This window comes from Passer montanus, unplaced genomic scaffold (genome assembly GCF_014805655.1).
Source record: "Passer montanus isolate IOZ18808 unplaced genomic scaffold, ASM1480565v1 scaffold114, whole genome shotgun sequence".
Taxonomy (NCBI): domain Eukaryota; kingdom Metazoa; phylum Chordata; class Aves; order Passeriformes; family Passeridae; genus Passer; species Passer montanus.
In genome coordinates this window covers 1,098,161-1,230,760 of record NW_024358058.1, presented here as the reverse complement: position 1 = coordinate 1,230,760, position 132,600 = coordinate 1,098,161, and the positions used below count along the sequence as shown (strand labels likewise).

The following is a 132,600-nucleotide window of genomic DNA, read 5'->3' as shown; positions in this document are numbered from 1 at the left end:
CAGCTCCCCGGGATCCCCAGCCCCCCGGGATCCCCCAGCCCCCCGGGATCCCCAGCTCCCCTTGCTGTCCGCTCACGTCTCTCCTCTGTCCGCAGGAGCTCTCGCAGGAGTGCGGGGCCGGACCCGCTGCCCCCTGTGAGCTTCCCTTTGTCATCCTATGCCTGAGCGTTCCTGGAGGCTGGGACGGCCAAGGGAGGCCCACGGGCTGCCACAGCCCCGCGGTGACAGCGCCCGGACAGTGGGACCCGCACCCGGGCTGGGACCCTGCGGCACTCAAGTGTCCCTCGGGGGCCACAGCATCCCCGTGGGGCGCTGGGAGCCGCCCCTTCGTGGCAAAGCATTGTCCTGTAGGGGCCAGAGCGTCCCCTTAGGAACATCCTGGGGGTGAAAATCCCATAGAGGGACCAGAACGGCCTGGAGGAGGGGCTGGGATGCATCCCCTTCGTGTGCCAGGAGCACCCGTGGGGAGCTGGAGCACCCCCTGGGGAAGGCAAAGCATCCCTTTGGGGGGCCAGAAGAACACGGGGAGCTGGAAACACCCGTGGGGAGCTGGAGCATCCCCTGGGGAAGGCAAAGCAACCCTTTGGGGGGCCAGAAGAACACGGGGAGCTGGAAACACCCGTGGGGAGCTGGAGCATCCCCCAGGGTGGCTGGTACCCCCTGGGCTGGGGCTGGGCAGGGGGCAGGCAGCAGCCAGGCCATTGCCCAGGACGTGGATGGGATTATGGGGTGTCACAGAGAACCCCTGTCTGGGAAGGAACTCCCGGGGGGGACGCGGGCTGTGGGGTGTTAAATGTGGGGTGTACCAGGATGAGGTACTGGGGGTACTGGGAGTGGTGTCACCATGCTGGTGAGCCCATCCCTGGGAAGATGTGACCCCAGGTGAGGAAAGCCCTGTTCTCCCAGCTCTGTTCCCTCCTCCATCTTCACAACCCCCACCCCTGGCACCTCGTGCCAAGGCTGGAGAAGTTCCCATGTGGATGCAGAGAAAATCTAAAATCTCCTCCTGGGGAGCAGAAACTCCTCCTGGGCGCTCGGGTGGGGTGATGCAGAGCAAGGAGCAGGGAGTGGGGTCTGTGGGGGGAGGCTCTGCTCACACCAGCCTCTGGTTTCCATTTTTTTGGGCTCTTCTCCCAAAACTCGACCCCATTCACCCAGCTGGGGGTGGGTGGCAGGGCAGGGCTGGAGGGTGGGAATGAGACTGCAGGGGACCCCGAGCCCCCGGCTGGATGTGACCTCTGCCCTGGGAAGTGACCCAGGAGCACCCCTGGCAGCCCCGGAGCTGCTGCTGGGTGGGTGGGGGACACCCGGCAAGGCGTGAGGTCACCCTGGCACCAGGACAGGTCCCTGTGTCCCCCAGCACAGTGTGGTGTGTCCCTGTCACTGGGGACAGGTCCCTGTGTCCCCAGCAGCAGGAAGGGCTGTGCCAGGGGTGACTCTGGCCCCAGTGCAGTGACACTCCCCTGCCTGGCCCTCCTGGGGAGGCGAGGGCCAACCCCTGTCCCCCTTGTCCCTGCAGAGGTCGGTGACAGCCCCGCCCTGGGCCCCCCTGCCCCACTCGTCCCCTCCTCCCCCAGAATCAGAGCCTGTCTGGGGTCCCCTCACTCCTCTGCAGAGGCGCGGGGGCTCTGAGGTGCTGGGGTCAGGTCTGGGGGTCCCTCGCTCAGTCCAGGAGGCTTTGGGGGGGCTGGGGGGATTCCCTGGAGTGCTGAGCAGGACGGGGGGGTTTGGGGGGGCTGCTTCCAGAGGAGCTGCCTGGCTGTGCACAGGGACCCTCGGCACCTGCAGCAGGGCTCCTGACTGGGAGCTGAGTGGGCAGCACAGTGAACTGAGCTCAGGCGAGCAGGCAACAGCAACACCAGCACCGATTTTGGGAAGGTTTTCCATGGGGGGAGTCCTCCAGGTCTGGGCAGAAACAAGTATTTTATTTTCTATTATTTTATTTTATTTTATTTTATTTTATTCTATTTTATTTTTATTTTATTTTATTTTATTTTGCTGGTTTGTGAGTTGAGGAAGCACAGGATGAGAATTGTAAGGCAGGGAAATACTCCATGTGTCTGCACTTTTATGTTGTGTGTCTTTCTTGAAGCTTCTCTGTCACAGCTGAAGTTCTATAAAATAGATTTAACCATGCCATGGAAATAAAACCACTCTGTTTTTGTGGGGGAAGATGAGCTTGCTCTCCCAGGCCTGGAGGGGAGGGGTGGGTGGGGGTCTCAGCACAGCCCCCCCCAGTAGCTGCAGAGCACCTCGTGCCAGGGCCGGGTTTCTGCCCGAGGGAAGGCAGCTTATCTCCTGGGGTTTCTGGCTTTTTAGAAGCTTTTTATGGATTTTTCAGGCTTCCCAGGGTCAGCAGCTGCTGGTTCTGCTCAGTGCTGGGCTCCTGGGTTCTGCTGGGAGCGATGGGCAGGGGGAGGCAGCAGCGTGTGCCCAATGTGGAAAACAAAGGGGGTTTCTATTCACTTGAGACTATTACAAAACACAGTTTTGCAACCTTTCCCTCGTCCCTCCCTTTGGCCAAGGCCAGCTCCTCCTCGTGCACCTTCCTCTGCATCACCCAGTTGTTCCTGGCATTGCCCTTGAGCTTCCCAGCTCTCCTTGCACAAGAGGTGAGGCTCTTCTGGATCGTCCTGTCTCTCCAGGCTGGGCTGTCCTGTTCCACCCCACGGGATTTCCCCTCCGAGGGCTTGGTCCTTGCTGGCCTGAGAACAGCCTCACCTGCTGGAGCTGGAGCCTCCCTGCTCTGGACACCCTGCAGGGGCAGTGCCAGAGACTCCCAGGAGCTGCGGATGCCCCTGCCTGGGCTGGAACAGACAGGGGTGTGCTAAGGAGGGCAGGAGCCTCTCCTGAAAAGGAAAATAGAAACCCCTCCCTCTGAATTATTATAATTTTGAAATTATAACAATTGATCTCTCAGGCAAAGGTATAGGAGTAGGAACAACAGTTCCTTATTAGGGAAGAAAATAACAATAAAAATAAAAATGCCAGAGTCAGAGCAGGCCCTGACTCCCTGTGGGTCAGGGGGTGGCACAGCCCCATCCCATGGGGGCTCAGCCCTCCTGCAGTGCCAGCTGTGCTTCTGCTGGAGCAGGGATCCTGCACAAGGGGGGAGTTTTCCTCTGCAGCTCCAGGGCTGCTGGAGATGGGCCTGCTCTTCCTCTGGGAATGCAGGGCAGGAGAAAGCTGCTCCTCTGGGAATGCAGTGGGCAAAGGCTGCTGGGGTGTTCCAGGCTCAGATTGTATCCAGGTAGGAATGCTTGGCTCCTGCCCTGGGCACAGCATCTCCCCAGTGGAGGATGGAATTTGATCAGCCCTGCAGGGACACTCAGTGGCCATGGACAGCAGAGATCTCCTGGAGGGAGGGTTGGGTGTGGGGGAGATAAAGAAAACTGCCCCATGAACAGAGATAACTGCCCCAGCTCTGACAGATGGGGATAGAATACACAGCCCCAGCACATCTTCCAACCTAAGGCAGCCCTCAGCTGACTGATCCCCACAGGCTCCAGGCCCCTGCTCTGAGCTCAGCCAAAGCGCTGTCACTGTGTGCCTCAGTTTCCCTGCTGGTAAATGCAGGTGTGGTGACTCCCTGGGCTGGGCCCTCATGGGATGTGGAACCATTTCCTGGCCTGGCCTCAGCCTCAGGTCACTGCCCAAACCCGTCCTGTGTCCTGCTGCTCAAGCCGTGCTGGGGCTCAGGGAGCTGGTTTGAGGTGCTCCCTGCTGGGGTGGATGGGCTGTGCTGGGAAGGTGCTCCATGGTGGTGTTAAAAACGGGACCAGACTCCCGCTACTAAAAGTGATTTCAGCATTTATTATAACAAAAGAAAGGCCTAAAGCATCGGGCCTGCAGGCCAAGCAGGAGCTGCAGTGCCAGCGCTGGGGCTGCTTCAGCAGTGCTGTCCCCAGTGCTCCAGGAGGAGCACACGCTCACTGGGTCAGATGTCCCTTCATATCCTGGTTTTTGCCTCAGGTCACTGCCCAAACCCGTCCTGTGTCCTGCTGCTCCCCAGGAGGCCCAAGCCGTGCTGGGGCTCAGGGAGCTGGTTTGAGGTGCTCCCTGCTGGGGTGGATGGGCTGTGCTGGGAAGGTGCTCCATGGCAGTGTTAAAAACGGGACCAGACTCCCGGTACTAAAAGTGATTTCAGCATTTATTATAACAAAAGAAAGGCCTAAAGCATCGGGCCTGCAGGCCAAGCAGGAGCTGCAGTGCCAGCGCTGGGGCTGCTTCAGCAGTGCTGTCCCCAGTGCTCCAGGAGGAGCACACGCTCACTGGGTCAGATGTCCCTTCATATCCTGGTTTTTGTCCTTTGGATTGGTTTCTTTTTGGATCCTTCATTTGCATGAAGGTTTAAGGGGCTTGACTGGCCCATTGCAGTTCTGTCCAGGCTGGAGGGTGCTGCACTTTACTCGGGTGTAATATGGTACTTTGAGTGCTGTATTCCTTATAACTACCCTTTTAACCCCTTTCACAACAACCAAACTAATAGAACATGTTTAAAAATTACCAACTATTTTACAACCGCTTCTAACCTATTTTTAACAGTGGTTTATGCTAGGGACTGATCCATGCTGGGGCTGGTGGTCTGTGCTGGAGACAGCAGGCTGGGGATGGTCCATGGTGGTCCATGCTGGGAATACTGGAAAGTGCTGGGGCTGTGGTCCGTGGTGGGAATACTGGAAGGTGCTGGGGCTGTGGTCCATGCTGGGAATACTGGAATGTGCTGGGGCTGTGGTCCATGCTGAGAACACTGGAAGGTGCTGGGGCTGTGGTCCATGGTGGGAATACTGGAAGGTGCTGGGGCTGTGGTCCATGGTGGGAATACTGGAAGGTGCTGGGGCTGTGGTCCGTGCTGGGAATACTGGAATGTGCTGGGGCTGTGGTCCATGGTGGTCCATGCTGGGAATACTGGAAGGTGCTGGGGCTGTGGTCCATGCTGGGATCTGCAGGCTCTGCCGGTGTGCTCCGTGTGCTCCTCCGGGGTCTGTGCTGGGGATGCTGGGCTGGCAGGCCACAGAGCAAGGAGCCCGTGGCTGTCACTGTGCCCATGGCCGGGGGGCTCGGCAGCAGGGGAAGGCGGCTCCAGCCCCCAGCCAAGGTTGGATTGCAGAATCCTGGGATATCCTGAGCCGCGAGGGAACCGTAAGGATCATCGAGTCCAAGTCCCGGCCCTGCAGCACGGCAGCAATCCCACCCTGAGCGCCCCGGGAGCGCTGGCTCTGCAGCCCCACCGGGAACGGGAGCGCTGGAGCTCGGCACGGGAGGCTGAGGGGAGGCTCCTGGGGGCTGCAGCTCCTGCCCAGGGCAGGCAGAGGGGCAGGGGCTGAGCTCTGCTCTGGGACAGGGCCAGGAGCCCACCAAGGGCTGGAGCTGTGGCAGGGCTTGGCATGGAGCTCAGGGCAAGGCTCTTGCCCCCGAGGGTGCTGGCACTGCCCAGGCTGCCCAGGGAATGGTCCCGGCCCCAAGGCTGCCAGAGCTCCAGGAGCTCTCAGGCTGCTCAGGGCGGGCTGTTGTGCTGTTTGTGCGGGGACAGGGGCTGATCCGCGCTCGCTGCCGCTCCCCTCACGCCACGCCCGGGTCCCGGCGCAGCTCCCGCCCGCCCTCAGCCCCGCCCCGCTCTCAGGCGCGCCGCGGGCAGCCCTGTGCGGGCAGCGGCGTCGCGGGGTCCTCGCTGCCGCGCCCGGCGCTCCCAAGATGGCGGCGGGGCCGGTACCGGCCGTGTGAGGCGGGAGCGCGTCCCGGCCGCCCGCGGCTCCTCCGCCGCTCCGCAGCGCGGCGCTCCCGGGCTGGGTCGCTGTGCCCGGCGGGGCTGTCAGCTCGGCCGCGCTCCCGGAGGTTCGGAGCAGCTGTGCGGCCCGGCGGTGCCGGTGCCCGGGCTCCGTGCGGTCCCGCCGCTCGCCGGGGGTTGCGGAGCGGCGTCCCGAGGCTCCGGGCAGCCCCGGCGCTGCCCGGTCCGTTGTTTGTGGCCCCGGGCACCGGGCTCACGTGGCGCTGCGGTGTCAGCGGCGAGCTGCTGCCAGCTCCCGTTAGATGCGGAGCGGCAGGCGGGGCCCGGGCTGCGCTCCCGGGGCTGTGCTCAGCCTGACCCCCGCGAGGGCCTGTGGGGCACCGCCAGCCTTCCCCCAGGCAGCCTGGCACGGAAAGGCCGTGAGTCAGGAGTGTCCTGACTCGGAACAGACCCACGAGGATCAATAGTGAGCTATTGTTGGCCGTTCTTCAGCAGCTCTTGTCATTTTATTTATACACATTATTTGCTGTTCTGCTGATTTATTGGGAGGAAAAAACCTTCATTCTTCTCCCCAGAAGAGCCCTGCTGGCTTTCTTTATGTCAAAGCTTTGTTATTTCTGTTAGGTAAATGGGATAATAATGCTGCTGTGGACAGTCTCTAATAATCTGAAGCAGAAATTGCCAAAACAAAGCCTAGCTTGTGTGTTGGGTTTTTTTTGTTTTTGGTTGGTTTTTTTTTTTTTTTTTTGTGTGTGTGTGTGCTTACTTAACTTTGGGTTGCTCTCAAGTTTGGAAGAGGATTAATTATTGATGTCTCCTGGTTACCAGGCCAGCTTACCACCACTGCTAGTTTAGTTTAAAATAAAGAAGCATTCTCAGGGCTGTCACAGGCAGATAATGGTTAGAAAGACAAAGTTTTTTGGGGTTTTTTTGCCAATTTTGGTGTTCTTTTGAATTTTAAGAGCTCCCTTGAATGCATTAGGATGGTTATTTAGATGATATAATTATCTTTCAGTGTGCTGTTCCTGCACATCTTTAAATATCTGAGTGGAATGTCAGTTTTGGAGCTGGAATTGCCCATTCTGGCCTGCACCAGGTGCTGCTGTGCTTGATTACAGCTGGGGCTGGGTCTGGAGTTAGAAATGGGAAAGGGAAAACCTCTGTGTGCCCCTGGGAAGTGTGTGAGGCTGCCAGAGCTGGCTGGAAGTGGTGGTGTGAGCTGAGTGTGAAAGGCAAGAAAAATACCCCAGTGCCCTGCTAGGCTTGGCCTGGCGTGTCAGAGCCAGGGGGAGCAGGCTGAGTTTTGGGGGGTAAGAATTTCCTACAATCATGGAATTGTAAAGGTTGGAAAAGTTCATCAAATCCAACCTTCAGCCGTTGTGGTCACACCAGCCCCTGTCCTCTAGAGCCACAGCCACACATTGTGTGGACACTTCAGGGATGGGACTCCACCACTGCCCTGGGCAGCCCCTTCCAGTGCTTGACAACTTTTCTGTGAAAGAAATATATTTTCTATATATTCTGTATTCTATATATTCTGTATTCTATGTATTCTGTATTCTATATAGTCTTAATTTCTTTGTAGAATTTCTTATAAGTTCTTGTAGAATTTCTTATACATTCTTATTCTTATATTTATAATATTCTATTATATTATTATTTTTATTTCTTAATAGAAATTATTATATAGAATCTATTCTGTATAATTTCTGCATTTTCTTAATATCCAACTTATCTACAGCACTTAGAGTTTTTTTGGCAGGTAAAGCCCCCAGTGTGGGCCAGGTTTCCCAAGGGAAGGTTCTGCCACTTGTGAAAGAAGCAGGATGAGGAGGCAGAGCTGCAGGCACTGCTCCCTGCAGCCAGCTCAGAGCCCATTCCTGCCTCTTGCCAAACTTGGCATCCAGCACATGGCACAGCTGGCATGACAGGGATCTGTGAGCTCTGTCTGAGCTCAGGGTTCGCCTCCAGCCATTTTCTAATGTTGGTTCTGTGTTGGCTCCCCCCTGCAGAGCTGCCCCAGCCCTGGAACAGCAGCAGGAGGACGTGGAGCTGCTGCAGCCAGGCCAGAGGAGGCCACGGAGATGCTGCCAGGGCTGGAGCCCCTCTGCTCTGAGCCAGGCTGGCAGAGCTGGGGCTGCTCCCCTGGACAAGAGAAGGCTCCAGGCAGAGCTCAGAGCCCCTGGCAGGGCCTGAAGGGGCTCCAGGAGAGCTGCAGAGGGACTGGGGACAAGGCCTGCAGGGACAGGAGCCAGGGAATGGCTGCCAGTGCCACAGGGCAGGGCTGGGTGGGAGATTGGGCAGGAATTGTTCCCTGGCAGGGTGGGCAGGCCCTGGCTTGGGGTGCCCAGAGCAGCTGTGGCTGCCCCTGGATCCCTGGCAGTGCCCAAGGCCAGGCTGGGCAGGGCTGGGAGCAGCCTGGGCCAGTGGGAGGTGTCCCTGCCATGGCAGGGTGGCACTGGATGGGCTTTAAGGTCCCTTCCCACCCAAACCATTCTGGGATTCTGTGATTCCAACTGAGAAATGGGAGATGAGCAATGGACCTGCTACAGTCTCAGGCTTTAAGAACAGACTCCAGCAGGTCACAAAATGTTCCTGGTTCCTGTAGGAGCAGGAGACACTTTTGCAGTTATTCTGCAGTGCTTGGCTCAGCTTCCTGGGAAGATTCTGGCTGAAGTGCTCCTCTCCTTCCCTGCCTGCCCGAGGCTCCTGGCCTGGAAGGATCTGTAGGATTTACACTAGAGGGTGTAGTAGCTCAGCCAGAACCAGGCAACCATCTTCTGGGAGCATGTTCTCCATCCCCCAGGGCTTGCTCCCTGCCAGGGGAACTGCCTGTCTTGTTTTGAAGTAGCCTCCTAACCATGCACACGGGCAGCTCTGACCTGTTTAATCACATCACTCGATAGAGAAGCTTTAAAAGTGTCATTTTTTTGCCAAGGCAGGTGGGTTTCTACACCAAGAGCTACAGCACAGATTGGTGTTTTCTGGGATGGTGCCTAGAAAAAAGGATAACATCTAAAGGAGCAGCCTGCTAAGCATATTGATTCGAGGCTGGGGCTGGCTTTGATGTTTGAGGATCACCAGAGGATTGGCAGGAACCCCAAAACTCTCGGTGCAATTTCGTAGCTTTGAAAGGAGCTTTTGAAAACTGCAAGTGGAGCTGGCCCTGGCAGGTTGAGGGAGGGGGGGCCATGCACATGTGCCAGTGGAGCAGAGAGGATGTGGAAAGAGGATTTAGTGGGATGTAGCACTGTTCCCACCCTTTTTTTGCCCACCCTCACGGCTCCAGGCTTCCCAAGGTTCAGGTGTTGTTGACGTGATCCCTGTGTTGCACCCACGCTGCTGGTGTGCTCCCAGGCTCTGGGGACAGTGGTGCAGAGCCCTCCATGGCCCTTGGAGATCTGCAGGAGCAGGAATGAGTTTTCCCTCACTGCTGCTGGATGTGTCAGGAGTTCCCTTTCCTTCCTGTCTGGAAGCAGGTCCATAAATACAAACATGCTGAGTGAGGGGCACGTTTGAGCTGGGTCTGAAACATGGAATGCTTGGTGTGGGAAATCTATTCCGTGTTTTATTGCAGGGATTGTCTGTGTGGTAGCAGAATGTGGGTGCCTTGGAGGTTTGTGAAAATTCTGTTCTGGCTGAGCACTGAGGCTGATGGGGTTTTCTGTCCAGGACTGGGAATCTGGAGATTGCAAATTCTCATCCTGACTTGGCTGAAGTGCTTTTTCCATCTCTGAGACGACTAAAACCCACCTGCTTCAGAGCAGGATGAAAAGATTATTGAATGTGTGTGAAGTGCTTTGAAAGCGTGTGCTGTAAGGAGGAGGGAAGAGCTGCCTTCAGTCCTAAAAGCGTCTTTTCAAGAGCTGTAGAGGGGAAAAATAGGTCTCTCTTTAAAGTCGAGGTCCTGAGTATGCTGAAAGACATAAAAGAGGCATAATACAGCTCTTCATAAATATCTTAAGGTAGGCAGCCCTGGTTTGCTGGTTTGATGCTGTCAGGGGGTGTTTTGGAGGTGGATGTTTTTGAACCCAGAGCAGAAAGCTGCTTCCAGGTCTGGAGCTCTGGGCTCTTTTGTCTGCACTGATCACAGAATCCTGGAATGTGCAGAGCTGGAATGGACCCAGAGGGATCATCCAGCCCAGCCCCTGTCCCTGCACAGCCACCCCAACACCCCCACCCTGAGCAGCCCTGAGAGCTCCTGGAGCTCTGGCAGCCTTGGGGCCGGGACCATTCCCTGGGCAGTGCCAGCACCCTCGGGGGCAATAACCTTGCCCTGAGCTCCATGCCAAGCCCTGGCACAGCTCCACCCACTCCCTCAGGTCCTGATCCTTGTGTTCTTGTGGGATGGGAAGAGCCAGCCAGGCTTTCAGCACCCTGCCTGAAGTACTTTGTTCTGCAGTTTTCTGATGTGGTCCAAAGCTCCTGGAGAAGTTTTCTGGCTGTGTGGATTCTCTATCTGGGTGTACAAAGCTTTGCTGGTTAGACCTGGATCAAAGCTGTGGAAGGTGTCAGGGACAGAATTCTGCTCCTCTGTGTGACTGGCACAGTGAGCTGCTGCAATACTGTTGGACTCAAGTCAAGTGTGGAGAAATCCTTGGGCTTATCTCCCCAGCTTTAACCCTGGATCCTGTCCCTGGTGCAGGGAGGCACTTCACCTCTCCCTTCTGCCCAAAAGCAGCCACAGGGGATGGCTGTGACCAGGGATGATCCCCCCGAGGGTGCTGGCACTGCCCAGGGAATGGTCCCGGCCCCAAGGCTGCCAGAGCTCCAGGAGCGTTTGGACAGCGCTGCCAGGGCTGCTCAGGGTGGGGCTGTTGGGGTGGCTGTGCAGGGCCAGGGGCTGCCCTGAGCATCCCTGGGGGTCCCTTCCAATCCAGGACATTCTGTGGTTCTGTGATACTCACTAAAACCTAAAGAGGCTCTGTAGAAGTTAAACCCCAGCTTGAATCACCCGTATGGTGAGGGCCATGCTCAGGTTCCTCACCCAGCACTCTGCTGGGGGCTGTGCCTGTTTGTGGGAGCAGCCCTGGCACAGGCTGGGATTTGGAGCCTTGGTGTGACTCACATTGCAGGCCATGTTCACACTGTGTTGTAGAAGGGATGAGAAAATGTCTTTCCCAGTGCATTTTCCTTCCTGGAACTGATGTTGTGCACGATCATCTCAGCAAAGAGCTTTCATTACAGTATTTGCTGCAGCAGAAGTGGAAGCCCAAGTGTTTTCAGTATCATTTCGCTGGCAGAGCAAAGCAGGTGTTCAGTGTTGGGTGCTCCAGTCCGTGAACTGGGAGGGGGCATCAATTCTGCTTTCCCCCCCACATCTGTGTTCAGGAGAATAATTACTAAAACGCCGCAGTGGATTTTATTTTTAACCAAGTTCTGAAATTAAGAGTGAAGAACCAGTTGGTGGTGAGGTCGGGATGTGTCCTTTCAGCAGTTTGGGGTTCGTGGTGATTTCCCTGTGCTGTCGGTTGGGGCGTTCCTGCGGGCGGGCAGGTGCAGGTGCCCTTGTGCCCAGATTTCAGTGTGGCCTCACAGGACACTTCCTATGTTTGGTTTTTCTGTGGCTGTGGGGAGATTCCGCCCCGCATCTGAGTCTCCCCACGTGGGGCATTTCCAGATGTGTGAAAAGCAGGAGGTGGGAGCAGATCTCCATCAAGCGAGCAGGATTTTGGGTTTGGCACAGCTGGAGTTGTGCCAGTGCTGGTGAGTCCCTGGCTCCTCTCCGCCCGCCCAGGAGCCCTGTGTCTGCAATCCCGGGATTGAAAAATTCCTCTTCCCTGACATTTGAACACTTCCTTTAATTTATGTTTTTGCTCTCCAGCCAAGCCCGCCGCGCCAGCGGGAAGCACAATTCCCTAATCCAGGGCTTCCCGGAGCGCGTTCTGTGCGCTGGGCGAGGCGGAGGCGCCGGGTGCCTCCCGTGGGCTGGGACAGGCAGCGACAGGCAGGGCCGGGCTGTGTCCCTGCCCTGCCACCTCCTGCCCCGCTCCCCGGGCTGTGTCCCTGCCCTGCCGCCTCCTGCCCCGCTCCCCGGGCTGTGTCCCTGCCCTGCCGCCTCCTGCCCCGCTCCCCGGGCTGTGTCCCTGCCCTGCCGCCTCCTGCCCCGCTCCCCGGGCTGTGTCCCTGCCCTGCCGCCTCCTGCCCCGCTCCCCGGGCTGTGTCCCTGCCCTGCTGGCCCGGGGCTGCAGGGCTGCGCGCTGTGTGTCGCGCTGAGGGATGGATGTTTGGGGAGCCGCTGCGCACAGCGCGCCGAGCTCAGAGCCAGCCCAAAGCAGCCGCGGGTGGGCAGTGGGGAGAGGAGCAGGAGGAGGTGAGGAGCTCCCCCAGGGTGAGGGCAGCAGTAGCAAAGAGGAGCGGGCTGGGGAAGCCCTTGCAGACACCCTGCACCCCGCCGGGCTGGGAGCCGCGGAGGGCGAAGGCGGGCCGGGGGCAGGTCCTGCCCCGGCCCCCACGGAGTGCTGTGTCAGCAGCCGCGCACCGCGTGCTGCCTGCAGCCCGGCCGGCCCCGGCATGAACAAATACCTGCAGTGCTTATCGAGCCCGGGCAGCTCAGGTAACTCTTTCTGAAGTTTTTGGCGTCCTGCGGGGTGAGGTGGAGGTTTGGGGGGTGCAGCTGGAGAGGAGAGGCTTGTCCAGGGTGGCTTTCACGTGGTCACCATTCATTGAGCAGGAGACCTGAGCCTGGGGTCACCTGCCCCTGGAATATGTGCACCGTGCAAAAAACCCACATTGGCTTTGGAGGGGTTGGTTTGTGAGAGTTTTCATTCCCCTGTGGATTTTGGGTTTTTACTGAAGAGAGGATTGTGCTGGGGGTGTTGGGTTCTGTGTTAAAAGGGGCTGTGGAGCTGCAGGTGTCTGAGACCTAAAGGAGCTGCAGAGTTTTAATTCCAGCTTTTGAATTGTTTAAAGCCAGACAAGTTTAAAAAAGCAGCTTAAGTTTTGCTTTTAGCCTTTCATACATCACAGCTGAAATGTTTTCATGTAATACACCTTGAAAGGTGCTTTTCTTTAGTTTTTAACTTTGTTTTCCAAGTGTCCAGTTGTGACTAAGTTGAAATAGTTGGGCTTCTCTTCTCTTCTCTTCTCTTCTCTTCTCTTCTCTTCTCTTCTCTTCTCTTCTCTTCTCTTCTCTTCTCTTCTCTTCTCTTCTCTTCTCTTCTCCTCTCCTCTCCTCTCCTCTCCTCTCCTCAGAATTTTTCACCCACACCAGTTAAAGAATCAGACAGGTGTTGAGAAGATAACTTATCTGGAGCATGCCAGAAAAAGGGTGGAAAATTAAAGGACTGGTTGGTGTTGCTGCTTGTGACTGTGCTGGTTGGAGTAAGTTTTCAAGGTGAAGTTGAATGAAGTCACCAAAATACTTGAAATATTTTTTTTTCTTTGAAAAGAAGACTTGCTCTGCTAATTGCATTTTTGAGTAGATCATTAGTTTTATCCAGTACTCTACACAGGAGATGTGGAAATGGTTTCTGGGCTTTTTGTCAGAGGAGAAAAAACAGTCTCTGTTAAGTTTGTTTTGGTTTTTTTTTTCCCCCAAACAGAATTTAAACTTTTCCTGTATTTTGAGGAGTAACTTTATAGCTAAAATGAGAGGAGGGGGTGGAAAGATCTCCAAAGAACCCAAACATTGAATATCCAGGTTTTCAAATGGTGAGACTCCTTCCAGCCTGTGCATGACAGGCTGTGGGGTCAGGGTGTATTTTGGGTGCCAGTCTTTGTCCTCTGCCTGTCCTGGCCAATCCAGCCAGTTGGGATTCTCACATTCTTTCCTAAATCATGGGAGAAATGTGCCAGTGGTGTGATTCCCTCTTAGGAAAATGTCTCAGACCTTGGTGCTGTTTTCCTGCAGCGTGGGTGGGACTGGCGGTGGTTCTGGGCAGAGAGGGGGGCAGTGGTGGGTGGGTGTGGGTGGGCCATCCTGTCCTGGCTTTTGCATCCCTGGCTGGAGGTGGTGTTGCTGTGTGAGGCAGTGACAGCCCCAGGTGTCCTTGGGGACTCCCTGTGAGGCCACCAAGAGGGTGAAGCTGCCATGCTCAGTGGCTTGAGGACCTTTCAGAGTTTGGTTTGCTGCACCAGAGACAAAACTGCCTGTGAGGAATGATTCTCACTTCCAAAAATGTAAAAGGTTTATTAAAACCTTATCAAAAATACAACAGAAGACTGAATAGAGAAAATATTATAGTGCCAGGAGCAGAGGATTTTTCCCACCATGTGCTCACCCACACAATGGAGGTTTCACCTTTTAACCCTTTAGCTCCTCCCAAAGTTCTGTCCATTGGCTCCTTCTTTGCTGTCCAGTGGTGGAGAACACTTCCTTGAATCTCAATTGGAGCTCAGGCGCTGCCATGGTAACAATCCCACCCTCCCAAATGTCCCAAACCCAGGCCACCCCCTGAGAACAGCACAAGGGGGGTAAAACACAACTATAAATCCATAAAACTTCTCTCAACATATATACAGGATATTTGCCTTTTAATTGGGAGAGTCAAGTATCACATTACTCATCAATCACATCCCCAAAGTTGTGTTGCCTTGAATAAATTGAGGAGGTGGGTTCTGCATCTCAGGCTGATTCTGTCTGAGCTGCTTTGTGGGATGTGCCCTGGTGAGTTTCCTGCTGAGTGGTTCCCTGATAACACTTCCAGCTCTGGAAGGACACTCTGGAGCTGCCCTGGCTGAATGAAGCCCCTTGGGCAGGTCCCTGGCTCAGGAGGTCAGGACTGGGGACAAGGCCTGCAGGGACAGGAGCCAGGGAATGGCTGCCAGTGGCAGAGGGCAGGGCTGGATGGGAGATTGGGCAGGAATTGTTCCCTGGCAGGGTGGGCAGGCCCTGGCTTGGGGTGCCCAGAGCAGCTGTGGCTGCCCCTGGATCCCTGGCAGTGCCCAAGGCCAGGCTGGAGCAGCCTGTCATGGTGGAAGGTGCCCAGGAATGAGATGGGCTTTGAGGTCCCTTCCAGCCCAAAGCATTCCATGATTTCTCCCTGGCACTGCCTGCCCTCCGTGTGGGATGGCTGAGCTGAGGAGACAGCTCAGAGCACAGTACAGAGGGGCTGTCTGGCTGCTCTTGTCCCTCAGCCCCTGGGGACAGGTGGCCCCACTGGCCACAACACCTGGGGAAAGCAGCACTGCCCTGCTGGCTCCAGGAGGCTAAAAATACCTTGGAGTGAGAGATGACTGTTCAGACGTTTTCTCAGCCTTGCTAATATCAGACTTTCTTTTCTCATATTTGCATCCTTTTTTCCATTAAAGAAATGACTGTAGAGGTTCATGATGTACTTTGAGGCTGTGGCACTAAATACCTCCCCTGGAGGGACAAATCCAAGGAGTGGGGTGCCCAAGGATTCTTCTGCCTCTCATGTATCTCAAACCTTGCTTCCTGCTGTTCCTTGACCAGCACAAGGTTATTCTGCTTTTAACACTTAATTTTATAATTAGATTTACTTTTTCAAAAACACAAAAAAGGAGCAAAACAAATCCTTGGGCTAGGGTTGAATTTAAAGTTGAAGAAACATTTCTCTTAGCTCCCCTTCCCTGCCCTCCTAACCCATTTCCTCTGGATGATTATTTGAAATGTACTATTTTAAATCTCAGTGTTAATTATTTCCAAGTGGTTGCATATTATTGTTAAATTAATTGTTGGAAATTTGTTTTGGGTCCTGGTGAATGAGCTCTGTGCCAAAACCTGCCATTTCTTGTGTGCTCTTTAATTCTGAAGAGTAGCAGAACTCAGGCTGCTGCTAAAACCTCTCTGAAACATTCTGTTCTTGAGGCACCACTGTCCCTTCTGTGAAGTGTTAAATGCAAAGCTCAGAATGATTTTCCAGTGGTGATAATTTTTCTGCAATCACAGGGGTTGTCCCTTTGCTGAGTGCTGGCACTGTAAACACAGCGAGCCCTTAAGCCAACAAAGCTGTTCCGATGACGTGGAATAAAAATGCCTTCATTTTTTCCTTTTCCAAAGAGTCTCCAAACAGCTCTCACCTTCCCCACCTCCCCATGAATGCACCTTTTGTTGCCAGCTGCAGGTGACCCAGGGCAATGGGTGACTTCAGCAGCAGCAGGGCTTGAAAATCAGAAAGAGCTGTAAGATCCTTGAGTCCAGCAGTCAGCCCAGCCACCATGGTCACCACTAAACATGTCCCCCGGTGCCACATGCACACAGTTTTTGAGCTCTTGCAAGGACAGGGGCTTTATCAGTGCCCTGTCAGGCTGTGCCAATGTCTGACAACCCTTTCTATCAAGAAATTTTCCCAATTTCCAATCTAAACCTCCCCTGGCCCAGCCTGAGGCCGTTCCCTCTGCTCCTGTCCCTGTTCCCTGGAGCACAGCCCAATACTCCCGGCTGTCCCCTCCTGGCAGGAGTTGTGCAGAGCCACAAGGTCCCCCTGAGCCTCCTTTTCTCCAGGCTGAGCCCCTTCCCAGCTCCCTCAGCCTCTTCTGGAGCTCCAGACCCTTCTCCAGCTCTGTTCCCTCCCCTGGACACCCCCAACCCCTCTGTGTCCTTCTTGTGTGTTCACTGCAAGAAATGTTCAATGTCTTTAGACCTGTGCTGGTCCTTCTGCAGCTTGGCCAGCAAAGCCTTTTGTTTGGAATTCCTAACTGCTGTAAATGTGAAAGTTTCTGATTTTTGCAGCCTTTCTGTCCTGCAGCAGCAGCTGAGTAGCTCTGTTGGATCTGGGAGAAGCCATTGTCATCCAGTTGTCCAGAGCAGCTGTGGCTGCTGCATCCTGAAGTGTCCAAGGCTGGATGGGGCTGGGAGCAGCCTGGGACAGTGCAAGGTGTCTCTGCCCATGGCAGGGTTGGCACTGGATGAACTTTAAGGTCTTTTCCAACCCAAACCAGTCTGTGATTCTGTCTTCCACATGCATTCAAGAGCTTGAGTCCTTTTCCAAAACCTGCAGGTTTGTGTGATCATTACAGCTCACCGGTCACACATTTGGGCTTTGCTGTGTTTAAAGCATCTCAGCTATGTGCTGTGGTAGGCTTGGACAAAAAAAAAATAATAGGAAGACTTTTCTCTGGAATGATTCACTGTAAAATAAGTTTTACCTTCACACAGGTGACCTTGTCCTCCCACTCTTCTTTAATGCCAGCTTTGTTTACTGCCTTGCCTGTTGCCCAAACTAGAAGGACCAGTGAGGAGTCTGGCTCAGAGAAGCTTTGTAATAATCCAGCTCCACCTTGGAACTGAAGCCTCATGTCCCTCAGTCATCCTGACAGTTACCAGGAAAAAAACCCATCAGCCTGGTTTTTTTAGGTAGAATCTTGTTCTGTGCTTCTATATTTTCTGTGCTGCAGTGGCTGATTTAAGCACAGCTCAGTTGGGTGTGTTCTAAAGCAGTTCTGGGTTAAATATAATGGTCACTGAGGTTCTGCATAGAGACCTCTGTGTCTCTATTAATATATATAAAAATATTAATGATATATTAATGTCAATAACTTGTTTAATATTAATAACTTGCTTTCTATAGTATTGATGGTAACCTCACCTTTTGTTTCCCAGGAGGGTTACTTCATATGTGTGAGGTACATTAATTTATTAAAATAGTTTGTACTTTAGAAAGTGTTTAGTTCACAATCCTGCACGGAGTTGGCATCTCCAGCCTCATTAGCTCGTGATTCCCGAGGGTCAGAGCAGACTGAGCTTTCCATCCCTCCACAAAGAGTTCTGCACTAGGAGTGCCTCCCAGGGCAGCTCATCCTGGTCACCCTGCGTGCCCAGCTTCCAGAGGGAAGAGGAATAAAGGAAAACATGAGGCAGAACCCCCTGAGAGTCAGATCCCAGGGGCAGGGAGAGCCTTCCCTTTCCTGCTCCTGGGAGTGTAGTTTGGCAGCTGAAAAGCTGATTTCAGATGGCAGGTGGAACATCTCTGGTTTGGAGACTTGTGTGCTTATGCCTCATCATATATGTTTACATATAAATAGATATAAAAATAAATATATAATTATATTAAATATAAGTAGTTATATATATATATAAATAAATACACACATATATAATTATTAGTTATATAAATATGAATAAACATAAATACAAAAATATATAAATATGAACATAGAAACATATATTTATTTGTATTTAATAGATTATATAAATAGATTTAGATTTCATATATAAATAGATATTTTTATTTTATATTTATTTATAGATTGTATAATTTTTATTTATAAATATTTTGTGTAAATGTTATATATTATATATATAAAGTTATATATTAAAATGATATATTTTTGTATATGTGTTTTTGTATAAATAAAACCCCTCCTGCCGTGTTTCTGCTGCATTCTCTGCAGATGCCTCCTGGCCAGAGGGGATGGTGCTGATGGGCATCCTGGAGCCACTTACACAAGTCTTTCATGGGCAGGCAGCCTTTGATCAGCAGTGCTGGAGAATCCATCAGGCCTCCCCCGCACTTCCACTGAGCTCCCTCCCTGCCCTGTCTCCCAGCCTGTGGCATGTCCTGAGGTTACAATGTGTGTTTTCATCATTCCTGCCACAGAAAATGTGCCAGGAGTTCTGTGCTGGAGAACAGCAGCCACCATGTCTGTGCTGGGGTTGCCCTCTGCTTTCCCTGATCCTGATAAATTTAAAATAGTTTGGTTTTCTGCATGTACAAGATGCCTTTTGTTTGGTTAGGGTTTGTTGCTTTTCTTTTTGGCAGGTCTCTAGATCCAGACTCTGTGTTCTCTGTTTGCAGGCCATCTGATATTTAGCCCTGCATGAATTATCAGACTTTCAGCTGTTCCCTTCAAATATTTGTGCTGCATTTTAGTTCTCAGTCCTGATTTAGAGAGCATTGTTTGACTCCTGCAGGCTTCAGTGCACTGATCCTTTCTGCCAGTGTGGAGCTGATGTTTCACACCATGGGCAGAGATGAGCTGTCTGTTCCTTCTCTCTTCCTAGGCTGATTTTATCCCTGACAATTCTGATAATCTGTACATAGCCTTGCCTTGCTGCTGCTGCTGTTTGCATACGGGTTTGTTCATGTTTTTGCCTTGTTACCTGCTTTTCTTCAAAGGTTTCTAACCAGGAATTGCTCTCCCCTGGTTTGTCACCTGCTCCCTCCCCGTGTCCCTGGCTGTGCTGGTGTCCCAGGGAGGAGCACACCCTGGGTTTGGAAATGTTCTTTGTGTCATCATTACAGCTCTCTGCAATAGCTGGAGGGGAGCTGCTTGTAGAAATAGCACCTTGTTCTTCTTTCCCCACGTTTGTGGCTCTGAGCAGGGCTCAGGCAGGCCCATGAAAGGTGGTGACATCACCTGCCATGGCCCAGAGTCCCTGTTCAATCAGGAACTAATTGGTTTGGGAAAAAAACTGGCAAACCCAAAGGGATAAAAAGTATTTTCTGAAACTGCTGCCTTTGTTTTAACCCAGCCTCTTTCATTCTGCTTCCTTTGGGGCCAGTTCTGCCAGACAGATCCTTTTCCTGCTGCCAAAGGAAGCTCTGCATTTATGTATCCTGTCCAAAAACCCCCAAACCTACCCCTGCCAACCCCAAAAATACCCCAAACCTCTCAGTCTAATGAGAATGGTAGAAACAGCTCTTTTAACACTGCCTGTTTCTGACTGTTACAAGAAATTCTCCCATCCCTCTTAGACCTGAGTGGTTTTTGATTTTCTGTTTTCTGTCTCTTCGCTTTTTGTTTGGTTCTTATGCATATCCATGTTGGAGAGGCAGTTTTGTACTGTCCTTGTAGCAGAGAACAAAAAGCTCCTCTGGAATGTCAGCATCCAGAGATGCTGTGATAAAACAAGGATTGAAAACAGTTCAGAGTCAAAAAGCAGCTGTTGATGTTCTTGAAGCTTCTGTCATTGTTGGAGTCCTGGAATGGTGTGGCTTGGGAGAGACTTCAAAAATCATCCAGCCACTCCTGCCATGGCAGGGACAGCTCCCACTGTCCCAGGCTGCTCCCAGCCCTGCCCAGCCTGGCCTTGGGCACTGCCAGGGATCCAGGGGCAGCCACAGCTGCTCTGGGCACCCCAAGCCAGGGCCTGCCCACCCTGCCAGGGAACAATTCCTGCCCAATCTCCCATCCAGCCCTGCCCTGTGGCACTGGCAGCCATTCCCTGGCTCCTGTCCCTGCAGGCCTTGTCCCCAGTCCCTCTGCAGCTCTCCTGGAGCCCCTTCAGGGCCTCTCAGGTCTCTCAGGAACCTTCTCCTGTCCAGGCTGGATGTGGAAGAGAGGCCATCAGAGGGACTTTTCTGGAAAGGGGAGTGTGGATAAAGGAAATATTTTGGGTGTTCGGTGTTCTTGCCTTGGTGGTTGCTCTGATGGTTGAGTTGTGTTGCCCGTTGTTTTTCCTTCCGACTAGCAGCTCTCAGTTTGTCATTTCAGATCAGAGAGGTTTTTCTGCATCTGCCATGAGGATCACTGAACCTTGAGGAATATTGGAGGCTTTTGGTGAGCTTTAGGTGTTGGCATTGGGAACTGAAATCCTAATCCACAGTTTCTCACTGGAATCCTCTTTCCTCTTTGGTGGCTGCATTGAATTTAGGAGATAGTTCTGTGCACATTCAGCTCCTCTTGGTCCTAATACAGTGATTATTCTTTGGTGCCCTGAAGAATTTTAATTTCTAGAGCTTTTCCATAAGTCTTAAAAGCACTTTGTTAACAGATCTTTAGTCCTGGGAGTAGGTTGTACAGTCTGGTTTAGTCTAGGCCAGAGAGCATCGCTGGTGGCTTTTGGTATCCTACATTTATTTATTCTGTGGTGCAGAATGTGGCTTTTGGTTGTGTCATTCAGTGTTGGAGTTTGATCAGAGCAGGCCCTGAAGAGATCTCATTTTAAATTTTACTCGAATTATTGGCAGTAAATGGTATTTTTTCTCTTTCCAGAACGAGGCTATGATCCCTACAACCCTGAGCTGCCCAGGCCCTCGCTGGAGGTGGAGGATGGCTTTCTGGCTGACATTACAGATGTCACACCTGGAATTCTGGAGCTGGAGCTGGTCAACAAGGCCATTGAGGCAGTGAAGAACGAAGTGGAGAGGGAGCAGAAGAAGTACGAGGAGCTGCTGGAAACCACAAAGGAGTTTGGTGCTTCAGAGGGCTCCTCACTCATTTCAAACACACCCGTGTCAGCTGCTGGGCCTCAGAATGAGTCCTTTGCCTCCTTGGAGTATAATCCAGGGAGTTACAACTTCAACAATAACTCAGACTACAACCCCACTCCTCTGGCTGCTGCTGGCCGCTCCAGTAAATACACTTTGGATTCCTCCCGCTCCAAGGGGAGCTCACTGGAGTACGTCCCCAAGGCTGTGGTGCAGAATAAAAAATACAGCAGCACTGTCACTAACAACAAATATGTGATCGACGACTCCAAGCCTTCCACAGACTTGGAATATGACCCCCTTTCCAATTACTCTGCCAGGCTGTTGGGCAAAGCCACAACCAAGGGGTCCAAAAGGGAAAGGGCCTCTGATTATGAGGACTCCTACTCTCCATCACGGAAGAAGCTCTGTGAAGATCCTGATGATGACGAGGTGTTGGCCAGGTTCTCCTCCTCTGAAGATGAGGCTGAGGTGGAATATAAAACAGCTTCTGGTAGTTCACCCTCAAAAGCTGGTTCTGAGAGTGAGTCAAACGAGTTCTCCAGCAAAGAGCAGAGCACAAAAGTGGATGGCTCTGCTTCCCAGGAGAGCAAAGAAGCAGCAAAGCACAGGGAGGACCTTCCAAATTCACAGAAAACCCTTGTCAAGAACTCAGCAGACAAGAACTCAAAGGCAGCGAAGTTGTGTTCTGGTAAGAACAACAAGGAGATTGAATATAAAAACAAAGACTCCAAAGACAAAACAAAAAAGAAGAAAACTGATGTTAGTAAAGCACCAGGCCTCAGTGAGGCTGGGAAGAAGGAGAAAAATAAAAATGCAGACAAAGACAAAGTGGTCAAGAAAGAAGAAAAATTAAAAACCAAGAATGAAGAGAAAAACTGCAAAGACAAAAGCGTCAAAGTGAAAACAGATGGGAACTTGAAGAAACCTGAAAAACAGAAGTCAGAAAAAGTGGATGGGTGTAAGAAAGAAAAATCCAAGTCCAGCAGCAGCAGTTCAGGAAAAAGCAAGAGCGAGGGTGTCTCCAAGGGCACAGAGAAAGTGGGGAGCAGCAAGAAGGATCCGCAGAGCAAAACCGCTGGTGTGAAAAATGGCAAGGAAAGCTCTGGTCATAAAAACAAGGAGAAAGGGACCAAGAGCTCCCTGGAGCGCAAGAAGGACAAGGTCAGTTGTGCAGGACAAGGAGACCCCAAGAAGGGTCGGAAGCAGCAGAGTTTGAGTCACGTGGACCTGTTTGGAGATGAGAGTGGAGATGAGGATGACAAAGGCCGGCCTTTGTCCTCCTCGTTGTTTGATGTGAGCTCGGACTTGGATGGGGCTGACTCTGGCTCAGCCTCTGACAGTGACAGGGACAGGACAAAGAAGGTGAAGCGCTCCAAGCTGTCCAAGTCATCATCATCTTCCTCAACATCTGATGACATTGATTATTCCATCCTTGAGAAAGATGTGGACTTTGAGTCAGATCCCATGGAGGAGTGTCTCAGGATCTTTAATGAATCTAAAGATGTGAAAACTGAAGACAAGGGAAGGCTGGGCAAACAGGTAATGCTGGCTTGGGGTTGTTGGTTCTCTCCCCTCCAAAGGTGGAAGGATTCTGGTTTGGTTTAGTGGTGCTGCTTATCTCAAGTAGCTGAAGAGGGAGACTCCATGTGTTGGAAGAATCTCTTCCTTGGTGTGGCTGAGTGCTTGGGAGTGTTTGCACCTGAATTTATCTGCAGGATTGAAAGCTACTTGAAATGCAAGGGTTCAGTCCCCTTTTGTGTGGGAGGCTTTCAGGGTTATCAATTACTTCTGTCTCCATCTGGCCTGAGAACCTTGGGGGTGTTGATGGCTGGAGAAAAGGCTGCAGGGAGTGAGTTTTGGGGGTTTCAAAGCCAATCTAAGGTTGCCAGCCTGGGCACTGCCTTCTTGTTGCAGCGTAGTTTAAGGAACATGGGGGCAGGTAGAACCTGGACAGGGTGTTGGTGTAAGTAAGTCCAGTATTTGTCAGTCCCTTTGGAGACTCCCCAGATTCATCTTTCCTATTCTAAATGCATGCTACAGGTAGTTCCTCAGGATCTCTGGATACCTTGTGGGTGGTGCAAGCAAGAAATGGAAGGTAAAATTTCTTCCAGTGGTACCAGGGGCTTCAGACTAAGGAAGTAAAAAAGTATTTACATAAAAAGAAAAGAGTTGAAGGGCCCATTATCTGTAGCAGGAATTACTGATCAGTGAATTCAGAAAGTGCTGAACCAGGGGCTGCCACTCACAGCCAGCAGTTAATTGTGGCCCGGGGTGACAAAGCTCAGTTGTCAGCAGCCACGTGTGGCTCCTTTGCATCCCTGTGCTGAGCTTTGGTTTCTGCTCCTTGGGGAAGGAGGCTCACTGCAGCACAGGGATCCTTCTTTGGGACACCCACCTGCTGTGGGTGGGATTGCTCGTGGGGCATTTTTTTTGTTTGTGGAATGATTTCCTGCATGGACCCATTGTGGTTTGACACTGGCCAAACACCAGGAACCCACAAAAGTCACTGCCTTGCCCTGCTACAGCTGCACAGAGGAGAGAAAAAGTTCAAACCAAGGGTTCATGAGTTGAGATAAGGACTAGAAGAGAATAGTCAAAGGGGATAACTTAGAGGTACAAAATGAGTTTATTGCTAAAAAAATCAGAGGAGTATAATAAGAAGTAAAGTAAGCCCTTAAAACACCTTTTTCCATCCCAGCTCCTCCCTCCTTCCCAAGACATCAGAGGGAGACAGAGCATGGGGGTTTGGTCAGTTCATCACTGAGATTTTCTTCCACTGCTCTGGGAGAGGAGTCCTTCCCCTGTGAGGCTGTGGGGTCCCTCCCAGGGGAGACAGCTCTCCATGAACTTCTCCAACGTGGGTCCAGTCTCGTGAGCAGCAGCCCTACTGCACCTGCTGCAATGTGAGTCCCTTCCACAGGCACACAGCCCCCCAAAACTGCTGCAGTGTGAGTCCCTTCCACAGGCACACAGCCCCCCAAACTGCTGTGGCATGGCTGCCATCCTCCAAGCACAGCCTGCTCCAGCCTGGCAGCAGGGTCCCTCTCTCTGCACTGGGTCTCCCACTGGAACACAGCCTCCTCCAGGCACCCACCTGCTCTGGCATGGGCACCTCTGCCACGGGCTGTGCATGGATCTCTGGATCCCCATGGATCTCTATGGGCTGTGGGTGGATCTCTGCATCCCCCATGGATCCCCACGGGCTGTGGGTGGATCTCTGCATCCCCTGTGGATCCCATAGGATGTGAGTGGATCTTTGCATCCCCTATGGATCTCTGTATCCCCTGAGGATCCCTATGGGCTGTGGGTGGATCTCTGCCTCTCCCATGGATCTCTGCATCCCCCATGGATCCCCACGGGCTGTGGCTGGATCTCTGCATCCCCTGTGGATCCCCACAGGCTGCAGGGGCACAGCTGCTTCACCATAGTCATCATCACAGCCTGCAGAGGAACCTCAGCTCTGGTGCCTGGAGCACCTCCTGCCCCTTCTTCTCCACTGACCTTGGTGTCTCCATGTCGTTTCCCTCACATGTTCTCACCTCCTCTTCTCTAGCTGGAATTAAAACTGCATGCCTCACTTTGTTTTGATTTTCTTCTTAAATCTGTTACCACAGAGGTGTTGTTACCATCTCCTCTAACTGGCCCAGCCTTGATCAGCAGCAGTCCATCTTCAGCCACCTCTGTGCTTCCCCCCACTACCAAACACCAGGCCATGCAAAACCAGCACAACCCTGTGTTGTTTGGGCTCAGTAATGTGCCAGGGCTTGGCATGGAGTTCAGGGCAAGGCTCTTGCCCCCAAGGGTGCTGGCACTGCCCAGGCTGCCCAGGGAATGGTCCCAAGGCTGCCAGAGCTCCAGGAGCTCTCAGGGCTGCTCAGGGTGGGGCTGTTGGGGTGGCTGTGCAGGGACAGGGGCTGCCCTGAGCATCCCTGAGGGTCTCTAACAGCTCAGGATACTCAGGATTCTGTGATTGCAGGAGCTACATGTGGGCAGTGCAGTGCTTTTCTGCCTGGGAGAATTGCTTTGTGGGAGTTTATTATGGCTGTGAGTGAATGAGCAGACTCTGGGGTTCCTGGGGAGCCGAGGGATTCAGGGTGAGGTGCTCATCCTGAGTGCCCTTGTGGTGATGAACACAGGCTTATCCCAAGTGGTGCCTGAGCTCATCCCAAAGTCCAACCTTGGCTCTGTTGCTGAATTTCAGAGATTGTCAGGCTCATGTCAGAGTTTTGCCAGGAGTTGTTTTGGGAAACTGAAAACAAGATTGTCTGGAGAGCAGCTGCAGTTTTGAGAAAGAAACTTGTGAAGTGTTTTGTATCAATTAACAACTGATTCCAATTTCAAGCAGATTTCCAAGTGGTTCTCCTTGCCCAGAAGCAGGTCTGAGGTGTCAGTTTGGAGTAGTTCTGGCTGGAGAGGTGCTTCTGCCTCCTGCTGAGTTTCTGGATGTGTCCTGGACTGTGTCACCAAAGTCTTCCTGCAGTGACAGCTGTGGCTGAACCTGCAGAAAATGTTTCCCTAAATGTGGGGTGAGGGCACCGTGGTTTGGTGTTGAGCACGTGTCAGCACTTGCCCAGGGCAGAATGAGTCAGTTCCCACCTTCTTAAAAAACCAGCCCACCCCAAACCCCCTGGACTCTGAAAATGCCATGGGAGGTGAGGTGTGTGAGTGGCTGGCAGGGGAGGGCTGTTCAAGGCTCCTGGTAAGGCTGATCTGCCTCTTGGAGCTGCTGGGGTGGCCTGGGGTGGGAATGTCCTGCTGCTGTTCCTTGGCTTCCTTGGTGGCTCCTGGGTTCACAGCAAGGTTCTTGTCACTGGCCCAGCAGCTGGCCACGTGTTCTCACCTGTCCTCTGCTGGGTTAACCCAAAAGGAGACTTTCCACACCTCCTGCATGTGAGGGATCTTCAAGTCTCTTCTGGTTTTTTGTTTTCCAGCCATCCAAAGAAGAAACAAATGAAGAAAAGACAGAAGATAATTTAACTACCTTGTTTCCTGGCCAAAAAAGAAGGATCTCTCATCTTGTCAAACAAGGAAATGTAAGTGCAGATTTAGAAGCAGATTGGTTTAGGCTGTTCCAAGTGAGGGTTTTGTGTCCTGACCCTGGAGAAGGCTGCACTCCCAGGGCCAGGCAGCAGTGTGAGAGCTGTTTGTGCTGGAATCAGTCTATGGCAGTTGTATTTCCTCTCTTTCCAATTCCTCTAAAAACTCCCCTGTTTAGGATCTGTCAAAAGTGGCAGCAAAGCTCTCAGTAAACCTTCCTAAAACCAAGGGTAGGCTGGGAAGGGTGAGCAGATTGTGCTCTTGGTAACCCTTTGGGATAGGTTTGGGGTGTTCATTTTTCTCCAGTGTAGCTTAATTTAGAGATTTCAGTAAAAATTAACTGGACACAAGGTCACTCTGTGTCTGCTGGTATTTTTCTGTGCCTTGTGGATCTAAAAGATACTTCAGGAATTTGGTCAGATGTTTAAAACCATTACCTTACATCTGTTCTGAATCAGCCAAGATCTCTGCAGTATTTGTTTAGATACTCTTCTTTCCCAATTGTACAAATACAGAGAATTAAAACAAACCAAAAAAAAAAAAAAGCAAAGAAGAAGCAAAAAATTCTGATTTTTTTATTCCTTTCTCCCTGGGATTTTAATTCTTGTTTTCTCTGAGGGTTTAATGTGTTTCCCTCCAGGTGCTGATCACAGATTAGTTTTATGTTGCAGCAGGATAAGAGTGGAGGCTTGTGCACTAATTTGAGCTGGGTAGTCCAGATTAATTGTTCTGCCTTTCCTCTCTGCCTAGGAAGGGTTTTTTTGCCTTTAATAATTTGAAGCCCTGGGGTCAGTACAATGGGTTTTATTTAACTACATATCTCCAGCCAGTTCATGTGGTTTGATAAGGGCCCTTTCTTCCAAAATGAAGAGATAAGAGACTGAAGCAAATGGCTTGGAAATTCATTAACTCAAATATTTATTGCAAAGAGGCACCTTTTAGACATGTACAAACCTTCAAATATATTTTCTTAATGTGACAGCTGATCCCAAAATGCTTTCCAAAGATGGGAGCCCCAGCAGAGCCTTTGCTTGGGCAAACAGAGCTGATGGGGTGTGCTCAGCTGCCAGGGCAGCTCCAGGACCTGCATTCCCTGCAGGATCTCAGCTCAGAGCAGCTCCCAGCTCTGCCCAGGAGTGCTGTAACACCTCAGCTGCCACTTTTCACCTCAGAATGTGCTTTGCTGTGTCTCTCCAAGTGGAATATTTGCTCAGTCTTGCTCATGATTTATGGCTCAGGGACTGAGGGGAGGGAGCTGAGTTCGGGGTTGGTTGCCAGGGGAAATGGGGGCCAAAGGAATTGCAGGTGAGGCAGAAAATGAGTGGCCTGTCCTGCTTGGAAGTCTGTAATTATAATTTAATGTCTGACTGCACCCAGTTTGGTATCCAGAAGCTGCTGTTAGCATCAGAGGCCGGGAATGCAGGAGGTGCCAGCTTGCCCCCAGGTGTTAGACTGGGTCACACTCCTCCAAGGAGATTTTGGGAGGGAAGGCCAGTTCCTCACATTTCAAAGGCTGTTAAGTAGAGGGAGAAGTCTGTACTACTGCTGCTTCTCCTGCACTTCTGCTGCTAGGAAACTTCTCTCTTTGCTGACATAATTTCTGGCACTTTTCCTGCAAACCTAAATTTGGCCATCAAAGGAAGCTCGTGTGGAACCTGTTTGTGCTGTAACGGCCGAGGCACTGAGGTGCCTCCAGAGGTGGGCAGGGACACCTCCTGGAATCAAAGAGCCTGTTTGAAATTCAGAAAATCAGTTTATGTAATGCTCTGATGCCATAAATACTTCTCAGTGAGCCTTGTAAGCAGTTCCAGGGCTGCAGAGAGGTGCTGTGGTGCAGAGGTGGATGCAGGTGTCCTCAGGGAGGGAGCAGTGGAGCTCAGTGTCATGTGCCAGAGAGGAGTGGAGAATTGGTGACACTTTTTTGTTGCAGTGGAAAGCAAAGTAGGCAGCACAGGGCTAGGTCTGTGTGCTAGGGCAAGGCTGAGGGTGTTGCTAGAGCCCAGGTCTGGGCTGGGCACAGCCACTAAAAGCAGCTCATGAATACCACCTGCCCACTGAGGAACGTGCCAGTGAGCTGGGAGGCGTGAATCATTAATGCCATGTTTGTTGAAGGATGACTCTTTAATTATTTCATTCTGGAAGCCACTTGGGATCTTGTCCTCTCAATACCCTGTACTTGCTGACAGAGGGGTTGAGGAGAAGAGTCCTTTCTGGGGTGAGTGGGAGGCAGGGGTGTGGATGGAGCAGGGGCTGCTGGCCCTAAACGCTGTTTGTCTGCAGGCAGAGGCCCCGAGCAAGCCGGTGGTGCGGCCCTACCGTCCCCCCACGGCCCAGGAGGTGTGTTACCAGAGGATCCAGCTGGCTCAGCAGCAGGCAGCACAGCTGGTTGGGGCTGTTCAAAAGACCTCTCTCTGTTTGCCAGGAGAAAAGAGGAGGATTGCTCACGTGCCAAATGCAGCCCTCACCGCAGCAGCCAAGCAAAGTAAGCCAGCGGTGGGATCTGGGGTCACTGTCCTGTCCTGTCCTGTCCTCCCTCTGGTCAAAGGCTCTACTGTGTGTTTACATTTCTCCTGAGCACGTGTGAAACTGTCAGGGGTTGTGTAGGACTGGCCATGACTTGAATCTTTGCTGGTAGTGTCCAGTGGAAGGTCTGTCCCTGAGAAATTCCACCCTGTTGTGAAAAGCAGCAGGTCAGACTTGTACAGCCTGATGTGTTGTGCCCGGCCTCCCTCACTTCAGCCTCTCCTTTTTCTGTTTCTTCCTTGGATTGTGTTTGCTTTCATTCCCTCTTCCGTTTAAGCCTGGAGCTGGCAGGAGCAGGAGGGAAGTGCTAATGAAGGCTCATTGCTGTGCCTTTGTAGTGGAAGGACTCAGAGCTGACGTGTGGGGTGTCAGTGCCTCCAGCTGACAGAGCTACCTCTTTAAACTCTGCTGACTCAGTCACCCCAAAACAAACCCAAATGAGACACGTTTCCTGGCAGAAGATTTCTTCATCCTTGCCTGCAAGGTGGTAAAATTGCCCAATTTGTATCCCTTTGGAGACCTGGACTTGAGAAAATCACAGCTTGCAGTACTGGCCTTTGATAGTGAGTTCATTCTGGCAGCCTGAAGCCCAGTGGCAGGATTTGCACCTGAGTGTTTTGTGTTCCCTGCAGGCCTCAGGAGCAGTAAGGCGGCTGTTGGTGGCAGGAGTGTCACACCTTCCAATGACTCTGAAGCCCCCACCCCTCCTCTGAAGCCTTGCACCTTGGCTGGGATGGCTTCCAAGACCACCAGCACCATCGTGCCCAAAAGGGTAGCACACGTTCCCTCCTTACAGGTAAGGGCAATTTGAATTATTTCTTGTCATTCCCCAGGCAGGGTGGAATGTTTGATCCTGCTGTTCCAAACTTAGCCCTCCCTGAGAGTGGTGTTTTGATTATGTTGATTGAGTGGGTTTGTTTCTTCCTGTGGTTTTCCTAGATAGCATTGTATAAAAAATTAAACACTCAAGGGGTAGGAGCTTAAAAAGGTAGCAACACTTAAATGCTGCTCTGATCTCTGTGAAAATTGATCACTTGTCTCTAATTTGAGCCTTCTCTTGTGCTGACTGGCCTGGGTGTGTTTGGGGCTTGGAACCTCCTGTGCTCAAAAGCCAGGGATGGATTCATGGCCTTCCTGGGCTCTGTGGGCCACACTGGTGGTTGTGAATAATGTCCCTCTGTGACCTAGATATAAAATATGAGCACTGAACTTCATGCTGCTGCTGGTGTTTAAGGAAAAGACTATTTTGTCTTTGTTAGCTGCTTGTGTTTTGTTTCTCTTTACCCCCAGGGATCTCTGCCCAGCCTTTGGGTACATTTCCTGTGAGTTCCTAAGCAAAGTGACAGGAGCCAGGGAATGGCTCCCAGTGGCAGAGGGCAGAGCTGGATGGGAGATTGGGCAGGAATTGTTCCCTGGGAGGGTGGGCAGGCCCTGGCTTGGGGTGCCCAGAGCAGCTGTGGCTGCCCCTGGATCCCTGGCAGTGCCCAAGGCCAGGCTGGACAGGGCTGGGAGCAGCCTGGGACAGTGGGAGGTGTCCCTGCCATGGCAGGGAATGAGAATGGGATGATTTTTAAAGGCCTTTCCAACCCAAACCATTAAGTTTCTTAAGGGATTCTATTAAGTCCCTCCTTTCCATGAGCACTGGGAAGCTGTTACTTATTAATTGAGAGCAGAATTCCTGCTGGAGCAGCCTGGGGATGGCATAAGGAGCTGTTTGCTGGAGTGGATGGCAGAACTGGTTAGTGCCAGGACTTGATTAAAGATCCCTTTATTGATGATGGCTTGTGTCAAGATCTGTCATAACTTGCTCTGATTATTTCTAGAAGAGTGAAAAGTAATTTTTTTTTCCTTTCCCACCCAAACTGCCACCATAGTAACGCAGAACTTGAAGCTGATTAAAAATAAGAGAAAATAACTGAAAGGATACAATATTTAGCAGAGTTACAGAGGTGCTTAAGGGTATAATATTAGAGGTTGAGAATTTATACATTTAATGAAAAAGAGCAAATCCTCTTGAACAGGACATCAAGGTGAGAGTCTCCTGGGGAAAATGAGCACTTTTCCCATTGAGATTGGACCAGACCAGTTGCTCCCCTTGGAACAATATCACATCATCCACAGAGCTGTTTCTATTCCAGATTGCAGCAGATGGCTTGGTTTATGGATATCTCTTGGGTGGGATGGAGAACAACTGACAAAACAATTGGGTGTTTTAGAGATGAATGAACATTTTCCTCTCTGAAAAGGAGGCAAGTGTGCTGTGATGTGGGGGATAAACTGGTGTGGAATGGAAAGCTGCAGTGGTGGGTCATAGCTCAGTCCAACATGCAGCTTTTGAAGAACCTGCCATTAAACTGAAGGGGTAAATCCTTTTAGGAACATCATGATTGGCATTAAAAAAGGAAGAAAACCCCCAATGCCATCAATTTGCAGGAATGCCCCAGGAGGTGGGGGTGGGTTAAGTGTCTGCCAGCCTGGCAGGAGGGGCCTCCTGTTCTCTCTTCAGAGCCAGAGAACCAAACCTGTCTGTGGTGCCCAGAACTGGTGCTGTGTGTCCATGGCTCCAGTGGTGCTTGGTGCCATCCTAACCTTGGACCTCTCACTGGAAATGTCAGCATGGCCTGCTCTGGAATGCTGTGTGTGACTAATGCCACTGGAGTCCTTGGCTCCTGGCTGACTTCAGAGTGAAATACAGCTGTTTTCTAAAGGACTTAGAGCTCTGAAGGTGGCGAAGCCTCAAGTGGTATTTTTAGTACCAAAAGTGCTGCGTGTTAAGTTTGGCTTTGGGCAGGTTTTCAAAAAGGAAGTCACCCCATGATTAATAACAGGAAATGGGAGAGCCTCAGAGCAACCTCCTGGAGCCTGACCAGCCTCTTTCTCTCTGTCTCACCTCCAGAGCACCACTTTACAGAGGCCTGTTATTCCCACAGAATTTGGTGCTAAAGTCCCAACCAACATTCGTCAGAGGTATCTCAATCTCTTCATTGATGAGTGCCTGAAATTCTGCTCCTCCTCCCAGGAAGCCTTCGACAAGGTCTGTACAGATCCCTCTTCTCAGGAGTAATGTTTGCAGCAGGGAATGGCATCCTCTGCCTTGGCCAACACCTTCTAAAATGGTAGCAAATCCAGAAAATTGAATTGCATTTATGCTTGCAGAAACTTGGGGGTGGGAGCTCGATGATCTTAAGGTTCCTTCCAAGCCAAACCATTCCCTCATTCCCTGAAGACTCCACTATCCACAACTGAGGAAACTGGCATTAAATGTTACCAGACTGGGCAACAGCAAGTGTCATTGCAGTGAGGGCTTCCAGGAGGAAATCCCATCTGTCCCTTCATGTGGAAAGCTTGCCTGAGCCCTTCAATAACCCCAGGAGAGACTGCAGAGGAATGTGCATGGTGCTCAAAGAGTTTCTGCTCTGGTGCAGCCAGAAACACCTCCTGGAATCAAAGTGTGGATTTGGGATAGATGTGTTTGGTTGGGAATTGGTTCCTTGCTGCTTCTCAAGGCTGTTAAGGAGACTTTAAGGAGCCTTCTAGCAGCAGGCACAATATAGTAGGACTTCCAGAAGCAGGGTGGAGAGAGTAATTCCTTTTCTTGGAAAAGCTTGGCTGTTAGTTGGGTGAATGTGGGGCATTGTGTGGTGTGTTCCAAAACCAAGCAGACACCACGAGGATTTCTTTTGTGGGATTCCACCTTCCCAAGGAGTCACCATTTGCCAAACCTCCTTTTCTTCTCAGTTAAGATCTTGCACTGCACCAAAGTGGGGAAAGCTGCCTTGCCCAGGCAGTTCTAAGAACAAGAATTACTTGATGAAAGCATGGCTTGAGTCAAGGTGGCAGCAGACTTTATACTGGGGGAAAGAGAAGGGATGATACCAATTTAAAATACTGCCTTGCCCAGGCAGTTCTAAGAACAAGAATCAAGAATTATTTGATGAAAACATGGCTTAAGTCAAGGTGGCAGCAGACTTTATACTGGGGGCAAGAGAAGGGATTATACCAATTTAAAATACGTTAGAGTTTTTTTGTTGTTGTTGTTTGGTTTTTTTTGCTAAATACGAAAGTTTTATTCATCTCTTCAGGAAAGTTTCACATGGAAGTGATTTTCCCAGCACTTTGTTTAAAATAAAATTACTTATTTTCCTCTCTTCTTACCTGAGCAGGTACATATTGGTGCCATATTCTGCTTTATTACTCTATTCCTTGTCAGGCAATTTTTATTTTTTAATCTCTGCTGATAGTGTAGGCTGACCTAGAACAGAGGCTAGGCAGAGGTAAAGAATAAAGTAGGGATTTCTTAGGAGGCCTCAATGGATCCACATTGGGCAGCACAAGAGCCCAGCCAGGGCTGCACCCAAGATGAACCAAAATGGTCACAAAATGCACGACCAGTCACAGGGTCTCTCACTTTTATCATTTCTGCTCCATTTGCAGACTGGAGTTCATTGTCCAATTACAGCCCCAGCCCATGCAGTCCCATCCTGCTTATTTTTCTCTCTTCATTCCACATTGTTTGTGCTTTTGGGCCTGAGATTTGGATCCTTTGTCCTTGGTGCCCAGCTAGAGCAGGAATTGTTTTGTCTCCCTGCTCTGTGCACAGAGCTCACCATCCCCTCACAGGAACCTAGACCCACACACTAAAGCAGCAGAGAACCTGAAAAATAGAAAAGTTCAAACCTGAGGCATCACTACTTGGAGTCTGTATTTAAGAGCCAAACATTTCTTTTGTCCCAAAGCCATGGGAGCTGTGCCTGCCCTATCCTGGAAGTGTTCAAGGCTAGGTCGGATGGGGCTTGGAACAACCTGGGATAGTGGAAGGTGGAAACAAGTGATCTTTGAGGTTCCTCCCCACCCAAACCATTCTGGGGTTCTGTGAACAGTGGAGGAGTGTGTGGTGATGACCTGTGCTGTTCCCAGGCCCTGGCAGAGGAGAAGGTGGCCTACGAGCGCAGCACCAGTCGCAACATCTACCTGAACGTGGCCGTGAACACCCTGAAGAAGCTCCGCAGCCTCGTGCCCAACTCCCCAGCCAGCACCAACAGTAGGTACCTTGCAGCTGAGCTGGAGCCCTGCTGGGATTGCAAACCACAGAGAGAAACTTGTTTGAAAAGCCAGAGCCCATTTCTCGGCAGCATTATGCTGAGAGGCAAACAGCTCCAGTTCAGCTTTTTATAGCCTGGCAAGCCTTAATGGGCCTTCAAGAGGCAGGTCCTGCAATGCTTTGTTGGCTTTCTCAGCCTAAATGGAGATAATGCCACACGGGTGGAGGGGTTTTTTTAGCACAAGTTCTTTCAAATGAAAAGCCCTGCTAATGGAGTAACTTTCACATGATGCCTTCAAAGTGATAGACTCGTCCATCACCACAGAAATCTGTTACACACATTAAGCTTCAAGAGAGAAACGAAGAGGGTTAAGACATTTCATTATTGGCTCTCGAGAGGGTACATTAAACAATCAATTTGTGCTGTTCTTGTGAATTTTTTTTTCTTTGGTCTCTTCCCTTTTCTCCCCTCTGTCTTCATTACGTTCCTGGCCATTAGGCAGAGCAGCTGAACTTGGAGGCTGGCCTTTAGCAGAGGGCTGCCAGTTAATGATTAGCAAAAAGCCCCTCTCTGCCATTGTCTGATGTGTTGAGCATATTCTGGAGCTCTGAAGCTCTTTTCTGAAAGAAGCTGAAGGATCCTGCGTGGGAGGTTGGTCTGCAGGGCCCCAGAATCCAAGCTGCTTCCTGGGGGTGGGTGGTGCCCTCACACAGCACATGAAGGGGTCAAGTTGTTTCTGTGCTGGCTCCTCTCTTGCTTTTGGTCAGTTGGAGGGCTTGCTGTGCAGAGTGAGCAGGGAGAGCTACAAGTTTCTAGCAGAACTGGAAAAGTGTCTTTGCTGCCCTTAAAATGGCTGTGGGCTGGCAGTGTGAACAGAATACTCTGTGTGGTGCTGGAATGGAACTGCTGGGCCAGCATGTGGCACAAAGAATCCATTTCTGGAGCTAAACAAGAGTTAAAGAGAGTAAACACGTCCTCCTCTTGCCCATATGCAGTGTCCCAAACCAGGACTGGAGTCACCCACTCTGTACCTGATCTCTGTCCCCCTGTGCTGTTCCCTTCTCCTTGCAGAGACAAGTAACAAGAAGGTGGTGTCCCACGAGGCTGTGCTGGGAGGGAAGCTTGCTGCCAAGACCAGCTTCACTCTGAACCGCTCAGGGAGCCTGAGAGCCGAGGATCTGACAGGTCAGACCCTGCCCTGCTGGGCTGTCACTCGTGAGGGGGAGCTGAGCTGTGACACTGACCGGGGGGTGAGGATCAGGCTGGTGCATTCACCTCGAGTTGTGGGGGCACTTCAGCCACCACACTGGGCGCTGCCAGGGCTGCTCAGGGTGGGGCTGCTGGTGATCCCTGTGAGCCCCTTCCCACCCAGGATTTTATGACCCCAGGCTGCCCAGGGAATGGTCCCGGCCCCAAGGCTGCCAGAGCTCCAGGAGCGTTTGGACAGCGCTGCCAGGGCTGCTCAGGGTGGGGCTCTTGGTGATCCCGGTGAGTCCCCACTCAGGATTTGAAGTGCTGGGATTTCTCAGTTCTCTGGCTGCATCACAGGGCTGCAGAGTCCCTTGGGGGATGGTGACACCACTGACCAGTGCCCTCCTTCTGTCCTCGCTGGGGCTCTGAGGTCACTGCTGCAGCCTGGCTGGCTTTGATGGAGCATCAATAACCATTCAGAGCTGCCTCTTGTGCTTTGGGCATTATTTTACTTCAACTCTCTTGCCCTGAAGCTGTTCTTTACAATGTGCCTGTCAGATTAAAAGGCAAACTTAAAAATCTCCATCTCTGCAGGGCTCAGTTTCACTTTCACCAATGTCACAGTAAGGTCGTATCGTAGCCAAAGGGTTGTGCCACGAGCATTTTTCATGTGGGCTCAAATCAGTTATGGGTATTTTGGTTGCCAAGAGATGTAGGCAAATTGTGGAGGAGATCAGAGAAGAGCCAGGGAGGCCATGGAGCAGAAGGAATTGACATTGAGAAAGCTTAAAAGGGCCAATATAGCTCAGCTAAGCAACATCAAAGGGCACCCAGGAATATTGGAAGGGTTTAATGCAGCAGCCAAAGGAGATATTGAGCAGAGAGAAATAAGTTATAATTATTCTGTGAAATGAAACAAGCAGCCTGAAATCAGTAGCAGGAAGAAACTTCTGATAATGAAGTTTTTAGGGAGCTGTGGGTGGCCTTTGAGGGGTATTTGAGGGCTGTGTTACCAATTATCAGCTGTTGCATTTAAACACTGAAATGGGAGAAGTCTCATGTTTAGTGACAGGACAAGGGGGAATGGCCTCCCACTGCCAGAGGGCAGGGATAGATGGGATATTGGGCAGGAATTGTTCCCTGGCAGGGTGGGCAGGCCCTGGCTTGGGGTGCCCAGAGCAGCTGTGGCTGCCCCTGGATCCCTGGCAGTGCCCAAGGCCAGGCTGGGCAGGGCTGGGAGCAGCCTGGGACAGTGGCAGGTGTCCCTGCCATGGCAGAAGTGGAATGGGATGATCTCCAAGGTCCTTTTCAACCCAGGTTGGGTTGGTTGTATCAGTAACAGCAAGGCTGAAGATGGGCCTTTTGGAGGAATTCTGTTCCAGCTGTGCTTCCCAGACTTAATGCTCCTTGTTCAAGGAGTTTAAAAATCAACTTGGGCCAGATATTAAAAATGACCACCCAACAGCTACTCCCCTGTCCATCCTGAGCTGAGGCAGTAGAAGCAAGTTCAGAATAGTGGGGGAAGTTCAGTTTGTGAAGGCAGGAGACTTGGCAAAGGCAGAGAACCAGGCAGTGCTTTGGTGCAGGGCGCTGAGCTCTGTGTTTGTGTGCAGGAGCTGCCCTGTACCGGCGCCTCAAGGAGTACCTGATGACTGAGGAGCAGCTCAAGGAGAACGGGTACCCAATGCCTCACCCCGAGAAGGCTGGACGGGCTGTGCTCTTCACTGCAGAGGAGAAGAAAGTGATTGACTGTAAGCTCTGCTGGCTCTTCCCTTCTGCAGGGTTTGCTGGACACAGCAGGAGCTGCCCCTTGGTCCTGCTGGGATGGGGAGTGTGGCTGCAGAACTCTGCTGCATGGAGAGTTTCTTCAGCTTTCACATCCTGAGAATGCTGGTTTTGACCCAGAGTTTATCGTTTGTGGGGCTGAGGGAGGTTTCTAATTTCTAATTCCCAGGTAACAAGTGACAGGATGAAAGGAAACAGCCTCAAGCTGCACCAGGAGAGGTTTAGATTCAATATAAGGGAAAATTTCTTCTTGGAAAAGGTTGTGAAGCATTCAACAGGCTGCCCAGGGCAGTGGTGGAGTTATCACCCCATAAATGTTGAAAAAATACGTGGATGTGGACTTGGGGACATGGTTTAGTGGTGACCATGGTGGTGGTGCTGATAGTTGGACTTGATCTTTAAGGTCTTTTCCAACCTCAGCAATTGCAGCATTCTGTGCTGCCAAAGAACAGCAGTTGAGCAGGCTGGAAAGAGGCTCCTGTTCTGCACTTGGTGACCCTCCCCTCTCCTAGGGAAGGATTTTTTCTGTCTCTGTCTGTGTGAGCTGCTGTTAAGGTGGGATAAGGACTGACACTGGGCTGGGCTGGCTTTGGAGTGGGTCCTGCTGTGCTGCTCTGGATTGCAGAGTTTTCTGTTTGATCTCATGGCACTGCTGGGCCAAATAGTTCCCCAAAGTCCTTTGTGCAGCTGGACAAAATGATCATAAAATCACAAAATAGTTTGGATTGGAAGGAACTTTAAAGCCCAGCTCATTCCACCCCCTGCAAGACCTTCACCAGACTGGGTTGCTCCAAGCCACATCCAACCTGGCCTTGAGCCCCCAGGTTTCCTCAGGACAGGATGGGTCCTCCTCTGAATTTCCTGAACCCATGGCAAGATTTCTGCTCCTCAGCCCCTGCCTAAAGCAGCCTGTGCTGCAGCAGGGATAAAACCCAGACTGGTGATTTCTGTTGAGGTGCTTTGCCACGCTCCCCTGAGCATCTGTGTGGAGAGACCTCAGTAAAGTGTGTTAAGTGCTCATCCATGTTAACACCTTGTGCCTACATTTGTCCTGTGGTTGCTGAAGCAACCTGGGCAAAAGCTCTCTTGCATTAACACTGTCAAGTGCTGTATTTGTGAGAGCCCTTTTTTCCCAGGAACCAGCCAGCTTCTTTATATGAACCTGAGCTCATGTTCCTGGTTTTGTTCCTGTAGTTTCCTGCAGATGTTGCAGGATCTTTGAATTTCTCCTTGTTTAACTAAAGCTGGTGCTGCCACTGTGACCAGTTGGGCAGAGCTAACAGCTTGAATGCTCACACCAAAATGGAATTTTGGTGGGATCATGGAATTGCATGGAGATCAGAAGAATGATAGCTCCTTCCCAGTGGCTTTTTGCATCTCCCTTCCCCACATTTTGGGCAGTAAAAGCAGAGGTGGTAGGAGGGGGCAGTTGCAGACTGCCAGGCCCTGCCCTAAGTGCTCCTTCATTTGGCTGCTGGAAAATCCTGGCAGAAAAGCTGTGCCCTAGAAGAGGTAAAATGTCATTTGGAAGTGACAAGGCACAGATCCCCTGGAAACCAGGCTTCATTAGCTCTGGTGTCCAAAGAATGACTTATTTATCCTGTTTCTTAAAATAACTGTGTTAGACTCCAACGTAATTTGCTGTGCATGGAAAAACAATGCAGCAAACCTTGCTGGAACTGGGGGCAGCTTATGTGCACCAAAGCCACTGGAGAGTCTTTGTGTTTGGGAAGTGTTTGGGGGGGCAGATTTCAGAGGGATTGCTGTGCCCTTATAGGAGTTTGCAACAACACTGGGAATCCTTTTGAACAGAAAACATCATTTAACAGCATTTGGGGCTGGAGTGGTGGTGATGTGCTTTGCTTTGGCCAGGTTAAGCAGGTGAGGGGTAGGAAGGCTGCTCCCAGTGACCTGGCTGTTGTTTCTCTCCTGTCCCCCAGCCTCGTGCAGGATCTGCTGTCGCTGTGGCACCGAGTACATGGTGTCAGCCTCGGGGAGCTGCATCCGCAAGGAGGAGTGCGTGCACCACTGGGGGCGGCTGCGCAAGCAGAGAGGTACAGCCTGCCAGGGATTGGCCCTGCTGCCTGCTCCAGCTCCTAACACAGCCTCTCCCTCAGCTTTGAGCTGGATTTTGGGGCCTGTCACGCTCCCAGGTGGTGGCAGTTCTGTGCCTGTCACTGCAATGACCTCGCAAAGAGCTGCTGGGCTTGGCTGTCCGCAGAATGTGACACTGGGGCTGCAGCAGGGGTGTGTCATCTTTGTTCTGAAAAATAAAGGAGAAAACCTTCCTGTGCTTTTTGGAAAGAATCAGCCCTTTAAAAGGCTGACTGGGAGCACTAGAGGCCTGTCACTCCCAGGAGAGTTCACTGATCTTGGTTGAATTCATTTGCAGCAAGGCACTAACCTAGTTTGAGCTCGGCTCTGGTTTTCCATCAGAGCATCTGAGTGGCTTCTGGAGTTTGTCTGGCTGAGTACCAGAGACTTAAACCCTTTGGATTGCTGCCTGTGAATGCACAGTTATTTTCCCCCTATGTTTGACACATTTTTGTCATGCTTATCTAGGGGATCTGCACGTGAAAGCTGAAGTTCAGGTCTCTTGTTAACAAGAGCCTTCTCCTTGACCCTTCATCTCTTACTCTTTCAGTGCCAGGTGGGTGGGAAACTCACTACAGCTGCTGCTCCGGAGCTGTGGGGTCACCAGGCTGCCAGGTTGCTAAAGTAAGTGATGGAACAACACCTCTTTATTCTCAGTGACATTTGTGCTCTGCTCACAGTGGCCGTGGCTGGGAAATCCTTGCTTAAGCCTTTAGGAGAACAGTGGCTTCCCTTAAGGGGATAAAACAAGTGCAACTTTTTTTTTTTTTTTTGCTCTGCAGTGGTAGGAAAATCCAGTATTTGACACTCAACTGTCTGGAGTGAGCTGGGTTCATTTATCCTGAGCTGCCCAGCTCATCTGCTTGAGGGACATAGAAAAGCTCATGTTCTTCAGTGAATCACAGAAGGAATGAGAAATAAGGGATTTCCTTTTAAGGGACAGTGTGCCAAACCCTTTTTCCCATCTTTTCCTTTCCAGATTCCCATGCTAAGGTAACTTTATCCTGGTGGAAAAATCTTTTCTGACAAGTTTTCTGTTTGTTGCCTGCCCTTGGTTGTAATGAGGGGAGGAACCTTCCCAAGGAGCCTGTTGTAACTCCAAAATATCACAAAACTTCTTTTGAGGGAGCCCAGCACTAGAAAAAAGAATGAAGAAGCTTCTCAGGTGTGGAGTTTGCTAGAGCAGGGCACTGTCTGGGTGCCTTTGCACAGGTGCTTTTTTCTTGTCCTTGGGCAGCAGGAGAGTTGGTGTCCCAGCCCAGCATCCCCAGTCTGCCTTGTGCCTTTCTCTCAGCTCTCTGGGCATGTTCCTTGTCACTTGTTTTAGTTTTTATGTTTGGCACCTGCCACAAAGGGGAGAACCAAAAGCTAGAGGTAGAAGGTGATTCTGGGCAAAATTCAAGGTTTGTTACAATTTGTTTGTTTACACCATAAAAGCCTGCCCTGCACTTTCAAATTGGATGGGATCAGGTTATTACTGTTCTTTACATTAATTTAGGATTTTTTTATCACTTCTCTGGGCACCCTGTGCCAGGACCTCCCCACCCTCACGATTCCTGCCCAGTCTCCCATCCATCCCTGCCCTCTGGCAGTGGGAGCCATCCCCTGTGTCCTGTCACTCCACACCAGTATAAAAAGTCCCTCTCCCTCCTTTTTATAAGCCCCCAGTTTTCACAGCACCCTTTGGTAGATTCAAGGTTGAATCCACAGCCTGCTCAGCATCAGAGCATGCAGTGAAATTTTTGGAGTATTGGGGAGCACAGAATCCTTCAGTGTTGAAGAAGGGCTTTGAAAGCAGAAAATATTTGTAATGAGACACCATTCTCAGTAACTGGAGCAGTGAGCTGGTTAGAAAAACTTGTGTGTGTTCAAGCACAAGGGTGGGAAATCCTTGCTTAAGCCTTTAGAAGAACAGTGTCCTCCTTTAAGGGGCTAAAACAAGTGCAACTTAAATTGTTTTCCTCTGCAATGGTAGGAAAATCCAGTGTTGGAGCTGTGGAGTGAGCTGGGTTTGCTGCAGTTAGGCAGGAGGTGGCAGGAGGGAGCTGTGCTGCTCAGGGAGCCTGCACAGGCTGCTCTTTGTGCTTGCTTGGCTCTCAAAAACAGGAGCAACTTCCCGGCCCTCCTCCCAGCCAGGAGGAATTGGGCATTTTCAGAACAGCAAAAATAACTAATATAAAAAATACCTGGGTTTTTTTTTGGTTTGGTTCGGTTTGGTTTTTTTGTTTGTTTGTTTGGGTTTTTTGTTTGTTTGTTTGGTTTTGGTTTTTTTTTGGGGGGGGTTGTGGTTTTTTTCTTTGTTTGTTTGTTTTTGGTTTTTTTTTGGTTTTGTTTGTTTGTTTGTGGGGTTTTTTGTTTGTTTTGTTTTCTGTTTTTTGGTTTTTGTGGTTTTTTTTTTCACTTCACTGCCCAGTTCTGTTGTGTTACACAGGGAGGGAAGGCTGAAGCTGCAAGGGGAAGTGTTTGGTGTCTCCTGGCTGCTGAGCTCTCTCCCCATTCCCTCAGCAGAGCAGTTCCATGCCATGGGTGCAGCCCCTTGCAGCAGGGCAGCAGTGACCCATGGGGCCTTTGAGCAGTGCTGCTGTGCAGTCAGGGGGAGATTGGCCTCAGTGTTGGCCCTGCTGCCTCATTAACTTCAAATGGTGCAGTTCCTGTGCTCTGGCTGCACCTGCAGTAGTGACCTGTGCAGGAAAATATGCAAATCCTGCTTTGCTTTCCTCTCTGCCCACACATGGCAGCTTTACAAGGACCTCAATTCCTGCTCTCTCCAGCCTTTAATCCTGGGACAAACCAGAACAGTTTCATTCTTTGTAGGGTGAGACCAGTGGGAAGCTCTGTGCTGTGCTGGGCACTGCTGAGGCCCCACCTCCAATCCTGGGGTCACTTTGGGGCCCCTCAGGACAAGAAGGACGTTGAGGGGCAGGATTGTGTCCAGAGAAGGGAACGGAACTGGGGAAGGGTCTGGAGCACCAGGAGCAGCTGAGGGAGCTGGGAAGGGGCTCAGGGGGGGACCTTGTGGCTCTGCACAGCTCCTGCCAGGAGGGGACAGCCAGGGGGGTCGGGCTGTGCTCCAGGGAACAGGGACAGGAGGAGAGGGAGCGGCCTCAGGCTGGGCCAGGGGAGGTTTAGGTGGGATATTGGGAAAATTCCTTCACAGAAAGGTTTGTAAAGCACTGGAAGGGGCTGCCCAGGACAGTGGTGGAGTCACCATCCCTTGGAGTGTTCAGGAAGCATGTGGGTGTGGCACTTGGGGATGTGGTTTAGGGGTGACCACGGAGGGGCTGCTGGGTTGACTTGATGATTTTGGGAGTCCTTTCCAGCCTTATGGATTCAGTGATTCCATGGTTCTGGACATGGCAAAGAGGCTGTGTCCAGGTTGCTGTGGTTGTACACAAATACAAGGGGATTTAGGGACAGACAAAATTTAAACACAACAAAAAACCCCACTGGGGAATAAGGGAGGGAGAGCATCACCTCTGGGTGTGGTGCAGGTTGGTTTTACCTAGAACTGTGTCAGCAGGCAAAAGGACAGTCCCAGCTCTGCCTTGCCCTGTTACCTGTTCCTGCTTCCCCTTTAAACTTCCTCCAGCTCAGAACCCCTGCTTGCCAGGAATGTTCCAGGAGAACCAGTGGGATCTGTGCTGTGGAGGAGTGTGGGAGTACCTGTGTTGCAACAGCAGCTCAATCATGCACTGGCTAAAACCACTTGTGAAATCACTCCCTGAGTTTTCCTGCTGGCTCTTGTTGACCCTGGAGCTTTAGCTGGGAGCAGTGCAGAGTGCTTCGAAATGCCCTTTATTGCCTCAAGAGCTGGTGGGCTGGGCTCCTGTGGGTGTGGGGTGCAGTATGTGGGTGCACGCGTTGCTCTGGAGCTGGCTGGCTGCTCGTGCTCACACAGGGATGTCTGGGCTTGGATCCTGCTCCTGGCCTTGTCTTGGAGCCAGGAGCTGGAGTTACAGCAGAGTCAGGCCTCAGTGTGACCCTTCCTGACCAATTCTGCTCCAGACTGAAAGCTCCTTCTCCCCAGACACAGGATGTCCTGCTCCTCCATGTGCTGTCAGTAGGATGCCACCCACCCTGATGTGCCACTGGAATTAGGGCTGCCCATGGCTGTGTTTGATGTGGTTGTGAACTTCTCCAAATTTATTCCTCGTGAAGAAATTATTAAAACCCCACATTTGTTGAAGTGGAGGTTTGTGGGAGTGGGCTCTTTGGCTTCTTGTTCCTGTGATCACCAGCTGTCCCTGGCTTTTCCTTTCAGCAACACGTGCACGATGGGCGCAAGGAGAGCCTGGATGGCTTCGTGAAGACTTTTGAGAAGCTGCCCACGACTGATGGCTACCCTGGGATCTATGCCTTAGACTGTGAAATGGTGGGTCTAAAGCCAAAACAAAGCTTTTTGGGGCTGCCTGAGGTGTGACACGAGTGGCTGAAGGGAAGCTGTTTGCTGACCTCATTCTCTGTTCTGAATATCGGTGCTGGAGGTGTAAATGAGCTCTTATTGATTGCTGTGCTTGGCTTGGGGGCTGTGCAGCCCTGGCAGGCTCTGGCTGGCCCACGCTGGGCAGTGCTGCTGCCTGGCCTTGCTGCACCAGATGTGCTGCATTTTGGGAGCTGCAGCCCTTGGGGAGGGGCTCCACAGATCCCACACTGTTTTGGCCTGTGCCTCTCATCATCTGCTCTGTTCTTGCAGTGCTACACTAAGCAAGGACTGGAGCTGACGAGAGTAACTGTGATCAACTCCGAGCTGAAAGTGGTGTATGACACCTTTGTCAAGCCTGACTCCAAGGTGGTGGATTACAACACCAGGTGAGGGCTGTAGCACCAGCTGAGGAGGGTCTGTGGTGGGACAGAGCTTTGTGCTCTCTCAGGAGCTTGGCGTGGCTGGCAGCACTTGTTGAAACTCCACTGACCACCACTCCCAAGGGGTGAGGGGCTTTGGGCCTTGAGGTGTTTCTTCAAGTGAAGGAGCCCCACGTGTGTGCTGTTGCTCTGCAGGTTCTCAGGTGTGACAGAAGAGGACCTGGAGAACACGAGCATCACCCTGCGGGACGTCCAAGCCGTCCTACTGAACATGTTCAGTGCAGACACCATCCTGATAGGGCACAGCTTGGAAAGCGACTTATTTGCACTAAAGGTAACTTGGGCTCTTATTTCACATCTCCCTGTGGTGCTTTCCCACCCTGGGGGGTGTAAGGTGTTTCCTTCAAGTTTAGGAACTGTTTATTTCCCAGGACCAGGAGGGTGGCCTCACCTCAGGTCCTGTGTTTTGGGCACCACAATATAAAGAAGCCATGCACCCATTAGAGAGTGTCCAGAGGAGCTGTGAGGATGTGAGGAGGAGCTGAGGGGAAGGGTCTGGAGGGGCCTCATGAGGAGCAGCTGAGGGTACTTGGTTTGTTCAGCCCAGAGGAGACTGAGGGGAGACTCATTGAGGTCTTCAGCATCCTTATGGGGGGCAAGGGCTGATCTTTTCACTCTCATGACCAGGGCCAGGAGCCCAGGAAGGGCTGGAGCTGTGGCAGGGCTTGGCATGGAGCTCAGGGCAAGGCTCCTGCCCCCGAGGGTGCTGGCACTGCCCAGGGAATGGTCCCAAGGCTGCCAGAGCTCCAGGAGCTCTCAGGGATGCTCAGGGTGGGGCTGTTGGGGTGGCTGTGCAGGGACAGGGGCTGGGCTGGGTGACCCCTGAGGGTCCCTTCCACTGAGAACATTCCAGGATTCCATGGTTTGTCCACCCTCTGAGCCTGTGTGAAGCTGGTTGTGGTGGAAGTGCAGAGAGTGGGGTCATGTCTGTCACTCATGGTGTCACCTCAGCTTTTAGTGGCTGCTGCTGCCCAGGGTGACAGAGCTGGACAGGGCTCTGAGCAGCCTGGTCTGGTGGAAGGTGGAACAAGATGGTCTCTAAGGTCTCTTCCAACCCAAACCATTCCATGATTCTATGACTGATCCCAAATCATTTGCCTCTCACCCCTGTCTGATCTGTTCTCTGCTCTGTGCCAGCTTTTCCAGGAACTGTGGTGTTACTTTGATGAAGTTACTTTGACCTGTCCTGTTTCCTGCCTGGCCCTCATCAGCCTCGTGTGCCCATCCCTCAGCCACCTCTGCTGTCCTGCCAGGGAATCTGTCCTGCACTGAGGCCCCAGGGCTTTGTCCTGGCTCACCAGGAGAGCGTGTGGCAGGCAGGAGCCCTTTGTGCTCACATGCCAGAACTTCCCTCAGCCATTCTTTGTCCCACAGCTCTCCTGCTGAAGGCTCTGTGGCTGCCAGCTCCCAGGGCTGGGTTGGAAGCAGGAGCTTTTAATGCCTGTAAAACACTTTACCTCTCCGTGCACCCTTTATCCCAGCCCTGGAGAGGCTTCATCATAATCAGAAAGACATTATTTCCAGTTAGATCAGCTCGAGATGACTGCCTTGGCCTCTTAGAGGCTTGATTTTCTCTTAGCACCTCAGCTGCTGCCAAGAGGAGGAGCCCAGAGCCATCCAGCAGAGCCGTGGGGTGTCACAGCAGAGTGGCCCAGGGCTGTGGCACTGAAGCCATATCTCACTAATGGCTCTGGCAACTTCCAAGTGCTGATGGCATTTCAAGTTTTATTTAAAGCTTTATTATCCTGTTTCCTCACTCTTCCTGATCTACATAAGTAATTACCAGTGTGTCTGGGAGGGTGCCAGGGCTGAGTGCAGTCCAGGGGAGATTATCCATAACATTGGCAGGTTTCTATTCCGAGGAGTGGAGCAGGTTGTTCCTGTTCAGGTGCAGTTGTGGAGCTGTTACTGATGGAGTTATGGGTTGTTCTGCAACATGAGCTGGTGCCTGGAGGCAGAGAGGAGAGGGGATTATCAGGGTCCTGTTGGAGTCATTCCTGTTGGGACAGGACACAGGTTTATCTCTTAGGCCCTGTCCTTCACTCCTGTGCTCAGGACATGGGATTGCCTTCACCCACATTCCTTCAGCTCCCACTGAATGCAGTTCATGACAGCAGAGAATTCATCTTGTCTTAGTCTGAGAGGGAGAAATCAATGTTAAAAAAGCCAGCCTGCCCTGTGATTATGGACTTTATCAGATGGGGCCTTTTGGCTGTCCCCAGCCCCCTTGGTGCAGGGCAGGGAGCACTTTGACCTTCCAGCATCCTCAGTTCCTCCAGCGTGGTGACAATTCTTAACTGAGCTGTTGGATTAGAGGAGTGGAGCCCCTCTGCTCTGAGCCAGGCTGGCAGAGCTGGGGCTGCTCCCCTGGACAAGAGAAGGCTCCAGGCAGAGCTCAGAGCCCCTGGCAGGGCCTGAAGGGGCTCCAGGAGAGCTGCAGAGGGACTGGGGACAAGGCCTGCAGGGACAGGAGCCAGGGAATGGCTGCCAGTGCCAGAGGGCAGGGCTGGATGGGAGATTGGGCAGGAATTGTTCCCTGGCAGGGTGGGCAGGCCCTGGCTTGGGGTGCCCAGAGCAGCTGTGGCTGCCCCTGGATCCCTGGCAGTGCCCAAGGCCACGCTGGGCAGGGCTGGGAGCAGCCTGGGACAGTGGGAGGGGTCCCTGCCATGGTAGGGATGGAGGAGAAGCCCTCTAAAAAGTCCCAACTCAAAACACTGCTATGATTCAGTGATAGAATTTCCTTGTCCCATTCCACCCTTGCTGAGCTGGTGCTGGTTAAAAACTTCCTGTTGAGTCACTGCTGGTGGATGGGAGGATTTGGGGTTGGTTTGCACCCTGAAGGCCAGGCCTGCTGTGCAGCAGCAGTGTGAGGTACATCCTGCTTTGTCATGTGTGCACATCCTGCCCACTTGTGTCCCACGTTAGAGCCCCAGGATGGTTTGGTTGGAAGGCACCATGAGCATTGCCCAGTCCCAGTGCTCTGCCACAGGCAGGGCTGCCACTCACTAGACTGAGAAGCAGCTGAAAGGTTGCTGCAGCTCCCACAGGGGCTGTTGTGCAGTCAGCTGGTTCTTCAGTTTAGTTTTTAATTGGGAAAGGCTCCAGAGCTGTTCCAGCTTCTCCAGGCTGGGGCATTAAGGACTGACCTGTCCTGCTGGAGTTATACGAGCTGGATCAGCCCCAGTCTCTGCTGAGATTCAGGAAACCCCCTGAATGTGAGGTTCCAGGGCCGTGGGGCTGGCACAGCAGTGGGAATGCTGTGTGCCCACACCCTGCAGGGGGACTCATCCTGCATGCAGCCAGAGCCTCCTGCCAGACTGGTTGGGTCGGAAGCTGCCGAGAGCGGTCACGGAGCCCAGAGGTGACCGGAAGGTGGCTGCAGCATGGCTGGTCCCAGGGAGTGCCTGTCTGTCCCTGTGGCAGTGGGGAGATAACCCTGTTCCTGTGCTCCTCCCCAGCTGATCCACGGCACTGTGGTGGACACAGCCATCGTGTTCCCCCACCGCCTGGGGCTGCCCTACAAGCGGGCCCTGCGCACGCTGATGGCCGACTACCTCAAACGCATCATCCAGGACAACGGTGAGCCTGGGGGCCCCTCCTCCTGCTGTGCTCTCCTCAGCCCTGCCTTTGCTCGCCCCACTTCTCTTCCCCTGGTGTTTTCTGCATGTGTGTGGTAGCTGGGGATGTGCTGGCGTGAGAAGCCTCAGGCACAGCTCATTTCAGTGTGACCCCGTTCCGAGGGCAGGGCTCTCCCTGCTTCCCTGCCTGTGCTGAGTGGGACAAAGGAAGTGCTGTGGGAAGGCTGAGGGTGGCTCTGCCAAGGTCAGGTCCTGCCTCCCTCCTCTGTAGCCAGCTGGGATGGAACCTCCTGTTGGAAGTGGGGCCTGATCCCTCCTGTCTTCCCTGAGCACACTGAGCACTGCTGGGGGAGCTCCCAGCTGTTCCATAGCTGATGGTGTCAGGTTCAAGCCCAGCAAAAAGTGTGGATTTAGTGGAAAAAATACATGTTTAACATTGGGAGTGTTCAGCCTGGAGAATAGAAAGCTATGGGAACTCCTTAAAGCTCCTTGTAGGGCCTGAAGGGGCTCCAGGAGAGCTGCAGAGGGACTGGGGACAAGGCCTGCAGGGACAGGAGCCAGGGAATGGCTGCCAGTGCCACAGGGCAGGGCTGGATGGGAGATTGGGCAGGAATTGTTCCCTGGCAGGGTGGGCAGGCCCTGGCTTGGGGTGCCCAGAGCAGCTGTGGCTGCCCCTGGATCCGTGGCAGTGCCCAAGGCCAGGCTGGGCAGGGCTGGGAGCAGCCTGGGACAGTGGGAGGTGTCCCTGCCATGGCAGAGCTGGCACTGGATCAGCTTGAACAAACCATAAACCACAAACCATTCTGTGATTCTGTGGAATTCTTTAAACCCCCAGCTGTGGCTCAGGGTGCCCCCAGGTGTGGCTGGAGCTGCAGGGAGCAGCTGGCTCTGCCTGGGGAGCTCCCTGTGCTGAGCTGGGCAGGCAGAGGGGTCACTGCCTCTGTGTTTGTGTCCCCAGTGGAAGGACACGACTCCAGTGAGGATGCCAGAGCCTGCATGGAGCTGATGGTGTGGAAGATCAAAGAGGATGCCAAGGTGAAGCGATGACCTGCGTTGTGTCTCTGCTGTCCTCCTGCACCTCTGTGAAGAAGCAGTGCAATAAATGCCCACAGCCACTCTGTCCCCCCTGCCAGCAGCATGTTCCTGCTCCCCAGCCATCCCAGCAGGACTCCTGGAGTCACAGTGCAGCCCCCCTGCCCGGGTGGTGGCTCTCAGATCCTCAGACTCCACCTGAGGCATTCTCTGTGGTCCAAGCACTGCCTTTTGGGCCTGGCAAGGTGGTTTGGAGTAGCACAACCAGAACTTCTTGGTTCCTAGGAGAAGTTTGTTAGAGGTAGGTTGGAGATGTGCAGAAGGATGTTTCTGGTTCAGTTCAAGGTAGATTGTTTACTTTTTTTTGTTTTTCCCAAATGTAAGTTAAATTGCCTCTGTACTCCAAAGCAGTGTTTGGAGAGGGGGGAGGTGGAAGAAGGTTGGGCAGGAAGCTGTGAGTGGATTGTGTAGCTGGTGTGGGAAGCCAGAGCTGAGGATCAAGCACTTGGGAAGAGATCCTGGTGCAATCCCACTGCAGAGCTGCAGAAGAGGGAGAGGAATGAGGTGGGATCTGGGAAGTGCCACCTGCTGTGCCCCAGGTGATGTCCTTGCTGAGGGCTGGCTGGCACCTGGATCTGCACTCAGTGCAAAGGGGGAAACCACGAGTGTCCCACCTGGCCCAGACCTCAGGGAGCCACGAGGCAGGACAGGGACAAACAGCTCCCAGGGCCAGAGAGAGCCTGCACCCCATCACTGCAGGGTGGGACAAGGGTCCTTCCCTGGCCCTCAGCTTCCAGCAGGCCCCAGTGAGCTCGTGTTCAGGGAACGAGGTTTGGGGTGTGCAGGGAAGGTTGCACCTCAGGGGGGCCTCAGCAGAGTGCAGGACAAAGCAATAGGGGAAAATGCTTCATTTCACCTCGTTTACATGTTGGGAGTTCTGCAAAGGACCCAACTGTGTGTCTGGCACCTGGACTAAAGCAGCTGCTGGGTGTGACTCACTGGGGTGACTGGATGGCACTGTGGGTCCCTCTGCCCAGCCCCTGCTGCTGGCTGGGGACAGCAGAGCTGAGGGGACAGACATGGACCCCATGTCTGCCAGCTGGGGTCAGGGAGCACTGCACCCCAGAGCAGTGACCCTCGCCCTCCCTGGCAGCTGAGTTGTGTCCCTTGCTGGCTGCTGTGTCCCTGTGTCCTGCAGGGCTGGCTCTGTCAGCCTGGGGACACTGGGGCAGAGCAGCTCCTGGGGTTTGGTTCCTGTCAGAGCCAGGTCCTGCTCACTCCTTTGTGCCCCTGCTGGGCTCAGGGTCTGGGGACAGCTGTGTGTCCCCTGCTTGTCCTGCTGAGCTGTCCCAGCCTGTGGGCAGGAGCTGGGCTGTGGTCAGGACAGGGATGTCCTGCTCCAGCCCCTCACAGGGCCCAGTGACCTCTCTGCATCCCAGTGCTGCCCTCGGAGGGAGGTGGCTTCCCTGGCAGGCTCTCCAGGAGCCACCAGGAGCAGTGGGGCTGTGCAGGCTCCTGCTGCTGCTGAGCCCATCTGTGTTTCCCCTGGCAGCCAGTTCCTTACCCAGGTTTTGGGGATGCAGCTCCCCCACTGCTCCACATCCAGCTCTGCTCCTTCCCTGCCTTGGGGCTTCCACCCCAGGCAGCCTGGGGACACCTTGTGCTGTCCCTGTGTCCCACTGCCTGCAGGGAACAGTGCTGGTGCTGCCCGGGCTGTGGGAGACAGTTCAGTGCTTCCAGGTGTGGAGGGAAGGTTTGTTCCTGCTCCTGCCTCTTTCCCGTGTTCATTCCCATTGTTCTTCACCCCTGGCTGCAGCGGTGGAATGTCCCTGGAGCAGCCCTGCAGGCTCAGACCTGGCTCTTGCCTCCTGCCCGTTCCTCAGCAGGCAGCCCCTGCTTCCCAGCCTTGCCTGGCACAGCCAAGCGTTGTGCCACGGGCACGGTGTGCTGTGCCTGCTCTGGGGCTGCTTGGCTCCCTCCCACTCCTGGGGCAGGGATCCTGCCAGGCCATGCACCCCCTCACTCCCCCTCCTTTCCCCACTCCAGCCCAAACTGAGGCTTTTGGGGTGGGGGGAGTTGCCTGTGCCAAGGGATGTCCCTGGGAGAGTGGAACCATACCCAGGCACACCGTGGGTGTGGTCAGAGCCAGTCCTGGCCCAGGGCTGCCATCACCTCCCCCGGCACCAGAGGTTTGGTTGGGTTGTACAGAACGATTGTAACCTGTAACTTTTTGTAATTGTTTTTAATAAAAGAGTGTTGACTAGATGCACATTCCTGAGTCTGGGACTGCTCTGCCTGCAGATGGTTGTGGAGGGGGGGCTGGAGCCATCCTGGAGCTGGGAGGGGCTGGAAAGGCTTCCCAGGAGATCCTTCCCAAGCTGGAGAAGTGGGTTCAGCACGTCCAAGGTCCTGCACCTGGGCCTGGGCATCCCAGCCCTGAGCACAGACTGGGGATGGACTCGGATGGGCTGAGGGGTGAGTGGCATCCAGCCCTGAGGGGTCCCATCCTGTCCCCCTGTGCCCTTTTGGAACCCGGCTGCTGCCCAATCCAAACCATTCCGTGACTCCTGGAGGGTGACACAGATGCCACCCAGGCATGGGCTGAGGGGTGAGTGGCATCCAGCCCCGAGGGGTCCCATCCTGTCCCCCCTGTGCCGTTTTGGAACCCGGCTGCTGCCCAATCCGAGCCATTCCGTGACTCCTGGGTCCCTTCAGTTCACAGCTGCTGTTCACAGGATTCACTGAATCACTTTGCAGACCCCGGTTCACAGCCCCCAGCCCACACAGAATCACAGAATTCACAGACTCACTGGATTGGAAGAGACCTTCAAGCTCATCGAGTCCAGCCCAGCCCCAACAGCTCAACTCAACCCTGGCACCCAGTGCCACATCCAGGCTTTGTTAAACACCCCCAGGGATGGGGACTGCACCCCCTCCCCGGGCAGCCATTCCAGAGCTTTATCACCCTTGCTGGAAAAAGGTGATATCCTTTTTTCCTGATATCCAAGCTGTGTTTCCCTTGGGGCAGCTCGAGGCTGTGTGCTCCGGTTCTGTCACTCCTGTGTGTGCCCCCGGCCGGCTCCCGCTGCTCCAGGATATCCCTCCCGCCGGGATGAGCCCGAGGCAAAGGGATGAGATCGGTGCCACTCCCTTTGGACAGAACCCGACCCCACCGCCCTGGACCCTCGCCCTGTGCAAACCCCGCAGCCCCAGGGGTGCCCGGGCACATCCCGGCTCCTCTGCCCCATCCCGAGCCCATCCCCAGCCCTGCCCGGCTCCTCCTGCCCCATCCCGGCTCCTCTGCCCCATCCCGAGCCCATCCCCAGCCCTGCCCGGCTCCCCCCCAGCCCCAATCAATCTCCCAAATGGGGCAGGAATGAAAGTGCCGAGCCAAGGAGCTGATTCAGCACGGAGGAAGAGGTGAAGGTAAAAAGTTCAAATAAAGAAATAATGGGCCATTAGATGACCTCACAGGCAATGTGTTTTATTTCACGCGGGCTGATGGCCCGGCGGTGCGGGGGCTGTGAATTCACGCCTGGCTCGCGTTCTCAGCCACCTCCGCGGGCTTGGGTGGCACCGGCTGCTCAGCAGTGACCTCCCGTCCCCGAGGGTCCCTTTGCTCCCCCCTTGCAGCTCACCTGATGGCCCGAGGTGACACCGGGGAGCCCCTTCAGTGACAAAAGCATTTTGCTTTTTTTTTTCCTCTTTTTTTTTTTCCTTTTTTTTTTTTTTTTTTAATTTTTGGCTCTTTTCCTTTTTTTTTTTTTAATTTTTGGCTCTTTCGTAGCCTGCAGGGTGACAGGGATCCCTCGGGTCTCCTCCAGGTAGGTGGGATTTGCAGGGTTATGAGAGCCCTGGTCCCAAGAGAGCAGCACTCACCCAGCCCCAGGCACGTGGAGGGACAGGAGGGCACAAGGCCAGGCTGGACAGGGCTGGGAGCAGCCGGGGACAGTGGCAGGTGTCCCTGCCATGGCAGGGCTGGCACTGGGTGGGCTCTGAGGTCCTTCCCACCCCAAACCACTCTGGGGTTCGATGACACCAAAGTGTGCTCAGGATCTGTCTCAAGGGTCTGTCCCTCCTGTTTTTCCCTGGCAGATCTTGTCCCCCAGGGCACTGCCAGAGCTGGGCATCACCAGCAGAAGGGGTTTTCTTGCTCTCTGAAGCCTTGGCCCCTTTTGGGTGTCTTTGCCTCTGGCTCTGGCTCCAGGGCTGGGCACTGCCCATCCCCACCTTGGTGCTCGGCTGCTGCAGCTGAACTGGGGGAAGCAAAGGAGCAGAGAGAACCCCAGAGCCCCATTCCTTCCCAAAACCCTCTGGGATCAGCTGAAGCCCAGGAGAGGAAAGGCAGCAGCTTGCTGGGGGAAAGGCTCCATTTCCACCCCAGCAAGAGGAGAGGGGTGAGCTCAGAGGTGCTGGTGGGTCACAAATCCCCCCCTTTGTCCCCCTCACAGGGGGGCAGCCCCTGATCCCACACTGTGTCCACACCCCTGGAAGTCACCTCTGGCCCCAGTCTGAGCTCTGCCGGTGAACTGGTGCTGCTGGTCTGGTCCTGAGAGCTCCAGGGCCCCGCAGGGTCCCTGACAGCCCCGTCAGAGAGTCCCAGCCCTGGAGGAGGGCCCTGCCCGGCTTTCCCTGCCCCCTGCCCCCACCCTTTCCTTCCCAAGGATAGAGGGATATCCCAAAGCAGCCTTGGATCCAAAGCTGCCCCCTCACAGGGGGAGGAGGTTTTGGGCAGCCCATGGGATGCTCAGGGTCACTGCACATCCCTCAGCACTCAGCACACCCAGCCCTGGCTGCAGGGCTCCGGGATTGGCAACAGGACCTGCCTGGCCACAGAATGGCAGAATCACAGAATCACTGAATCACTGGGTTGGATGAGACCTTCAAGCTCATCGAGTCCAGCCCAGCCCCAACACCTCAACCCTGGCACCCAGTGCCACATCCAGGCTTTGTTAAACACCCCCAGGGATGGGGACTGCACCCCCTCCCCGGGCAGCCATTCCAGAGCTTTATCACCCTTGCTGTAAAAAACTTTTTCCTGATATCCAGCCTGAATTTCCCTTGGGGCAGCTTGAGGCTGTGTGCTCTGGTTCTGTCAGTGCTGCCTGGAGAAAGAGCCCAGCCCCAGCTGAGCACAGGCACCTTCCAGGAGCTGTGAGAGTGACAAGGTCACCCTGAGTGGCCTTTTCTCCAGGCTGAGCACCCCCAGCTCCCTCAGTGGCTCCTCTCAGGGTTTGTGTTCCCAGCCCCTCTCCAGCCTTGTTCCCTCCTCCAGACGCACTCAAGCGTCCCAAGGTCCTTCCCAAACTTGTCCTGCAGCATCTCCCCCAGCAAGGGACACCCACAGGTGTCTGTGTGTCCCCCCCTGCCCCTGAGCCACCTGGCACAGCTCACAGGTGACCATCTCATCGATCCTCTCGTTAAAGAGATTTTCAGCACACTTTATCCAGCCCCTCCAGCACGGGGAGCTCTGGCCCAGGCAGGGGTGAGTCCCTCCCGGGTCCCAGGGCTGTGTGTGCAGGCAGGACAGCTCCTCACCGGGGACATAGTGAGTGACACTGCTCTGCCACAGCCGGTGGGGACAGGACCTCAGAGCAGCCCCTGCTCCCTCTGCTCTCCTCCTCACTCCAGACTCCTCTTGGCTGGGCCCAGGGCTGGTCCTTGGCCGTGGAGCTGAGCCCCGGCACCTCGGCCCCTGCTCTGTGCCCTGGGCTCTCCTGGGTGCCCGTGCTCCGCAGGGGTGGCCCTGTGCCCAAAGTGCAGTGCAGGGGGGCTGGGGGCTCCCCAAAATCCCAAAATTGGGGTCCCTGTTGCTGAGTGACACCTGTGTCACCTCGGGGACCGGGGTCCTTCTGCAGCCTCCGGCCACCAGGGAGAGGAGAACTGGCCACAGCGGGGAGCAGGGGCTGGGGGTGGGCAAGAAACGGGCTCAGCACCAGGGACCAGCCCTGGCCCCCCTAGAGCTGTCCCCTGGCCCGGGGTGGCTGGGGACAGAGGAAGAGGAGGGTGGAAGGAGCAGGAGGGAGGGCAGCAGCCGCTTGGTGCAGGTTTTGGGAGGGCACTGAGGGCAGGGTTTGGGCGCTGGAGGCAGGTTCTGCGAGCTCAGGGCATCGCTCACTCCGGGCACCGCCTTCGGGCAGCTTGGGACAAGAGTGGGAGCCCAGGAGGGGGCGGCTGGAGGTCGGGGATGCTCCTGGGGCTGCCCTCAGCCTGGGGAACAGCCCCTGTGCGCAGGGAAACGCTCCTAAATCAGTATTGGTATTAGTATTAGTGTTAGTATTAGTATTAGTGTTAGTATTAGTGTTAGTGTTAGTATTAGTGTTAGTATTAGTATTAGTGTTAGTATTAGTATTAGTATTAGTGTTAGTGTTAGTATTAGTATTAGCATTAGCATTAGTATCAGTATTAGTTAGTGTTGGCATTAGCATTAACATTACTACTAGTATTAGTATTAGTATTAGTATTAGTGTTAGTGTCAGTGTTAGTATTAGTATTAGTATTAGTATCAGTATTAGTATCAGTATTAGCATTAGCATTAGTTCTAGTATTAGCATTAGTATCAGTATTAGTATTAGCATTAGCATTAGCATTAGTATTAGTATCAGTATTAGTATCAGTATTAGCATTAATATTTCCGATCAAACGGGGCTTTTTAGCATTAACATTAGTATTAGTATTAGTATTAGTATTAGTATCAGTATCAGTATCAGTATCAGTATTAGTATCAGTATTAATATTTCCGATCAAACGGGGCTTCGTGGCCGCTCGGATCGGGGCACCTGGAGCCGCTCGGTGCTCGAGGAGAGGGAAAACCTGGCCCGGGGGTTTAACCCTTTCCTGGGAGCGCAGGGACTGCCAGGGGGCAGCTCCCGGGGAGGGACACGCGGGGACAAACCCTGCTGTGCCAGGGCAGGGGACACACGGACACAGCAGGACAAACCCTGCTGTGCCTGGGGAGGGGACACACGGACACAGCAGGACAAACCCTGCTGTGCCAGGGCAGGGGACACACGGACACAGCAGGACAAACCCCGCGGTGCCAGGGGAGGGGACACACGGGGACAGCCACCGCGGCGCCCCAGGGACAGCCTCTGCCCCGGCCTCCCGGCGCTCATTTAATTACCCTGGAAGGGAGGGGGGGTGCCCGCTAATTGCACAGGGCGATTGATTGGGAAAATGTCATCTCCGCTGGCCTCTGTTGCCAGGGTGACCTCGGCCGCTCTCGTCCCCGGGTGCCCAAAGCCACCCCCGGTGGGGGACACAGGAGTGGGGTGTGGAAGTCCCTGTCCTTGCTCCAAACCCAGCCCGAGGGAGGGAGGGAGGGAGGAGGAGATGTGTACGGGGACATGGGGATGTGGAAATATCAGGAGATGTATAGGGACATGAGGACACATGTGGGGACATGTGTGAGTTGTTTTCTGTAGATTTGGGGTTTTTTGTTTGTGTTTCTGTATAGAATTTTCTGCATTTCTTTTTCTTTGTAATAACAGAAGTGGTTAGGGGGGTGTTCTAGTGAGAGGTTGGTAGTTTTGATGGTTGTAAAATGGTGTTTGTGGTGCTGGGCATGCTTGACATGGGGGGTTGTTATTTTGTTGTGTGGAAACTCTTGTAGGGTGCTGTTATTTCGTTTTAAGGGAGTAAGTTTGGTAATGATGTAAGACATTTGTAGAACAGTTTTTTGGTTTGCAGTTGGGACTTCTAAGTTTTTACTCGAATTTTCGGTCAGAAGTTCAGGAGGGTTGTTGTTTTGTTTAGGACTCAATTTTTCGGTCAGAAGTTCAGGAGGGTTGTTGTTTTGTTCAGGACTGTTATTTTGGACATTGCAAAGCTCGTGTACAAGGTTGCACATGTGGACAAGGGGACACGGGGACATGTGTGGGGACACCCCTGGGGACATGGGGACACAGGGACAGAGCAGGAGCCGCTCCCGGCTGTGCAGTAAATGCTTTGTGGGCTGCGCGGCTGGCGCTGGGTGATCGCCTCCGGGTCCCTGCGTTAATTGCAGGCAGTAATTAACGTAATGACGGCGATGGCGGGACCACTGCGGGAGCGCAGGATGCGAGCGGGGCGGACCCCGGCCCTGGCCTCATTAGCTGCCGTCACTAACGAGGTGGCCTCTGTCCCCGGCTGGGCTCGCGGTGCTGGCACTGCCCGGCGTGGCTCCCTTGTGCCTTCGGCCTCCTCTTCCTCGCTGCCCCCGCGCTCCTCGGTGCCAGGGCACGGCCCAACCCCCCCGAGCTGTGCCGCACCCGGGGGGCCCGGGGGGCTCCAGTGACACCAGTGCAGCCCCAAACCCGCCCCGGCATCCAGTCTGGGACCACCTGCCCCTCCACTGGGGCGGTGGCAGGGACGCCCGCACGGTGTCACCGTGTCCCGGAGCCCGGCCGGTCCCACGGGAGCGCGGCTCGGCTCGGTTTGAACGGGACAATAAACCCGGGCAGGGAGGCGGGCAGGGCCCGGGGGTGGGGCAGGGGCTGTCCCCGCGGTCCCGCGTGGGGCAGGGCGGTGGCAGCACGGTGGCAGGACAGTGGCAGGACGGTGGCAGCACGGTGGCAGGACAGTGGCAGCACGGTGGCAGGACGGTGGCAGCAGTCCCGGGGGTGGCGGAGCCGCTGGAGCGCGGGGCTGTGCCCGGACATCGGGGCAGGTACGGGGAGCGTGGCACGGTGACATCCACGGCCCGGACAGCGGGGGGACACGGCTGGCAGGTCCCTGGGGTCGCGGGGGAGCCGCCGCTGTCCCCGGGAGGAGCGGGGTGCCGGGGCAGCCCCGGCCGGAGCAGCGCCTGGGGACGCGGGGCCGCCTTTGCGCCCCAAACCACATCTGCAAAGTGGGGCGAGCGGGGGAGACTCATGGCTCGGGCACGTCCTGGGAGCTGGGGAAATAACCCCGGGGAGGCTTTGACCCGCCCGGCCGAGCGCGGGGGCGTTTCCGGCGTGCCGGGGCCGGGAGGTGACAGCCACCCCCGGTGGTGACAGCCACCCCCGGCCAGCCCCGTGGTGACAGCCACCCCCCGCCCGTCCCCTCCCGGGCCGCTGCCACTGTCGCCTGTCGCGATGGGTGACACGGGCCGGGCCGGGGCTGGCGGCGGGGACAGCCGGGGTGGCTCTGGCTGCGGTCCCAGTGGGACACTGGGGTCAGGGAAGCAGCAGCACCCACGGGAGGGTGACGGGGCCGTGTGCCAGCCCGGGAGGGACCGAGGCTGCTCCTGTCGCCGCCGGTTTCGCGTGGGAAGGAGCAGAGGGCACCGAGGGCACCGCGAACCCCCAGCTGTGGGCACTGCTCTCACCCAGCTCCTGCACGGAGCGGGAGCCGAGCCGGTGATTTCAGGAACAAAACCTCCTCAGAACTGCCGTGGCAGCGCTCGGGACATAAATCTCGGCGGGTTTCACCGGCTGTGCCAAGCCCGGGTGGCGCCGTGCCCGGCCCTGCTGAGCCCTGCCAACCTCCGGGAGCCAGGGCGGCTTTTTTGGGGTGAGAAAACTCTGCTTTGGGGCTCCTGAGGCGTTAAGGACACCCCGGGACGGGACAGTGCCCCGGGGCCGGGCAGAACGCGGCTCCATCCCGGGTGGGGATTTTGGGAACATCCCCTGGGGTGAGAACTCGGTGCTGGGCTCGCAGTGGGCACAGCGTGTCCTGGGCCTTTGCCATCCCAGCCCTCCCTGGCCCCCAGGGAGCCCGGGCTGGGCCAGAGCAGGGTTTGGCTGTCCGGGCTGTCCCCCGGAGTGGCTGGGGCTGGCACGGAGCCCTGGCACCAATTCCAGCCTGTCCCGCCTCCCCAAAGCACAGTTTTTAATCTCTAATTACTGAGCTGGTGAGTGACTTTCATCAAGAGCTTTCTTGGAACCAAGATTTCTTGGATACCTCCTTGAAAACATTTTCCCAGTGCTTTGATTCACTTTTTTTCCCCTTTCCCTGGCTGCCTTTGCAGGGCACTCAGCCCCATGGAGTGTCCTGCCCGTGCCAGCTGCAGGTGCTGAACAAACTGTGCTTTTGTTTGGGACACAGGGATGCTTGGAGCTGCTGAGTGCAGCCTGGTTGGGCGTCCTGGTGATCCTGACCAGGCACAAAGGGGCTCAGAGATGCCAGGCACGGTGGGGACATGATGGATCAGCAGCTTCATGCCTGATCCTGAGCATGAGGGGACCAGGATAACCACAGATAATCCCAGGAATCCAGTGTGGAACTCAGGGCAGGCTGGTGTGGGAGCAGAGAGCCCAGGAAAGCACCTTGGCATTTCTCACCCTAGCTATCGGCGTCCTGGAGTGAGGAGGGAGGGCAGGGGGTGCTCTGAGCCACTGACCAGAGCCCCGAGGGCACAGCCAGGGTTACTGGCCCTGAGCAGCCCCCTGGGACCCCTCCCCATCACCCCGGGCTTGGGAAGCTCAGCCAGGGCTCAGTTCCAGACCAAGCCCCAAGGTGCCACTGGCTGCAGCTTGGCCTTGGAGCTGCCTTGTCCCAGTGGATGGAATGTGTCCCACCTTGGCTTTGTCCTCTTTGGAATCCTGGCTCTGGGCTTCCCCACCTGAACCTGGACCTCTCATCAGGAGCTTGGCTGAGGCTCAGGGCTTGTCCTGGGTGCCACCCCTGCCTGGGACCTTGGAATGGGCTGGGAAGGACCTTAAAGCTCATCCCATCCCAGCCCTGCCATGGCAGGGACACCTTCCACTGGCCCAGGCTGCTCCCAGCCCTGTCCAGCCTGGCCTGGGACATTCCAGGGATGGGATCAGGGTTTGTGGGCTCAGTGTTCTCCATCCCCTGAGGTTTGTCTTGCCTCCTGTAGGGTTTTCCCTGTGGAGCAGCTGCCTCCCCTGGGCATCCCTCAGCCTGTTTAGGGTCTCTGAGGGGATCCCCCACATCCCAGTCCCAGGGGAGCCCATCCCTGGCAGGAGGAGAGGGGGCAGCGTGCTTGCCAGGAGCAGGGGATGGAGGCTTTGCTGTCCCTCCTTTGTCCTTTTGTACACAAAGAGATAATAAAATATATGAAAGCCAGCTGTAAGCACTATAACAATGCCTTATAAATAATCCTTATCACAAGAGTCAGTGATTCACGTTATACAATCAATATATTAGCAGCGTTTGAAGAGTTAAGACAATATTTTTTAAACATTTATGCAATATTAACAACAGTCACTATTTATCAATGTTACCTATAGAAAAGAGAAATAAGAGAGGCTACAGGCTCACTGCCAGCAATCCCCAAAACTCTGAATCATCGGGGATCAGCTGATGACCCTGCAGACAGGATCTGATCAAAGTTCCCCAAATGTTCTGTCTTCAGAGACATTTTGGTACTTGAATCATCAGGAGGGTGGGACACTCCCAAAGGCTCCCACTCCCATTTGTCCCACAGGTGAGGGGCAGCAGGCAGAGCAGGGATGAGATCTCTCCCACACAGAAATAAATCCCTCAGAAGCCCCTCAGGGCTCAGACTGGCTGTGACCACTGAGATCAGGCAAAGCAGGATGTGACACAGGGCAATGCCAGCCTCCCTTCCTCCCTGCTGTGCCCCTCGTGTCCCTGGGTGCTGCCAGCTGGGGACACCTCTCCCTGCAGCCAGACAGGGGCTGATCCCAGAGGGACAAAGGCAGCACAAAAAACCCCTCACAGCTCCCCGTGTGACTCCTCAACACGACAATTCCACAGAAACAACGGCAGCAGAACTCACCAAAAGCTACCGCCATGGTTAAAGTGTGCAAAACTTGGACATAAAACAAAATATTGCCCAGAGACATTTGGTACTTGAATCATACATTGAACACTCGTATCCTTACACAGTGGTTTCACTGTCTGTGAAACACTTTTCACAGTAAGATTTCCATCTGTGTCACATTTGGAATAGCACTGATTTGCAAAGTGTCTCCCTTTTCTGCACCTTGGGCAATGATTCGGTGCTGTCACATTTTCCACAGACTCTGGGCAATATTTTGTTTTATGTCCAAGTTTTGCACACTTTAACCATGGCGGTAACTTTTGGTGAGTTCTGCTGCCGTTGTTTCTGTGGAATTGTCGTGTTGAGGAGTCACACGGGGAGCTGTGAGGGGTTTTTTGTGCTGCCTTTGTCCCTCTGGGATCAGCCCCTGTCTGGCTGCAGGGAGAGGTGTCCCCAGCTGGCAGCACCCAGGGGCACAGCAGGGAGGAAGGGAGGCTGGCATTGCCCTGTGTCACATCCTGCTTTGCCTGAACTCAGTGGTCACAGCCAGTCTGAGCCCTGAGGGGCTTCTGAGGGATTTATTTCTGTGTGGGAGAGATCTCATCCCTGCTCTGCCTGCTGCCCCTCACCTGTGGGACAAATGGGAGTGGGAGCCTTTGGGAGTGTCCCACCCTCCTGAAACCCTTCCTCCCTCCTTTTTGTTTGTGAAAACAAAGAAAGCAACACCTGGGGCTGCCCCTGGATCCCTGGGGGTGTCCCAGGCCAGGCTGGGCAGGGTTTGGAGCACCCTGGGATGGTGGAAGGTGTCCCATGGCAGGGGTGGAGTGGGATCAGCTTTAAGGTCCCTCCCAACCCAAACCACTCTGGGATTGTGTGTGCTGAGCTCAGGGGTGTCATTTAGGATCCAAGGACAGGGACAGCACCAAGTCCTGGGTGTAAAGGAGGATTTTGTGGGTCAAAGCTTCTTCTGGGCAAGCTCTTGGCTGCAGGTGTTTGAATCTCTTTGACCTGGAATGAGGATGGATGCCCAGCCAGTGGCACCTGTGAGGTGTTGGGACAAACCAACACCCACGAGGAGCAAGAGGGAAGTTGATACTTTGGGTAAAAGAATGGAAAAAGTGATCAAAGGAGTGAGATAAGAAATCAGGGCAGGGGCTGACTTCTGGTGGGATTATTTAATAATAAGGTAATTAATGCTTTATCCCTCACTGCCTCCTTTCACATGAGGATCACAAAGCTCCTCACAAACATTAATTAATCTTCCCTACCATCCCTGCAGGAAGGTCACAGGGCCACCAAGCATGAGGGAAATCTTGTCATTGATGGAGGTGGCTGCTCCCCCAGCACGATGGAGCTGGGCTGGCAGGACAGCGACAGCTCCTCACCAAGGACTTCAGTGATTCCCTGTAGCTTCCCAGAGGGCAAAAATGTCTTGGAGCTGTCACAGGGAGCTGGGATGGGCGAAGGCTGGTGGGAGAATGTCCCTCCCAGGGGCCATTCCTGCCCTGGAGCCTCGGGGGGCTGGAGCATGCAGCTGGACCCCTGTCCTGGCTCAGTTTCAAAGCTCCGTGGCTGTCCTTGTCCCCAGGGCCTGGCAGCGGTGCCAGCATGGCTGAGCAGGACCCGGCCACAGGCTGCCCACGAGGGAAGCAGCAGCTGCCAGGTCAGTGTGACAAGGCCGTGGTTTGGGGATTTTCCCTGCTTTCAGATGGTTTTTGAGGCAGCTGAGTGTGGGACACGGGTGTGGAATGGGGAAGGAGGTCTGGGGTGAGCAGGGGCAGGTGCTGGGAGCAGCTCTGGGATGTTCCTGCTTGGAGGGATGCAGAAACAGAGCTGGGAGAGGGATGAGCAGAGCCCAGAGGCTGGGGGCTCACCCTGCAGGGCCTGAGCCCGCTGTGAGCCAAACCCTGAGCCCAAGGGGTGACCCTGAGGCTCGGGGGAGGCGAGGGCAGCGCTCCTGCAGCTCTGGAACGTTCTGTCCCGTCCCTGACCCTGAGACCCTGAGAGCCAGCTGTGCCTGCAGCTCTCAGGGTCCCCGTGCCCGGGGAAGCCACCCCAGCAGTGGCCACCCCTGGTCCCTGTGCCCGGCCTGGCTCCCCTGGCACTGGGGATGTCCCCTTGATTTTCCAGCTTTCACCTGGGAGGTGAGGGCCAACGACCGCACCTACCACAGGCAGGCCAGGAAGAGATTTGCCTTCTGCCTGAGCAAGAGGAAATACTCGGTGAGCCCTGGGCCTCCCTTCCCTGGCCTTCCCTTCCCTGGCCTTCCCTTCCCTGGCCTTCCCTTCCCTGGCCTTTTATTTTATTTTATTTTATTTTATTTTATTTTATTTTATTTTATTTTATTTTATTTTATTTTATTTTATTTTATTTTATTTTATTTTATTTTATTTTATTTTATTTTATTTTATTTTATTTTATTTTATTTTATTTTATTTTATTTTATTTTATTTTATTTTATTTTATTTTATTTTATTTTATTTTATTTTATTTTATTTTAATCATTTTAATTTATTTTATCTTATTTTATTATTTTAATTTATTTTATCTTATTTTTAAATTTTTTAAAATTATTTTATTTTATTTCATGTTATTTTATTTTATTTTAATTTAAATTTTTGATTATTTTATTTTATTTTATTTTACTCTTTTTAAATTTTTTTTTTTTTAGCTAAATAACATCAAGGTCAGTGAGCTGGGCTTTAAATCAGAGCCAGAATCACAGAATATTCTGAGCTGGAAGGGACCCACAGGAATCCAAGAGTTGGACTCTTGGATTGGCCCACATGGAGAACAAACCCACCAGCAAATGGTTTTGTTCTGAATTTTAAGCTGCCTGGGATCTGATGAATTCCTGTTTTCCTGTCGGAACCCCAGATGATGAGAATTTTAAACTTTCTGTACTCACAAATATTAACCCCCCAAAACCACTCCATTTAACCTAAAGCCATAAAAAAGCTTCCAAAGTTAAATAATAAAATTAAGAGTATAAGTGTGTAGTTTAATTAAGTGCTTAATATCTCGTAGTAGAAAAGTTAAAGTTTTAAAATATAGTAATATATATAAAACAAAATGAGTTTTAAAGCAAAAACTAATCCTTCTTCTTCCCAAGTTTGTCGTATTTTGTAATTAAACAAAAAAGTCCACATTACAAGACATAAGTAATTAGTCATTAAGTTAGAAGTAAAAGTAACTTGTAATTTCTTAATTAAATAGGGTTTTTTAAAAATCTTATAAAAATAGATACGAAGCCATCTGTACCTTGTTAGTAAAATAATAAAACTCAGAGCTTGTAAAACTATGATATAGATAAAAAATAATAAGCATCGAAATCTGAACACAAAATACCATCTCAAACTCTTTCAATCCCAACCCTAACCAAAACAGAAAGAGAAAATAAAACCGCAACATTGGCGGTGCCCCATGTGAGGGAAAAAAAATTAATTAAAATAGCATGTTATAAAAACAATAATATTAACATTAAAAATAACATAAAAAGAAAAATATATGAAAAATTAAATATAAAAACATAATAATAAAATTAATAATAAATAAATATAATACTATAAAAATAACATAAAAATAAAATAATATATTAAAATGAAAATATATTAAATAATAATAAAACTTAATAATAAACATATACAATATGAGTAAAATAAAATAATATAAAATAATATATTAAAATTCAAAGGTATTAATAATAATATAAAATACACAATTATATTAAAATAAAATATTTTTAAAATTTTTTCATAAGAATACTATTTATTAATAATAAATTAAATTATAAGTAATATAAATTAATAAATTATATAATGGTAATAAGAAAAAATTTAAATAATAGTAAATAATAAATAAATGTATTAATAATTAAATATTTGAAATATTGATTATTGATTGTAATAATAATGATAATTATTATAATACTGATGATTATGATAATAATAATAATGATGGTGATAATAATGATAATGATAATGATAATGATAATGATAATGATAATGATAATGATAATGATAATGATAATGATAATGATAATGATAATGATAATGATAATGATAATGATAATGATAATGATAATGATAATGATAATGATAATGATAATGATAATGATAATGATAATGATAATGATAATGATAATGATAATGATAATGATAATAATAATAATAATAATAATAATAGTAGTAGTAGTAGTAATAATAATTTTAGAACTCAGCATTTTCCCTCACGGCTCTGATAATTCTTTAAGGCCTGTCTTGTGCCGTGAGGCTCCTCAGCACAGCAGAACTCCAGCCCTGGCAGAGCAGCGGCTGATTTCCGTGCCCCCTCCTGCAGGGCAATGCCATCCGGACAGCCAAGTACAACGCGCTCACCTTCCTGCCCCTGAACCTCTACGAGCAGTTCCACCGCATGGCCAACCTCTACTTCGTCTTCGTCATCCTCCTCCAGGTGGGGCTGGCACCAGGGCCCGGGCTGGCGCCAGGGAGGGCTCCCTGCAGCCCGGGGCACGGAGTTTGGCCTGGAAGGTTCCCCCGGAGCTTCTCCGTGCTGCTGGGTGTCTTTGAGGAGCTCTGAGGGGTTGAACCATGCTCAGTGTGGTTAATTTAAATTAAAGCCTCCCAGCAGCAGGGGGACGTGGAGCTGCTGCAGCCAGGCCAGAGATGCTCCAGGCCTCCAGCAGGGAGCCCCTCTGCTGGTTTTATTTCTCTCCTCCAAATTTTTGATTTCTTCTTTCAGTTCTCTTTCTTCTTTTCCTTTTCCCTCCACGTTTTAGTTTAACTTCAACCCTGGAGCCCCTCTGCTCTGAGCCAGGCTGGCAGAGCTGGGGCTGCTCCCCTGGACAAGAGAAGGCTCCAGGCAGAGCTCAGAGCCCCTGGCAGGGCCTGAAGGGGCTCCAGGAGAGCTGCAGAGGGACTGGGGACAAGGCCTGCAGGGACAGGAGCCAGGGAATGGCTGCCAGTGCCAGAGGGCAGGGCTGGATGGGAGATTGGGCAGGAATTGTTCCCTGGCAGGGTGGGCAGGCCCTGGCTTGGGGTGCCCAGAGCAGCTGTGGCTGCCCCTGGATCCCTGGCAGTGCCCAAGGCCAGGCTGGGCAGGGCTGGGAGCAGCCTGGGACAGTGGGAGGTGTCCCTGCCATGGCAGAGGTGGCACTGGGTGGGATTTAAGGTCCCTCCCATCCCAAATCTTTCCTTGATTCTATAAAATTGGTTGGGTTTCCATGGAGGTGAAGCTCAGATTGACCACACCGAAACAGAAATTCATCCCTCCAAAGTCAGAGACCCAGGCGCATTTCACACCTCAGAAAGAGGTGCAAACCCAGCAAAAGAGGTGTCTGTAGCAGAGATTTGATTTGGTGATGCTGAGATGGGTTCCTGCCACCCTCGGGCCCTGGCTCGGGAGCCAGGGAGTCACTGTCACCTCAAGTGCCCCAGGGTGGGACAGGAGCTGTGTCAGTGCTGTACAATCTCGTTCTCCAGACTTTCCCCGAGATCTCCACGCTGCCCTGGTACACTCTGCTGTTCCCCCTGAGCTGCCTCCTCATCATCCGGGGGCTGCGAGACCTCATCGATGACATTGTGAGTGGGGGTGGCCCTGGGGACATGGGCAGGGAGGGCCCTTTGCTCTGAGCTGGGCTGGGGAGCTCAGGGGCTGCTGCCGCCCCTCAGTCCTGAGGGATCCCCTCCTCCACCACATCCCCACGATTTTGTTTTCCCTCGGGAAAGATGTGACACCCTGGCCACTTCCCTTGGGGTCCAAACCCTCATTTCTGTCACCTTTAATAGCTTGACCACGGGCTGGAGTGCCAGCTGGGTCCCCAAAAACATCTGGGGGGAATTCAGCTCCTTTATTCACCAGAACAAACCTTCCCACAGCTCAGAACACAGCTCTGGAGTGAGGAGGGAGGTGGTGGCAGCAGGGGGGTGTTTTTGTGGGACACCACAGCCTGGCATTCCCGTTCCCATCCCCTGGCCTGTCTGTCTGTCCTGTGCAGGGCCGTCACCGCAGTGACAGGAGCATCAACAGCAGGCCCTGTGAGATCCTGGCTGGCAGGAGGTGAGGGGCTCGGGGGGCTCTGCCTGTGCTTGCCACGCCAGGAACGCCTGTGCTGCCATGGAGTGAGAACCCTTGAGCAGCTGGGGAGGGTTTGGTGGGACTGTCCTGGACTCTGCAAGTTCCTGTCACTTCCCAAAACGTGCCACAGGTCCTCCTGTAGGATTGGTGATGTTCCAGGCATAGGCAGCGGGTTTAACAATGCCCCAGTTTGCTGAGATGTGCTGGGGGAGGCTTTCCTTGGCCACAGAATTCCTCAGGCCCTCAGATCCAGCCCTGGAGCTGTGTCCCTACCCAGTGCTGCTCCAGGGAAAGATGAGCTTTCCCAGCTGTGCTCAAGGTGCTGAGAGCCTTTGTGAAAACAAAGAAAGCAACACCTGGGGCTGCCCCTGGATCCCTGGGGGTGTCCCAGGCCGGGCTGGGCAGGGTTTGGAGGTGGGGACAGGGACATGGATGTGACACACGGCTCCTGTGCCACCCTCGGCGCTCAGCCCTCTGCAGGTGGCACAAGAACCTGGAGACCCAAATCCTGCAGGAATTCGGGACAGGCAGGGGCTGAAACACCCGCAGCCCCCAGTCCCACTGCTCTGCAGGGACACAAAGCTGTCCCCTCTGTCCCCCGCAGGTTCTGCTGGCAGGAGTGGCGCGACATCTGCGTCGGGGACATCGTGCGGCTGCGCAAGGACAGCGTCGTCCCGGTGAGGGCTGACCAGAGCTGGCTGTGCCCTGGGGACACCGGTGACCAGGGGCTCACCCAGCTGCTCTCCCCCTTTTCTCCTCCTCAAGGCTGACCTGCTCCTGCTGCGCAGCTCCGAGCCCAGCAGCCTGTGCTACGTGGAGACCGCTGACATTGATGGGTGAGGACAGGATGGGACAGGGACAGGGACAGGGACCCCTAGGGACCCCTCTGGCTGTGGGCTGATGCCTTGAGGAGCTGGAACAGAGGCTGGAGGGAGTTCAGAGGAATAAAGTGGATTTATTGCAGTGCCTTCCAAGGCCACACCCTGGCAGTGCTGGAGGGTCATGGCTCTGCCTGGATGGTTCCAAGATGGAAGCAAAAGGACTTGGTCACGAGATCTCTCATTTTTATAAGTTTTAGTCCATTTGCATGCAGGAGGTAACTGTCCAATTAACAACTTCAAATGATGAAGTTTCATCCTCCTTGCTTGCTTACCTGCCCTCCTCTTTTCACGTTGTTTGTGCTTTGGGCCTGAAGTTTGAAGAGATTGTCCTTGAGTCTCCAGCTGGAATAGGATTGTTTTGTCTTCACCAGCCTGTGAAAAGATCCTAGTATAAATCCTGTATCCTATATCCTATGTATAGGATATATAGATAGGATAGATATAGGATATAGGAGATAGATAGATAGATAGATAGATAGATAGATAGATAGATAGATAGGATATAGATAGGATATAAATAGGATATATAGGATATATATAGGAGATAGTAGATATATCTATATCTATCTATATCTATCTATATCTATATCCTATATATCCCATATATCCTATATATATCCTTAATATAAAGCTAAAAGCTGCACACCAAAACAGAACAGGAAAACTTAAAACCCAAGGTCTCAGGGGGACAGAGACCCTGGACTTGGAGACCCCCCAGAGCTGGGAGGGTTCAGTGGAAACCACAGGATGTGGGAGAACCTCCAAAACCCAAACCTGCAGACACCCCAGAAATGTGGATTTAACCCACAAATTTTGAAAATGGGAGTCCAGAGGCGCCTAAGACTTGTGTGTCCATCTCCCAGCTCCCTCCCAGCCATCCTCCCTGTGCAGGATGATTTAAGGACAGGGTCCCTGGGCCGGGGCTCTTCCTGCACGTGTGGCACGACAGGTCCCTCTCTGGCACCACTTGTGTAATTAGCTGATAATTAATGACCTGTCTCTGTCCTGTGGGCCTGACAGGAGGATGAACAGCTCTGTCACCCCACAGGGTTGTTTTGTTTTCCTTTCCCTGGTTTCTGCTCACAGGGAAACCAACCTGAAGTTCAGACAGGCCCTTCTGGTCACCCACCAGGAGCTGCAGAGTGAGGAGAGCATGGCTGCCTTTGATGGTGAGTCTGCTGGCTGGGGGGGATGTGGCCAATCCCACTGGGCTGGGATGGACTCAGCCTTGGGAATTCTCTGCTCCCCATCAGCCCAGCAAGAGGCAGCCAAAGGCCTCATGGGGAGGCACATCCCATCACTTCTGTGATGGATCCATCAGGGCTGGGCACCTTCCCCCTGCCCTGGGTCTTGATTTTCCTGCTGGAAGCAAGCTCTTGGTGCCCAAACCTGAGCTCAGCCCCTGCTGCTCCTCCACAGGAGCAGAGCTCCCCTCTCCAAGGCCTTGGGGATGAAGGGGGTTGTGTTTGTACCTTCTCCAGTGAGGTTCCTGCACTGCACAACCTCCCAGCACCTCCCTTAGCCTTAACCTGAGACACCCAAATCCCAGCTAGAGATGCCCTGACAATCTCTGGATCTCCCCAAGAGGCCCTGAGTGTTGGATTATTCTCAGCTTTTTACAGACAGGGTAACTGAGAGGCATTTGAAAAGGTTTTATTCCATTATCAGTCTTGATGAAGGGTGAAACATAAGAGATGTTACAGTCTATGCCATTCCACCAGAAGCTAACCTATTTCTTGGTTATAATATTTCATTTTAAAAAACATACATTTTTATAATTTTCCATTTTATAATACTTTATAACCTTTTCAGCCTGTTAGCTTTTGCCACACAATGCTGCTAATACCTTTAACACTAATAACCTACATTTTTACCATTACAAATCCATTTCTCACACCCGAGCACCCCTCTTTGGGGGGGACTCATGGGGCTGAGAGGGGAGAAGGCTCTCCCTGCCCCCTGCCCTTCCCTGTGCCAGGGCGATGAGATATCTGTTTCCTGGGATGTTGGGGTCCACTCTGGCTAGCTACAGGCTCTTGCCCACACCATAATTCACAGATGGAGGTAAAAGGTTGAGAAGCACTCTTCTCCACGTGGGAAACGTTCTCCTTTATTCCAAGACACACACCAGGTGGACAAACCCATGGGAGAAAGAGAGCGTTCCCTGGTGGCAGGGAGCTTTTATACCCTGGGATGGAGATAGAGGGAGAGGTCCTCTATAGAGTCAGTGGGATACCAGTGAGGGACCACCAGGGGGTACTGGGGTGTGTGAGGGAAAGACCTTGTGATGGGGGAAAGGGATAACAAACCACGTGATAAAACATAAACTACACCGCGCAATACCAAACTATTCTGTGCAAATCCCCAACCCCCCGTTGCAAGAGAACAACTAACACTGGTGCACCACCGCAGGGCGGGTGACGTGCGAGGAGCCCAACAGCCGCATGCACGCCTTCACGGGCGCCCTGCGCTGGCGGGGCCGCAGCCACGGCCTGGACGGCGAGCGCATCCTGCTGCGGGGCTGCCGCCTCCGCAACACCGCCCTCTGCTACGGCCTGGTGCTCTACGCAGGCGAGTGTCCCTGTGGCTGGGGGGTTGAGCTGCCCGAGTTCTTCCAGCAGCCCCAGGTGGTGTTCCCAGCTGGCACAAGGCGGAGGAGATGCCGCGGTGTGTCCTGGTGGGAGGTGAGGGGGTGCCAAGCCTCTCCTCATCCCGGGTTATCCCCCCAGCTGCACCTGTATTTGGTATAAAATGTCTTGGGTTTAACATGTTTGGAGAATCAGAATGGTTTGGGTTGGGAGGGGCATCAAAGCCCATCCAGTGTCAGCCCTGCCATGGCAGGGACACCTCCCACTGTCCCAGGCTGCTCCAAGCTCCATCCAGCCTGGCCCTGGACATTTCCACTCATCCCAGATCCAACCCACCCACCTCAGGCTGTGGGGAGCTGTGGGGAGAGGGAGCTGTGAACATCATGTTTTGCAGCCTGCAACCATGGCTCCATGGACACTGAGAGAGGGAGGGTCTCCTCAGGGGAGGGGAGGTGTCATCATGGAGGAAGCAGCCTCACTGACCTGCACCTGAACCTTCTGGGGACTTGCATTTTTACTTTGGAAATGTTTCCTGCCCAGGGTTTGATTCCAAAATCATGAGGAACTCTGGGAAGATCAAGAGGAAGAAAACCAAGCTGGACCACCTGATGGACCGGCTGGTGATCGTGGTGGGTGTGGGACAAACACCTCTGCCCTGCTCCTGGGGTGGCTCACAGGGCTCCTCACGAGAGGCCTCTTGCTTGGGTGGTGCTGCTTTTCTTCATCTTTCAATATCAGGCCCAAAATATCTTGTGTTTAACATGTTCAGAGAACCCCAGAGTGGTTTGGGTTGGGAGGGACCTTAAAGCCCATCCAGTGCCACCCCTGCCATGGCAGGGACACCTCCCACTGTGCCAGGCTGCTCCCAGCCCTGCCCAGCCTGGCCTTGGGCACTGCCAGGGATCCAGGGGCAGCCACAGCTGCTCTGGGCACCCCAAGCCAGGGCCTGCCCACCCTGCCAGGGAACAATTCCTGCCCAATCTCCCACCCAGCCCTGCCCTGTGGCACTGGCAGCCATTCCCTGGCTCCTGTCCCTGCAGGCCTTGTCCCCAGTCCCTCTGCAGCTCTCCTGGAGCCCCTTCAGGCCCTGCCAGGGGCTCTGAGCTCTGCCTGGAGCCTTCTTGGGAAGATTCTGGTGGGCTCTGTGACCCTGGGGCTTTCTCATCTTGGGACCTTCTCGTGCTGGTTTCCCACCCCAGATCTTCCTGCTGCTGTTGGTGACATCCCTGGGCCTCGCTGTGGCCTCTGGGTTCTGGGCCAGGACGTTCCAGGAGAAGCACAGTTACCTGGCTGTCCTCTACCAGCACACGAGCCCTGCCCAGCAGGCCTTCCTCAACTTCTGGGGCTTCACCATCCTCCTGAGCATCATCATCCCCATGTCCATGTACATAACGTAAGGACCACGGAGCTTGGTGGGGACCAGGGCCCAGCACCCACCCTGCCCTCGCTCCTCACCTGGAACTGGGGTCACAGCCCCAAAATGAAGGTCCAGGTGTGGCCCAGGTCGTTCCCAGGGGCTCCCTTAGCCAGCAGAGGGGAAGGGTGGATGGGGTGTGTGTCCTACAATCACCAAGGATGTGCTTTGAGATCTTTCCAGGGCAAAAGCAGAACAGGGATGTGAGCCCTGGGCATCCCTGGAGAGGGACTTGGGGGAAGGGATGGAGGGATGGGACACAGGGAATGGTTTCCACTGCCAAAGTGCAGGGATGGATGGGATAGAGGGAATCATGGGCAGGCTGAGGATGGCTCTGAACAAGGTGCAGCTCCCTGGGTGCAGGATCTGAGAGATTCCTGGGCTTCCTATGGGCAGCAGCAGGGAGGAGAAGAGCACAGCTGCTTTGTGCAGCCGACAATCACAATTCATGCTGGAAAAAGCTGTTTCCAAACTTTTGGGCCCTTCACTGGACCTCCAGATCTGTGAATTTGGTCAGCAAGGGCCACAGTTCCAGAGGGGACCCAATGGGTGATGAAAACCCTCTGGCCTCCCCTAAGCCCAGAGGAGTAGGATCAAGGTGGGGATGTCCACCTGCCTTTCCTTCCTGTGTCAGGTCCCCAGCACCCTGGGCTGTGAGGAGCACCACCTCCTTCTCCCTGTTTTCTGCTCCTGCACTCCCTAGGTTCGAATTCATCTACCTGGTGAACAGCTGTTTCATTAACTGGGACCTGGAGATGTATTATGGTGCCAAGGACATCCCAGCCGAGGCCAGGAGCACCAGCCTCAGCGACCAGCTGGGCCAGATCCAGTACATCTTCTCGGACAAGACAGGCACCCTGACCCAGAACATCATGAGCTTCAAGAAATGCTGTGTCAACGGGACCATCTACGGTAACCTGGGCCAGGGTTGGTTTGTAGGGGCTCAGATGAACCTGGAGCTGGTTCCTTCCACCCCTCCTGAGTGCTTGGGACAGGGGGATTGGTGTTGGTAGGAATTCTCTTTGTCTTCATCTGTGTTTTTGGAGCGTTGCAGGTGCACCATTTATTATTGTGTCTGGGTTGGAAAAGTCTGCTAAGGAAGGCAGGAGCCTCCCCTGAAATGGGAAATGTAAACCCCCACCCTCTGAATTGTTATAATTTTGAAATTTAAAGGCTCTCAGGCAAAGATATGGGAATAGGAATAACAGTTCTTTATTGGGAAAATTAAAATACAAATGCAATAGTACAAACAAACACTCAAAAAAACACTACCACAGTCAGAGCAGGACCTGACACGCTGTGTGTCAGGTCCAGCTCTGACAGATGGGAACAGAACATACAACCCCAGCCACATCTTCCAACCTAAGACTGTTGTTGTTTTTAATGAAGGAATGGGATTATTGTTGGGTTAAGAATGATTTATTGTTTACATAAATATTAGTTGTAGAAGTTGTTAGATTTTAAAGGAATAAGTAGTTGGTTATAGTTTAAAGTAGTTATAGGTTTTTGTTATAAGAAAAGATACAATTTTTAAATTTAATAGGTAATTGTTATGATGTTTATATTTTTATTATATTTATTTAATTTTGTTGTAGTGTAGATATTTTTGTTTAATGGGTTTTTGTTATATGTTTATATAACATATAAACATATATATGTATATATATATATCTTTATTATAATTTTTAGTTTTAGTTTTAGTTTATTTTAAATTTTTGTTTTATTTTATTTTATATAATTATATTTTTATAATAATTTTTATAGTTTTATTAATATAGGTTTTTTATTAATTTAAGGTATTTTTACTCATAATTATAGAAATATAAGTTAATGGGTTTTTATTTAATATTTGTGTATTTTATTTTTATATTAAGGTTTTTTTAAGGTTGCAGATTAAATTTTTTTCTATTTGTGGAAGTTTTTATTTTTTATTTTATTATAAAATTATCATTGTCCTTAAGCTCTTCAATTAGAGTGACTATATGTAATTGCTTTTTTTTCTGTTTTTGGGGTTTTTTTAACCATTTTTGTACACTTAAAAATACATTATTTTTAATGCTTCTGCTCAGTTTTCCCCATAAAGCCTTGGATAACTTTGGGAGCCATCATGATGCTTAATTAGTAACATTTAATGAGCAGGGCAGGCCCAAGCTTTAGCATGAAGCCCTGTTAAGTAGCATGTGTTTGAGACAAATAGACAGTGATAAAAGCAAAAAGGAAGGCCAAAATACCCTAGCAAAGCTTTTAGGCAGGAATAAACCAAAATTTCCCTGCCTGGTGTAGCACATCCCACCCCTGTGGAGCAGCATCCCCTCATCCCAGCAGGCTCTGGCCAAATGCAGAATCTCCCAGGAAATGCAGCTGAAAGTAGACCTGAATTTTCAACTTTAAAATCATGGTGAAAAGCTGAACAACAAGCCAAAAAAGTGAGGATATCCCAGTGGAGTCCAAGCTGAGCAGATGCTGAGCTGGTGCCTTTTTACTGTTTTTTTGGCCAGCAGGAGCAGGAGTCCCTCCAGAGAAGCTGCTCCCAGCCCCCTGCCAGCCCTCTGTTAACAGGATTATTTTTATTTTGGCAGGTCCAGGCACAGGCCATGAGAACAAACAGCCACTGGTGAGTAAACCCTCCTCCCACGTGCCATGGGGGTGACACTGGTGACACTGGTGGCACCAGGCACAGCCTGGTGCTGAGGAGCTCAGCTGCCTCCCAGCAGGGTCCAGGCTCTGAGAGGGGTCTGATGAGTTTGTCATTCAGGACAGGGGAAGGGGGGTTATAAAAGGATGCAGTTATGATTTTTAGGGTTTTTTCACTGCCAGCTGTTTTACACTTACCCCGTTGGTGTGGGCAGTGCAGAGCTGGGCTCAGCCCCTGGCCTGGGTCTGTGCCCTGGGGTCTCACTGGCAGGGAGGGGAAGGGCACCTTAAAAGTGTCTTGGCTGGAACAGACAGGTGTGTGCTAAGGAGGGCAGGAACCTCCCCTGAAATGGAAAATGTAAACCCCCTCCCTCTGAATTATGATAATCCACTCAGTGGCCATGGACAGCAGAGATCTCCTGGAGGGAGGGTTGGGTGTGGGGGAGATAAAGGAAACTGCCCCATGAACAGAGATAACTGCCCCAGAGATAGGAATAGAACACACGCACCCATTTCCAACCTAAGAGAGAAGGACCACAGAGTGTCACTGTGTCACATCCCGGTGCCCCTGCGGACACAGAGCCCCATGCTTGGTCCCACCAGGCTCCTGCATCCTGCCCGTGCCTCCTGCAGGGCTCGGGGCTGGGCCAGGAGCACCCCGGGGAGCAGAACTCGGATGTTTGCGATGTGACGCTGCTGGAAGCCGCCCAGAGGGACGATGACCCCGTGCTGAGGGAGTTCCTGAGGCTGCTGGCCCTCTGCCACACCGTCATGGTGGAGGACAGGGGCGGTGGGTTGAGCTGCCCCTCGGGGCTGTGGGGCCGTGGTGGGGTTTGGCAGTGCCCAGCAAAGCTCAGCTGTGGGGTGGGAGGACACAAGGGTGGCTCATGCCACTGTCCCTGTGCCATGGATTTGTGTTTGGGGGAGTTTTAGAGCTCATGGGTGGGAACAGAAGCACAAGAGGGATAATCCTGTCTGGGGCAACGAGCTAAAGGGGTCATAGAATCACAGAATGGTTGAGGTTGGGAGGGACCTCAAAACTCATCCAGTGCCACCTCTGCCATGGCAGGGACACCTCCCACTGTCCCAGGCTGCTCCCAGCCCTGTCCAGCCTGGCCTTGGGCACTGCCAGGGATCCAGGGGCAGCCACAGCTGCTCTGGGCACCCCAAGCCAGGGCCTGCCCACCCTGCCAGGGAACAATTCCTGCCCAATCTCCCATCCAGCCCTGCCCTGTGGCACTGGCAGCCATTCCCTGGCTCCTGTCCCTGCAGGCCTTGTCCCCAGTCCCTCTCCAGATGAGACCAGCAGGACTGGGCTTCCCCAGCCTGGCAGCTCAGGCCCAGGGTGTCACAGCTGGGCAAGAATGGGGCACTGCAGCTGTCCCAGTGGGGTTTGCTGGGAATCTGTGCGTGTGTAATCCTCCTCCCCTCCTGCAGACCAGCTGGTTTACCAGGCAGCCTCCCCAGATGAGGAAGCGCTGGTGTTGGCAGCCAGAAACTTGGGCTACGTCTTCCTGGCCCGGACTCAGGACTCCATCACCATCAGGGAGCTGGGCAGGACCAGGACGTACGAGGTGCTGGCCATGCTGGACTTCAACAGCGACCGCAAGAGGATGTCTGTCCTGGGTGAGAGGGCTGGGGTGGGCTGTCCCAGGTCCCTTGGGCTGTCCCAGGTCCCTTCTGTGCTCAGCCCTACAAGGGATGGCCCTGGCATGGCTGCAGGTGGCCACAGCCAGCTCCTCAAGGTCATCCCTGGTCATCCCTGTGGATTTGGTCACCTTGGTCAAGGTAGCCAAGAAGAGTTTGAGCAGCCAAGAGAGAGGAAGTAAATCCAGGGCTCAGAGGAGTTGTGTGAGGAACTGACAGTCCCTGATTCTGCCCCGTGGTGGTGCAGATCTGGGGATATTCCTGTGCTTCCCATGGCCACAGATGGGAACCACCAGCGAGCCCTCGGGTGCCTTCTGGGGGCCAGCACGGGCCAGCGTGGCCACTGTGCAGGGACAGCGATGCTTGGGAGCCATCTCCGAGGGGACCTAAGGTGTCCTCCCCCCCTGGCAGTGCGAGACCCCCAGGGCACCATCCGGCTCTACACCAAGGGCGCCGACACCGTCATCCTGGAGAGGCTGCGGAGCCGAGGGCCCAAGGAGACCCTCACCGAGAGGGCTCTGGACGTGAGTGCCACCCCAGCCCGGGGTGACAGCACTGCTCTGCCTCCTGCTGGCTTTGGGCTGGGGTCCTGCAGTCCCTGCCCTGCTGCTCTTCCTCTCTCTGCCTTAGGGATTTTGGTTCTGCCTTCTGCTCTAGGAGCCTCACCTGCATGTGGGACAGGGGGTAAGAGGGCATGGATTGCATCTTTGGTGTTCTGCATGGACCAGCTGCATCCAGGGGTGCTCGTGGGGATGCTGTAGGATAGGGGGAGTCAGAGTCAGAGCCCAGGTCCTGGAGTGTCTCTGGCTCTGCCCATGGCTGGCCTGGGGTGATGCCCTGGTCCTGTGAGAGTCTCCTGGCCCTCTATTGCTGGTTGGGGATCTATGTACAAATCACCAATGGGACGGGACTGCTGGGGAACAATTCTCGAGCTGTTGTATTTTCCAGCATCACTCTCATTGCATGGTTATGACAATGGGAAGATGCCAGCAGCTCACATCCCCAGCAGCAGATTAAGAACTCAATGTTACAACTCACTTTAGAAGTTTTTTGACCAATCACACAAAGCAAAAGCATACTGACAGTAGTTCTATCCAACTGCTATAAGCACAGGTACCTTTGGTTCAAACAATGCTTGCTTATTTTGAATACAATACCTGCTTGTGAGCCTTAAAACACAATGCACAGAGCTTAATTAATAAACCTAGAACTTCCTAATATCTCACTAGATAGACTTTTCTGCAGCTTAGGGAGTTATTCTAGCCAAGTGTTAATATACAGCCCACTGTTCTATTTGTCCTTACTTTCTACTCTTCATACAATTTCCCACAATCTGCTGGGGAGGGAGGAGAGTCCTGACGTGTGCTCCCTGCAGCGCTTTGCAGAGGAGACGCTGAGGACGCTGTGCGTGGCCAGCAGGGAGGTGAGCGAGGCCGAGTTCCGCGCCTGGAGCCGCAGGCACCGCGAGGCCGCGGTGCTGCTGCACGGCCGTGCCCAGGAGCTGGACAGGCTCTACGAGGAGATGGAGCAGAACCTGCAGGTGGGACGGGGCTGGCGTCAGGAGGAGCTCTCTGTGCCCCAAGGGCAGGCATGTGGGGTTTGGCTCTCCAGGATGAGGAGGTGAAGTGCCCAGCCCATTCCCTGGGGGCAGGACAGGAGGAGTTTTCCCTGAGGGGTGACTTTGTGACATGCCAGTGGACACTGGGGTGTCAAGCTGTAGATGTCAGGTTGTGTCACCCCCAGCAAGGGCTGCTGGTTGGATCCAGGGGTGATTCCCACCTCTGTGTCCTGCCCTGGCCCGTGCCATGACACCCAGTCACCCCCTCCAGCTGCTCGGGGCCACAGGCATCGAGGACAAGCTGCAAGAAGGAGTCCCCGAGACCATCCAGCTGCTGAAACTGGGCAACATCAAAGTGTGGGTGCTGACAGGAGACAAACAAGGTCAGTGGAGGCACCTCCAGACCCCCCCAACACATTTCAGCTTCTCCCCTGACCAGGACAAGGGAGGAGAAGGGCCACTGGGAGTGGGCAGGAACTGGTCCTGCTGCTCCCTTTACTCTCCAATAGCAGCACATCCCACCTGCCAGGGGAAACTGAGGCAGGGGAAGGAGCTGCTGCCCACCAAGGGCTCTTGCAGCCAAGGGCTGGGGCTGCCCTGGGCTGGGGCAGCACCAGGCACCATGAGAGCTGCGTGTTGCAGAGACCGCGATGAACATCGGCTACGCCTGCAGGCTGCTGACAGACGACATGGAGATCCTGGAGGAGAAGGAGGTCAGGTGAGGAATCGTCCTCTCCTGGCTCAGGACATCGCTGGCCCTGCTGAGGACACCCTAGGACAGAGGAACTGGGGCAGGGTGGGCACAGCTCAGCTCAGCCAGAGGAGCTTCTCCTTCCCTGTGCTAGCCTGGATGTCCATGGTCTTCATCTGATGCTTTTCCAGGCCTCCTCACCTGCTCCTTCTCCCATCCTGTGCTGTTCCTTTGCAGGCTTTGCCCAGAAAAGGTTTAGGCTTCTCTCCAGCTTCTAAACCAAGCTGATTTCTGATATGAGTGAACCCCCTCTTTGTTCCTCCTGTTCCCACCACAGTCCCATCTCCCTACCTTTGAGATGACCAAGGCCTCACCAGCATTCCCAGTGTCCCCAGCTCATGTCCAACCCCCCTTCCTCCCACAGCGAGATCCTCCAGGCTTACTGGGAGAGCAACAACAACCTCAGTGGCCGTGGGGACGCCCCGTGCAGCCGCCGCCTCTCCCAGCAGCGCCCAGAGACTCCGTGCCACAAGAGAGCCATCATCATCAGCGGGGACTTCCTGGTAAGGTGGCACCTGGATGCTGTTCTCTGCTCCCTGCCTGATGGTTGTTCCTGCCCTGGTGGGATCAGAGTCCTGGGTGGCACCAGCACGGGCAGGACGTGGTGCTCCTCCTGCCCCAAAAGGTGGGAAAAGCCCATTTGGGGCTGGGGAGGGAAGGGTGGAGAGGAGATCAACCTTGCACTGAGCATTTGGTGTTGGGGGCTTTGGCCAAAGCTGCCCAGTGTTCTGGGCTGGGTGGTGATCACAAGCTCTCGTGGTCACACTGGGACATACTGGGCTCATGGCCACAGCACCCACTCTGTGATGAGCTTGGGGAAAACCAGAGTCACTCTTTTGGGGCATTTAAGAGCATTGCTGAGGGCTCTGGGTGAGGTCCCAGCCGTGTGTGCTCTCCCCCAAGGACAACATCCTGCACACAGGAGAGGTGCTGAAGGAGAAGAAGGGGTGGCCGTGGCGGTGGCTGTGCTGTGGCAGGGCTGAGGCCCTGCAGGACCAGGCAGGTCTGCTGGAGAAGGCCTTTGTGGACCTGGCCACCAGCTGCCAGGCCGTGATCTGCTGCAGGGTGACCCCCAAGCAGAAAGCCCTGATGGTGCAGCTGGTGAAGAAGCACAAGAAGGCTGTCACCTTGGCCATCGGGGACGGGGCCAATGATGTCAACATGATCAAAAGTGAGGCTCGGGCAGGGGGAGGTCGGGGTTCTGTTGGTGTGTCCCACTGGTGATGGTGGTGCCCCATTTGTCATCTCCACCACCTCACCCTCCCCTTTGGGCTGAGGAACTGGGAGGGGAAGCCCCAAACCTGTTCCCCATGTTGCTGTGCTGGGAGGGGAGCGAGAGGCACAGCACAGGGACCAGCCCAAGACAAGTGAGGGTGGCTCACGTGCTTTTGGCACCTGGGATGAACCTTGATGAACCCTCAAACCCCAATGTGGGCAGCTGGCAGAGCCACCCTGCCCCTCCCAGCAGCCCTGACAGTGGGCTGTGCTCTCACACCATGCCTGGAACATCCAGGACATGGGACAGAGGGGGTTCCCTTTGTCTGTCACCCCTGGATTCACATTCCCGGGGACAACCCACGGGGACATCAAGCCCCCAGCTCCCCCAAACCTCCCCGTGTGTGTTTGCCACCCGCAGCCGCAGACATCGGGGTGGGCATCAGCGGGCTGGAGGGGCTGCAGGCCGTGCAGTGCAGTGACTACGCCCTGGGCCAGTTCTCCTTCCTGCAGCGCCTGCTGCTGGTGCACGGCCGCTGGAACTACCTGCGCATCTGCAAGTTCCTCCGCTGCTTCTTCTACAAGACCTTCGCCGGCCTCCTGGCCCAGGTGTGGTTCGCTTTCCACAGCGGATTCACGGCCCAGGTGAGCGCTGCAGGGCTCACATCCAGCCTGTGGAGGTCTCTGCAGCAGAGTGACCACCCCCTGCTCAGGATCCCCTGCAGGGATCATCCCTGGGGCTGCCTGGAGGACACGTGTCCACATCACCCCCTTGGTCCCCTTTTGTCCCTCACCATGTCCAAATTCTGACTGAGGCACAACTGGTTATCTGCATTTCACCTGGCTGGATTGGGAAAGCATCCCGGGGAAATTCAGGATCTCCTCGTGTGTCATAGTTGAGACAGAGGCAATACAAAGCAACACTCCATTTCAGAAGGCTTCAAACCCATTTTTATTATAGCATGCATATTTTTATACATTCTTACAAAACTCATAAGTTTAGACTTTACTCATTGGTCAGGAAAGACCAGCAAAGTGCTTATTGAAGTAGCCAGTTGCAGGTTTGTCTTATCCTTCTTTCTTTCTTGATTTCTATGTCAATGACCTTGGTAGAAAATTCTTTCAGGGGTAAACATGGATCCTCTTCTCAAACTTCTCTCTGGCTCACAGAAGTTGCTGTAAAACCTCTTCTGCACTTGTGAGCTGCACTTCAGTCTTGGACATGTGCAGGATCCCATGTGCATTAAGCTGGGTTCCTCCAAACTGGGAGCTTTGATCCCAAGGGCCATCATCGAGTGTTTGACCAGCAGCACACAGAGCTCCAGCCCCATCTCTGTCTGCAGCATGACCCTACAGACAGTGTGGGGCTGGTGCAGGGAGTGGGGCAAGCCCAAGGGGATTTCCATGTGTGGATCTGAGTGTCCTGGGGCCTGTTCATCCTTTGTGAGTCTCTCCAAAGCACCTCCAAGCTCACAGCTTCTCCCTGTTCCCTTCTAGCCTCTGTATGAGGGCTGGTTCCTTGCACTCTACAATATTTTCTACACTGCCTACCCCGTGCTGTCCGTGGGCCTTTTCGAGCAGGTACGGCTTCCCTGGGCTCCCCCAGCCCTGTGCCACCCTGGGCAGCTGGGAGCCAGCCTGGCACTCACTGCCCCCTCTCCACAGCCCTTTGTGCCACACACGGCACTGGCAGCTCCGTGGGCATTTGGAGCTCACCCTCAGTCCTGGGTGCCTGTCCCCAGACACCCCAGAGCCACTGGGCAGAGAGACCCCCTGCAGCTCTCCCAGAGGGTGTGTGGGGTGGGGCAGACCCATCCTGCTCCCCCAGTCCCTGCATCCCCTCTAGGAATCCCTGCATCCTCTCTGGGATTCCCACCCTGCCCCAATCCCTGCATCCTCTCTGGGATTCCCACCCTGCCCCAATCCCTGCATCCCCTCTGGGACTCCCACTTTGCCCCAATCCCTGCATCCCCTGTGGGATTCCCACCCTGCCCCAATCCCTGCATCCCCTCTGGGATTCCCTCCCTGCCCCAATCCCTGCATCCCCTCTGGGATTCCCACTTTGCCCCAATCCCTGCATCCCCTGCATCCTCTCTGGGATTCCCACCCTGCCCCAATCCCTGCATCCTCTCTGGGATTCCCACCCTGCCCCAATCCCTGCATCCCCTCTGGGACTCCCACTTTGCCCCAATCCCTGCATCCCCTGTGGGATTCCCACCCTGCCCCAATCCCTGCATCCCTTCTGGGATTCCCTCCCTGCCCTAATCTCTGCATCCTCTCTGGGATTCCCTCCCTCTCCCAATCCCTGCATCCTCTCTGGGATTCCCTCCCTCTCCCAATCCCTGCATTCCCTCTGGAATTCCCTCCCTCTCCCAATCCCTGCATCCCCTCTGGGATGCTCTCCCAGCAGGATGTGAGTGCCAAGAAGAGCCTGGAGTTCCCTGAGCTCTACGTGGTCGGGCAGCAGGATGAGCTCTTCAATTACCGTGTTTTTGGTGTCACCCTCCTGCATGGGGTGGGCACCTCCCTCATCAGCTTCTACATCACACTCTGGGCCTTTGAGGACCACGTTGGCACCAAGGTGGTGGGTGACTATGAGTCCTTCTCTGTCACAGTGGCCCTGTCAGCGTTGCTGTCGGTCCTCGTGGAGGTGAGCACTGATCTGCTCTTGCTCATCCTGCCCCACAGCAGATCTTTAGGGTCCCTGGGCTCTGGCACTATCCCCAGTGGCTTTATGGCTGGGGGATGATCTCCCTGGGATGGAGGAGGGATTTGGACAAAGCAGCTGAATGGAAGAGGGTCAGCAAGGCCCTCCTGAGACTGCGTGCTCTGTCCCCACAGATTGTCCTGGACACTCAGTACTGGACAGTGCTGTCCTTCCTGATGGTCACAGCCAGCCTGCTCCTCTTCTGCCTCTTCTCTTTCCTGACCCAAACGGTTGATGCCTACAGGATAGCCCCTGCCATCTTCCGCTTCCCAGGTGAGCTGCCCTGGGGATCCCCTCAGCCCTTCCCTTCCCTGGCCTTGGTGCTAGGAGCTGTTTCCCACCCTGCAGATCACCTCCTCATTCTGCAGCTGCTACCTTGACTTCTAACTCCACTTTAGGTGCCATCTCCTCTTCAGAGCCCGCAGCACCTTCCTGGCAGGGGCCCAGCCCTTGTTCCCTGTTCCCTCTCCACCTTCCCTACCCAAACACCACACCTGTGTTGACAGATGCCAGCTGGAATGCCCTGACTGACCCCTATGTCCTGCTCGTGGTCCTGCTGTCCCTGGTGGTCAACACCCTGCCCTCGCTCACCGTCCACGCCGTCCGTGCCATCCTGGGCAGAGCCACCACCCAGCAGGTGAGGGCTGGGGCACTGCCAGGGCAGGTCCTGCTTCCCCCTGGGGTCTGGGATTGGTGTTGGCAAGGGGAGGCTCCCCAGGGAAGCCTGGATGTAGTGCTGGGACGTGTCACCTCTCCTTGGTGTCCCACTGGTGGTGGTCCCTCGTGACACTGGCACCAACTCTGACTCCAGGGGCCTCTCCCAGAATTGCTCCATGGCCCAGCCTGGCCTGGGCCAAGACAGCTGACCCAGCTCTTGGACAGGGTCTGCTTTTGGTTGCAGTAAGGAATTGTCCTCCAGGACTCCCCAGGAGGGTCTGGGGTCTGGTGCAGGTCCTGGTGCCACCCCAGCCTTGGTGGAGCTTACCACCACCGGGGTTGTGGGTTGTACCTTCAAAAGAGTCCAGGTGGAAGCAGGGGTTGAAATTGTGCTCCAGAGCTTTGTGAGCTTTGAAGACCCTTGGGAGAGTCCACATGTCCCTCATCCCATCATGGAGAAGGAGATTGTGGTGGAGCTGGGATCCAAACCCTGTCCTGGTGGGGATACCTTGTGAAGGCTGAGCCAGAACAGAGACTGGACAGAGCTGAAGAATAAAACAGGGATTTATTAAAAGGCCACAATGGATCCACCTTGGGCAGCACAAGAGCCCAGCCAGGGCTACACCCAAGATGAACCAAAATGGTCACAAAATGCACGAGTGCTCACAGGGTCTCTCACTTTGATCAGTTCTGCTCCATTTGCAGATTGGAGTTCATTGTCCAATTCCAGCTCCAGCCCATGCAGTCCCATCCTTCTTGTTTTTCTCTCTTCATTCCACGTTGTTTGTGCTCTTGGGCCTGAGATTTGGATCCTTTGTCCTTGGTCCCCAGCTGGAGCAGGAATTGTTTTGTCTCCCTGCTCTGTGCACAGAGCTCACCATCCCCTCATGTGAACCCAGACCCACACACTAAAGCAGCCCAGAATGTGAAAATAGAAAAGCTAAACCTGAGGCATCAGTGTAGGGTGTGCCTGTGCCTACCTTGTGTCCCACCTTGGGCTGAGGGCTTGCCTGAGAGGCGTCCACAGCCCATGTGGGAGCAGGGGTTGACATTGTGTTCCAGAGCTCCACGAGCTTTGCAGGTCCCCAGGAGAATCCCCATGGAAAATCAGGTAGATTGTAGAGCTGGGAGCCAAGTCATGCCCTGGTGGAGATGCCCCTATGCTCCCTTGCTGCCCAAGGTGGATTCATTGTGGCCTTTTAATAAATCCCTGCTTTATTCTTCAGCTCTGTCTAGCTCTGTTCTAGCATCATCTTGCTCAGCCTCTGCATCTTTAGCTCAGCTCTAGCTCAGCCATCACAAGGCATCACTTCACGTCCCCGCTTGGGCTGAGGGCTGTGCGGGGAGATGTCCCCAGCCCTGATGTCTCGCTGTCCTTGCAGAAGCTCCTGCTGCAGGCCAGGCGGGACGCGGAGCCCGCGGTGCAGCTGCGCTCGCACGTCCCCCGCGGCTCCCTCCGCCGCTCCAGCTACGCCTTCTCCCACCAGGAGGGCTACGCCGGCCTCATCACCCGCGGGGACAGTCTGCGTGCCAGGGCCACCCACGGCACTGCCCCGCCTGCCCTGCGCCCCCGGGGCACCCCGGCTGCGCCCTCCTGCCAGGGGCCACCCTGACTCCTGTCTGGTGGCCTTGCAGAGGGGCTGGCCCAGCCGGGGGGGCTCCTGCTGCGGGCTCCGTGACCCCCACGCTGGGGGCATGTGGCTTTGCAGAGCTGTGCAGCTGTGACAGCCACTGCCCGCTGCCACCAGGCTCCCTGCCCAGTGCCACCAGGGTCACTGACCAGTGCCACCATGCTCCCTGACCAGTGCCACCAGGGTCACTGACCTCTGCCACCAGGGTCACTGACCAGTGCCACCAGGCTCCCTGCCTACTGCCACCATGCTCCCTGACCTCTGCCACCAGGCTCCCTGACCAGTGCCACCACACTCCCTGACCTCTGTCACCAGGCTCCCTGACCAGTGCCACCAGGGTCACTGACCAGTGCCACCATGCTCCCTGACCTCTGTCACCATACTCCCTGACCAGTGCCACCACACTCCCTGCCCGCTGCCACCAGGCTTGCCCTCTCCCTGTGACCCCTGCCTGGCAGTCCAGCCCCCTTCGCTCTGCCGAGCCCTCGGAGCCTCTGGTGTGAGGCTGATCCCAGCCCAGGCTGAGCCCACAAAGGCAGTGCTGCCGGCCCAGAGCTCATTAACCCAGCTCGGGATTAATTAACTGCCCCATGGAGAGCAGCAGGGGGCTGGGGGTGCAGCCCCTCAGCCCTGCTCGTTCCCACCCACAGGGCACTGAGCTGCAGTGGCTGCAGGAAGAACCTTGTTTGTGTTCTCCACCAAGGGCTGCTCAGTCCTGTGGCTTTTCTGTCAGGCCACAGAATCCTGGAGTGCTTTGGGTGGTGTTGGATTATGGTTTGTTTGGTTTTTTTTAATTTAGAGATGGGGTAACTGAGAGATGTTTTAAAAACTTTTATTCTATTTTTAGTCTCATGAGAAAAGAGACAATACAGATGTTATAATTTATGCTATCACAATCAGAAGATGACTATTTCTTAATTACAACATATTATAAGCATTTTTTGGTTTATCAGCTTTTGCAACACTGTGTTGTAAATGCTTTAAAGCCAATAATCTAAATTACTCCTTGTGGTTTTATTACAATGCAACTTTCATTGTTCTATTTCTTTAAAGTATCTCGTCTTATTTGTAAGGCCATCCTTTGAAACTTGTTTCTAGTTTTAATTTTCTCCTAACAATGTCTGTCCTATTCCATGGCATTTGTAAGTCAGCATTTCTTATCTCAAGGTTTGCATACAGGTGCACACTATTTTCTACACATTTATTTCTCACTGTGGGACCTTAAAGCTCATCTCATGCCACCCTCTGCCACGGGCAGGGTCACCTCCACCAGCCCGGGTGCCTCAGACTCGAGCAGTGTCACTTTAAAATATCTCCTAATTTCTGGAGAGGCAGCCAGGTATGATTGATTGATTGATTGGTTTTTCTTCTCCAGCCAGACCAGCCTGGCTCCTGCAGCCTCCTTGTCACTGCCCAGCACTCCCAGCTCCTGCCTTTGCTGTCCCTGCCCTGCCCCATCCTCCTCTGTGTGCCCTGCCCCATCCCCACACACTCCCCCAGGTCTGGTGTCCCCACCTCTGGGCACAGCTTTTGCTCACAAACTCTGCAGAGTCCCAAAAAGCCCTTCTGGGGGACGTGGGGAAGCTCTGCCTGCTGGGCACAGGGGACAGGTCCCACAGAGCCAGGGCCACCAGCAGTGGCTGCTGGAGAAGTTGTGTGTGAACAATGGACTGGTGACCTCGTCACCCTTTTTATGGGTTTTGGTTTTTAATTAAAAGGACTTTTTAGCTTTTCTCTCCTCTCCTGGAAATCTCTGCTGTGCCACAAAGCAGCACTGAAAGGTCCCGTGGTCCCTCTGTCTGTGCCAGCCGTGCTCATGCCATGGCAAAGGCACAGGAGGAGAAGAAATTTGGGAAAAAGATGCACAATTAAATCATCCACGGGGCTTGGCCCTGCCTGCAGCTCACGGAGTCCATGGGTTTGTTTTACAAGTGCTTTGGCCTCATCTGCTCCAGGTTTGTGAGAATTAAAGTGTTTGCCTTGGGTTCTGGCCAGAAGGGATTGGATGGTGCCAAGAAATAAAAATCTTTCCTCTGGAAAAGCTCTCACTGCTGCAAGTGCCAGGTGGAAAAGAGGGGGAGAAACTTTCCCCAGTGTCCTGGGCAGGATCCCTGAACCTCCCAGGCCAGGAGTGAGGTGGTGAAAGGGGCAGGGGAGGGAAGTGACCCCCTCACCACCACAGGACACCACACACGCCAGGGTGAATGACTAGAAAATAATTTATTGAAGAAACAGAAAGCTGCAGAAATACAACACAGTCATGACCAGTAGAGGATGAACAAATAGAGATTAATTTTTTTCTCTCTTTTAAAACCTGTTGACAGGCTGGAGTTAAGTTTCCTGATAACTTCCCCTGCGTGAGTCATTGCAAAGAACAAGGAACAAACTCCAGAGCACACAGCACAGTTTGGATAAAGTGCCTGACACATAAGACTCTTTTTTATTTTATTTTTTTTCTTTTTTAACGTTTGTAAATAGCTTAAACAAATATAGTTGCAAGACACAGAGGAGTAACAATTGCATTTTGCTGTAGAACAAAACTTATCCCATGAGAGTAACAATGAAGCAGCAGCAAAAAAAAATTAAGTTAATTTAATTAGAACGAAAAAGTCATTTAAAAACTCAGAGATGTGGCCCTCAGACTGCATGGGACGAGGACGAGCCTCACCTATTGCTATACACAAAAATGAGCAATGTTTTCTGGAGGAGGCTGGGCTGGCAGAGCCGAGGCTGTGGGTTCTCCCTGGCCAGGCTGCATTCTGTCTGACTCCTTTGTTTCCTTTAGAAATCAAAGGGGGAAAATACAAAGAAACCAAACCAACACAAACCCAAATTCTGTTGTTTGCATTTTTAATTTCCTCTCTTTAAAAACGCCAGACAAAGATGTGGGAGGAAGTGGGTTCCTCGTGGCAGCTCCTGCAGGTCCGGCCCCACGGCTGGGTGTCCTCTGAGACAAGGGAAAGGAGCCAGCTCCATGCTGGGGACACGTGGTGGTGACAGGGACAGGCAGACGGGGCAGTGACAGCCCCGTGGTGAGGGAAAGAGGAGCTCCAAGTCTTCCCCACCCAGGCTTGGGATGTTCAGGAAAAAGGATGAACGGTGAATTTTTGGCAAAGCCATTTCTCTCGCTCTGTGCCCGTGTCCTACCTGCACAGCTGATGTTAGAGCAGAGAAGCTTGGCTCTGGTGGGGTAGAAATGTTTAGAACTGACCCCAGGAGCCTCCTGCTTTCCCAGTGGGGTGAGGTCAGTGCTGCCCCACTGCTGGCAGCGAGGTTTCAAAGCATAAAAGCCATAGTTGGAAAACTTCCACTCCAGGAAGAACTGGAGCGACTGGGGGCATCACAGCTCATGGAATGACCCAAATCCCCGAAAACTTCCACAGTCCAAGCAGGAGACACTGGCCAGGATGAGCCAGTAGGTTCTGGTGGGAGATCCCAGGTCTCCTCCTCTTCCTCACTGCCCTCCATCGCCCTCGGAGGTGTTCCCAGGGCCCCCTTTTCACTCCTGCTCCCCACAGCACAAAAATGCCCTTTGGGTGCAACTCTGGTCAAGAGAATTGTCTTTAGGACAGAGCTCGGATTGTCATTACCTGCAGGGGAAAAAAAAATCTTTGGTATCGTGGCAAGTTGCTCCTGAAGGCATTTTGGTTGGTGTGGGCAGCCAGATCCAGGGTGGGATCAGCAGAACCAGAGTCCTGGTGGGCCAAAGGACAGGGAACAGGGCTCAGATTTGGCTTCTCCAGGGTGTCCCAAGCCATCATCCCAAGATGGAATCAGCTGGTCTCAGTAAACTCCAAGGACTTGTGACTGGGGTTGTGTCTAAATCTGCTTGCAGCTGGAATTGTGGTCTTGGCTGTCAAGCTTCTCACGGTGGAAAAGGTCTTGGAGGAGGAGCTGGGGCGTGGTGGGGGTGCTGAGCTCTCCAGAGGACAGAAGGGTTGGCCAGCAGATGAGTGGTGCTGCTGGAACCAACATCATCTCCTCCTAAAAGCCAGGTCCTTGGTCAGAGGGTCTTCCACCAGCACCTGGTGCTGAGCACCAGACAAAGGCTGCAGCCTGAAAAACACCTTCCTTGGCTTTTGGGGACCACCTTGGTGGGGCCTGAAGGAGCTGAGATCTCTTTCCTCATGGTGAGCTGAGCTTTGGGTCCACCTCGAATGGTGAAGAGGTTGGGAAGGGCTGAGGAAGCAGCAGTTTCAGGGAAATGCTCAGGGAATGGCACCACTGCCTCCTCCAGGTCCCCATCACCCTCCTGGCCTCCAAAGATGTGGCTTCCCAATGCTCCTGTCTGTAAGCAGGGAGAGGAGGAGGAGCAGGGGGAGGAAGGAGCCACTCAGGGGTGGACTCTGGGCACTTCAGAAAGCTCCAAAGCCCAGGAGGGTGATGCCCAGAAAGCTCCAAAGCCTCCAAAGTGCCTTGAGGCCATCTGGTGGGTTGGGATCCTCCAGGGACTCCTCCACTGCCTGGACTCTCCTCCTTCCACCAGGGCAGTGTCTTTGCACAGAGCCAGGCTGGTGGCACAGGGAAGCCTGGCAGGGACAGAGTGCTGGCTGTGCCCCTGACCCAAAGCACACCCCTGGGGCCAAAGCCCCCAGGAATGGGTCACCCCAAAGCCCCCAGAAATGGGTCACCCCAAAGCCCCCAGAAATGGGTCACCCCAAAGCCCCCAGGAATGGGTCACCCCAGGCCGTGCCTGGTCCAGCTGGGCCTTGATGCAGCAGCATCCTCAGCACCCCTTTCTGTGCAGGGACAGGGCTGTGAGGTCGTCCCAAGGATGGGGATTTGGGAGCATCACCTGGAGAGGGCTGGCCCCGAGGGGGGTTTTGGGGGGCCCAGGGCAGTTTCCCTTGTCTCAGAGGACACGAGGAGCCGCATGGCTTTGCCAGCTCAGGTCGTGGTGGCAGCTGATTGTCTCTCCTCCTCTTGGCTGCACTTGGGATTTGACCCACAGAGCTGGAAAAGCAAAAAAACCGAACCCAAACCCCACAATTTCCCCCCCAAACAAACAGAAAACAAAGCAGAGCGAGGAGCCAGGCCTCAGGGGGAGGCAGGAGGGAGGGTGGGCACGGCAGGGTCCCGTGTCCCAGATTCCCTTACCCTGTTTGCTGGGCACGGGGCCAGGCTGTGCCCCCGCCTCCCCCCGTGGCTGCCAAGCCATTTTCAGGGCGAGGAAAGGAACAAAAGAGGTGAAGGAAGAAACTGAGGGGGTACATGATGACTTTCCCGTGGTTGTGAGTTGGAACAGAACCATGATCCATGCAGAGAAATCTTCATCAACCAAAAACTCGTGGACAAAAAAAGCACAGTTTGTCCCCTCCCGCTCCCACCCGACCACCCCTCCCCCAATAATTATTACATTACTTCAAGAAAGAGTATATTTTTCATGCATAAATCAAATTCTCATCTTGTCTTTTTTTTTCCTTTTTTTTTGTCTTCTTTAAATTACATTTGAACACAGAACACATATAATAAATACTCTCATACGACATGACTCAGAGAAAAGTAACACATCTGAACGCAAAGGTATCGTCATCATTATTAGTTTTTCTTTTTTTTTTTCTTTTTTTTTTAAAAGGACTTGTTTAAATATGAAATCTGTAAACTCCAAGGGTCCTTTTTTTTTTAATCTTTCTCTCTCTCTTTCTCTCTCTCTCTTTCTCTCTTTTTTTTAAATCGTGAAACTATCCAGCTTTCATTTCCTTAACATTCAATATGTCTCCCATTGAACGCATCAAAGAAATAAGAACATGCCGTCTTCTGCAAAATTATAATTTAACAGTATAAAGCTTCAAGTCACAAATTCCAAAAACTAGCTAAGTAATTTTTTTTTTTATCACATAAACTATACATTAAATATTTTGAGGTATTTCAGAGAACATTGTCAAAGGCTTGTAAGGTCTGTGCTGGGTGGCAATGAAGGCTTTCTCCTGCATAGAGAACATCTTTGGTATCACGAGCCAGGTGGGGCTGGGGACAAGGGGGTGGCGTGGCCAGGAGGGTGGCCCTGGCCAAGGCAATAGTGTGGAGGTGGGCAGGGGGGGCAGGGAGGTGACAGGGAGGTGACAGGGCCCTCTCAGGCTGCCCAGCAGGATGGAGTTGCTCTCACCAGGGGCGTTGGAGTCCTGGAATATCTTGGATTGGAAGGGACCTCCCCCAAGGATCACCAAATCCAGCTCCTGGTCCTGCACAGGACAACTCCAAGAATCACACCAGGGGTGGCCCTGGGCAAGTTTGGTCCAACTCAAAGGAGTCTCCTTGGCCTGACTGACCCAGGCAGGTACAATTCAACCCAAGTTTTCCCTAAACTGGGCATTCTGGACATTGCTGGGGAGCTCTGGCAGGTCCTCCTGCTGCCTTCTGCTGAAGCCAAGGGCAGAATGGAGCAGACCTGGCTGCTCAGGTCCTCCCCACTGAGCCAAAAACGTCCCTCTGGGGACTTGGAAACAGCTCCTGCTGGAAGGATTCAGTGCTCCAACCCCTTCCCTAAGGGAAGAGTTTGGAGAAAGCTCAGGGTGAGGCTTCCACTGCTCCTGCCTTCATCTTTCCAACCAGAAATGCCACAAACTGTGCTACCAAAAGTGGGAAGCGAAGCTCAGATCTGAGCTGAGTGAGGCAAAAACACCCAGAGCTGAGGAAACTCAGCTTTGTCACCCCGTGAGGAAACTCAGCTTTGTCACCCCGTGAGGAAACTCAGCTTTGTCACCTCGCGGGCTTCTGCAGGTCCAGCACTGAGGCTGGAGAAGGTCATGGAGCAAAGCCCTTCCTTGGGAGCAGCATCCCTGGGCACCAGGTCTGTGCTCCTGGGGCAAGAGGGGCTGCATGGAGGGACCCTGGGACCAGCTTGGGGACACAGGGACATCTGAGAGTGGGGACATGCCGGGGAACCAGCACCTTTCCCTCAGCCAGGGGGATGTTTTCTCTTCAATTAGGACAAGGGTTGGGCTTTCTTTCCTTCATCCCAACACCCAGAGACTACGAGAGCCCTGGGACTCTGTCCCTGCCGAGAGCTGAGGGCACACTGAGTCTTTAGGATCAAAGCAGAGGAGCAAAGAAATGGCCACACACCTTTGGTACAAGAAAAAGGCACTCATCTACCACGCTGCCATCCCGGAGTCGCTCGCTCGCCTCCTCCCTCGCTCTCTGGGGACAGGACAGGGCTGGGGCTGGGGCTGGGGGTGGCCAGGGGGCCACGGGGAGCAGGGAAAGTGGCGTTTCCAGCACAGACCAGACAAGGCAACAAAATCTTTGGTATCAGACGTGATTTTCAAATCACAAAAATTGAAAACTCAAGTGAGGTAGCCTTTAGTCTCGGGTTCTCACTAGAAATGTCTTTGCATCCTTGAGGGCCTGTGGCATTTACTCTTTTTTTTATTTTCTTTTTTTTTCTTTTTCTTTCTTTTCCTTTTTTTCCCTTTTTTTTTTTTTTTTTTTTTCTTTTTTTCCTGTTGTGTTTTTCACTTCCCAAACCAAGGCCCCCTTCCTGGCTTTGCAGCCCTTGAATACTACTCGATGGGGTTCAGGAATCCACCACCATCATCACCACGTCACGACAAGACGAAGAAACAACATTAGGGGAAAAAATCAGTGGCGGGGAGCGGGGTCCTGGGGGGGATGAGATTCCCGTGAGGTTTTGGGTTCTGGTTGGCAAAACACGCTGTGGCACCTGCCCCTCCCCGCTGTGGCCTCTCCTCCCTCTGTCCCGCCCTCTGTCCAGCACTGGTGGTCAGTCTGGTGTGGCCGTGTCCAGCCTGACACCCCCAGCCCTCCACCGCCCACCTACCCCAGCAGCTCTTTGGTTCAAGGCGTCCTCTGACCCTGCCCGCTCAGGGCTTCGTGTGCAGGGCTTTTTTCTTTCTCTCTTCATTCTTTTGTCCTTTCTTTTTTCTTTTATTTTGGGGGTGCTTTTTTTTTGGTTTTGGTTTTTGGTTGGTTTTTTTTTTTTTGGTGAACACATACCCTTTTCTTTTCTTTTCTCTTTTTTTTTCCTTCTTTTCAACAAGGTGCCTTCCTGTGACACAACTGATCACTCTCAAAGTAAAGTGAATCGAAGAAACCATAGAACACAGATGGTACTTTTTACCCGCATAAATTCAAGAGTGTCCCTTTTTTTTTTTTTTTTGGTTGATGGTTGGTTTTGGAGGATTTTTTTTTCCCCAACTGGTGGGGGAAGAAGGGGACCTTGCCTCCCCGTTCATCCCCAAGCCTCTCCCAGCCCTTCCCTGTCCCCAGTGGCATCTCCTGCTCCTCCCGAGGAGCCCTCGGGGGGCTGGGAGAGGGCTGATTGTAAGGGTTTGGCCTCGTGATTGCTTTTTTATATGGCACAAGTCACCATCGAGAGCTCGGAGGAAACGATCCCTTTGAAGCTAAGTACCATTGCTCCAGAAATTCGAGTTTAAGGCAGGTTGTTAATTGGCACAAAAAAAAAAAAAAAAAATCTGGTGTCTTTTTGGTAAGTTGCCGGTCTTTGTTGAGCTTGTTTGGTTGTGGTTTCTGTTGTTATTCCTTTTTTTGGAGGAGGGAGTTGGTTTTTTTTCCCTTTCAATCTCGTTGGGGAGTTTTCCCCCTTCTCACACCCAGGGCTGGATTTCGCCACCAGATCCCTCGGATTTTTCTTTCCCACCGTGCACCGACGTTGGTTCCCAGGAGGGAAATTTTTTTCTTTTTTTTTGGTTGTCGTTGTTGTTGTTGCGTTTTTGGTTTAAGGCAGGCTTTTAATTGGCAAAAAAAAAAAAAAAAAAATCTGGTGTCTTTTTGGTAAGTTGCCGGTCTTTGTTGAGCTTGTTTGGTTGTGGTTTCTGTTGTTATTCCTTTTTTTGGAGGAGGGAGTTGGTTTTTTTTCCCTTTCAATCTCGTTGGGGAGTTTTCCCCCTTCTCACACCCAGGGCTGGATTTCGCCACCAGATCCCTCGGATTTTTCTTTCCCACCGTGCACCGACGTTGGTTCCCAGGAGGGAAATTTTTTTCTTTTTTTTTTGGTTGTCGCGTTTTTGGTTTTGTAATTTCTTTGGTAACAGAGATGAAGAGGAGGGATGGGAAGGGGCAAGAGTGTGTGTCGAGGGGTGGATGGGGCGAGAGGCAAAGCCAACAAATCTGCTTTGTCTGTGTCCATTCCTCAGCCGGAAAGTGAAGCAGAAATCCAGAGGTGAAAGGTGGAGCCAGTCACCAGGACAGATCAGATCCTTCACTGCGAGTCTCTCCTCCCGTCTCCTTTCCAACAATTGTTATTTTAAATACCCGATTTCTGTAGCTAAAATGTGCTTCTGTGACCTGCTGGGGCGCCGGGCGGCGCGGAGCAGCGGGGGTCCCCTCGGGGCGGGGGTCCCCGCAGGCAGGAGGGGACTCCTTCACCGTGGGGCTTCTCTGGGAGGGATCTGGGAGCGGGGTGCTCTCGTGGGTGGGGGGCTGGGAGGGGCCTGCGGTGTGGGTGCTCCTGGGGGTGGCCGGGATGCCCGTAGAGGGAATGGGGGAACAGGGATGTTCTCAGCCAGGTTTCCAAAACCCTCAAGGGGTGGAAGTGGCATGGGGTGATGGCACAGAGGGTCTGGCTGCCTTGGGGAACCCCTGAGCAGGGGAAAACCTCCAGCAATCAGCTGGCAGGAGCCCGGGAGCCCTCCAGGCACTGGGAGCTCTTCCCCTGCTCAGTCCCCTTTGAACCATGCCAGGCTGTGGCACAGTGGGGCTGTGCCAGAGCCCAGCCTGTGACACCCCTTCTTGTGTCACCCCTGCCCTGGGGGAGCCACAAGGATGGCTGTGACAGAGACCAGGTCAGGACAGGCCCCTCTCCCCAAAAACCTTCCTGGGCAGGGGGAGACGAGGCTCTGTGACCCCCAAGGACCAGGGGTGCTTCCTTCCAACAGAGCCCTGCTCCTCCCTCCATCCCACACCACCCACGGGCTTCCTCTGAGCCCTCCCGGGGATGGAGCTGACCTGGCCACAAACGCTGTCCCTGCTCCACGAGCTGGCAGGAGGTGGCAGCAGGAGGTGGCCCGAGGCCCACGCCCATGGGTGACACCCAGCTGAGGGTTTGGGAGGCTGACAAACCCACCCCAAAAGCACCCACCCCGGTCAGGCCACGCGTGTGAGTCTGGGGTTGGCTTTGTCATGAGGGGGACATCCAGGAAGGGGCAGGGAGGGCTGGGGGACATCATCATGCTTTGGAGAAAGTGCTTGTAGACGACGAGGGGACCCCGGGGTTGGCGCCTGGCTCCTCCTGCCAGCGGTTCATGCAGCGCCGGCGGGCGTTCATGAAGAAGTTGCTGACGGTGGTGAGCTCCAGGCCCAGCTGCTGGGAGATGGTCATCTGCATCTCCTTGGACGGGCGCTTGTTCTCCTTGAAGATGGCGATCAGGGTGCGGCGCTGCAGGTCCGTGAAGACCAGGCGCTGCTTCTTGGGCTGCAGGCTCCTGTCCTTCTGCTGCTCCTGCTCCTTGCGCTTGCAGGCTGGAGGTGTTCAAAAGACACAACAGCGCTGTTAATTTGGGCTTCCCCACCCCGGCCCGCTTGCAGGTTGCCCGGCTGCCTCCCAAAATCCAGGCCCTTCCCGCCAGGAAACTGGCTCGTGTCCCACTGCTCCCTCCTCTTCCTCCCTGTGCTCCTGAGAAGGGACAATTGTGACACCAGGGTGACAAAAGCCTGTGGGAAGCCCAGGGAAAGTCTCAGCATCTCCAGCTGACCCTGGACTAGAGACTGAGGAAAGCCCTGGACTGCTCTGTTCCCAGAGACTGCCTATGGGGACTCAGCCCTAAACTCTGGGGGTCACCCTTCGGCCTCCCTCAGCACGGTCTCACTCCTCACCACCCCTGTGGGTGTCCCTGCAGGTGTCTCCTGGCCACCACATCCAGCTGCCAGCTCAGAAATGCAGGGGACAGGGACATTATGGAAGGGTCACTCTGCAGCCTCAATCCCACAGCATCAGCTTGGAAGGACCCACCATGGATCCTCCTCTCTGGGAAGGGGTTTTCCTGCCTGAGCCATGGGAGGCTCCAGGAAATTCTGTCTCCCCTGGGTGCTTTTGCTACCGGATCCTCTGGCACATTTGTCAGCGTTGATTTAAAAGCCTTCCCTGCAGGTTTGGCTGGAGGCAAAGGTCAGCACAGAGGGGCAGCCAGTGGGGAAGCCAGGAAAGCCCCCTGACCCCAGCACACTGCATGAGGGCAGAGGGGGAACAGAGTAAAATAGATAAATATATGAATTTTAACTGTGGGGATATCAAGCACACTGTTGGTGGAAGGGGTGGGACAAGGGGACCTTTGCTATGATATTTTCTTAGAAAACTGTAAAATGGTGGAGGTGGCTGATCCAGGCCCTGCTCAAAGCAGGGCTGACCCTGAAGCTGTTGAGGTTTGATCTGGGTGCTCAGGGACTCAACCAGACACAGAACTGCAGGAACCTGAGATGCCACGGACAAGGCAGGGCATGGATCTGACCCCGCAGGGCTGGGGATAAAGCATTTCCTCCTGGGAAGCTGAGAAAAGAGAGAGCAAACTGTGGGCTGAAGACGTCCCAAAGGCAGTCCTGCTCTTGCCTGGGCCAGCAGCAGTTTTCACCTTTGGGCTTTCTTGGTTCAGATTTTCTGAAGGATTTTGCAGGGTCCCTTGAGACATTTGCTGTCTGGGTGGCAGATTTCAGCTTGGCACTTGCAGGAGCCTCTTGGGCCTGCAGGGCTCAAAGCAAGTCCCAAGCTCCGAGCACAGAGCTCGGAGGGGCCAAGATGCTGCAGGGGCACAGGACAGGTATTTCCCTTGGGCCAAAACCCTCCCTGCTCTGCAAACACCTCCACAGCCACAGGGGAGGCAATGTGCAGCTCAGGAGTAGTGGGAGGCTGTTTGGAGCCATTTCTTCCTCACTGGAAAATAAGCAATCTCCTCCTCCTGTAGTTCCTCAGCCGCCTCCACTACAAGCCCTCTTCACATCACCTCGAACTGAGAGAGAAGGATGAGATCCACCTCTTCCACCCAGAGCTGGGGAAATCTGGAGCTCACTGAAGGAGACAATTAATGCTGCAGATTGAGCTCTGTGTGCCAGCTGCTGGGCTCAGTCCTGGCCTGGACCCCACGCCGTGCTGGGAGCCACCAGCTCTGCCCCCATGGAGCAGGGGATGGGAGGCACCGAGCTGGACACCAGCAGCCACTCTGAGTCCAAACCAGCCTGCCCTGGTAAAGCCAGGGGAGAACCTTCCCCTGGTAAAGCCAGGGGAGAACCTTTCCTTGGTAAAGCCAGGGGAGAAGCTTCCCCTCCCCTTCCCCCTCCCCCAGGCAGGTTTGGCTGCACACCACCATCCTCAGGGACAAAGGGAACTCTGAGTGATGCCAGGGGACCCTGTCCCAGGGGTACCTTACTCAAACAGCCAGCAGAGAATGTGGAAACCTACCCTATGACCATCAGATGCTTGCAAAAAGAACAAACAAAAAAAAACCTTTATAGAAAATTTGACTTTGTTTTTCCCCCAGACATGAATTTTAAAAAAGAACCCCCCCAAAGTCCCCCCAAGCCAAACAACAAACAGAAACACTCCCCCCACACTTGTGCCCCTTGCCCACCCTGCCCGACCCTCCCGGCACCCCCAGCATGCTCAGCTCCTCACACCCCACCCACGGAGCCTCTGCCCTGCAGGATGGCCTTTGGAAGGTCTCCCACGTCCCCACAGGATGGGTGTGACCCAGCTGTCACCCTGGCAGTCCAGTCCGTCCTCTTGCTCTCCTTTCTGCTGGCACCCATTCCCACCCATCCAGCCCAAGGCGCAGCCTCCCAGCTTTCCAACCTCCATCCTTTTTTAGCAGTGATTGTTCCAACCCAGTCTCCCATCAATAACTCTGAGCTCCGAGGCAAACACAAACCACCCGGGTAAGCCTGGGCTCCTGCCGTGGGAGCAGTGCCATTGTCCAGGCACAGGTGACATCCCGCTCCTCACCCCTGCTATTTTGGGTTATTTTTGGCCTGCGCTGCCGCTGGCGGCCGCATCCCCCATTTCCTGTGCTGGTTTGTTTATTTATTAATTTCCCTTTCTGCTGACGCAGCCCCGCTCCCCTCTCCCCAGCTCAATCTAATTACAGCTCCGCACAGCAGCGATCGATGGCGGCGCTGCTCAGATCTATTTACGGCAGCCATCAGCCCCTCCTCGGAGGATCTTTTTCCCATTCCCCATCCCCTGGGTGCTGCTTTCCCAGGCAGCCTGGCTGTGGCTGTCCCCACGTCCCCGCAGGCAGCCAGGGACGAGGGCCAGCCAGGTGTGGCGTTCACATTCTCTGAAAAATCCCTTCGCCCAGGATTTTTCTCCTGGGAAGCTGAGAAGCCTCAGAGAAAAGGAAAACAATTCTTATCTCATTTGCTTCTCCTGGGTTTTGCTCATGTGGAATGTGGTTGGAGATTGTTTCCCCACAGGTGATTGTTTCATTGGATTCTGGTGTGAGTTGTTTTGATTCTTTGGCCAATTCTGGCCAAGCTGTGTCAAGACTCTGGAAATAGTCAGGAGTTTTTATTATTATCTTTTTAGCATTCAGAAAGTATCCTTTCTGTATTCTTTAGTATAGTATAGTATTCTATAATATAATATAATATTGTAAAGTAGTAAGTTAGCCTTCTGAGAACATGGAGTCAGGCACATCATTCCTGCCTTCGTCGGGGCATTCCCTGTGAATACAACAGCCAGGGGCACAGCTCTGCCTCCCACCCATACCAGCTGTGGGTGAGGTATTTGTGCTCCAAAATCCCTTTTCCCCCCCAAGTTCTAAGATCCAGACAGCCTAGCCATGAGTTAAAGTTGTTTTTCCATCATGTCCTTCCCGGCTCTCTGGGCTTGGCTGTGGGGATGGGGACATTTCCAGCCCTGCCTCTGCAGTGTCCCCAAACGACAGGGTTTATTTATTCCTGGGCTTGTCCTGCTCCTCTGGGGCACAGAGGGCCCTGGAAGCACCAGGACCAGCCCGGCCCCAAGGCTGCCAGAGCTCCAGGGGCGTTTGGCCAGCGCTGCCAGGGCTGCTCAGGGTGGGGGTTATTGGGGTGGCTGTGCAGGGACAGCACTGATGATCCCTGTGGCTCCCTTCCAGCTCAGGATATTCCAGTTTCCCATGGCTCTGTTGGCCAGTAATAGGTTGGGCTCACCCACAGTGGGGTTTTCTCCTCTGTCAACCCCTCCCCTGCTCGTTTCACCCTCCAAACCCAACCAAGGAGCCCAGAAGTGACAAGGGGGGGATGGCAGGCGCAGTGGGACGGGGTTGGTGACGGCACAGATCCCTCCACACAATCCAAACAACGCCATCCCTGAGGCAGCTCTGACCCAGCTGCAGAAAAAACACAGCGAGCAAAGCCAAGGAGGAACCCGGGGCCGGGAAGGCAGGAGGAAGGAGCTCCAGAAAGCAGAGCCATCCCTCCCTCCTCCCCAGAGGCTCTGCCCAGGGTTTCTGCCTCCCGGGAGCCTCATGCCAGAGGCAGCGCGTTTTCCTTGACTTAACCTTGACAGCTCCGAGCAAAACATCTCCCAAATCATTTCAGAGGGGACATAATGGAGACAATCAAATGGCTGCTGCTCAGGAACTGCGATTATGCCTCGCAGCGTGAACCCCGCCAAGCATTTAACTAATACCTGATGGCTTCGCAGGCTTGCACAGCCTGTCAGACCCTGCTTTCTCTATTATACCAGCAAACCTCTGCTTTTCGGCCCCAGCGTGCTCTTCCCTCTCCATTCACTTGCAATACAACCTGTAATTTTCTGCCCACTTTGCTTAAGTGCTGGTGATTTGTTGAAATCACAAAAGACAGCCAGGGGCTTTCAGAGCCAGCACACCGGCTGTAAGCAAGGATGGGGGGGGAATTCTGCACAAAACCCACCAGCTTCTCTCTTTTTCTCCTTGTCAAATCATCTCCCAGGGGTGGAAGAGAACTGAGGAGCATTTATGGGCTCCGAGGGAGGTGGAGGAAGAAACGGAGAGGGGGATCCTGGGTGCGGTTGGCCAGGTGGGGACAGGTTTCCCTGGTGGAAAGGTGGGATGGGCTGATGTGGGAAATGGATTTGTAGGGAATTCTCAAAGCCTGGCAGAAGGCTCACACAGTGTGCACCTGTATGCAAAGCTTGAGATAAGAAAGGATGACTTAGAAACGCCATGGAATGGGACAGACATTGCTGAGAGAGAAATGGAACTGGAAACAAGTTTTAAAGGATGGCCTTGCAAATAAAACTGGATACTTTGGAGAACCATAAAAGGTGCATTGTAGTAGGACCCAAAAAAATAGTTTTAGATTATTAGTTTAAGGCATTTGCAGTATGATGTGGCAAAAGCTGATAGGCCAAGAAACCTATCTTATAGTGAAAATGTGTTATAGAAGGAAAGTAAAGAAAAACTCCATATATCCTATAGAAACCTGGCTTATAGTGTATTGTAATTAGGAAATAGTTGGCTTCTGATTGTGCTGATGTGAATTGTAACACCTGTACTATCTCACCCATCAAATGAGACTGAAAATGGAACAAAGTTTTTAAAACAGCTCTCAGTTACCCCATCTCTGGGTCAGAAAAGGGCTTAATCCAACAGGCTGATTCCACTGGTGGCCACTGGGTGGGAAATGGGAAATTCTGAGCAAAGCTGGCTGCTCTCCGTGCCTTCAAGATGGGCCCAGCCCCTGGACTGCCTCAGTTTCCCCCTCTCCTTGAAGGGGCAGAGGGAGCCAGGTGGGGTGAGTCTCTTCTCCCAATTAACAAATGACAGAAGGAAATGATCTCCAGTTGCAGCAGGGGAGGTTTAGATTGGATACTGGGGAAAATTTCTCCATGGGAAAGGTTGCCCAGCCCTGGCACAGGGTGCCCAGGGCAATGGTGGAGTCACACGAGCACATGGTGGGAAAGATCCTCTGCTCTTGGCACCATAATACTTTCTCTATTCAGTCTTCTGTTGTATTTTTGATAAGGTTTTAATAAACTTTTTACATTTTTGGGAAGTGAGTACCATTCCTCACAGTGCCAGCCATGGAATGATCAGAGCAGATCCTGCCCTGCAGTGCCCATTCCTGGGATCCCCCAGCCCTGAGATGCACAGGATTAATAAATCACCTCCTGGCCTCCAAAACCTGGGGGCCATTTTGGGTGCTGTGGTCCTACAGCATCTGATAAAAAAACCCCATAAGAGTCCACTCAGAGTCTGGGAGATGCGGTCAGGATCTGCAGAGCATCCCAGAAATTCCCGGGAGGGCTGACACGGCCCGGCCAGAGCTGCCAGCCCCACACGTGTCCCCGTGGCTCGTGTCCCCGGGTGGGGCCAGGCTTCCCCGGTGTCCCTGCAGCTCGCAGGGACGAGGGAGCCCCTGGCCATTGGTATGCAGCCAGCGCGGCAGGGGGAGCCGCTTCCCCGAGCCCAGCAAATTAAATCTTCCTCTGAGCGCTGCGAATGAGGAGATGAGATGAGATGAGATGAGATGAGACAAAGCGCTGCTGCCTGCACTTCCCTCCCCTCCCCTCCCCTCCTGCCCTTCCCTGCCCTCCCCACAGCGAGGTTTTGGTGTCTCAGCCCAGGGAGCAGCTCTGATCCAGCTGAGCTGGATCCAGCATTTGTTTTGCACTATATTTTTTTCTACATGTGCTTTTCTTAGAGGTTGGAAATTTGTTATTGACCCTAGCGGGGTGATCTTTAGGTTTTAAAATGGTGATAGGTGGTAAATTCTTGGTGAGAGCCTTTGCAGCTGAAATTTGCCTATGAAGTTAGTAAATTAATGTCTGTGTATGTGTTAATGGGCCTGGGATGTTGGGATAGTGATGTTCTTTGGCTCTTCCAGTTTGATCTAGAAATAATGCAATGGCTCTGGCTCCAGCAGCCACCCACACCCCGCACATCCCCCACAGCCCCGGGGCTGGCATCCGGAGGAGGGAAGGGGCTGGAAAGGGAAGCACAAGGGTCCTTCCCGAGGCGGGGGTCCCGGTTTGGGGCCATCAGAGCTGCCCTGGCACGCAGCAGAGCCCAGGACAGCTCATTTCCCCTCCTGCTGTTCTCAAGCCTGGCCTGCTCTTCCATGGGCGGCATTTTCGCTTTCCCAGCGCTGGGGCAGAGGAGTTGGTGTGGTTTGAGGGCGGCTGAAGCGATACAGAGGAGCTGTGGCTGCTGCAGCTCCGTTGGCTCCATCCCTCCACATTTCCCTGGTTTTCTCCTTGTCCTCCCCAGCTGAGCTGTTCTGGCCCTGGCGGCAGCCACCAAACCCCCTCAGGGTCGCCAGAACACTTTCACATGACTTAAAAAGGTGAGTTTGTTGTTAAAAGCATTTCCTTTCTGCACAGGTTTCATCTCCCACTTGCGTTTCCAGACTCCTTTGTGAAGGCAGACCTGGTGCCCTGCTCCGCTCTCCCCCGCACCCAGGGGAGCCGGGATCGGCTCACAGAAGTCACTTCCCCCATTTGCCCTATTTCCGGGCCTTTTTTTGGGCTAGGATCAGCCGCTTTCATTGCTCCGGTGGGGCCCCGGCCACGGGGCGCTGCTGCCGGGAGCGGAGCGTGCCGTGCCGTGCCGTGCCGGGCCGTGCCGTGCCGTGCCGTGCCGTGCCGTGCCGTGCCGTGCCGTGCCGTGCCGTGCCGGGCCGTGCCGTGCCGTGCCGTGCCGGGCCGTGCCGTGCCGTGCCGTGCCGTGCCGTGCCGTGCCGTGCCGTGCCGTGCCGTGCCGTGCCGTGCCGCGCCGCGCCGGGCCGGGCTGGGCAGGAGCCCTGCGGCTGCTCGGAGCTCCTCGCTCCTCTCCCGAGTCAGCAGCACTTAGCGTGACGAGAGCAAATTGGTGCTAATGAAGTGCCGGAGTCGGGCGGCAGCGCCCGCAGGGATGCGCCTGGGAAAGCTCCATCCCCTGGAACGGGTTTCCCTTGGAGCCGGCCTGTGCTCAGCGCTGCTGCAAGAGCCCCAGCTACAGATTCTGGGGGAAAAGGGAGTTTGGGGTTGATTTGTGTCACAACTTCAGGCAGGGCTGGTGTTGGGTCAGATATTAGGGAAGGGTTCCTTCCCCCGAGGGTGCTGGCGCTGCCCAGGGAATGGTCCCAAGGCTGCGGAGCTCCAGGAGCTCGCAGGGATGCTCAGGGTGGGGTTGTTGGGGTGTCTGAGCAGGACTCGCACTGATGATCCCTGTGGGTCCCTTCCAGCTCTGCACATTCCAGGATTCTTCCATTCTGTGAGGATGAGGTAAGCTGGACAAGGAGCCCGTGATGGCAATCCGGGGTGGCATCCCTGTGACACTGAACTTGTTAGTCCATGGATTTTCATTCAGGTTGATGGTGTTGCTGTGCTGCAGGATGAGCTCTGTCAGCTGAAAGATCCACTTCCAAGTTTGCTGCTGAAGGACCAGTCCTGCAGCTCCAGTTGTTCCAGAATGTGTACATAATATTTACTGAATAGCCCAATAAATTGTAAATTAATAAATTAAAGTGCTAATTAAACACAGGGGATTTGTAGATCTACAGTCAGCATTTGGCGCACACACTCTGAATTTCAGATAAATGCAAACTGTGTGAAAGAGAAAGCATTTGTGGCTGAGGGTCCTGTGCATTCCACTCTGTGCCCACCCTTCACACAGGACAGGAGCAGCAAGGAGCTCCCTTTGGGATTCCCTTTGGGATTCCCTGCTCCTGCCTCCAGGTGCTCCTGGAACTCTGAGCAGGGACAACGAGCGAGCTCAGTGGCAATGGCATGTCCTTCACCAGATGATCAGAGTGTGCTGGCCCTGAGCTGCTCCCAGCAGAGCCGGTGCCCAGAGAGGGCCCAGAGCCATCACCAGCCACAAAACGTGTGCTGGAGACAGGGAAAAGCAGTGGAGGGGAAAACCCAAGAGTTTCCTGCATGTCCTGATTAAATCCGGTCCCGGGTGCATTTATGGGGTGTGAGATGGGAAGGTCACCTTTTCCTTGGATATTGGGAAGGAATTCCTGGCTAGGAGGGTGGGCAGGCCCTGGCACAGGTGCCCAGAGTAGCTGTGGCTGCCCCTGGATCCCTGGCAGTGCCCAAGGCCAGGCTGGGCAGGGCTGGGAGCAGCCTGGGACAGTGGGAGGTGTCCCTGCCATGGCAGGGGTGGCACTGGGTGGGATTTAGGGTCCCTTCCCACCCGAACCGCTCGGGAATTCTGTGACAGCGGCAGGGACAAAGCCCCGTTGTGCCGCTCGGTGGTCCCTCAGGTGTGTCTGTGCCCCCCCCGCTCCCCTGGCCCGGGGTGACACCGGCCCCTCCCTCTGAGGGTGAGGAGGGGTCCCAGCTCCCCCCCCGCCATTTCGGAGCGCTGGTCCCGCCCGCTCCCCCCGCACCGGCAATGGTTCGTTCCGCAGCCGCTCCGCGCCGTCCCCGCCGCGCTGGCGCCCCCCTGCGGATGGCCGGGCGCGCTCCCCCCCGGGGCGGACGCAGTGGTACAGCCCGCCACACCCCCCCGCTGCCCGATGGGCCGGCCCTTGCTCCCCCCTCTTCCTCAGCGCAATGGGCCGGTCCGGCCGCTCCGCGTACACGGGATGGAGCGGTCCATTCCCTCCCCGAGGGGGGGACAGAATGGCACTCCCCGGAGCAGCGGGAATGGCACTGCCCGGCCCGGGGACGGGGCAGGGAAGCTCCGTGTGCCCCATTGCTGCTCATCATAGCCCATCACTGCCCCATGACTGCCCATCCCTGTCCGTCATTGCCCCCATCACTCCCTATCGCTGCCCATCACTGCCCCATTGCTGCCCATCCCTGCCCCATCCCTGCCCATCACTGCCCCATCACTGCCCCATCCCTGCCCATCCCTGCCCAATCCCTGCCTATCCCTGCCCAATCCCTGCCCCATCACTGCCCATCCATGCTCCATCCCTGCCCCATCCCTGCTCCATCCCTGCCCCATCATTGCCCCATCCCTGCCCCATCCCTGCTCCACACATGGGGCACTAAAACCATCCCAAATCCCCACCCAGCCGCACAACCGCGTCCCCGAGCCCACCGGGACCCCGCTGTCCCCGGGGGTGTCCCCGGCTGTCCCCCGGGCCGCGGTGGCCCGGCCGGCGCTAAGCCAGTGGCTCTTAATCCACCGGGCCGGCGTTATTAGCTCAGCTCCCCAGGCATTTCCCGCAGTAATTGCGCTGATCTGCCAGGGATTATGCGCTGCCACCGGAACGATGGATGATGTTTTAATTTGAGCTGGGCATCTCCGGGGAGGGCAGGGCAGGAGCGAGACCCCCCGAGCGCCGGGGAGGACGCAGAGCCCTTTCAGAGCCCCTCTGTGGGGTGCAGGGGCTGCTCAGGGGTGTTTTGGGGCGAGGGGCAGCCGGAGCCCGCACCCTGGTGGTCCGTGAGATGATGGGGTCCCAGCGCTGGGACACCAGCGATCCCAGCTGGGTGGGGATGGCGTTCAGCTCCCCCTGCGCGGCTGGGGAGGCTCTTCCCAAATCCCAAATCGCCGCTGCGCTGGGGTGAACGATCACCGAGCCGGCCCCATCCCGCCGGGAGGGAAACCCACGGGGAAAGGGCTCCTGCCTGCTCCCCTGCAAAGGCAGCGCAGAAACTCCCTCCCCAACGCTACCCTTAAAAGCGACCCCCACCCCGCGCTGTTCCTTCTGGTAACGCAGCAATTAATCACGGCGAGGATGGGATAGATTTGTAATCAGCTCCCCGCTCCCACCGCCCCCATTTCGCAGCCCCGGGTGTTTTTCCTGGGCCCCCCCGCCCCGTTCCGTGCGGGGATGGGGCCGTGCAGCCCATTGATCCTGCCCGGTCGATTTTATTGAAACTCCCACGAGTGGCTTTAACTGCGTGCTGGATATTGCTGGCACATCACTTTGATGGCGACGTGACCGGCGGGAGCTCGCGGGCAGGTTTGCGGGGAGGGCTGCGGGAAGGGGGCTCCATCCCGCAGGAGCTGCCCCGTTCCCTGTGCATTCCCTGCCTCCATTCCTTATCCCATTCCCTGCCCCATTCCCTGTGCATTCCCTGTGCATTCCCTGCCTCCATTCCTTATCCTATTCCTTACCCCACTGCCTGTGCATTCCCTGTGCATTCCCTGCCTTAATCCCTGCCCTATTCCCTGCCCCATTCCCTACTCTATTCCTTACCCCACTCTCTGCCCCATTCCCTGTGCTTTCCTTGCCCCATTCCCTTCCCCTATTCCCTTCTCCCATTCCCTGTCCTCCATTCCCTCTCCCCATTCCCTGTCCCATCCCTGTCCCTATTCCCTTCCCCTATTCCCATCCCTATTCCCAATCCCCATTCCCTGTTCCCATTCCCTGTCCATTCCCTGCCCCACTCCCAGTCCCCATTCCCTGTCCCTATTCCCAATCCCTATTCCCAGTCCCTATTCCCTGGCCCTATTCCCAGTCCCATTCCCTGTCCCTATTCCCAGTCCCCATTCCCAGTCCCCATTCCCAGTCCCATTCCCAGTCCCATTCCCAGTCCCATTCCCAGTCCCATTCCCAGTCCCATTCCCAGTCCCATTCCCAGTCCCATTCCCAGTCCCATTCCCAGTCCCATTCCCAGTCCCATTCCCAGTCCCATTCCCAGTCCCATTCCCAGTCCCATTCCCAGTCCCATTCCCAGTCCCATTCCCAGTCCCATTCCCAGTCCCATTCCCAGTCCCATTCCCAGTCCCATTCCCAGTCCCATTCCCAGTCCCATTCCCAGTCCCATTCCCAGTCCCATTCCCAGTCCCATTCCCAGTCCCATTCCCAGTCCCATTCCCAGTCCCATTCCCAGTCCCATTCCCAGTCCCATTCCCAGTCCCATTCCCTGTCCATTCCCTGCACATTCCCAGGGTTTTCCCCCGCAGGTGGGACGGTGCCCTGGGACAGCAGAGCTGGGGAAGGGGCTTGGGATGGTTACAGGGAATGGTTTCTGCTGGAAAGGGCTTTGGGGGTGAAATGGGCTGAGAAGGAAAGGAGAGAGTGAAGGGGGAAACCCATTCCCAGTCCCTATTCCCAGTCCCATTCCCTGCCCCATTCCCAGTCCCATTCCCTGTCCATTCCCAGTCCCATTCCCTGTCCATTCCCAGTCCCATTCCCTGTCCCCATTCCCTGTCCCATTCCCTGTCCATTCCCTGCCCCATTCCCAGTCCCATTCCCATTCCCAGCACATTCCCAGTCCCATTCCCAGTCCCCATTCCCAGTCCCATTCCCTGTCCCTATTCCCAGTCCCATTCCCTGCACATTCCCAGTCCCCATTCCCAGTCCCATTCCCAGTCCCATTCCCAGTCCCATTCCCATTCCCATTCCCATTCCCATTCCCATTCCCATTCCCATTCCCTGTCCCTATTCCCAGTCCCATTCCCAGTCCCATTCCCTGCACATTCCCAGTCCCATTCCCAGTCCCCATTCCCAGTCCCATTCCCTGCACATTCCCAGGGTTTCCCCCCGCAGGTGGGACGGTGCCCTGGGACAGCAGAGCTGGGGAAGGGGCTTGGGATGGTTACAGGGAATGGTTTCTGCTGGAAAGGGCTTTGGGGGTGAAATGGGCTGAGAAGGAAAGGAGAGAGTGAAGGGGGAAAGGGAAAAAGAGAGCAGAGAGAAATGACTTGAAAGGAAAGGGAGTAAAGGGAAGGGAGAGAGAGAAAAGGGAGAGGAGGAAAAGGAGGAGATGCAGAAGAAGAGCAAAAAATGGAAAGAAAAATAAATAAGAAAAAAAGATAAAGGAGAAATACAAGGAAAAGAAAAAGAGAAATATAGGAAAAGGGGGGGAAATGGTAAAGAAAAGGGAAAAGAAAAAGGGAAACAAAATAAGAGAGAAAAGGAAAGAAAGGGGGAGAAAGGGAGATAAAGAAAAGGTAAAGAAGAAAGAAAAAAGGAAAAAGAAAACAAGGAGGAGGAAGAGTAAAGGGAAGAGAGGAAGGAGCGAGGGGACCCACGGGTGGCACAGCTGTGCCCGAGGCAATGCCCAGCAGCCCCTTGGCTTCCCCTTCCCTCTCCTGCCTCCTTTCTCTGTTCTTGCACAGCAGGAGACACTGCCAGGGCTCTGCTGGGTGACAGTGACACTGCTGGGGGGCTCTGCCAGGTGACAGTGACAGTGCTGGGGGGCTCTGCTGGGTGACAGTGACAGTGCTGGGGGGCTCTGCCAGGTGACAGTGACACTGCCAGGCGCTGCCCCCTCCCACCAGCACTCGGGTTCCTGGGCTGGGCTCAGCTCCGGGAGCACCGGGATGAATCCCTCATCCAGAGGGAGCACAAATCCTCCACAAACCCCCTGAAAACTGCTGGGGTATGAGGCTGAGGGGGGGTCTGAGCCCCTAAATGTCCCCCAGGGTCCCTTTTCCCAAGGATGAAGAACCTGGCTCATCCCCAGGTAACGACAATGGAGCCACCACCTCACCAGGATGACAAAAAGCAGAGCACAGAAATCATCTGGGCTTTTCTTGCAGGTGGTGAAGGTAGAGGAATCAGCATTTTGGGGTGAAAAAGGCTGTTAGGGTTTTGGGGAGATGCTTTCAGAATTTTTCCAGGGAAAAACGGCTGGTTTGGAATCATCTTTCCTCAAATAAATGCCCTGATTTTTATGATTTTCTTTCAATTTCTGTTTTCTGGCTGCCTGTGTGTGCAGGCAAATGAGTGGGTGGCTTTGGGCAGTCCAGTAGAGGAGCTCCCAGGGAAACACCAGGGTAGGGATTCGCTGCCTTCCACTTGAGAAATGTCCCCAAAATCCCACAACTTGGCCCCAAAGAAAGGATTAACATCAGGCATTGATCCAGGCATCCATTTCCAGAGGCCTTGGGGTGACTCTGAAGCCTGGCAGGGCAGTGCCACCATCCCACCCTCCTCCTGCCCCTATTCCCTGCCCCTATTGCCTTCTCCTATTGCTTTCTCCTATTCCCTGTCCCCATTCCCTGCCCCATTCCCTTCTCCTATTCCCTGTCCATTCCCAGTCCCATTCCCTGCCCCATTCCCTTCTCCTATTCCCTGTCCCCATTCCCTGTCCCATTCCCTTCTCCTATTCCCAATCGGGAAGGGAATCCCCATTCCGGGGAGGCTCTGGAAGCACAAACCCCTTTGGATCGAGCATCACATACCAGCCCAGCTGCGCCTCCATCCACAGAGGGAAACGCAGCCCAGATCCACCCCGCACCCCGGCTGGAATTTATCGGGAGGTGCCGCGCCGGGACAAACAAGAAACCCTCGGGAAAAATAGGGGGAAATGGGGGAAAAAACCACGGAATAGGGCTGGGTCTGTGTGCAAGCAGCAGGGGTGGGGACTGCCGCTGCGCTGCCCGGGCCGTGGCTCCGCTCTGCTTGGGAGCAGCTCCCGGAGCGCCGAGATCTCTGTCAGCCCCTGATGCTATCGCCCGTCAGCAGCTCCCGCTGCAGCCGCGATTTTATCCCTAATTTTATCCCTAATTTTATCCCTAATTTTATCCCTAATGGGGAGGCCTCGCTCGTTACCTGCTCGTTATCGGCCATCGGGAGCGTGGATCCCACAAAGGGACCTGGAAAAGCTCCGGGCACCGCGGGGTTCCCCGGGGTTCATAGCCCGGCACTGCCAGAGCTCTGCCCCGCGCTGCCAAAGCACCTCCTGCCCCCTGCTGCCCAGGGAAACTGAGGCACGAGCGGGGTTGTCAGTCCATGGCCTCGTCACGGCTCGTGTCCGTTCCACGTGGTGGCTTTGGGACATTTCCCGGGGTCAAAGCCACCCTTGCCATGGTCTCGTCTGCCCCAGACCGTGCCGTGCTCACACCGTGGGTGATGCTGGGGACACCTGCGGCCCGAGGTGTTTCCCTGCTCTTGGTCCGTGTGGGGGTTCTGTGGGGTGCCCACGGTGCCCTCAGGGCTGTGCCACACACCGAGCCCGCTCGGCACACCCAGCCCCGCAGGCCCGGGTATTTGTGGCTCTCTGGAGCAGGAGAGCTCAGCTCTGCCCCAGCCTGACGGGAGACAGCCCCGAGCTCAGCACAGTGGGCTTGGTACCCCTGCCCATGGCAGCAGCACCGGAAAAAGCTGCAATTTGCAATTTGCTCTTCTTCTTCTTCTTCTTCTTTTTTTTTTCTTTTCTTTTTTGGGGGGATTTTTTTTTTTTTTTGGTCAAAATGTTGGGATTTCCTCCCTTCTCTGCAAGCAAGGGGAATACAGCCAGTCCCAGCCTTCCCACAGCAGCTCCTGCTTTCCCCTCCTGCTTTCCCCTCCTGCTTTCCCCTCCTGTTCCATATGGAAATTTTCCATTTCCTTTTCCCAGGCTGGGCAGAGCTGAGCCACCCTCAGTCTGCCAGGGGTGACGAGGTTTCCCAAATCCCAAAGCAAATCCAAGCAATACGAGCAGCCCTGCCCATCTCAGCCCAGCATCCCTGCATCCCCCCATGTGGGCAAAGCTTGACTCAGCACCTGTGAAACGTTTTGAACCCAACTCCTCCAGACATAAACCACTGGAATGGCTTTAAAATCACTTCTGAACCTCCTCTCCTTGCACTGCACAAACCACCGGTGTTTAGAGCATTGATGCAGATCCCTAATGGAATATATGGACATCTATTCCATTAAATGTTTCAAGCATGACTCTAATAACTTAGCAAATTTTATATATATATATATATATATATATAAAAATAACATAAGCAATAATTTAGCAAATTTATAGATACATATATATGTATGCATAAAATAACTTAGGAAATATATATATATGGTGATATGTGTGTATATATATATATATATATATATGTGTGTATAAAAATTTGCTAAGTTATTAGGGCCATTCTTGAAATCCTACCCATGTCCATACAAACACCTCTCCATTTTAATACTGAGCCCTTATTTTTTAAATACCCTGGTCCCCCCTTCCAGCACCAGAGAATCCATGTTGCCTCTTTGCTTTGCTGTTTTTTAACAACACCAAATATTTCAAAAACCCATTTCTCCCATCCAAGCCAGACTTGCTTTACATCTTGCTGGATACAGAGATCTCCCTGTATCATTTGAGGTTTTAACGAGATTTTTGAATTTCCATTAAATGAGCAAATTTTGCCGCTCAGTGGCCTCAGTCCTGCACGGAGCCAGGATTAAACAACTCCAAAAGCTGCCAAAAGCTGCTGCTCACCAGCACCTCCTTGCGCCGCTTCTGGACGAGGATGGAGGGGAACATTTTGGACTCCACCTTCCTATCTGGGCCGGTTTCCAAAGCCAGGGGCTGCCCCAACCTCTCTGTGCCGCCCCTGGGGCTGTGCAGGGGTAGGGCCATGGCCAAGGGCACGTCCTGGCTGGGTCAGACCCTGTCCCAGCCTGATGGGACATGTCCTGGGTCGGTGGGACATGTCCTGGGTCAGTGAGACATGTCCTGGGTTGGTGGGACATGTCCTGGGTTGGTGGGACTCATCCTGGGCTCCTTTAAGCCTCAGCTTCATGCTAAACTCCAGGAATTTGGACATCTCAGCTCAAACCCAAAACAGAAGCCAGGCCAGGGCCATGAACGTGGATGCGGGGTGAGGGCAGATCAGAGCTGTCCAGTGCCTCCATTCCTGCTCAGGGTCAGCCTCCCTCTGCTTGAACCTTTCCAAAAACCTCAGGGAACCTCAGAAGACCCTTCCTCTCCTGGGAACATGACTGCTCCAGTTCCATCCGAGCCAGGGAAGCAGCAATTCCTGCAGGGAACACAGCCTGTCCTGCTGGGATTCTCTCCCAGCATCCCAAATTGCACCCAGGCTCTGGAGCAGGAGGAGCATTTCCACACCCCCACCGAGCTGCCAAGGCTCAGTTCTTTCAAGCCAGGCTCTGATGGAGTTTATTTCATTTCAAATCTTATTTTTGTGTTCGTGTTCCCACTCAGCCATCACCACCCTGCTCCAAGCCCAGGACGGCCTCACACCACGAGCCCCCCGTGCCGGGAGCTTTCTGCAGGGATTTTTGTTTCCTTCACACCCAGGTGATGCCCAGAGCAAGGCAGGGCATTGCCAAGGCAGGAAAACACGAGCCTGGGCCCTGCCTCTGCTCTTCTCCTGCCTTCACCATCCCTCTGCTTCCTCTGCTTTTTTGGCACCAAGGGAGCTGGGCAGAGAACGCAGTGAAGGGAGCACAGAGCTTCCTCCTCAGCCCCTCAGTGGGGCACGGCTGCCCCCCCAGAGCCACAGGCTCCCCGGCCCTGCAGCTGCCTCTGAGCAGAATGAGAAAATATTGGATTTGTTTTGTGAAGGGAAAAAAAATAAAAAAATAAATAAAAAAAAATAAAATCCAATATTCCGTCTGCGATCCCAGACTCCGTGCCTGGTTGTGGCAGAAAAATGCTGTAAATCTCCCCTTTCCCCACCAGCTGGGAGAGAAAAACCCATTTCCTTTTAATATTCTTATTTTTCTCCCGGTCTAAGCCCCATCATTTTGCAGTCAGCTCTGCAATCTCTTTGTTGAGTAGGGCTTAAACCTGCTCTCCCGGCTCCCCCGACCCCGGGAAGTCGCCTCGCACACCCTTCCCAGCAGCTCCCAGGCAGCGGCAATGAGATTTTAATAGATGTATTTTCAAATTAGTTCTGGGCCTTTCAAGACTTATCAGTTAAATGAGGTTTTTCAAATTGATTCAAAGGTCACTCCGAGAGTTTTCTCTTCTCTGTTATCTCTCCCTTATGGTTTCAGTGGCGATTGACAGGACAAGGAAAAAAATTATCACCCCCGTGTTGTACACCCAGAAAAAGATAAACCCGACAAAAACCCACCCGAAATGCGAACCCAAATTAAAAGGAGGCGGCAAGAAAAGGCCCCGGCGTGGCTCCCGGAGCCGGGGCGATGTCAGAGCCCGGGGGGGTTTGGGGAGCAGCGTTTGGGGGAGCAGAGCCCCGCGGGCGCGGGTGGGCGGCAGGCGGCACCCCGGAGGGGAGGCTGTTTGCTGGGGTGGGGGGAAGGAACCCCATTTAATGTTTAACCCGCGGGAGGTTTATTGGCCCCTTCTGAGGCGCAGATTAGGAGCAAACAGAAAAACAGCCGCGGGCGGAGCGAGGCGGCCCCGCCGCGCTGATAAGGCGGCGGCGCGGAGCGCGGAGGGTGCGGGGAGTGCGGGACACGGGGTGCGGGAAATGAGGGACAGCAGGAGCTGCGGGACACGGGGTGCGGGAAGCGAGGGACAGCAGGAGCTGCGGGAAATGAGGGACAGCAGGAGCTGGAGGGCAGGGGCTGCGGGAGAGAGGACAGCAGGAGCTGCGGGACACGGGGTGCGGGAAATGAGGGACAGCAGGAGCTGCGGGACACGGGGTGCGGGAAATCAGGGACAGCAGGAGCTGCGGGACACGGGGTGCGGGAAATGAGGGACAGCAGGAGCTGCGGGACACGGGGTGCGGGACACGAGGGACAGCAGGAGCTGCGGGACACGGGGTGCGGGAAATGAGGGACAGCAGGAGCTGCGGGACACGGGGTGCGGGAAATGAGGGACAGCAGGAGCTGCGGGACACGGGGTGCGGGAAATGAGGGACAGCAGGAGCTGCGGGACACGGGGTGCGGGAAATGAGGGACAGCAGGAGCTGCGGGACACGGGGTGCGGGAAATCAGGGAGAGCAGGAGCTGCGGGAAATCAGGGACAGCAGGAGCTGCGGGACACGGGGTTCAGGCAGTGAGGGACTCCAGGAGCTGCGGGACACGGCGCAGGGACAGCAGCGGAGCGCGCAGCGGCCGCCCCCGCGCAGCCGGGGACGCCGGGGGTGGCTGCTCCGTGCGGGAGGAGAAAATCGCCTCTAATTCAACAGAACCCCAAAATGGATTGCTTCAGAAGGGATCCTAAAGCTCATCTCGTTTCAACTATATTTACGAGCTAAAAAATAAATAAATTTTTAAAAATTACAGCGAAATAAAATAGTAATTTAAGAAACAAATTAAGAAATTCAAGTTAAAAAAAAAAATGAACCCAAACCAAAACAAAAATAAAACACACACTTTTTAAGGTTTGGGTTGTTGTTTTTTGTTCCCCAACTGGGACAAAGCTTTGCCTCCTTTTTCGAATTTTTCTCCGACTCCCTGAGTGGGCAACTCTCCCGGGCCGGGAGGAGCCGCTGCGAGCCGGGACCCCCAAAATCTCGTTTTCGCCCATTTTACGGCGACAAAACCCATTTGCCCCAGGTCCTGCAAAGCTCTCCGCGGCTGCGGCGCCTTTTTCCCGTCGCCTGCGGCCACGCGCGGATCGAAAGCAACGAAACCGTCCGCGGATTTCTGCCGCTCTCCCGGGCCAGACCCGGGCCAGAGCCGGGCTAGAGCGGGGCCAGAGACGGGCCAGAGCCGGGCCAGAGCCGGGCAGGGGTCGGGGCCGCCCCGGTGCTCGGTGGCCGCGGGCCGGGAGGAGCCGTCGTTGGGCCAAAGTCGTTTGAAAGAGGCTGAAATTAAAACAAAACTCGTGAAAAAAAAATTAAAATATATATATATTTCCCGAGGTTTTATTCAGCGCCATCTTGTCCCTTTTTCTATCACCTATGTGTATACATTTCGCGGTATTAATTAGTGACATTAATTATTGGTGTTGTCAAAGCCCTCGGGCATTTGCCTCGGCCCAGCCCCGCGGTCGTGCTCGCAGTTCCGGGGTGGTTTTGGGGTTTGTGCTGAAAAACAACACTTGGTGCTGCGGTGGAAACATGTTCGGGGAAGGGATTCATAGCAGGAGAGGCAGGATTAAAAAAGAAAGGAAAAGAAAGAAAGAAAAAGGAAGGACAAAAATGGAAAAGAAAGGAAGAAGGAAAGAAAAAAACGAAAGAAAGAAGGAAAGAAAGAAGGAAGGAAAGAAAACCAAACAAAACGAACAAAACAAAGTGAAAACAAATAAACAAAAAAACTAAAATTAAGAACGAAAAAATGGGGTGGGGGGTGAGGGGTGGAAGTGTTAATGGAAAAATAAAACGGAAGGTTGGAGAGGGAAAAGGAGAAGCGAATGTAAAAGCAGCAGGAGCTGCCCGGGCCCTCGGGGCCAGCCGCACCCCACGCGCGGGCTGAATTCCACGCACAGCCGGGAAAACCACGGCAGAAGGGACCCCCGAGCGCCCCCCGAGCGGGGCACGAAGGAGGGCGGCGAGCGGGGAGCGCCGTGCCGCCCTCCCGAGAAATAATCACGGGCGGATTTCCTGCTCCTGAGCGCCGGAATAAACCGGGGGCGGGGAGGGGGCTCCCACGGGAGCGGGACTGGGACGGGAGCGCGCCCAGAGCCACGCGAGGGACACGCGGGGAGCGAGGCACAGGAGCGCTCCCACCTCCCGCATCCCCCTCGGGGAACGAGCCCGTGCCTTTTCCGCCCCCACGGCAAGAGGAGCCGGGGTTTAGCGGGTGGGGGTCACACCCGGGCAGGGACCCCCAAAAATGCCACCGTGGGAGCTCTGCGTCACCCGCAGGCCTCGCGGGGCAGTCACGAAGTTGGTGGGGATTAATCTGGAGCGGGCCCGGGGGTCGCAGGGATGAATGGCCCGAGGGGACGCGCGGGGCACCGCCAGCTGCTGCCCAGATGTTTCTCCGTGGGACCCCTCCTCTTCTGCGGAGCCCCTGGGGGCGAGCGGGGCCGGAGGGAGCGCGGGGCGGCCGGAGCCGCAGCCCCCTCATCTCCCAGCTGAATAATTAATGGTTCATCTGCGGAGGGGCGGCGGGACGGGGGGAACTGGGCTGGAAAGAGGAGAAAAGCGGCGGTGCCATTTCTAGGGGCCCGGCGTGCTCATCGATCCGCGGCTCACTGACTCGGACTAATCCATCAGATGGACTCCTGCGGCCCCGGACCGGGACCGGGACCAGGGCTAGGATCGAAAATAGGAACAAACAAAAAGAGAAGAGGAATAAGAATAGCACCGGGACCAGGACCAGGAACAGGAATAGGAACAGGAATAGGAATAGCCGGAACAGGAGTAGAACGAGGAACAGGACCAGAAAGAGAAATAGGAATAGAACCAGGACAGAGCAGGAATAGGATCAGAACCAGTACCAGTCCTTGCCCCGGCCGTGCCACACGTAGAACACTTTTTTTTTCTTATTTTCTTTTTTTTTTTTTCTTTTACCGGGAAGGAAAAATGCCTCTCGCCGCCCAGGTCCCTTCCCTGCTTGCCGTGGGGCGAGGGTGGCAACCATCCGGACCCCTCCAGGCCCCAGCCCAGGGCAGCCGGAAAGAACGAGGGGACTCCCCGAGGCCTCGGGCTGGGGGCATCGAGCGGGGGGCTCGGGCCCGGCCCCCCCAGCGCGACCCCTTCCCCCGGAGCCGCCGGGCCGGGGCTGAGCCCGGGGGCTGGGGCGGACGCCAGGGCCGGGCCCGGCGGGCGAGGCGGGGGCAGGAGCGAAACGAAAGCGGGAGGCAGCGGGGCTCGGGGCCCGAACAAAGCGGCGGCAGCGGGGGCAGCTCGGCCGAGCCCCGCCAGGAGCCGCGTGGGGAGCGAGGCGCAGCTCGGGCAGGCTCAGGACGGGAGGCTGGGCTGGTGCTTGGGGGGTTTTTTCCTGTTTTCACGGACAGCAAATGAAGAAACCCCGTTCCCCGGAAATCTGGGGGGTTAATTCCTGTAAATAATGGGGACATGGCGGCCCTGGCGCTGGGGGAAACGGCGCCTGGGAAGAAAAATAATTTTGGGGAGAATAAATCTCCCACGGCGGCGCGAGGGGCAAAGAGGTGACAGCAGGGACAGGGACCCTACGAGCCGGTTCGGGGACAGGGATCCCTCACCCGGGCCGGGGACAAGAACCTCTCCAGGCCGGCCGAGGAGAGAGTTTCCCCCGAGCTTCCCCCAGCTGCGGCCGCCTTTTTATCATCACCATCACGGATATTTTAAATTATTATTACTACTATTATTTTTGAATTATTCATTATTATTTCCAATTCTGGCGAGGCAGAAGCCCGAGCCCACTGCTCAATTAGCCCCAACAACGGGGGCATTAAACGGCCGATCGCGGCAGTGTTTAAATCTTTATTTACCAGAACCTTGTAAAGCCAAGAACAATTTGCATTCTATTAACTGCTTTTCAATAGGGCATCGACTGGAACTAAAAGATGCCACTACCCTGCCCTAATTAAAGAGCAACTGAATTACACTAAATACATATGAACGCTGCTCTTCCCCATAAATAACGGCGGGTCCTCGTCGCTGGCTTTGCCCGTCCCCACGGGGAGCTCGGATTTCTTAAAAAATAAATTAAAGATCGCTAACGCGTGTTTTGTCCGCCACGGCTCGGCCCCGCGGAGCCAAAGCTCCGGTCGTTTCCGGGGGAGCGGCGCTGAGCCGGGGCTGGCGGGGAGCCCCGGGCACGTCCCCGCTCGCCGCTGTCCCCTCTGTCGCACCCTCCGGCCCCTTCCCCGCGACCCCCGCCCGCCCTCGGCGCAGATCGCCGCGTTTGCCCGGCACAGCCTCGGCCCAGCCGCGGGACTCGACCCAGCCGGGACACGGGGCAGGCGGGCTCGGTCCTTCTGCCGAGGGCAGCCGGTGCCCGGAGGGAGCGGAGCGCGGCCCCGGTGCCGCAGCCCCGGCGGGGTGGCCCGGAGGTTCCCCGGTACCGAGAGGCGGCGGCCGGAGCGACCGCGGAGGAGTTCCGGGGTACTGCCCGCGCCGCGGGGCCGGTTCGGCGGCACCGAGAGGGAAATGCCCAAGGCGGGAGGACGGGCGGCGGCCAGCGGGCACCTCTGGGCTCCGTCCAGCCGCGATCCCGCATCTCTCGCGGGCAGCAGCAGGCCCGGGGAGGCGGGAGGTCGCCTTAGGTATAACTCACCTTAAACACAAATTCCTTCCCTTTGGTCTTAAGGGCACAAACCGGGTCGGTAACACCGCCCGGGCCCGGCCCCAGCTCGCCATGGCAACCCCGGAGCCCCCGAGGGTTCCCACGCGTGTTCGCAGCACGCCCTGACCCACCCGCCCGGAGGTGCGGGGCTGGCGGCCCGAGCCGAGCCGTGCCGTGCCGTGCCGTGTCCTACCTGCCAGTCTGAGCGCCGACATCCTCTGAAATTCCGGCTCCTGCAACCATTTCCACATCCTGCGGAAAGTCTCCCGGCCGGACTTGAGCTTACTCCAGGGCTTGGGGTTCCGCAGCAGGTCCGAGAGGGTCCCCTGGGAGCGGCACAAGATCCTCTGCGCGAAGATGGCCTGCGGGATGCTGTACCGCTTCAGCTCGGCCGTGATCCGCTGGGCCACCTCCTTGGTGTTGATCTCCTCCACCTGGCCGGAGCCGCCGGGCTGGGAGCCGGGGCCGGGCGCCGGGCGCTCCCGCTCGCCCAGCAGCGAGGCTCCGGGCTGCCCGTGCGGGTGCCCGTGCGGGTGCATCCCGTTGAGCGGCGGCATCATGGCCGAGCTGGGCGCCGCCAGCCCCCGCGCCAGGTGCTCCTCGCCCCGGGACAGCATCGCGGCGTGCGAGTCGAAGCCGTTGGGCGAGAGCATCTTCTCGTTGGGCAAGTGGCCGGCGGGGCCGTAGGGGGCCAGCGGCTGCTGGGCGTTGTGGAGGCTGCCCAGCCCGTTGGGCAGCGGCGACAGGGGCTGCCCCATGGCCGGCATGTCCTTGGGGTAGTGGCTGTAGAGGTTGCCCATGGAGGCCAAGCTCCGCTCGTCGCGCATGAGGGTGAAGCTGCCGCTGACGTTGCCGGCCAGGCGCTGGTGCGGGTGGTGGTGGTGGTGGTGGTGGTGCGGGTGGTGGAACTTCTCCGAGACGGTGGAGATGGGCGGCAGGTGCTGCAGGGGAGTCAGCGTGGTGTAGGTGCTGCTCAGGCTCATGCCGGAGGGCGACTCGCAGGACATGCTCATGGCGGGGTGCAGCGGGGCTCCCAGGCTGTGCTCGCCGCGGTAGTCGCCCCCCTCCAGGATGGAGGCCATGCCCGAGACCATGGCGGGCCGGCCGTGCGGCACCAGGTTGCGGTGCGAGCTCTGCCGCCCGTGCGCGGGGCTCAGCAGCTCGGCGGGCTGCGAGTGCGGGACTCCGTGCAGGCTGCCCAGGTTCTCCATCGCCAGCTCCATGGTGGCCGCCGGGCTCTGCCGCTGCCTCGCCCGCTCGCTCGCTGCCTTCCCGGGAGCGCCGGCACCCGGACCCCCCCCCGGGTCACCTCCCCCGCCCCGGGTGACCCCTGCCACCGGCGTGACCCTCCCCCGGACCGGGAGTCGCGCCCTCCCCGCCGCACCCGGTGCCCAGCGCTCCCGGCGGCGCTGCAGGTGCCCGGTGCCCGCCTGCGCCCCCGCACATCTGGCTGGCCCCGGGCCACTCCCTGTGCGCACATCTGTGCCAGCCACCCCTGGATGTGCCTGTCCCCAGCGTCCCCCGACCCCGCTGCCTGCCCCGTTCTCCACCCCGTGCCCTTCCCAAGGGCCTGGCTGTCCCTTTCTACCCCAAAGATCCTGTCCCGCATCCCCGGGGTTCCCCACGCGTGTCCCCCCCGTTCCCATTCCCGGGAATGGCGAGGTGGCCTTGGCACGGGGAGGGGAGGTGACAGGGACACGCTTGGAGAGACACACGGTGCTGCAGGGCCCTGAGCAGCGGTGGTGGAGGAGGGAAAAAAAAAGAAGGAAGGGAGGAAGGAAAAGGAAAGGGAAAGAATAAATTGAAATGGAAAATGGAAAACGCGAAGGGAAAATGGAAAATGAAATGGGAAAATGGAGAATGGAAAGAGAAAACTGAAAGGGAAAAGGGAAATGGAAAGGCAAAGGAAAGGAGGGTGAGGAAGACTGGGTGAAGAGCCGACGTGAGCCGGTTTTAGGCCACCGGAGGGATGGTGCTCGGTGTCCTTCCAGAACGGTTTTCAGCTGGCCCCGGCCCCTTTATCCCGCGTGGGCTCCCCGGGCAATTCTGGCCTTTCCCGGCCCTTTCCGCTCAACCAGCTCGGCACATGCCGGTTTCCCAAGCTTTATTGAACAGACCCAAAAAATAAAAATAAAATCCATAGTTTCCTGCGGGTGGGGCCCCCAGCCCCGCGGGGACTGCTCAGTTCCCGGCCCTGCCGGGCTCCAGGCGGCTTCCACAGCCAAGGCACGGCCGGGAGGAGCTCCGGTGCGGGGTGGCAGCGGCGGGACAGCAGGGCCCGGCCCTTCCGGGGGTGTTCGTGGAGACCCAGCCGGCCTCCGCCTGCTCGGGGAGTAACTCAGCCCAATCCCGTCCAAATTCAGTGTTTTTAACACAAGCCATCTGAAGCCACCTCACCCCCTCTCAACCCACCCGTTCCATCCGTTCCATCCATCCCATCCCATCCCATCCCATCCCATCCCATCCTATCCCATCCATCCCACAGTTTTCTATCCCATCTGGCACCTTCTCCGGGAAGTCAATTAAATGCCCAGTTCATTAAAATAAAGCCCCGCAAATTCCCGGGACGTGAGAGCAAGGGTAGATGATGATCGGAGGGGAGGGGGACCCTCCCCTCTGCCCCTTTTCTGCCCCTCACACCCCGATCCAGCCCTTGGAGCCGGGGTACAGAGGGACCCGGCCCCCCTTGGCCTCCCCCTCGGTTTGTGCCTGCCTGGAACGCCGGGGGCCGCGAGCAGGACCCCTGAGACGCGGGAACCAGCCGGGAGCGGGGGTTCGGGCAGGTAACGGGACCGGAGCCGGGCAGGGAGGGGCAGAGCGGTCTGAGTCCAGCACAGATTGAGGGGGGAGGCGAAGTCGAGGTGCCAGGGGTGGGCAGGGAGCCCCAGAGCCAGACAGAGCTGGGTAGGAGTTGGACAGGGGCGCAGCGATGGACAGAGGGGGACCTGGGGCTGGGCAGAGCTGAGCAGGGGAAAGCTCGGAGCTGGGCAGGGATGGGCAGGGGAGGCTCCGAGCTGGGCAGGGACGGGCAGGGGCCTGGAGCCGGGCGGTGCCAGAGGGTGCAGAGCGTCGGTGTCGAGGTGAGCGGCGAGGAGGAGGTGGGGAACAAACCAGGGATGAGGCATCCGCGTCTGGAAGGGTTTCATTGAGTGTAATAATGGCGATAGCGCATCGACCGCCCATCGATAGATCTATCCCTGCAGCTGCCGTCCCGCACCGCGGGCCCGTGCCGGGCTCCCTCCATCGCCAGCCCCGCCGGGCCCGCAGCACCGGGAGCCCCCCGGGACGGGCGCTGGACTCTGCCCTCCGCCGAGCCTCGCACCGAGCAAAGAGCAAAAAACAGAGAGACTTTTTAGTAATTAGTGCGACATAATTGAGTAATGCGGTAGCCCCGCGCCCCCCTCCTGCCCCCCCGGCCCTTCCCCGATCGATGCAATATCATTAGGGCGAGAGGCACCGAGAGGCGCGGGGCCGGGCCGCGGGGAGGCGGCGGGAGCTCCCCGGGCCGGGTGCGGGTCCGGCCCGGGCTGCGGGGGAGCCGCGGGGCTCGCAGCCTGCGCGGCGGCTCCGGCCCGGGGGAAGCCTCGGAGCGCCCGCAGGCTCTGGCGATGGGCCGGGACGCGGCGCGGGGGAGAGGCCCCGGCTCCATTCGCCAGCTGGATGCTATTGATCCCTTCCCTCGCCACCTCTTTCTTCCCGAGCTCCCTCTCCCTATTTAATTCCCTTCCCTCTGCTCCTCCGCAGCCGCCCGGGCAGCGCTCCGAGCGGCGCCGGGCGCTGCGGGCACCCGGGGGCGCAGAGCGGTAAGTGCGGGGAGGGGGAGCGGGGGTCGGGGCAGCGCCCACCCCCCGCAGCCCCCAGCCCCGCCGCATCCTCGCAGCGACCGCGGAGCGAGGAGCAGAGAGGCGCGGAGCCAGCAGCCCCCTCCCCAAGCCCCCCAACCTCCCAGAGCTGCGCTCGGCGTCCCCGTCCCTGCCCCGCTGCCCCCGGGCCGTGGGGGCTCTTGGGGCGGCCCCAGAGCCGGGGAAGGCACCGAGCATTGCTGCCGGTACCGTGCCCGCCGGGGCTGCTGCGCGGCTCCTGGGCTGTTTTGAGTTCAAGTCTGGTTTGTTTTTCTTTTTCTTTTATTTTTTTTTCCTCCCCATTGCACTTAGGACCAGCGCGAAGGCACACACGCCCCGGCCGGGACCAGCCCCAACGGAGGGGCCGCACCGCGGGCGGTGCTGCCGCCGAGCAGGCACCGGGCACCGGCCAAAGCTGCGGGTTTTACCGGGCAAGGGAAGAAAATTAGCCGGAAAGCGGCTGCACGCACCCCGCCGGGAGCCAAAAAGTTCCTTAAAGTTCTTTAAGGCTTCAAAATAACAGCACCATCGCCTGGCAGGTGAATTATTTAGTGCCTATAGATCCCTCGCAAACCCTTTCATTTCGGTTCCAAACCTTCCCCAGCCCAGCCTTTGCCTATGGATGTCTCGATTTTCCAACAATCAAGCGGGAGGCAAAGAGCGTGGCAATTCCTGCTAATCGATTTTCCATACAATGGGCCCCAGATGATGTTTTAAAATGTGAGAAACTAAAATGTGTTGGTTTAAATAAGACTTTTGCAATCAATAGCTTTTAAAAAAAGAGTCTTTGATACCGGTTCTTGAAGGGGATTCAAACGCTTTCGCTTCCAAAACAAAACAAAGCAGGAAAAAAACCAGCCACGCCGGAAAAGTTCCGCCTGGATTTGGGGTCATTGCAGCGGGATATGGAGAAAGGCGCTCGGGGGGCGCAGCGCCGGGGCCGCGCCCCCCCAGTCCCGCTGTCCCCTCGGCGGGGCTCAGCTCCCCCGGGCCGGCCTCGGGCAGGGCCAGCCCCGCGGTTCTGCTCCTTTCCCTGCCCGTCCCGCCCGTTCGGGCGCGATTTTCCCTTCCCGGCTCTGCCAGCCGCGCTGCGCTGCGGTTTGCTGCGCCCCGGGAAGGAATCCAGCCGAGGAAAAACTCCGGCCCTTTCCCCACCGACCGCTTCCTCGGCTCAAAATTCCGACCCCCCTCGGCCGATCATCGAGATCTGCGCCCTCGCAGGGTTTTGGTTTTGTTTTTTTGAATTTTTCAGACAGTTTTAGCTGCAAGATCAGGCCCTCTCCCCACCCCTCCCGACTTCTTTTCCTTTCCCTTTCCCTTTGGCGGGACAGAATATAATTTTTTTAACGCCCTACTCGCGTGAAAATTTTCATTCTCTCTGCAGATCCGGCCCAGGAGGATTTTGGGGACAGGAACGGAGCGGGGGCCCGGCCGGGAGCTGCCCCCTCCCCCGCCCGGCTCCGCCGCCCGGTCCCGGTGGGTCGGGCCTGGGCCGCGCTGGGAGGGGGGAAAGCAACAAAACCGGGGGGAAACGGAGCAGGGAGACCGGGGGGGAGAGCTGGGGGCTGACCCGGCCCCTCCACGGCTTTTCTGGAGACTTTTCTCGTTTACCCGGAAACTTTGGGCGGCCTCGAAACTCCGCGGGCGGCAGCGGCGGGGTGGCGGCGGCGGCGGGGAGCGGGGACGGGGGGGTTCCCGTCCGATTTCGCCCCGGGGGGGCAGTTTGAGGACGGGCCGTGTCTCTTTTCGATGTAAGCCCCGCAGGTTTTCCCCGAACAGAGCGGCCCCGCGGAGCTGCGGCGCATCCCGGGCCGGGCCGGGCGCCCCCGGGGCTCCGCACCCGCCCGGGCCGGGGAGCGGGGCCCGGGTCCCCCCCGCTGCCCCCGCGCCTCCAACACCCCCGCGAGTCTCCGGGAGCCTCTTTCAGCCGCAATTTGTTTTCAAAAGTTCCCCGCAGAGCACCGCTGAACTTTACACCCTGGCAGCGGCACGGAGAGGGCTCGACCCCATCGGAGCTTTCGGGGGAAAAGCGTGGAAAAATCTCTGGGATTTCGCCCAGCTGCGAGACAGAAAAATTATACAATCGAATTTTAATTTTTTTTTATTTTTTCCCCCTAATTTTTGCCCTCCCTCCCGTTGTCTGTCTGCCTTTCCCCGCTCAGGCCCGGCCATCCCCGGGCCGGGTTGGGGTGCGGGTGTCCCCAGGGGGGGCACACGGAACGAGTTCGCCCGTGCTTTGCGGGACGGGACCCTCACACCTCCGGGCTGTCCTTGTCCCCCTGCTCTGCCTTCTGCCACTTTTTGCTTCTTCTGCGTTTTGGACACCTTCAGACCCGCGTCTCTGAGCGCCCCAAAAGCTCTCGGGGGCTCGGGGGTTGGAGGCAGAATCTGGGGCCGGTAGAACATTGAGGGAACGGGAGGAACCGGGAGTTTTCCGCCGCGCCGCATCCTCCGTGCACCGCCAGCACGCGAGCCTGACGCAGTCATTTTATACACAATAATGACAATCTCTATCCTATACATAATATTCATAGAAAGCGAGGAGATTTATTTTATAGAAATGCCATTTTTAAAATACATACTATATATTTTTAATTTTTCCCCTTGTGTTTCTCTGTTTCCCGCAGATATTTTCCTGTCTCTTCAGGCTCCTTCACCTGGCTCGGGAGAAGCCGTCTCTGCTTTTTCGCTAAGATCCCGGCTTTGGACACTTCAGTGCCGCTGCCGAGGCAGAGGGAAGGCAGGGCCTGGTGCCATCTGAGAGCGGCCGGGACGGGGAGCGGGCCCGGCCCCCCCGGTGCGGCCCGGGGGCTCAGCCCCGCAACAGGTACCGGGGTACCGGGGAAACCCTCCCGGGGCTGCGGGGACCGGCCCGGCCTGCGGGAGGAGCCGAGCGAGGCAGCGCTGGGCTGAGGGAAAATGGGAAATGAAGCTGGGATGGACGGGCAGGGACAGAGACAGGGTGAGGGACATGGGAAAGGAGACAGGGAAGGGACAAGGCAAGGATGGGAGGGGACACGGCAGGGAGGGGGATAAGGAAAATGGGAAATGATGCGGGGGTGATGACAAGGCAGGGATGGGGATGAGGGAAAGCAGAAATGGAAGCAACCAGCGGGGACGAAGCAGGGACAAGGCAGGGAGCTGCCACCCCCAGCCAGAGCAAGCAGCTGCCCCGGGGACAGGCAGAGGGTCCCTGCAGGCTGGGATGCCCCTCGCCCACCCGGACCCAGAGCGCTGGTCACCAGAACAGTCCCGAGAGGCTCAGAGCCCGCCGGGGCCGTTCCCCACACCCGGAGCAGCCAGAGCCAGAGCGCGGCAGGACCCGCCCCAGGGAAACGCCACCGAACCCCGCCACCCCCCGCACAAAGCCGCCCCCGGTGGCAGATGCCACCCAAGAGCCAGCCTGGCGGGGGCACGAGGTGCTGGCACCCCTTTCCCCGTGAGCTCCTCTCTCCCGCAGCAGTAATTGCTGCTGTATTTATCCAAACTGGGAGGGGGTGCCAGAGAAAGACTTCGAAGAGTAATTTTCCGGGAATTCTCCTCGGTGTAATTGTCTTGATAATAAATCCAGACGCTTAGCCTGTGTATGAATTGCTTTTTACCATTTTCATTTATTATTGAACACAGTGGGGAGAGGGGGAAAACGCAACATGGCTCTTTCTTGTGAGAGACAAGGGGCGAAGGGGCTGAGGAGACAATTTCTCTACAGATCCGGGAAACCTGGATGTGTTCATCATCCTGTGCTCTGCTTTGCTGGGTTTTTCTCCCCTTAATGCTTAGCCCGTTTCCCCACCCCCCACTTTTTTGGGGGTTATTGAAAACTAATTAAATAACCCGTTAGCTAACACGTTAAATTAAGATCCACTCTTGGATTTAATGATGTCTCCGGAAGAATTGACAGAAATGTGAAGACAGACTGTCAATAGATTCCTTCCCCTGGTTAAAGTGTATAAATGTGATTAAAACAGATCTCCAAGAAGGGTGTCCCGACACACGGGGATGGAGCCAGCGGGGCACCTGCGAGCTCTGGAAGGAAACATCTCCTCAAGTGGCTGCTGAGTGGGGACACGGGCGGTAGGACAAGATCGCTGCTCCCTGGAAGCTGAGGAACCACCCTGAGCCATGATTTGGGCTGGAGGGAGAGCCTGGAAAAAGCTCTGGGGGAGAGGGGAGCACCTCACAGCCACTGCCGGGCTCAGCGCAGCCCCAGCGGCTCCTCCATCCCCGGCCCTCGCAGCGCCCCAGGGCAGTTTGTGCCAGCAGCACGGACCCAAAGCTGAGCCCAGGCGTGCAAACAGCCGGCGTGGTGAGCACACACCCATGGCTTTCTGCCTAAGCTCTCAGGTAAAGGTTACCTTAGCATCCAGGCTGGAAAAAATCAATGGCTGATACAGCATGAGACTCGGAGAGACAACATACATCTATCACTTAGGGATTCGATGGGCTTAGAATAGTCTTGTCAACAAATGATTGTTTAAACAGAATATCTCAACTGTTTATGGCACCCTTAATCCATACATCCGAGCACCACTGGAACAAGTCGGGAGCGTGGATTGCTCTGTGGAAACCTCTGTCGTTAGGTCCGGGGCTGCAGAACACTTAAGCATGTGCTTAAGTCTCTTAGACTTCAAATTAATCATGTACTTAAGTGTTTTGCTCGGCCAGGCCTGGCTTAAGAACAGGGAAATACCTGTCATTATGTTAATGGATGAAGTTTTTGTTTCCTGCTCTTCATTTGTAAAGGGCAGTGCTCACGCTGCGCTCTGGACGCGGAGGCTCCTGGCTGATTTCTGCGGTGTGCAAACAGAGCCGGGGCCACCCGGCTTATTCCACAGCTCTGCTTCTCCCCGGGCACCGGAGTCCTTCATGGGGCACCTCAGGGGGTGCAAAGGGGGTGCTGGGCGAAAACCCCCAGGGCTGGGAGTTAAATCATGTGGAGAGGGCTGCAAAAAAATGCTGCGGGTGAGTGGAGAGGGAAAAGAAGCTGGAAAAGCACCACAGACCTGGAGCAACAGCTCTGATGTTCACAGGGAGCTGAGCTGGGAGAGAGAAGTTCCAGATCCAACCACCCTGGAGATCTTCTGTGGAGCCCCCCGGAGCCCCCAGAGCCCCCCAGCACCGGGAGGTGGGACCCACTGGGGGCAGAGGCAGCTGCTGGGGAGATGCTGTCACAGGGCCCTCGTCCCCACGTGGGTGTGATGATGCTTTGTGAGGGCTGAGCCAGAACAGAGCTGGACAGAGTTAAAGAATAAAGCAGGGATTTATTAAAAGTCCTCAATGGATCCACCTTGGGCAGCACAAGAGCCCAGCCAGGGCTACACCCAAGATGAACCAAAATGGTCACAAAATGCACAACCAGCCATGGGGTCTCTCTCTTTGATCAGTTCTGCTCCATTTACATATTGGGGTTAATTGTCCAATTCCAGCTCCAGCCCATGCAGTCCCATCCTTCTTGTTTTTCTCTCTTCATTCCACGGTGTTTGTGCTCTTGGGCTGAGATTTGGATCCTTTGTCCTTGGTGCCCAGCTGGAGCAGGAATTGTTTTGTCTCCCTGCTCTGTGCAGATCTCACCATCCCTGATATGAACCCAGACCCACACACTAAAGCAGCACAGAATCTGGAAAATAGAAAAGCTCAAACCTGAGGCATCAGGTGGCCTGGCTGTGATGTGGGGATCCCAGGGAAGAGGAGAAGCCACCACCCCTGCAAGTGTTCCAAAAACCTGTGCAGATGTGCTCAGGGCCATGGTTTAGTGCTGGGCCTGGTTAATGGTTGGACTCGAAGATCTTGGAGAGCTTTTCCAGCTTAACTGACTCCTTGAAGTGTCAGCAGTGCCACTCCTTGCATCCATCACCTGTCCCGACTGCCAGGGGGATCTCTGCCTGTGGGCCCAGCTTCTCAGCACTTGTCTCATGTTAATCACACAACAAACTCATCACCTCGGGAAGGTGAAGCTTCTGTTTCCCCAAACAAGCTCCCAAGTGAACTTGAAAGGAGTCTCTCAGGTGTTCAGGGGGCTTTGCAAGGGAACAGGGACTTTTAGAAACAGGGCTTGAAGAATAAAACCTTCAATGTTACTCCTAAAAATGTGGAGTGAACTTTCTTTTCTGCAAAATGAATAATCTCACATTGTCAAGGATCTCTCTCTCCTTCCTTGGAGCTGTCCTCTTCCTCCGTCTCCTTGATCTTCTGAGAGAATCCCAAAAGGTTTTGGGCTGGGAAGGACCTCAAAGCCCATCCAGTGCCATGGCAGGGACACCTCCCACTGCCCCAGGCTGCTCCCAGCCCTGCCCAGCCTGGCCTTGGGCACTGCCAGGGATCCAGGGGCAGCCACAGCTGCTCTGGGCACCCCAAGCCAGGGCCTGCCCACCCTGCCAGGGAACAATTCCTGCCCAATCTCCCATCCAGCCCTGCCCTGTGGCACTGGCAGCCATTCCCTGGCTCCTGTCCCTGCAGGCCTTGTCCCCAGTCCCTCTGCAGCTCTCCTGGAGCCCCTTCAGGCCCTGCCAGGGGCTCTGAGCTCTGCCTGGAGCCTTCTCTTGTCCAGGGGAGCAGCCCCAGCTGTTAAGCCAAGCCCCTGGTTAAGCTTCACCCCTGATGGTTTCACTGGAGGGGACTGGGGTAATTCTGTCCCAAGATGTCACCTCCCTCTCATCCCACAAAATCCACATCCCAAGTTCAAACTCAGCAGCAATTTCCTGTTCCATGAGCCCATGGGCACCTTCACCTCCCCCTGATGAAACCTGGCCTGGTGCCCATGGCAGGGGGAGGGTGGGACCTCCACAGTGGGGACCCCACGAGGGGCTCCAGCCAGGAACCAACCGCAGCCCCAGCCCCCTGAATCCACCTGGATCCAGCAGCTGCTGGAGCTGTTCAGACCCCGAGAGCTGGGAAAGGTGCTTGGGAGCCCAGGGGAGCCTGCACCGTGCCTGGGTGCTGCAGCTGAGGAGCAGCAGGAGGTTCCTGTGGCAGGCAGCACCAGGGATGTTTTCCCGAGACGCCGCTCAGCTCTCGGGGCCAGCACAGAGCTCGTCAGATATCGAGCAGGGCCGTCAATGCTGCAGCTCCAAGGGAAAGCAAAAATCAGTTAATGGTCTTGCCAGCCCTGCTCTGGGCGTGGGGAGTCCTCACAGAACCCGGGCTGGGGGATTTGTGGGGGGCTGCTCAGTAAAGTGGTCATTCAGCAGCCGCTGCCGTGTGTATAAAACAAAATATCCCAAAAATCCCAGAGGGAAGAGGGAAATCACTGCCCCCATTGGAGGAAGGGCTGCTATTCATCAGAGCCTGTAAGTACCTGCTTCAGCCCCCCGGGAATTTGGAGAAGGGGTTTAGGATCCTCCTCCTGTAAGCATTTATGGGAATTTGAATGTCTTCACGTAGGAAAAAAACCCCAAGAAATGGAATAAAGAAATCCCAACCATTACAGACATTGTCAATCAAGGCAGGGGGTTCTGACAGGTTTTAGAGTAGCAGCTAAATTTAAGTTCGGGCGGTTTTTCAAATTTCCTTTTAGTGTAAATTAATCATGATTTTAAAACAAAAATAAAATCACACGGGGCTGGAAAAGGAAAATGATTCCCTTGGAAATGCTGAAGTGGAATAATCTGATGAGTCCTGGTCTTTCAAAATGAAATGTTTGAAAAGGCAGATTTCAGGAAGCAGTGGCTGTTTTGGAAGAATGATTTCTTCTGATAAAGTGACATTTTTTTCTGATTTTCCAAACTTTTGGAGTATCCCTGACCTCTGCTTGGTGTGGAAAGGCTTCAGAGGCTCCCAGGGACAGAGCCCTGCATCAATAGGGCTCTCAACTTGTCCTCCAAGGTTTGTGCCCTGCCCTTCCTCTGGGTGGAAAAAATTCATGTAGGACAAGAAAATGCCAAAAAGCAACTGCAGAGGAGGAGAAAATTGCAGCAGCAGAGTCAGGAGGACTCCTCACAACAAAGGATTTGCTTTCTTTGGCCACCCAGAATGGGGAATTCCACCCTGCCTGGATGCCTGGGTGTAAAATCTGAGTAACTGCCTTGGCCTGAGTTATGCTCAGCTCTTCAGGATGAAAAACTACTGGAATTTTTAATCTACATTAAGATAATAATTTATCTTTCAGTATAATAATATATCTTTAAAATAGGAGAATAATCTATCTTTAAGATGGGATAATAACACTCATGTCCTCTGCTGCTTCTTCCTTGGGCTGAAGGTCAGATGAGGGTCCACAGAGCTGCCCAGAGTGTTCAGGAGTTCGGATCAAAGCCCCTCCAGGTGGGTTTCTTGTCCCCAGTGTGAACTAGAGCCCACCCAGATGTGAGGCAGGCCCTGTGGACTCACCTTTCCAGCAGGAAAAAGCTTCTCCCCCCAGTTTGACCAGGAACTGTCATGATGCAGGGCTCCAGAGTTGAGTGTTGAACCCCAAAATTAATGCAAGGGGTGACCCAGGGAGCTGCTGGCCCGGTGACAGTGTGGACATGTCACTGTGGGGGACCCTGGGCTTTACTGGGGTCAGAGCTTGTGCCAAGGCTGAGGGTTGGCATCAGAACTGCCCTGAGCCAGCTCTGAGCTCGTTTTCCATCTGGGGAGCATCTCTGGATGGGAGCTGCCTCCTGTGGGAGCTGAGCAAAGGGGTTGGGTTTGGTGGCCCCACAGAAATGTGGCTTTTCCCAGCTCCCGCAGGAGCCCAGCTGCACTCGTGGAAATGAAGCCATGGGTGCCTCCCAAGGGGAAACGTCCACTTGTGGTCCAGTATTGACCCCTCTGTCCTCTGGCCGTGTGAGATAACCACAAAACAAGGGTTGCAAACCCTGCTAGGAAGAGTTTGGGCTCTAAATGTGACTTCCTGCAGGGACTGCAGTAACAGACACACACGAGGTGCCTCCATCTGGAGCGGGGTGGAGCCAGAGCAGCATCAGCACCTGCACAGCAAATACTCTGCAGCACCTGGGAAAGCACCTCCTGATCTGCATCTGATGGAGGAGCAGCCAAACCTGGGCACTGCTTTTAGGATGAGCTGCAAAGACTTCGCTGTTGGGGAGGCCGTGGGAGCCAGAGCTCCAGGCCTCCTGTGGCCATTAGGATTTGCCTAATGAAGGGCTCTTTGGGAGGAGGGATGGACCTTGTCTACACACAAAATTGCAAGCCAAAATTGGTCTTGTGTAGACACTCTTAAATCATTTTAAAGCAGGTTGGTATTGGTTTGTATAATTCGATTCCTTTACCAAAGCGAAGCGAAATCGATGCAAATGGGGTTTACATTGATCCCAGTACATCCGCACAAAGGTTTTGCCCCAGTTTAATGAAATCAGTTTAAAAAGACACCTTTAGCTAACCTGGCATAACTTTGTGTCCAGCCAAGGTGAGCGAGGCGGGGAGCAGGGAGGACAGGAGTGTGCAGTGCCCCAAAGAGAGGCGGTGCTGGCTTCTGGCGCAGAGGCTGCGGCGGCGAGAAGTGATAAGGAATGGGTCAATAGAGTTTTCTCAAAGATTTTTTTTTTAAAGAAAGGTTAAATGTGAGGTGATATCGATTTCCCTTTTCTCCTCGTCCCTCCTCTCACCACCCCCCAGCCCCTTCCCTTCCTCCCTGCCCTTTCCCCACCTCCCCACCGCCCGGAGCCAGCCTTGGAGGAGGACTCGCAGCCCAAAGTGGCCAAGTGACCAGGGAGGACCACGGCGCTGGCCAATGGCCATCCCAAGGAGCCCCTGTTGCTTAGCAACCCGCGGCGGAGAGAGGCAGGGAGCGCAAAAAGATGGATTTTCAGATTGCAGCAGCCAAGCAGATCAATTCTGCAACATGGGCTACAGTGGCCAAGCGGAATCTCTCTTGCTCCCAGCAGGTATTGATCCAGCCATGCTATAGGCATTGAATGAGCTCTAATAAGTCCTGAGTAAACAGGAACAAGGACTTAAGTGATAGCCCAGCAGTCAAACATCAACTCCCTTTGTCTTCTTCTTCCTCCTCTTCTTCTTTTTTTTTTTTTAATTGCTGAAGGGTTTGCGAGAAAAGGACAATAAACTTTATTGATAGAAAAATAGAGTCAGAATATCACTTCCTTCTCAGCATGGGAGGGTTTGGAGGGGGAAAAAGTCCCTGCCTTGAAATTCCAGGTTGGCTTTGGAGAGCAGTGACCTGTGGACACACATGGTGAATGTGGCTCCCAGCTCCCTGAGCTTCCCTGGGCATGGCCAAAACTCAATGGCAAAGTGTTTCAGAGGGAATTTTTATGGAATCCCAGACTGGTTTGGGTTGGGAGGGACACCAGAGCTCATCCAGTTCCATCGCTGTGCCATGGATACCTTCCACTAGACCAGGTGGCTCCAAGCCCCATCCAGCCTGGCCTTGGACATTTCCAGGGATGGGGCATGGAAGTCATAGTGGAAAACATGGAATTTTTCCAGGGACAGCCTGTCCAGAGCTGACATGGAAGGGAGCTCATCCAGGAGTTTGGGCTTCAGGTGGAATCTCCTCCAGATCTCCAGGGGAGGAAAGGGGAGCCAGGTGAGCTCTGTAACCCAGGCCAGCCATGGGGACGGGGCAGGCAGCAGGGAAATGACCCCTTGGGAGATGCCAGGGTGGGCAGCAAAGCTGACAAAGAGCCAGAAGGGCTTGTCCAGAGCTGTGGGATGCTGAGGAAGCAGCAAAGCTGGCCGTGGCTGTGAGGGGCTTTGTTTGCTGAAGGGAGATGCCCAGCCAGGAAGGAACCAGGCGAGGAGGAATCTGAGCTGATTGAGGACTCTGAGGTCAAGGAAAGGAGCCCAGGATGGAAGGGGGCATTTTGGGGGACATCACCGAGCTTGAAGGACCTGACTGTAAAGGAAATGTGTGGCTGAGACCAAGGAAAAGCCCAAAATAACTCAAGTGACAAAAACTTGACTTGGCAGGTGCCAGGCACTGGGAAAGTGCCTCAGTTTGATAAAACTCCTCAATTACTTGGACTTTCCCAGCTGCTCTCTACTCGGGGCTGCAGTGCCCATCCCCTTGCAGCCCAAGGGCCTGGAGAACAAACACCCCATGGCCACGTCAAAACCTGCTGCCCTGGCCCTGGCCCTGGCCCTGGCCCTGTCCCCCTCCAGTCCATTGGTCCTGCGTTGTAGGAAATGGATTTGTAGAGAATTTTTAAAGTTTGATAGGAAGTTTTCATACTTTGAGAATTCTCCACAAAGCCATTTCCTACATTTCCCCCTCTCTCTTGAACGGGGAGAGATTAGACACAATCTTCTATCACAATTATCTTCTGATTGTGATGGTGTGAATGATAACATCTGTATTGTCTCACCCTTCACACGAGGCTGAAAATAGAATAAAAGTTTTTAGAACACCTCTCAGGTGCCCATCTCTGAATCAGAAGAAGATTTAATCCAACACTGTGCCTCCCCCTGCACTTTCTCCACCCCTTTTTCCTTCCCCTCCCTGCAGGGAGGAGTCCCCCATGCTCAGCACTCTCCACCTCCTGCTCCCTGTGCCTCATCTTTACCTGTTCTCTCTTCATTTTCCTGAAATATCCTAAATTTCCACCTCTGTCTCCGTGCCCAGCGAAGCCTCCAGCCCCTGCTGTCTGCAGCTGAGGAGCTGCTGCCACAGGGAGGACCAGGATCCCATCCCAAGGGCTGGGTGCTGCTCTGCCTGCCCGTTCCCAGGTGACACCAAGGAAACACCTGGGGCTGCTCCAGGTTTATCCTGGTGTAACTGTGTCATGGTTTTACATGTAAAATACTGTACCCCAAAAACAAAACCTTTTTACACCTTTTTAGTTTCTCCAGTAAACTTATCACGTTGTTATTTTCATTGTAATGTTATGTTTTATTATTCCATCAAGTTGATTAAGAGCATTTTTCTGTTATCCTGTACCCCCACTACTTTACCTTTCTCCTAATCCCATCTCACAACAAAAAGCAAGTACTTCAGTAATTAACCAACACCAAACCCACCACTCTTTAATACATCAGCTAAAATACCTCAAAATTATCAAAATCTCAAATTAACAAGCCAAAACCCCTACAGGCTGGGATCTCAGGCAGGGCTGTCTCCAGCCATTACGGGACTGGGGAAATGAGAGCTCTGTGCTTGCACTCCTGAGCTCTCCCAGCCACATTTCAGCAGCTTCATCCTAACAGGGCTGATAATTAATTGATCTGATATGAAGGTGGCTGCTGCCCGTGCTCCTGGCCACATCTCAGCCCTGCTTACAGGAGTGAGACTGAATTCTGAGCACTGAGAGGGAGCAAAGGCAGCTCCGGGCAGGGGCAGGAGTGTGGGGTGCCCCTGGGGGTGTCTGTGGGGCTCTGTTACTCTGGGGGAGGGAGAAGGAGCAAATAGCTGAGCACTCGCCCACCCCCAAAGATATTTGCCATTTTCCAGGATGAGGGAAGGTTTAGTCTCTTTTTCTGAAGGTTTCTGCATTTCAAAGTAATATCAGAAGGGCTTGAAGCTTAATCTTTGTTACCCAGGAGGCTCCAGGAATCAGGCAGAAGGAGGGAAAAGATCGGATCAATCCTGCAGTATGAATTTATTCCCAGGGGGGTCCAAGGCACCAATATTTTCTCTCCTCTCCATTAAAGGGGTAACACCAGCCCCACACAGGAGCCCCTCACGTGTCAGTGCAGGAGTTGGAACAGTGACTTGGTGTCTGGGTTTGACCACCTGGGGTCTGCTAAGGAAGGCAGGAGCCTCCCCTGAAATGGGAAATGTAAACTCACTCCCTCTGAATTATTGTAATTTTGAAATTAGAGGGCTCTCAGGCAAAGATATGGGAATAGGAATAACAGCTCTTTATTAGGAAAACTAAAAATATAAATGCAATCTGTTGGAGGTGGGGCAGTTCTCTTCTGAGTGTCCCTGCAGGGCTGATCAAATTCCATCCTC

At 54.4% G+C, this 132,600-nt stretch overlaps 3 protein-coding genes across 6 annotated transcripts; 2 read left to right on the top strand and 1 right to left on the bottom strand.

Annotated features, from left to right (window-relative positions):
- Positions 1-11,145: 11,145 nt before the first annotated feature.
- On the top strand, positions 11,146-50,203 carry REXO1 (RNA exonuclease 1 homolog). 2 transcript variants are annotated; one of them, XM_039696764.1, is made up of 16 exons: positions 11,146-11,434; positions 20,570-22,326; positions 25,719-25,820; positions 28,105-28,306; positions 28,980-29,143; positions 31,244-31,381; positions 33,265-33,388; positions 34,461-34,574; positions 36,194-36,331; positions 38,306-38,419; positions 39,010-39,083; positions 42,721-42,831; positions 43,153-43,268; positions 43,458-43,596; positions 46,781-46,901; positions 47,859-50,203. In XM_039696764.1, exons 1-16 carry the CDS (start codon positions 11,149-11,151, stop codon positions 47,945-47,947), a joined length of 3,789 nt encoding a protein of 1,262 aa, XP_039552698.1. In that variant the 5' UTR covers positions 11,146-11,148; the 3' UTR covers positions 47,948-50,203. The 2 variants fall into 2 exon arrangements, with proteins under 2 accessions (XP_039552698.1, XP_039552697.1); XM_039696763.1 differs by lacking the exon at positions 11,146-11,434 and adding an exon at positions 12,227-12,284.
- Positions 50,204-56,448: 6,245 nt separating this feature from the next.
- On the top strand, positions 56,449-83,531 carry ATP8B3 (ATPase phospholipid transporting 8B3). Of its 3 annotated transcripts, none has more exons than XM_039696768.1 (28): positions 56,449-56,579; positions 61,174-61,248; positions 61,716-61,807; positions 63,924-64,037; positions 65,066-65,164; positions 65,581-65,642; positions 66,265-66,337; positions 66,426-66,496; positions 67,628-67,710; positions 68,954-69,112; positions 69,670-69,758; positions 70,329-70,522; positions 71,274-71,455; positions 73,123-73,157; positions 73,811-73,967; positions 74,615-74,803; positions 75,236-75,348; positions 76,200-76,364; positions 76,654-76,765; positions 77,025-77,100; positions 77,498-77,636; positions 78,037-78,304; positions 78,770-78,993; positions 79,846-79,929; positions 80,756-80,998; positions 81,190-81,328; positions 81,562-81,692; positions 83,095-83,531. In XM_039696768.1, exons 2-28 carry the CDS (start codon positions 61,194-61,196, stop codon positions 83,323-83,325), a joined length of 3,579 nt encoding a protein of 1,192 aa, XP_039552702.1. In that variant the 5' UTR covers positions 56,449-56,579; positions 61,174-61,193; the 3' UTR covers positions 83,326-83,531. The 3 variants fall into 3 exon arrangements, with proteins under 3 accessions (XP_039552702.1, XP_039552701.1, XP_039552700.1); XM_039696767.1 differs by having other exon boundaries at positions 71,247-71,455; positions 80,759-80,998; XM_039696766.1 differs by having other exon boundaries at positions 71,247-71,455.
- A 9,959-nt stretch (positions 83,532-93,490) lies between these two features.
- Positions 93,491-117,131, bottom strand: ONECUT3 (one cut homeobox 3). Its single transcript, XM_039696769.1, has 2 exons — positions 116,102-117,131; positions 93,491-93,783 (listed from the first exon to the last, which is right to left on the bottom strand). Exons 1-2 carry the CDS (start codon positions 117,129-117,131, stop codon positions 93,491-93,493), a joined length of 1,323 nt encoding a protein of 440 aa, XP_039552703.1.
- Between the last annotated feature and the right edge of the window lie 15,469 nt (positions 117,132-132,600).

Coding starts and splice junctions, on each gene's coding strand:
- ATP8B3 (XM_039696766.1), top strand. CDS start 61,194: ATGGCTGAGCAGGACCCGGCCACAGGCTGCCCACGAGGGAAGCAGCAG. Junction 77,101..77,497: donor CTGGAGGAGAAGGAGGTCAG/GTGAGGAATCGT, acceptor TTCCTCCCACAG/CGAGATCCTCCAGGCTTACT. Junction 81,693..83,094: donor GCAGAGCCACCACCCAGCAG/GTGAGGGCTGGG, acceptor CTGTCCTTGCAG/AAGCTCCTGCTGCAGGCCAG.
- ONECUT3 (XM_039696769.1), bottom strand. CDS start 117,131: ATGGAGCTGGCGATGGAGAACCTGGGCAGCCTGCACGGAGTCCCGCAC. Junction 93,784..116,101: donor GTCGGCGCTCAGACTGGCAG/GTAGGACACGGC, acceptor GAACACCTCCAG/CCTGCAAGCGCAAGGAGCAG.
- REXO1 (XM_039696764.1), top strand. CDS start 11,149: ATGTGTCCTTTCAGCAGTTTGGGGTTCGTGGTGATTTCCCTGTGCTGT. Junction 34,575..36,193: donor GAGAGCCGAGGATCTGACAG/GTCAGACCCTGC, acceptor GTTTGTGTGCAG/GAGCTGCCCTGTACCGGCGC. Junction 43,269..43,457: donor GTGGTGGATTACAACACCAG/GTGAGGGCTGTA, acceptor GTTGCTCTGCAG/GTTCTCAGGTGTGACAGAAG.